Source organism: Oncorhynchus keta, chromosome 21 (assembly GCF_023373465.1).
Source record: "Oncorhynchus keta strain PuntledgeMale-10-30-2019 chromosome 21, Oket_V2, whole genome shotgun sequence".
NCBI lineage: Eukaryota > Metazoa > Chordata > Actinopteri > Salmoniformes > Salmonidae > Oncorhynchus > Oncorhynchus keta.
The window spans coordinates 43,512,312-43,630,718 of record NC_068441.1 but is presented as its reverse complement, the minus strand read 5'-3'; the positions used below and the strand labels follow the sequence as shown (position 1 = coordinate 43,630,718).

At 43.3% G+C, this 118,407-nt stretch overlaps 2 protein-coding genes across 11 annotated transcripts in view; both read left to right on the top strand.

Moving 5' to 3' along the window:
- LOC118399716 (ral GTPase-activating protein subunit beta-like) overlaps positions 1-21,284 on the top strand; it is a 59,392-nt gene extending 38,108 nt beyond the window's left edge. For 7 of the 10 annotated variants that reach the window (XM_052473976.1, XM_052473982.1, XM_052473980.1 and 4 more), the window contains 12 exons: positions 5,141-5,328; positions 5,643-5,746; positions 7,080-7,235; positions 8,713-8,922; positions 9,477-9,635; positions 10,111-10,282; positions 10,427-10,549; positions 11,213-11,349; positions 11,722-11,827; positions 13,106-13,184; positions 18,107-18,255; positions 18,432-21,284. In XM_052473976.1, coding sequence (XP_052329936.1) covers positions 5,141-5,328; positions 5,643-5,746; positions 7,080-7,235; positions 8,713-8,922; positions 9,477-9,635; positions 10,111-10,282; positions 10,427-10,549; positions 11,213-11,349; positions 11,722-11,827; positions 13,106-13,184; positions 18,107-18,255; positions 18,432-18,625 — 1,777 coding nt within the window. In that variant the 3' untranslated portion in view covers positions 18,626-21,284. The remainder of the gene's footprint in view (positions 1-5,140; positions 5,329-5,642; positions 5,747-7,079; positions 7,236-8,712; positions 8,923-9,476; positions 9,636-10,110; positions 10,283-10,426; positions 10,550-11,212; positions 11,350-11,721; positions 11,828-13,105; positions 13,185-18,106; positions 18,256-18,431) is intronic. The other 3 variants (XM_052473977.1, XM_052473984.1, XM_052473983.1) reach the window with 1 other exon arrangement.
- A 13,481-nt stretch (positions 21,285-34,765) lies between these two features.
- On the top strand, positions 34,766-117,423 carry LOC118399715 (potassium voltage-gated channel subfamily KQT member 2-like). The gene is made up of 15 exons (XM_052473974.1): positions 34,766-35,146; positions 65,494-65,584; positions 65,941-66,067; positions 67,466-67,641; positions 75,398-75,523; positions 77,213-77,323; positions 77,549-77,644; positions 78,419-78,513; positions 87,249-87,320; positions 89,885-89,914; positions 91,042-91,310; positions 100,767-100,875; positions 101,284-101,415; positions 114,092-114,215; positions 114,321-117,423. The coding sequence occupies exons 1-15, from the start codon at positions 34,842-34,844 to the stop codon at positions 115,068-115,070; spliced, it is 2,613 nt and encodes an 870-aa protein (XP_052329934.1). The 5' UTR covers positions 34,766-34,841; the 3' UTR covers positions 115,071-117,423.
- Positions 117,424-118,407: the final 984 nt, after the last annotated feature.

The following is a 118,407-nucleotide window of genomic DNA, read 5'->3' as shown; positions in this document are numbered from 1 at the left end:
AGTCTCCACACCTATTGGAACCTGGATATCGTGGTAATGCATTATCCACACCTATTGGAGCCTGGATGTCGTGGTAATTCAGTGATACATTGATCCACTCACTATAAAATATGGAAGATGCACCTTTAGTGAAAAGGTACAAAATGGCAATGGAAGGTTTGAGGCCCTTCCTCCTGAGAATCAATTATTTGGAAGATGTTCATTCTTTGCATTATGCACAGCAGAATAAGAAGTCTGCTTTGCATCTCTGAGTTCCATACATATTTACTAGTCCTTGATATTGACTGATCAGGGATTCATATGCAAAGGTGGAGGTTAACACTTTGGAGGGACTTTATGGTAATACCATAGTACACCAGCAGGTGGTGGTAAACCACAATTCAATCCACAGTAGAGGGGTTTAGGACAATTCCATTTCAACAGTTAAGAGAATTTATTGAAATTCAGTTTATGGTTTGAAGGTATTGACAATTGTTTTTCATTATGATTTGATTTGATTGCATTCATTGACTGCCCTGGTATATTCCCCATCGTGTGTGTGTGTGTGTGTGTGTGTGTGTGTGTGTGTGTGTGTGTGTGTGTGTGTGTGTGTGTGTGTGTGTGTGTGGTGCTCAGGACTGGGGTGGGCGGGCTGTATTATGCATGTATGCATCAGTCTGAGGTCCTGAGCGCTCTACACACACACACACACACACACACACTACATGACCAAAAGTATGTGGACGCCTACTTGTCAAATATCTCATTACAAAATCATGGGCATTAATATGGAATTGTTCCCCTCTTTGCCGCTATAACAGCTTCCACTCTTCTAAGGCTTTCCACTGAATGTTGGAACGTTGCTGAGGGGACTTGTTTCCATTCAGACTCGAGCATTAGTGAGGTCGGGTACTGATGTTGGGCGATTAGGCCTGGCTCGCAGTCGGCGTTCCAATTCTTCCCAAAGGTGTTCGATGGGATTGAGGTCAGGGCTCTGTGCATGCCAGTCAAGCTTTTCCACACTGATCGTAAAACAAACCATTTCTGTTTGGACCTTGCTTTGTGTATGGGTGCATTGTCATGCTGAAACAAGAAAGGGCCTTCCCCAACCTGTTGCCACAAAATTGGAGGTACAGAATTGTCTAGAATGTCATTGTATTCTGTAGCATTAAGATTTCCCTTCACTGGAAGTAAGGGGCCAAGCCCGAACCATGAAAAACAACCACAAACCATTATTCCTCCTCCACCAAGTGTTAGTTTGCACTATGCATTTATTTTTTGGTTCCACCACTCCAGTTGATGCTTGGCATTACATGATCTTAGGCTTGTGTGCAGCAGCTCAGCCATGGAAACCCATTTCATGAAGCTCCTGACGAACAGTTATTGTGCTGACGTTGCTTCCAGAAGCAGTTTGGAACTCTGTAGTGAGTGTTGCAACCACAGACAAACTATATTTACACTCTTCAGCACTCTGCGGTCCCGTTCTGAGAGCATGTGTTGGCCTACCACTTTGCAGCTAAGCCGTTATTGCTCCTCGACATTTCCACTTCACAATAACAGCACTTACAGTTGATTGGGGCAGCTGTAGCAGGGCAGAAATATGACAAACTGACTTGTTGGAAATGTGTCATCCCTATGACGGTGCCACATTTAAAAGTCACTGAACTCTTCAGTAAGGCCATTCTACTGCCAATGTTTGTCTATGGAGACAGCATGGCTGTGTGCTCCATTTGATATACCTTTCAGCAACGTGCTGAAATAGCTGAATCTACTAATTTGAAGGGGTGTATACAGTGCATTTGGAAAGTATTCAGACCCCTTGACTTTTTCCACATTTCTTTACCTGACAGCCTTATTCTAAAATTGAGGGGGGGGAACATTGATTTAAATCTACACACCCTACCCCGTAATGACGACAAAGCAACAACAGGTCTTTAGAAGTGTTTACTAATTTATAAGTACAAAACTGAAAGTATATTTACGTAACTATTCAGACCCTTTACTCAGTACTGTGTTGGAGCACCTTTGGCTGCGATTACAGCTTTGAGTCTTCTTGGGTATGATGCTAAAAGCTTGTCAACTATATTTGGGGAGTTTCTCCCATTCTTCTCTGCAGATCCTTTCAAGCTCTGTCAGGTTGGATGAGAGGCGTCGCTGCACAGCTATTTTCAGGTCTCTCCAGAGATGTTCGATCGAGTTTATGTCCGGGCTCTGGCTGGGTCACTCAAGGACATTCAGAGACTTGTCCCGAAGCCACTTCTGCACTGTCTTGGCTGTGTGCTTAGGGTTGTTATCTTGTTGGAAGGTGAACCTTTGTCCCAGCCTGAGGTCCTGAGCGCTCTGGAGCAAGTTATTATTTTTTTTATCAAGGATCTTTCTGTACTTTGCTCAGTTCATCTTTCCCTCGATCCTGACTAGTCTCCCAGTCCCTGCCACTGAAAAACATCCCCACAGCATGATGCTGCCACCACCATGCTTCACCGTAGGGATAGTGCCAGGTTTCCTCCAGACGTGGCACTTGGCATTCGGGCCAAAAAGTTAATTCTTGGTTTCATCAGACCAGAGAATCTTGTTTCTCAAAGTCTGAGTCCTTTAGGTGTCTTTTGGCGAACTCCATGCGGACAGTCATGGCCACTCTACCATAAATGCCTGATTGGTGGAGTGCTGCAGAGATGGTTGTCCTTCTGGAAGGTTCTCCCATCTCCACAGAGGAACTCTGGAGCTCTGTCAGTGACCATTGGGTTCTTGGTCATATCCCTGACAAATTACCTTCTCCCCCGATTGCTCAATTTTGAGTCTCATAGCAAAGGGTCTGAATAAGGTATTTCTTTTGTGTGTGTGTGTAGATTGATGAAAAAAAATGCTGATACGTTTTAGAATAAGGCTGTAATGCAACAAAATGTGTAAAAGTCAAGGGGTCTGAATACTTTCCAAATGCACTGTACCTTCACATTATACACCAGATTGTTTGATTATACACCTTACCCCTGAAAGATACAGAACCATATTGATCATTGTTTAAATATGCTACATGGGGGATAATTAAAATCATAAAACAATTCTAGTCACATCACATTTACATAGGCCTACCCACTGCCTCTGGGCCTACCTAGTATTAGTGACATCGACTACTACTATCACAATATATTAATCACAAATAGAGTGTAGACGTTTATAATCTAGTTCATATATTAAAAGGCTTTACAGGGTGTTGTTGCATTGTACATGCATTGTGTCTCTTCAGTTCCTCCTCCTGGCTGTCGCTCTGGAAACAGTTTTCATGAATTCAACACACCACTGTTTTCCTAATTTTAATTTTTACATTTTTTTTTTTTTTTTTTACCTTTATTTAACCAGGCAAGTCAGTTAAGAAGAAATTCTTATTTTCAATGACGGCCTAGGAACAGTGCTGCCTGTTCAGGGGCAGAACGACAGATTCGTACCTTGTCAGCTCGGGTGTTTGAACTCGCAACCTTCCGGTTACTAGTCCAATGCTCTAACCACTAGGCTACCCTGCCGCCTCTAATCTTAAATCACAGTTCTAAAGTAAGTAGCTGCCTCACTATACCTGTGTTCTCTCTATCCAGTTCCTCCACCTTGTTCTTGTGGAACTGTAGTTCATCTAGATTTGTTTGTTTGTTTGTTAGTTTTTTTCCTATTTGTTTTAGATTTGTTTTATTTATTTTTATTACCCTTTTTCTCCCTATTTTTTGGGGTATCCAATTTGGTAGTTACAATCTTGTCCCTTCGCTGCAACTCCCTTAGGGATTCGGGAGAGGCGAAGGTCAAGAGCCGTGGGTCCTCCGAAACTCAACTCAACTCAACCAAGCTGCACTGCTTCTTGACACAATGACCTCTTAACCCGGAAGCCAGCCGCACCAATGTGTCGGAGGAAACACCGTACAACTGGCGACTGTGTCAGTGTGCATTGCGCCCGGCCTGCCACAGAAGTCGCTCGTGCGCGATGGGACAAGGACATCCCTGCCGGCCAAACCCTCCCCTAACCCGGGCGACGCTGGGCCAATTGTGCACCGCCACATGGGTCTTCCGGTCGAGGCCGACTGCGACAGAGCCTCGACTCGAACCAGGATGTCTAGTCCCCTTCTTTATATACACACTGGTCTTGGTGAATCAATACATGGAACAGGTGTAATCAGTGGAACGTTTTGAGAACATCGCCAAGGACTGTGTGATGTAACAGAACAAAGGTTAAAGATACGAGGTGTTATAAGGACATGGGGAAATTGAAACCTTTTACTCCGTTTAAAGTCTCTCTTTAAAGGAGTCGGTCAACCTACCACTTGTTTTGGTAATCAGCTGAAGGATGGGACTGAAGAAAATAAGATGTTTTAGAAGCTATACCGTGTTCGTTTACAAATACATTGTTGGCAAACAATGGAGTAAAACAACCTTTATTTTGGGGGTTCTGCTGAGCGAAAGAGTTGAACTAAGCTCATGAGGCATTTAATTGTCGTATTGTCCCACGATCAACGACTATCAATCATTTAAGTCCAAAAATGTATATACCAATCAGGCCGTAGCTTTTAATTGTTTGAAACCATTTTACCTGAAGTCTTTATGTCTAATTACAAAATACGTTGACTAATCCACTTTATTCAGGGTTTACATGTTTATTCATATACTATTCAGTGTTTGAAATGTATTATAGTGGGGATTTCTGCCTCGTATATCCTTTCTATCTTTCCAATGCACTGTACCTCTGGAACACAGGATGTTGGCGGCACCTTAATTGGGGGAGGACAGGCTCGTGGTAATGACAGGAACGGAATTCGTGGAATGGTATCAAACTCATGGTTTCCAGGTGTTTTATGCCATTCCATTGGCTCCGTTCTGGCCATTTATTACGAACCGTCCTCCCAGTAGCTAGGAAGTCACTCCTCATCCTTCCTCTCTTTACTCTCCCTGTCAGTACTGCACCTCTGGAGTCACTAGTAGCCACAGAGTCTTAAACCCCGCCTATTTCTAGTTTCTCTTCTTAATGTGATTTCAAACCTAAGATTAACCACACTGATAACCTTACACCTAACCCTTAAATTAAGACCAAAAAGCTAATTTTTGCTTCCTACATTTGAATGATTTAGCTAATTTTTACTTTGTGGCTGTGGTAACTAGTGGAAACCCTCTTTGCTCTCCCTGACAGTATAATGCAAGTCCTGGGGGCGTTCCCGTCGCCTAGTGGCCCCGCCTCCCCCTGCAGCCTGCTGAACGAGGACACCCTGATCAAGTACTCCAGGCTGACCTCCACCAGTCACAAGAACTTCCGCTACTTTGTCCTGGACAACTCTGTCATCCTGGCCATGCTGGAGCAGCCGATGGGCAACGAACAGAGTCAGTTATCCTCAACATGCTCTCAGTTATCCTCAACATGCTCTCAGTTATCCTCAACATGCTCTCAGTTATCCTCAACATGCTCTCAGTTATCCTCAACATGCTCTCAGTTATCCTCCCACCTGTTATTAGTCCTCAACATGTTCACTGATACCAGATTGATAGCTAATAAGAATTAGTCTTGGGTCGTTTTCATTAGAGCATGCAACTTAGATATGTTTCAACTATTCGCAACAAAGTCGTTCTTCTGTATGGTCGAATGAGAAAGACCCTTTTGACCTGGTTGCCCTGTGTGTGTCTGTGTCTGTCAGCAGATCCCTGTCCGTCCGTGACCATGTTGATCAGGGGGATGTCCGGGAGACACGCCTGGACCATGCAGCTCTTCCATCAGCCCAGGGAGGCCCGCGCCAGCCACAAGGTAACACACAATAGATAACCCTTTAGATTCATTAGGCAGCTCTTCCATCAGCCCAGGGAGGCCCGCGCCAGCCACAAGGTAACACACAATAGATAACCCTTTAGATTCATTAGGCAGCTCTTCCATCAGCCCAGGGAGGCCCGCGCCAGCCACAAGGTAACACACAATCGATAACCCTTTAGATTCATTAGGCAGCTCTTCCATCAGCCCAGGGAGGCCCGCGCCAGCCACAGGGTAACACACAATAGATAACCCTTTAGATTCATTAGGCAGCTCTTCCATCAGCCCAGGGAGGCCCGCGCCAGCCACAAGGTAACACACAATAGATAACCCTTTAGATTCATTAGGCAGCTCTTCCATCAGCCCAGGGAGGCCCGCGCCAGCCACAGGGTAACACACAATAGATAACCCTTTAGATTCATTAGGCAGCTCTTCCATCAGCCCAGGGAGGCCCGCGTCAGCCACAAGGTAACACACGGTAGATCATTATGCAGCTCTTCCATCAGCCCAGGAGGCCCGCGCCAGCCACAGGGTAACACACAATAGATAACCCTTTAGATTCATTAGGCAGCTCTTCCATCAGCCCAGGGAGGCCCGCGTCAGCCACAAGGTAACACACGGTAGATCATTATGCAGCTCTTCCATCAGCCCAGGGAGGCCCGCGCCAGCCACAAGGTAACACACGGTAGATCATTATGCAGCTCTTCCATCAGCCCAGGGAGGCCCGCGTCAGCCACAAGGTAACACACGGTAGATCATTATGCAGCTCTTCCATCAGCCCAGGGAGGCCCGCGCCAGCCACAAGGTAACACACGGTAGATCATTATGCAGCTCTTCCATCAGCCCAGGGAGGCCCCCGCCAGCCACAAGGTAACACACGGTAGATCATTATGCAGCTCTTCCATCAGCCCAGGGAGGCCCGCGCCAGCCGCAAGGTATCACACGGTAGATAACCCTTTAGATTCGTTATGGTGATATGGTCACTACATTTCTATTAGTGTCCAGGTTTACATTAACATCTAATTTAACTAGCAACTCCATTGTTATAAAGCAGCTTTTTTCACATAGCTTTAATGAGACACTAGTAATGTCAAGTAGTGCAATATTCTCATTCAAAATGAACAATGATTCCTGATATTGGTCCCAGACCTGTTTGGTGAAAACATGTCTGCGTCAGGGCATTGATATTCATTGTAGAGCTTTTAACCATGCTAACTGATCAGATGTCAGCTCATGTTTGTTGTTGAATCTTCCCAGCTCCTTTCTCAGGGGTATGTGTCTCTCATAAGTCTCTCTCATCTCTCCTTTCTCTTCCCCTCTCTTCTCTCTGTAGCAGGTGTATGTCCCAGAGAGCCGGCCCACTCCCAAAAATGATGTGGGGATCCGGTTCAACGTCAAACACAGACCCTTCCCTGAAGAAGTGGACAAAATTCCATTTGTGAAAGCGGACCTAAGCATTCCAGACCTGCACGATATTGTAGATGAGGAGGTAGGTTAGCATCGGTGGTCCATCCCTGTTAGAATAATTGTCTCCATTGCCCTAATGAGGATTGTAATTGCAGAGTAGAGGTAGTGTTTTCATCAGCCAGGGTTTACAAAGCGCCTCAAAACGGGTATCTAGGATCTGGTCCCCTTGTTATTAATGAATAAATAAAACATGGATCCAAGGTCAGCTTAATGAATATGGCCCAGATGGGGCACTTTTGTACAACTAGCATATAAATGATAAACAAAATGTAGGCTAACTTTAAATGTAAAATGTAGTCTGACTTTAGACTGTTATTTTCAGTGAACTCCTCCACGTCAATGAATCGGTGTCTATCTGAAAATGCTTTGTGGAATGCAATGTTTCTCAACTGACAAGCCGAACTCTTCGTAACACGTACAACGCTGAAGGACAGTGATCTGGGCGGGAGTTGTCCTCACACAAACGGGACATGTTTCACTAATACATATAATTCATGCTGGGAAAGAGACGTTTTGATGTTAGTTGTTTATGTTTGGGGGCTAGGGATTCGGTGTGCACTGTATTGGTTTTGTGGGAGTATGAGGGTTTTGTGAAGATTTGTTCATGTTAGGTGTGTGGGTGTTTCAGGGGTGGTTTTGATGAGGGGATTGGGTGTGTGGTTTGATGTGATTGGGTATATGTAATTATGCAATGGGACTCGCTAGCACAACTCAAATGCCTTATCTGTCCTGGGAGTGATCTTGTATGGTATGGCCTTCAACCATGACTACTACTATTTGCTTTTTCTTTTTTTACCCCCTTTTCTCTCCAATTTCGTGGTATCCAATTGTTAGTAATTACTATCTTGTCTCATTGCTACAACTCCCGTACGGGCTAGGGAGAGACAACGGTCGAAAGCCATGCGTCCTCCCTCCGAAACACAACCCAACCAAGCCGCACTGCTTCTTAACACAGCGCGCATCCAACCCGGAAGCCAGCCGCACCAATGTGTCGGAGGAAACACCGTGCACCAGGCGACCTTGGTTAGCGTGCACTGCGCCCAGCCCGCCATAGGAGTCGCTAGTGCGCGATGAGACAAGGATATCCCTACCGGCCAAACCCTCCCTAACCCGGACGACGCTATGCCAATTTTGCGTCGCCACACGGACCTCCCGGTCGCGGCCGGCTGCGACAGAGCCTGGGCGCGTCCCCACAGTCTCTGGTGGCACAGCAAGTACTGCAATGCAGTGCCCTAGACCACTGCGCCACCCGGGAGGCCCTCTACTTATACTATTTTCTACTGCTACAATAACTTCCTGTTCAGAATGAACTACACCACAGGATCCCACTCCAGGCAGCTCATATGTCCTTTGACACAGATCTTGGATCAGTGCTTACCCTCTCTTAACCACCATTTTGAGAGGAGACACATAAACAAAACTGACCTTCTCAAATGTCAATAGGCAACATCATCCTGCCCCCTCTCTCTCTTTCTGCCCTCTCTCTCTTTGCTTCTCAGCTGGAGATGCAGCACAACAAGCTGTGTGGTGTGATGGCCAAGCAGACTGAGTATGAAACAACACTGGAGCACAGCAGCGAGGAGCGCTGGTGCAACAAGAGCTTCCCAGACCCGCTGACGGACTGCAAGCCCCCACCGCCCTCTCAAGAGTTCCAGACCGCCCGCCTTTTCCTGTCGCACTTTGGCTTCCTATCGCTGGAGGCTCTCAAGGTACTGTGGGTGAGGGGTAGGAAAGGAGAGGGGGAAGAGTGAAGGAGAACAAGGCGAGAGAGGGGAGGGAGGGGTGGAGGGGAACAAGGTAAGGGAGGCGGATGAGGAGGGGAGAAGAGGGAGGAGGGGGATGTGGAGGGGAGAAGAGGGAGGAGGGGGATGTGGAGGGGAGAAGAGAGGGGGGAGAGGAAAGGAAAGGAGAGGGAAGAGTGGAGGGGAACAAGTCAAGGAAGGGGAGAGGAAAGAATGGGTCGGTTTTGAAGGGATTGAAACAGAAAAGGTACGTGACATGCATGTAGTGGAACCTTTTGCTTTCACCTATCCAATCCTGTTAGATCAGTGACTACTTCAAGGATCCTTGAAAGTATTAGCAGGAAAGCATGCAATCAACCCTGCAAGATGTAATTAAGTTGAAACCCTGTATAGATCATTTGATGACATGGGTTATCAGATGGTAGCAAAATATAGTCAAACTAATAGCGCCGTTAAACTGGCCCTTAAATCTGCTGATTTAAACCAGCCAATCACATTTAACTTTGTTTCCTGCCCTCCAGGAGCCCGGCAACAGTCGCCTACCTCCCCACCTGATTGCACTGGACTCTGGGTTGCCTGGCTTCTTTGATGACATGAGCTACCTGGACCTGCTGCCCTGCCGGCCCTGTGACACAGTCTTCCTCTTCTACATGAAGGCTGGCCAGAAGAGCAGCCAGGAGGTGACTGGTCATCGTGGTTAAAGGGGAGGGCAGTCAACGGGGTTAAAGGGGAGGGCAGTCAACAGGGTTAAAGGGGAGGGCAGTCAACGGGGTTAAAGGGGAGGGCAGTCAACGGGGTTAAAGGGGAGGGCAGTCAACGGGGTTAAAGGGGAGGGCAATCAACGGGGTTAAAGGAGAGTTACTATCTGAATTTATCACTGATATTACCCAGAGTCTGACGCAAAATGCTCCCTAATACTATCCAGTTCATATCAGGTAATTTATTATCTGTTGGTTTTGCCAAGTGTGTAGAAATTTGAATATGTCAAGATTGGGGTCTGTCTGCTGTCGTTTTTGTAAAGTGATAAAAAAAATCTGTCTTGAGGAGAATACACTTTAAAAAAAGTTTTAAATAGTTTTGGACCCTGTAAAATAATTTTTGACTTGACCATATATTTCCATTTCTGTCTGTCTCTATCACTCTGTCCCATACCAGATCCTGAGGAATGTGGAGTCTAGCTCCAATGTGCAGCACCACTTCCTGGAGTTCCTGCTGTCGCTGGGCTGGCCCGTGGAGGTGGGGCAGCACCCGGGCTGGACAGGCAGTGTCTACACCAGCTGGTCCATCAACAAGAACAACAACAATAATGTAGACAGCAACCCACCAGGTGGGAGGTAGACCCCACCCAACCAGCCCTACCCCTTCTATACTTTTTTCACATTATCGTGCCAAATCATTAATATATATATATTTTTCTATTTTTTTAATTGTTTTTATACAGTAGTAAGGAAGTTGTTCTCTGTCCTCACAGATGACATGGTCACCCTGGGAGACACGGGTGGGGGCGTGTTCAACGGAGAGAAGCGGGTGCTGTACTATGCAGACGCCTTGACCGAAATTGCCTTCGTTGTTCCCTCGCTCACAGAGTCCACCGGTGGGCCTCATCCCTCTCCCATCTTCACTTCTCATTACTTTTCTCTCACTCCTCATCCCAGTTTCCAATCCTCCTGTTTTATTTTCTCTACAGTACATTCTTCATCTCTCCTTTTTAAGCCACTTTTTCTATTCTCTCCTCATCTTTATCTTTGTTTCTCATGGATCCCAAAGCCGCTGTTCTCCGTAAGGAAATCCCCACTGTGTGTCTTTTATGGATTTCCCCTCATTTGTTTTACAAATCTTCTTTCTTTTCTAGAGCGTTGTAATTATATTAGATAGTGTTGTGGAGCGTTGTAATTGTATTAGGTAGCCATGGAGCAGGGTGGTATTCTTTAGGCACTTAACAGAGAGAACATACTAATACACGGAGGGACTACCTGAACCTGTCTAATAAGAAACGCTATGGAACTGGCATTACATAGGGCAGGGTGTCTCATCTTGTCTCAAGGCGGGCCACATCGTGATTTCAAAATTCAGCAGAGTGCTGTACAGTTTACTTTTAGGACCGATTTGTTCGTCAAATGCAATTTGCAGGCCAGAAAAGGGGCAGTTATATGAAAAAGTAGGTTATTTTATCATTTCTACTAGTTATAGATGTTGAGGAGTGACCTGGAGTGGGTGCAGTTTGGGTTGTAGACTTGTCTTTGTTTTGTTTCTGTAGCGGAGTCATCAGAGAACAGTTTCCCTACGGGAGAGCCAGACTCTCAGATGGACCTGCTGCCCAGCCTGCTGAAACAGTCCAACCTCACACTGGACCTCTTCCCCAACCACTCTGACAACGTGGCCCCTGGGCAGAGGGTAAGACACACCGCAGACTATTATAGCACTTTAACATCGTTAGCGCTCTCTCCAGCACTATACCAGTGTCTAAATGTGAACAGTATACTAGTATTATTTTCCTCAGACCGACCGACCTGATCAGTGACCTAAACCCAAATCCTACCCCGGGGATTTTCAATTCATGTCTGGAGGGCTAAAACACTTCTGGTTTTCATTCTTGCCTTCAGGGACTCGAGACTTACATGGCTGTGGTTAGCGAATGGTGATCGCTATGCAAAGGTTTAAATACAACTGTGTTGAGGTCTTAAAGCTGCTTTAAGGAGGAATTTAGCCTGTAGTTTTCTTTGTTCAAGCTTGTTCACGTGATTTCCACTATTGTCTGTCCCTTAGAGTCCCACGGTGAAGTCTAAGAAGATGCCTCCTGGCAGGACTATCCCCCTAATGGGCCCTGAGACCAAAGTACTGGTTGTCTGGGTGGAGCGCTACGACGATATCGGTAGGCTACCTTCCTGCTGCTTCACGCCTCTTTTGGCTGCCATTTTGGTTCTTTATGAAATCCAGTGGAACTCAAGTCTTATCTAGTCATGAGATATTTGTACTATTGGTAGAAACAGTGTATCAGATCTGTAGAAACTACAGACATGTCCTTACAGATATTTTACAGACATTTTAACTACAGACATGTCCTTACAGACATTTTACAGACATTTTAACTACAGACATGTCCTTACAGATATTTTACAGACATTTTAACTACAGACATGTCCTTACAGACATTTTAACTACAGACATGTCCTTACAGATATTTTACAGACATTTTAACTACAGACATGTCCTTACAGACATGTTTAACATTTTACAGACATTTTAACTACAGACATGTTACAGATATTTTACAGACATTTTAACTACAGACATGTCCTTACAGACATTTTAACTACAGACATGTCCTTACAGATATTTTACAGACATTTTAACTACAGACATGTCCTTACAGACATTTTAACTACAGACATGTCCTTACAGATATTTTACAGACATTTTAACTACAGACATGTCCTTACAGACATTTTAACTACAGACATGTCCTTACAGATATTTTACAGACATTTTAACTACAGACATGTCCTTACAGACATTTTAACTACAGACATGTCCTTACAGATATTTTACAGACATTTTAACTACAGACATGTCCTTACAGACATTTTAACTACAGACATGTCCTTACAGATATTTTACAGACATTTTAACTACAGACATGTCCTTACAGACATTTTAACTACAGACATGTCCTTACAGATATTTTACAGACATTTTAACTACAGACATGTCCTTACAGACATTTTAACTACAGACATGTCCTTACAGACATTTTAACTGCAGACATGTCCTTACAGACATTTTAACTGCAGACATGTCCTTACAGACATTTTAACTACAGACATGTCCTTACAGACATTTTAACTACAGACATGTCCTTACAGACATTTTAACTACAGACATGTCCTTACAGATATTTTACAGACATTTTAACTACAGACATGTCCTTACAGACATTTTAACTACAGACATGTCCTTACAGACATTTTAACTACAGACATGTCCTTACAGACATTTTACTATCAGATACAACTCTTAATGAGTTGTTAAATGTTTATTTTTCTGGAGGAATGTCTTCATATTTCTGAAATGACTGATTTCCCTGCACCTTGATAAGTTGTGTGCAACGAGAAGTTTGAACTGCCATGTATGTCGAATTCCTGTGTTGTAGATAACTTTCCTCTGGCTGACCTGCTGGTAGAGACGAGCACTGGAGTGGAGACCACGGCCAACAGTAGCACATCCACAAGGTTACTGCACTGCCGACTCCCTATCCATCACCAGTCAACACTGACAGCCTGTCTCAAAGCACTCCCTATCCATCACTAGTCAACACTGACAGCCTGTCTCAAATCACTCCCTATCCATCACTAGTCAACACTGACAGCCTGTCTCAAAGCACTCCCTATCCATCACTAGTCAACACTGACAGCCTGTCTCAAATCACTCCCTATCCATCACTAGTCAACACTGACAGCCTGTCTCAAAGCACTCCCTATCCATCACTAGTCAACACTGACAGCCTGTCTCAAATCACTCCCTATCCATCACTAGTCAACACTGACAGCCTGTCTCAAATCACTCCCTATCCATCAATACTAATACATAATAAAACATGAAACTTTTTAAATGGAGATTCTCCTCTAAGCATGCATTTTAGTCAAGGCGTCTGGAAACTGGACCTAATGGTTCAATATAAATGGGTGATTAAACCCTCAAACGAGCAAGAGAAGGCGATAATGACAAGGAAAAACTCATAGAAAAGAGTTCAATAGACCTCCTAAAGGTGCTCTGTCCTCTTCTGTCTTGCCAGGTAGAAGCTCAGAGTATGCCACCACCAAGACCAGACAGTTGTCCTTTACTCCAGTGAAAATAGTCTGTGATAAAATACAAAATGGCTTGGTGTCTGCAGTTGATTAACTTGGTGCCTGTATCTTAATAATAATTTGCTTCCTTAAAGTTAATTTCATCATTTTCAAGTGTAACCATATGCCTGAGCAGTTTTAAAAAGGTACTGTATTGTAATTTTACACTGCTCAAAAAAATAACGGGAACAATTAAACAGCACAATGTAACTCCAAGTCAATCACACTTCTGTAAAATCAAACTGTCCACTTAGGAAGCAACACTGATTGACAATACATTTCACATGCTGTTGTGCAAATGGAATAGACAACAGGTGGAAATTATAGGCAATTAGCAAGACACCCCCAGGATTGGTTCGGCAGGTGGAGACCACAGACCACTTCTCAGTTCCTATGCTTCCTGGCTGATGTTTTGGTCACTTGAATGCTGGCGGTGCTTTCACTCTAGTGGTAGCATGAGACGGAGTCTACAACCCACACCGGTGGTAGTGCAGCTCATCCAGGATGGCACATCAATGCGAGCTGTGGCAAGGTTTGCTGTGTCTGTCAGCGTAGTGTCCAGAGCATGGAGGCGCTACCAGGAGACAGGCCAGTACATCAGGAGACGTGTAGGAGGGCAACAACCCAGCAGCAGGACCGCTACCTCTGCCTTTGTTGAAGGAGGAGCACTGCCAGAGCCCTGCAAAATGACCTCCAGCAGGCCACAAATGTGCATGTGTCTGCTCAAACGGTCAGAAACAGACTCCATGAGGGTGGTATGAGGGCCCGACATCCACAGGTGGGGGTTGTGCTTACAGCCCAACACCGTGCAGGACGTTTGGCATTTGCCAGAGAACACCAAGATTGGCAAATTTGCCACTGGCGCCCTGTGCTCTTCACAGATGAGATACTCAGACCCCTTGTGAGACCATATGCTGGTGCAGTTGGCTCTGGGTTCCTCTTAATGCAAGACCATGCTAGACCTCATGTGGCTGGAGTGTGTCAGCAGTTCCTGCAAGAGGAAGGCATTGATGCTATGGACTGGCCCGCCCGTTCCCCAGACCTGAATCCAATTGAGCACATCTGGGACATCATATCTCGCTCCATCCACCAACGCCACGTTGCACCACAGACTGTCCAGGAGTTGGCGGATGCTTTAGTCCAGGTCTGGGAGGAGATCCCTCAGGAGACCATCCGCCACCTCATCAGGAGCATGCCCTGGCGTTGTAGGGAGGTCATACAGGCATGTGGAGGTCACACACCCTACTGAGCCTCATTTTGACTTGTTTTAAGGACATTACATCAAATTTGGATCAGCCTGTAGTGTGGTTTTCCACTTTAATTTTGAGTGTGACTCCAAATCCAGACCTCCGTGGGTTGATAAATTTGATTTCCATTGATAATTTTTGTGTGATTTTGTTGTCAGCACATTCAACTATGTAAAGAAAAAAGTATTTAATAAGAATATTTAATTCATTCAGATCTAGGATGTATTATTTTAGTGTTCCCTTTATTTTTTTGAGCAGTGTGTGTATATATATATAAATGTCTCACGTGAGCCCGCAAGATCAGTGTGGCTCAAGGGTAGAGTACACTGAGTTTATTTATTTGGACGGTGAAGCTAAAACTTTACATTTGGCTCTACTCCAGCATTTTGGATTTGAGATCAAATGTTTTCTGTAATGCGACAGTACAGAATCTGACCTTCAGTTCAAGGGTATTTTCAAACATATCTGTTTTACTTTTTTAGAAACGAAGCACTATGTATTTAGTCCCCCCATGTGTCATAAGCACTATGTATTTAGTCCCCCCCATGTGTCATAAGTATTTGGACAAATCCACTTAGTGTATTAAAGTAGTCAAAGGTTTAGTATTTGGTCCCATATTCATAGCATGCAATGACTACATCAACCTTATGACCCTACATATTTGTTTGTTGCATTTTATTGCTCACATACACATATTTAGCAGATGTTATTGTGGGTGTAGTGAAGTGCTTGTGTTCCTAGCTCCAACAGTGCAGTAATATCTAACAATTCACAACAACACACACAAATCTAAAAGTAAAAGATTGGAATTAAGAAATATGTAAACTAAATTACTGTAGAATAGAATACATGAGATGGGTAAAGCAGTATGTAAACATTTATTAAAGTGGCCAGTTAGTCTATGTATATAGGGCAGAAGCCTCTCAGGTGCAGGGTTGAGTAACCGTATGGTAGCCGGCTTGTGATGGCCTTGATATAGAAGCCGGTGATCCCCAGTGATGCGTTGGGCAGACTGCACCGCCTACAACCGCAGGGCTCTCCAGAGGGTGGTACAGTCTGCCCAACGCATCACTGGGGATCACAGTTGCCGTACCAGGCGGTGATACAGCCTGACATGAGGTATGGTAAGGTAGAGGTGATGTGATCCTTGACTAGTCTCTCAAAGCACTTCAAGATGACAGAAGTGAGTGCTATGGGGCGATAGTCATTTAGTTCAGTTACCTTGTGCTTTCTTGGGTACAGGAACAATGGTGGACATCTTGAAGGAAGTGGGGACAGCAGACTGAGATAAGGAGAGATTTAATATATCCATAAACACTCGAGCCAGCTGGTCTGCGCATGCTCTGAGGACGCGGCTAAGGATGCTGTCTCGGCTGGGAGCAAGATGTTGGTGTCCGCGACGTGGCTGGTTTCCCTTTGTAATCCGTGATTGTCTGTAGACCCTGCCACACACGTCTTGTGTCTGAGCTGTTGAATTGTGACTCCACTTTGTCTCTATACTGACATTTTACCTGTTTGATCGCCTTACAGAGGGAATAACTACATTGTTTGTATTTGACCATATAACCAGTCACCTTGCCATGGTTAAATACGATGGTTTGCTCTTTGAGTTTTGTGCGAATGCTGCCATCTATCCACCGTTTGTGGTTTGGGTACGTTTTAAAAGTCACAGTGGGAACAACATCCCCTATACACTTCCTGATGAACTCAGTCACCGTGTCCATGTACACATCAATGTTATTCCTAGAGGCTACCTGGAACATATCCCAGTCCGCGGGATCAAAACAATCTTGAAGCATGGTTTCCGATTGGTCAGACCAGCGTTGAATAGACCTTAGCACGGGTACTTCTTGTTTGTTTCTGCCTATAGCAAGAGAGGAGCAAAATGGAATCGTGATCTGATTTGCCGACAGGAGGGCGTGGGAGGTCTTTGTGTGCATTTCGAAAGGGGGAGTAGCGGTGGTCAAGTATTTTACCAGAACGAGTACTACAGTCAATGTGTTGATAGAACTTCAGTTGTGTTTTCCTCAAATTAGCTTTGTTTAAAATCCCCAGCTACAATAAATGCGACCTCATGATATGTGATTTGAATAAAGTCCAGTGAAGTTCCTTCAGGGCTGTCGTGGTATCGGCTTGAACGGAATATACACGGCTGTGACTATAACCTAAGACATTTCTCTTGGGAGGTAATAGGGTCGGTATTTGTTTGAGGTATTCTAGGTCAGGTGAACAATAGCACTTTTGTTTCTGTATGTTATCACAATCAACTGGTTAATCATGAAACATACACCCCTGCCGTTCATCTTTCCGGAGAGTTCTGTATTCCTGTCTGTGCGATGTACTGAGAACCCAGCTGGCTCTATGGACAGGGACAGTATATCTCGAGAGAACCATGATTATGTGAAACAGAGGATGTTACAGTCCCTGATGTCTCTCTGGAAGGAGATACTCGCTTGTCTACTTTATTGTCCGGAGAGTGAATATACTCAGAAGTGGCGAGTGGTGTGCACTGAGTCGGATATATACTCAGAAGTGGCGAGTGGTGTGCACTGAGTCGGATATATACTCAGAAGTGGCGAGTGGTGTGCACTGAGTCGGATATATACTCAGAAGTGGCGAGTGGTGTGCACTGAGTCGGATATACCTCCGTTCAATTTACCTGGGGGGGTACGAACAAAGGATCCAATTCGGGAAAGTTGTATTCCTGGTCGTACGGCTCTGATATCCAAAAGTTATTTCCGGTATGATTATGCGTGATGTTCATTTAGCTGAGGAGACAAAGCAGTGTAGGTCAGTGGTCTGGACTAGGTCTTGCCAGGGCAGCATATAGAACAGAATACAGGAGCAAGGCAATGCACGGTTGAACTAGAGACAGTACAGGAACAAAGCCAGGCCAGCTGGATGGTGGCTGACCTCCATAAAGCAGACTGGTAAGAGGTGCTCATAGCTCCTCTGCAGCGAAGACAGCGTATCATATCTGCTCTGTTCTACTTCCACCTCCCTCCTCTTCCTATCTGCCTCTCTCTCTATGCATGTCCAACCCTCCCCTCCTCCTTTCAGGCCCACGTCATCAGGTCAGGATGTGCAGGTGATCTTCGTCCACCCTTTGAGGACTGGCCTGTTCCGGATCCGCCTGCACGGGGCCCTGGGCAAGTTCAGCATGGTCGTCCCCCTGGTGGACGGCATGGTGGTCAGCAGGAGGTCACTAGGTGAGAGAGAGAAAAGGTGTGTGTGTGTGTGTGTGTGTGTGTGTGTGTGTGTGTTAGCCATCACAGTGACAAGTGGCACTGTGTGTCTGTCTTCTTCACACCTGCCAAATGTGTGTGTGAGTCACTCGACCTAGCTCCAAAGTCCTGAGCCATTGGTCCTCTCTTTCTCCTCTAAGGGTTCCTGGTGAGACAGACGGTGATCAACGCGTGCCGGCGGAAGCGACTGGAGAGTGACTCGTACAACCCGCCGCACGTGCGTCGGAAACAGAAGATCGCTGAGGTGGTGAACCGCTACCGCAACAAGCAGCTGGAGCCCGAGTTCTACACCTCCCTCTTCCAGGAGGTAGAGGAGCGCAGCCTCAACCGGTGAACTTTCACCTTTCACCTCACTCCCCCACACAGAGAGAGACTGACACAAGGACTGCAAAGATTCTATATAACAAATGTTTTTTTGTTTGTTATGTATATTATGAGCAAGTTGCGATTCAACAATTTATTTTTATTTCTATGCTGACTCACCGCAGCCACGGCACCTGACCATCTTAGTTTTTCCCACCCTGCGCCACAACACTGCTTATTTGCCACTTACTGTATTTCTGTCTGGACTTCACAGGAGGTTGGTGGCACCTTAATTGGGGAGGACGGGCTCGTGGTAATGACTGGAGCGGAATAGCTGGAATGGTATCAAAAATATCAAACACATGGTTTCCAGGTGTTTGAAGCCATTCCATTTGCACCGTTTCAGCCTTTATTGTGAGCCGTCCTCCCCTCAGCAGCCTCCACTGCTAGACTCACGACAAATTGTCGGACTCTGATGGGTTGTGGTAGGCACTCACCTCACCTGGCTGCGAGGCTTCAGACTGTCATCAGAGGGAACATACTCAGTGACTTTAGACTTGTGACGTGGCAAAGAGATTGCCGTCGGCACTCAAAATGGCTTCCACTCTATGCCTGTTACCAGTTCCCACAGCCGTATCACTGTGGTTTTTGAAGTCCAGTTCTTCTGTTTGCTTTTCTATGAAACGCATTGGTCTTTGCATTTTACCATATCTAACGTTGTGTTTGTTGTTGTTGGTCTGGAGCGAAATAGACCGGTCAAAACATCAGAAAAATGTACTTTCATCTAAAAAAAAAAAGGACATTACATTTTTTTTATTTACAGAACTCAAATCTCACTTCAGTCAATGGTCATTTTTGACTTACCTAGTGACTTAGTTTTCTCTTCCCACATACACACTTGTGCCAGTTAGCGAGAGAGTGTGGAAATGTACTTTTACTTAAAATCTCAGGTAGATTGAGCCTTTTTATACTCATCGGCATCTGGGTTGTAATCATAAGCTACAAAACAGGCGAACTAAACGAACTGAATGAGATGGGAGGGTCAACCAGAACTTCCAATCAGTCCAATGAGAAACGTTTGTTTTGTTTTCCGTTGTACAGTGTTTTGCTAAAAATGTGCCCTAATGAATGCGACCGTGGTCCTTGTACTCAATGCACTCCCAACCAACTGACCTCGTTTTAGGCATTATTCACTTTTAAACCTGTGGCATTTCACATTCACTGCATCTGATGGTAGAATTCAGGATATATATATATATTGGTTTGGATAAAAAAAACATTCACTTGGTTTGTTTCTTTCCATATCAAATTAAAAATATTTGAAAAATACATTTTGATTGGTGATATTAAGGGTGAGTTTCACTTTAATAGTCACAGTTGAAAACATGATCTTCTTTGGTGATTTAAAAAATGATTTGTCATGAGTACTGTGTTTAACATCCCATTCCAGATGTGACATCACAGACTAGAGAACCTGATACATACCGCCATGTGTCCATAATCTTTTTGTTTTATGTCCAGCCTAAAACCAAATTCAGAGCATTAAATCACTAGTGTGTCGTGGCAGAGGTTGTACTTCTTCTTTTTTTTCGCCAATTAGTGTCTTTATTTGTACTTGATTTTATTCCAGACAACATAACAGGGCTGAAACACAGTTTTATGGAGCCATTTAAAAAATGATCTATTAAGGGTTGGATAAATAAAATACAATTTGATTTGATTTGGCTACTACTGGCGTCCTGTTCATACCCCCCGTGTATGTAACTGGGTCTGTCTAAAACACAGATTTTATATGTTATTATTTTTTTACAATATGGAAAATAATCCGGAACTATATTTCTTTTGCATGATATTTGCCGTGGTGATCCACCCGAGCCATTTATACTTTCAGGAAATAAGGTTTCCTCCACTTTCGTTCCATAGATTGCTAATTTTGTGTTTCATTTTGGAATGATTTCCATTTTCTTGACTGTTAAGGAAAATATGAATTGTACTAAACTATTGAAACCTTACTGTATCTGGGGAAGCTAAAGGCTCACTTGAGTTATTTATATTTCTCCAGAATAATATTACTGTCATTTCCGGTTACATTCTTATTAGCAATTAACAAGTCCTGTGTTTGAGGATCAAATATGCAGTAAAATGTTAGTCTGGTCCCAGATCTGTTTGTGCTGTATAGCCAACTCCTAGGGTTGTTAGCAACTTCAAGAGTTTGTGCTTTCCAGCACAACCTGATCTGTGACCAGGCCAGTAAAATGTCACTTCAGGCATGACTTTTGCTGTCCATTTACTAGTGTTAACTGTTTTGAATATGGAATGTCTAACCTATTGCTGATTTTCAAATGGCCTCAATGAATTTAAATTCTCAATTGAATTGATACTCTAGCCTGCCATTGTGCTCTGCAAATATTCTACAATCTCGATGGTGCCACGTGAATTGAATTAGATTTTTACCCCGTTCCTCAGAAACCACTCATTTATTCTGTAAATGTTGAAGGTATCAACTTGTATGAAGTTGGAAGATGTGTACATACTGAGGGTGTGAAAGTATATTTTGTTCATCTGTCCCTCCGTTAGGAAAGGCACAAAATCTGCTTGTTTGTATTGGTCTTATTATATGCGTGTCGAAAACAAACTCATTGGATATTGAATGTAACCCAATGTAACGAATAAAGATTGATTCACTTATTGCCATGTTTATGCTGTATGGTTCTCTTACACAATTAGGTGCAGTTAAAACTGTCCGTTTCTGACACTTATGTATGTAAGAAGTTTAAATAATCTGAACTTTCGATGCGCTGAAACACGGACAATGCATTCAAGATGAATGCATATGATTTCATATGACTCTGTGTGACCTCATTCTGAGAATGGACCGATCATCCTTAAACAAATGTTTTACCTTTCCAAGACTAATTATTGTGTTTGACCTGAACTGACACACCATGACTGGTAGTCGACACCCATAAAAATATAATTACAGTAGATTTATAGTAAAAACATTTAATGCTGCTGTAACTTTATTTTCTCATATCAGCAGGCCGATAAAAGTCCATGGGCCAGATGGAATAGATTCATCCATCTGTTTCCATAGGATACATCCCATTTCAAATATTGATTGGAATTGTAAACCAGTGTGCAAAGACTACCTCCATATCGGAGTAGGGTGGGGGTGCCCCAGCACACTGTTCCTGGGTCAGTTTTTAGCATTTTCCCTACTAATGGTAAAGTGGTGCTAGAAGCTGATCCTAGATCTGTACATAGTGGAAAAATTACCTTGGAGCCCCATCTCTGTGTGACTGGAGGACTGTGTGACATCTGCCAATGAAAAAAGAATTGAAGTACTTTTGATTTATATATGTATTCTAGGGTGACATGGTGTTTTCCATATAAAAAAATCAATGAAGACTATGGTTAACACCATAACTGCAATGTATCTGAACAACGGACCATTAGGTTGTCCTCCAAACAACGCACCCAAAGGATATGTTCTTCTTTTCCATGTTTTAAAGTGGTCCCTGTAGCCTTCACACAGGCCTATGCAGCTCAAGTGTTAATTCACACTCACAGCAGCTCATGGCACCTAAAATTGGTGTGACTAAGCTGGTAATTTTCACATAACTACTTTCCTTGTTTATCTACTGTATCTGAAAAGGCTCTAAAAAAAATGCCATATTTAGTACTGTACTAATGTTTGCAGTTCTTCAGAGACAGTTCTTGAAATCCAAATACAGGATCAATGTGGGTTAAGCACTATCAACCAGGGTCATTGTGTGTGTGTGTGGGGCAGGTGTGTGGCATTTGTACAAATGTGTACAGTGGGGCAAAAAAAATATTTAGTCAGCCACCAATTGTGCAAGTTCTCCCACTTAAAAAGATGAGAGGCCTGTAATTTTCATCATAGGTACACTTCAACTATACAAGACAATGAGGGGGAAAAATCCAGAAAATCACATTGTAAGACTTTTAATGAATTTATTTGCAAATTATGGTGGAAAATAAGTATTTGGTCAATAACAAAAGTTTCTCAATACTTTGTTATATACCCTTTGTTGGCAATGACAGAGGTCAAACATTTTCTGTAAGTCTTCAAGGTTTTCACACACTGTTGCTGGTATTTTGGCCCATTCCTCCATGCAGATCTCCTCTAGAGCAGTGATGCTTTGGGGCGTTTGCTGGGCAACACGGACTTTCAAATCCTTCCAAAGATTTTCTATGGGGTTGAGATCTGGAGACCGGCTAGGCCACTCCAGGACCTTGAAATGCTTCTTACGAAGCCACTCCTTCGTTGCCCGGGCGGTGGGTTTGGGATCATTGTCATGTTTCGTCTTCAATGCCCTTGCTGATGGAAGGAGGTTTTCACTCAAAATCTCACGATACAGGCCCCATTCATTCTTTCCTTTACACGGATCAGTCGTGCTGGTCCCTTTGCAGAAAAACAGCCCTAAAGCATGATGTTTCCACCCCCATGCTTCACAGTAGGTATGGTGTTCTTTGGATGCAACTCAGCATTCTTTGTCCTCCAAACATGGTGAGTTGAGTTTTTACCAAAAAGTTATATTTTGGTTTTATCTGACCATATGACATTCTCCCAATCTTCTTCTGGATCATCCAAATGCTCTCTAGCAAACTTCAGACGGGCCTGGACATGTACTGGCTTAAGCTGGGGGACACGTCTGGCACTGCAGGATTTGAGTCCCTGGCGGCGTAGTGTGTTACTGATGGTAGGCTTTATTACTTTGGTCCCAGCTCTCTGCAGGTCATTCACTAGGTCACCCCGTGTGGTTCTGGGATTTTTGCTCACCGTTCTTGTGATAATTTTGACCCCACGGGGTGAGATCTTGCGTGGAGCCCCAGATCGGGGCGGGGCGGCAGAGTAGCCTAGTGGTTAGAGCGTTGGACTAGTAACCGAAAGGTTGCAAGTCCGAATCCCCAAGCTGCCCCTGAACAGGCAGTTAACCCACTGTTCCTAGGCCGTCATTGAAAATAAGAATTTGTTCTTAACTGACTTGCCTAGTAAAATAAAGGTAAAATAAATTTAAAAATCAAGGGAGATTATCAGTGATCTTGTATGTCTTCCATTTCCTAATAATTTCTCCCACAGTTGATTTCTTCAAACCAAGCTGCTTACCTATTGCAGATTCAGTCTTCCCAGCCTGGTGCAGGTCTACAATTTTGTTTCTGGTGTCCTCTGACAGCTCTTTGGTCTTGGCCATAGTGGAGTTTGGAGTGTGACTGTTTGAGGTTGTGGGTTGTTGTCTTTTATACTGAGAAGTTCAAACAGGTGCCATAAATACAGGTAACGAGTGGAGGACAGAGGAGCCTCTTAAAGAAGAAGTTACAGGTCTGTGAGAGCCAGAAATCTTGCTTGTTTGTAGGTGACCAAATACTTATTTTCCACCATAATTTGCTAATTAATTAATAAAAAATCCTACAATGTTATTTTCTGGATTTTTTTTCTGTCACCTGCTTTTATTTTCAGCACATAAGATTCAACAACTGAGACATAAACTGAACAAGTTCCACAGACATGTGACTAACAGAAATTGAATAATGTGTCCCTGAACAAAGGGACACAAAAGTAACAGTCAGTATCTGGTGTGGCCACCAGCTGCATTAAGTACTGCAGTGCATCTCATGCTCATGGACTACACCAGATTTGCCAGTTCTTGCTGTGAGATGTTACCCCACTCTTCCACCAAGGTACCTGCAAGCTCTCTGACATTTCTGGGGGGAATGTTCCTCGTCCTCATCCTCTGATCCAGCAGGTCCCAGATGTGCTCAATGGGATTGAGATCCGGGCTCTTCGCTGGCCATGGCAGAACACTGACATTCCTGTATTGCAGGAAATCACGCACAGAACGAGCAGAATGGCTGGTGGCATTGTCATGCTAGAGGGTCATGTCAGGATAAGCCTGCAGGAGGGGTATCACATGAGGAAGGAGGATGTCTTCCCTGTAACACAGTATTGAGAATGCCTGCAATGACAACAAGCTCAGTCCGATGATGCTGTGACACACCCCCCCCGACCACGACGGACCCTCGACCTCCAAATCGATCCCGCTCCAGAGTACAGGCCTCGGTGTAACGCTCATTCCTTCGACGATAAACGCGAATCTGACCATCACCCCTGGTGAGACAAAACCGTGACTCGTCAGTGAAGAGCACTGATGGGTTTACAATGGTGGGTTTGTGCCTATAGGCGACGTTGTTACCGGTGATGTCTGGTGACAACCTGCCTTTACAACAGGCCTACAAGCCCTCAGTCCAGCCTCTCAGCCTATTGCGGACAGTCTGAGCACTGATGGAAGGATTGTGCGTTCCTGGTGTAACTCGGGCGTTGTTGTTGCCAACCTGTACCTGTCCCGCAGGTGTGATGTTCGGATGTTCCAATCCTGTGCAGGTGTTGTTACACGTGGTCTGTCACTGTGAGGACGATCAGTTGTCCATCCTGTCTCCCTGTAGCGTTGTCTTAGGTGTCTCACAGAACGGACATTGCAATTTATTGCCCAGGCTACATCTGCAGTCCTCATGCCTCCTTGCAGCATGCCTAAGGTACGTTCACGCAGATGAGCAGGGCAGGGCATCTTTCTTTTGGTGTTTTTCAGAGTCAGTAGAAAGGCCTCTTTAGTGTCCTAAGTTTTCATAACTATGACCTTAATTGTATACCGTCTATAAGCTGTTTGTGTCTTAATGACCGTTCCACAGGTGCATGTTCATTAATTGTTTGTGGTTCATTGAACTAGCATGGGAAACAGTGTTTAAAACCTTTACAATAAAGATCTGTGGTTATTTGGATTTTTACCAATTAGAGTGAGCTCCAAAATTACTGGCACCCCTGAGTGGCAATGCACAAATAATACTGAAATGAATATAAACAATGTAATTATAGAGAGAAACTCAAAATACCGACATGTGAGAAATACTGTACTTTATTAATGTTTCAATGAAACCCACCAAAATCATACAATTATTTAATACAAAATACATTTAACCAAAATCAAGGTTTCATAAATATTGGCACTCCTCATTTAGCACTTATTCTTGCCAGAGGTGGTTGCACTAAGGTTGACATGTTTGACAAGGTTAAGGAACACATTTGGAGGGATTTTGGACCATTCCTCTATGCAGATCCTTTCAAGATCCTTCACATTCTTGGGTTATTTGCTTATCACCTGCCCTCTTCAACTCAGCCCACAGGTTTTTGATTGGATTGAGGTCTGGTGACTGACATGGCCATGGCAGAATATTGATTTTGTTGTCACAGAACCATTTCTGTGTGGATCTTGAGTTACGTTTAGGGTCATTGTCTTGTTGGAAAGTCCACACATGGCCAAGTCCCAGCCTACTGGCAGAGGCAACCAGATTGTCAGCCAAAATTGCCTGATACTTGGTGGAATTCATTATGCCATCAATCTTAACCAAGAGCCTCTGGACCTCTGGAATTAAAACAGCCCCAAAACATCACTGACCCATCACCATATTTCACCGTGGGTATGAGGTGCCTCTCCTTGTATGCATCTCTGTTTCGACGCCAAACATGCCGATGCTGTATCTGACCAAAACGTTACATTTAGGTCTCATCTGACCAGAGCACCTTCCTCCAGTCATAATTTAAATTACGTTTGGCAAACTCCAAGCGCTTGTGTCTGTGTCTCGGGGTCATTAAGGGCTTTCTTCTGGCAACCCTTCCAAAGAGCCTGTGGTTGTGGAGGTGGTGTCTGATGGTGCTTTTTGAAACCTGGTGACCCCAAGATGCCAGCAAGGCCTGGAATTCTTTCACAGTGATTCTTGGGGATTTTGTTGCTTCTCTCACGATCCTCCTCCCCATCCTGGGGGGCAAAATGCATTTGCGTCCTCTACCCGTGTGGTTTTCAACTATTCCATATCTTTTGAATTGTTTAAAAATTACCCTGACAGTGCTCAGTCATATATTCAATCGCTTGTGGATCTTCTTGTAGCCATTACCAGATTTATGAAGGTCTACGACCATCTGTCCCTTTTGAACTGCCAGTTCTTTTGTTTTCTTTATGGTGTTGGATGACAAAGGGATATTGCATGCGTGTTACCTCATTTTTATACCCTAGTGAAAAAGGAAGTGATGTAATGGGTCAATATAGTTCCTTAAGACTTAGATAAACTTTAATAAGTGGAATTTAATTCCTGGTTTAATGTTGGTAGATGTTATTTACAATAATATTCAAGGGTGCCATTAATTGGGAAACTTTGATTTGGAGGACATTGACTTTTAATTAAATCAATAAATGATTTTGTTGGGTTCCATTGAAATATTAATAAAGTACAGTATTTTTCACGTTGTTATTTTGAGTTTATCTCTATAGTTATATTGTTTAAAGTATTGTTTGTGCATTGCCAGTCAGGGGTGCCAGTCATTTTGGAGTCCACTGTATCTTTGAAAGACAGGGTCCTGAAAAAGGGACGTTTCTTTTTTTTGCTGAGTTTAGATTGGGCAAGATAGTCAGGAACATGGGGAGCAACAGCAAGAGCTGTCCTCTCTCCACCTGGGTAGAGCCCCAGAAGGCCAACAACATTTCATTTGACTCTTTCCAGCCCCTCCACTCAGGCTGCAGGTACAGACAACCTAGAGCCCCTCCACTCAGGCTGCAGGTACAGACAACCTAGAGCCCCTCCCCTCAGGCTGCAGGTACAGACAACCTAGAGCCCCTCCCCTCAGGCTGCAGGTACAGACAACCTAGAGCCCCTCCCCTCAGGCTGCAGGTACAGACAACCTAGAGCCCCTCCACTCAGGCTGCAGGTACAGACAACCTAGAGCCCCTCCCCTCAGGCTGCAGGTACAGACAACCTAGAGCCCCTCCCCTCTGGCTGCTGGTACAGACAACCTAAAGCCCCTCCCCTCAGGCTGCAGGTACAGACAACCTAGAGCCCTTCCCCTCAGGCTGCAGGTACAGACAACCTAGAGCCCCTCCCCTCTGGCTGCTGGTACAGACAACCTAAAGCCCCTCCCCTCAGGCTGCAGGTACAGACAACCTAGAGCCCCTCCCCTCTGACTGCTGGTACAGACAACCTAAAGCCCCTCCCCTCTGACTGCTGGTACAGACAACCTAAAGCCCCTCCCCTCTGGCTGCTGGTACAGACAACCTAAAGACCCTTGCCAAATGTTGGACTTATGTCACTTTAGTACTTGCATTTTAACATTTTTATAAAAACATTTATTTAACCTTTATTTAATATCTACTAGGCATTTTGACATTTTTATTTTGAAATTGCACTTACCCAGCCTACTTGCTTGTAAATATCCTTTGCTATTTGTTGTCTTTAAATATGTGATTTAATTTGTATGTTTTATGACTGCTGCTAAATGAATTGCCTCTTTGATGACATTATAGTTTTCTGAATCTGTACACCCATCTTCCCAAAGGGATATGCAGGCCCAACTGCTAAGATATGGTCTGTCTCCTGGGGAGTAGGTTAACGTAATTTACGTTCCTCCTCCACCCTCCTACCCCCCATTGTATGCTCCTGCTGAATGTGCTCACCCCTCCATGACGCCTCATTTCTCCTGACCCAGTCGGCCTTGGTGGCTCGATGCAGCCCCACAATACCTGGCAACCGCAGCAGTGTTGGTGGGGGAGGGTTAATTATCTTGGCAAGGTCTGCAAAGGCCTGGATCAGTTCCATGCCACACCATCTTAACCCTCTGAAGCACTGCTGTAACCCCTTACGCTCAATTTCTCAACCCCCAAATCACACCTTTTCTTCTCAATATCAACGATTTACGGGGTGTTTTGGCATATTTTTTCATTGGGAAGGGGGCGAGAGGTGAGAAAATTATAATCAGTATTAACCTTTGTAATATCTTATAATGTTAGTATGATAAAACATCTTATGCAGCTCTTTCTTATTTGATGGGATTATAATGAGATGATAATAAAATGCGTTCGACCACAATATTATCTGCACACTGTACATTAAAGGGGCCTACTGTACGTCTTTTTGTGCCAGCATGGTTCATTAAGGCAGACCTTGTATGCTTATATGTATGCTTTTTCCCTTTACATCTCTGTTTAATTCCGTTAGAAAAACAGAAGTTCAATGGATTTCATGCCTGCCCAATAATCTCTCAGACCCTGTGAGGAAGATCCACTCTGATGTTTTAGTTATCTGAATGAATTACTGTAATAATATGCTCCCTGTTGTGTTCATTATAACAATTATTGTACCATTGCTAGAATATTACAATATCTAACAATGTTCTATTAAAAATTGCAGTGTGAGTCTTTGTTTTTGCTGTAAATAAGACTTTAATACTCAGCTCCTGTTCAAAACAAAGCCATTGAATGTTTATGTTCAACCATTTCTCCTGAATGTATTATAGCTTGACACATGACACACACAGATCACATGCATTCCATTCCAGTGTGAGAATGCCTTTGTTTCTTTACTGTGTAAACAGCCTGTCTATTTCACTCCTTTCTGAGCAGGTGCACCGAGGGAGGATGCATGGGGCCATGTATCGCGAGATCTTGATGATAGAGGAAATTATGGTTGAAATGACTAATTATGTATACATTCCAATCAGAACAGACTAGTCCAAATGCTATAATGTACTGTACATGTGAATTTTCTCTCTTGCTCCCTTTCCTAATTGTATATAATGTAGTCAGGAGTTTAGTAACAATGAAGGTCTGTTCCTTAGTTCATTCAGTTGTACAAATCTCCAGGTGGTGGGAATGGGCCATCTCCAGATTGTCTAGAATGTTGATTTATACTGACTGGCCTTGACTTCGTGCTGATAACGCGAAGGCTCAAGAGCTAGAGGGCCCCTCTACTTGTAAATAGAACGTTTGGAAAATGCTGACGTCATTTTCAGTTTATAACCTGTGGAAATGTGTGTATGCGGGCATTACTCACTTGAATTAAACGCTGTTTACCTGGCTTTTAAGACTGGTCTCGATCTACTTCATGCATAATTAATGAACTTACACCTCATTAATGAATTAGAAACGAGTGCGAATTTGGTTTTGGCTACAAAATACATAGGAATCTAGAATTCCTCTATCACTTGACCAACAACCTCCTGTAACGGTCGTCATATGAAGGTACAGTTCCCGCTCAGCCCAGTCAAAACTGTTCGCTGCTCTGGCCCCCCAATGGTGGAACAAACTCCCTCACGACGCCAGGACAGCGGAGTCAATCACCACCTTCCGGAGACACCTGAAACCCCACCTCGTCAAGGAATACCTAGGATAGGGTAAGTAAGGGTAAGTAATCCTTCATTCCCCCCAAAAAAAAAAAAAAAGATTTAGATGCAAGTGGCTGTTCCACTGGATGTCATAAGGTGTATGCACCAATTTGTAAGTCGCTCTGGATAAGAGCGTCTGCTAAATGACTTAAATGTAATGTAAATGTAAGGAGAGGACCAAAGCGCAGCGTGGTAAGTGTTCATCTTGATTTTTAATAAGAAACATGAACACTGAAACAAAAACAATAAACGACAATGTGAAATAACTTAACCCAAAACAGTACAGTGTGGACCAAACACTGACACGGAAAACAAACACCCACAACTCAAAAGTGAAACCAGTCTACCTAAGTATGATTCTCAATCAGGGACAACGATTGACAGCTGCCTCTGATTGAGAACCATATCAGGCCGAAGACGGCAATCCCAAATCATAGAAAAACGAACATAGACAACCCATCCAACTCACGCCCTGACCATACTAGAACTAAAGACAAAACAAAGTAAGAGCATTGAAGATGGGTCGTGGCTGGGTCTTCCAGCATGACAACGACCCGAAACACACAGCCAGGACAACTAAGGAGTGGCTCCGTAAGAAGCATCTCAAGGTCCTGGAGTGACCTATCCAGTCTCCAGACCTGAACCCAATAGAAAATCTTTGGAGGGAGCTGAAAGTCCATATTGCCCAGCGACAGCCCCGAAACCTAAAGGATCTGGAGGTCTGTATGGAGGAGTGGGCCAAAATCCCTGCTGCAGTGTGTGCAAACCTGGTCAAGAACTACAGGAAACGTATGATCTCTGTAATTGCAAACAAAGATTTCTGTAACAAACATTAAGTTGTGCTTTTCTGATGTATCAACTACTTGTCATGCAATAAAATGCTAATTAATTACATAAAAATCATACAATGTGATTTTCTGGAGAAAAAAATGTAGATTCCGTCTCTCACAGTTGAAGTGTAGCTATGATTAAAATGACAGACCTCTACATGCTTTGTAAGTAGGAAACACTGCCGATTTAGCAGGTTATCAAATACTTGTTCTCCCCACTGTACCGGTATTATACATGATTGAGCAATTTTTCCGAGACCTGTCCGAGCTCCAAGATCAAATCTAGTTTACTATCATTACCTGAAGACAGTTTCCATGGTTACCATCCCCAACCAGCTTTTGTATCCAATCTAAAAATGTTTTAAAATCTATAAAATCATCTTGACATTCATTCTCTGATGGCTGAGTAGGCCACATACCTGTGATCTGGTCAACTGGATAGTGAATCAGCACAACTGTTCTCTTACAAAAAAGACTACAGTTTACAGATGTAGGATCTTACTTGAACCAGTTATCTACAACTGGAAAATAAGCCTGCAGCAACAGGAAATTAGAATTGTTGAATTATGTAGATTATAATTAATGGATATTTTTGTAGGGGTTTATACATTTTTCGTGAGGAAAAATCAAGTCTGAAACTTCAAACGCCTTTTAAAACTGCAAATGGCTGGTAGGAGCGTTGGGCCAGTAACCAAAAGGTTTCTGGATTGAATTCCTGAGCTGACAATGTAAAAAATATGTTGTTCTGCCCCTAAACAAGGCAGTTAACCCACTGTTACCCATGCGTTGATGACGTGGATTTTGATTAAGGCAGCCCCCCACACCTCTCTGATTCAGACACATTTCAGTTGAATCCATTCAGTTGCACAACTGACTAGGTATCCTCCTTTCCTTTGAGTTTTAAAGTTCCTACATTGCAGGAAAGTTCTCCAGCAACAACAGGGTGATCAAATGAAGATCCTACTGTACATCTACGAGCAGACACCTCTTTTCATCTGGCTGTGTGTCTAGGCCTAATTCAGTTGTTTATTTCTTTGTGTTTTCTGGGCTCAGTGTGTGATTTACTTACACGTCTGAATGGTATTGTCAGTCGTATTAGAAAGGCGATCTGCGGAAAGCAGATAGTGAGTCTATAGAATCTATATTGACAAGATGGACACCACAGTGTGGGTGAAGTGTCTCGCTCTTGACATAAGATGGATACCGCTGCTTCACCTCGCCACTCTGGCCGCCAGGGACAAGAGGCACAGAGAGGAAGAGGCCTTATTGTTCTGCTGGATTGTCATGGAAATGCTGCCTTACCAGAGGAAAACCAAACTCAGCACCTTAAACTTTAAAGCCAGGGTGAGTTGACTCTCTTGCTTTCTTTCTTTCTCTTTTCTTTATTGTGTAGCCTATGATACTGTATGATAATAGAGGACTTTTTTGCCTATTGGAGATCTAAACCCCCCCACAACCAATAGTATTAGACTGTATAAGAAATTAAACAAATAAATTGCTTCTACTAGCTTAATGTAACGATATTCGTAGGTGGAAGAAGGTGAAGAGGACCAAGGTGCAGCGTGGTACGTGTTCATGGTAAATTTAATAAAGAAACCGAACACTAGAACAAAAAAACAAAGTGGAACAAACTAAACAGTTATGTCTGGTGCAGACACACAAAGACAGAAAACAACTACCCACACCCATAGTGGGAAAACAGGCTGCCTAAATATGGTTCTCAATCAGAGACAAGGATAACCAGCTGCCTCTGATTGGGAACCATACCAGGCCTAAACATAAACACAACACCTAGACATACAACATAGAATACCCACCCACATCACACCCTGACCAAACTAAAAATAGAAACATACAAAGCAATCTACGGTCAGGGCGTGACACTGACTCTTAGCCTCAATAACCACCAGTCTACAGTGTATTAGTGCTAACGGATTTGGAGTGAGTGTGAAGGAGATTAAAATTGTTCCTAGAGGTACACGGTTCTCAGCATCTCTAGTGCCTTGTGCTTAATTTCAAAGCAATCAACCCCCTTAGAGGAGGCAAAGGTTTGCATCCCAAATGGCACCCTATGGTTCCAGGTCAAACATTATTTGGATTCCAGTGCACTATTTAGGGAATAGGGTGCCATTTAGTCATCAGTCAAGCTCTAGCTCCTCTTCCACTTGTCCTTTATTGGACTTATCTACCATTACTCAACGCTTCTCTACCATTACTCATTTCTCTACCATTACTCAACATTACTTTACCATTACTCAACTTTTCTCTAACATTACTTAAAGTTTCTCTGCCATTACTCAACGTTTCTCTGCCATTACTTAACACTTCCCTACCATTACTCAACGTTTCTCTGCCATTACTCAACATTTCTCTACCATTACTCAACGTTTCTCTGCCATGACTTAACACTTCCCTACCATTACTTAACATTTCTCTACCATTACTCAACGTTTCTCTGCCATTACTTAACACTTCCCTACCATTACTTAACATTTCTCTACCATTACTCAACGTTTCTCTACCATTACTCAACGTTTCTTTGCCATTACTCAACGTTTCTCTACCATTACTCAACGTTTCTCTACCATTACTCAACGTTTCTCTACCATTACTCAACGTTTCTCTACCATTACTCAACGTTTCTCTACCATTACTCAACGTTTCTCTGCCATTACTCAACATTTCTCTGCCATTACTCAACGTTTCTCTGCCATTACTCAACGTTTCTCTACCATTACTCAACGTTTCTCTGCCATTACTCAACGTTTCTCTGCCATTACTCACCGTTTCTCTGCCATTACTCAACGTTTCTCTGCCATTACTCAACGTTTCTCTACCATTACTCAACGTTTCTCTACCATTACTCAACGTTTCTCTACCATTACTCAACGTTTCTCTACCATTACTCAACGTTTCTCTGCCATTACTCACCGTTTCTCTGCCATTACTCAACGTTTCTCTACCATTACTCAATCTTTCCCTACCATTACTCAACGTTTCTCTGCCATTACTCAACGTTTCTCTACCATTACTCAACATTTCTCTACCATTACTGTTACTGTTACTTCATATGAAACATTTGATTTTAATTCCAAAATACTGAGTATATAGACACATTAAGATTTTAGCTTCACTTTCCAAATACACACGGAGGTGCAATCCAGAATGCTGGTCCAGGATAATTATTTTCCTTTTTGATCACGATGAATAAGATTACATGAACATGGGACCTGATCTTAGATCAGCACTACTCTGAGACACTTTATGAATATGGGGCTAGGACTGTAATTTAAGCACTATGATATGAAAGTTGTATTTGTTTATATCATTAGTATGGAGATTCGGGCAAATTAAACAAAATAATTTATTGTGATGAGAGGTTTTAGCCTTGATTATAGACAGGGTGGTTTGATCTCTGAATGCTGATTGGCTGAAAGACATGCTAAATCAGAAGTATACATGGTTATGTAAAAAGAAAAACGTTTTACTGGTCTAATTACGTTAGTAACCAATTAGCAATTGGTAGCAATTAGGCACCTTGGGGGTTTGTGGTATATGGCCAATATACCATGGCTAAGGGCTGTGTCCCGCCTCCTGTCATGCAAAGAACAGTCCTTCACTGTGATATATTGCCCATACTGTATACAACACCTCCTGGCCCTTATTGCTTGAATATAGCCTGTTTCATTCAGTTATGGATTTTTTTAGATGGTGAAGGAAACATAAGGAAATGATATGTGCACATTGAAAAGCGACTAAATATGTATAAAATGGCCCCATCAAAATGATCTCTGCAATTGGCAAATGAGCATAGGTTATCCACAGTCAGTGTTCCTTTTTTGTTTGTAGCCCATGGCCACACTGCAAATCATACAATTGAGTGCCAGTGTTTACATTGTTTATATATTGTGTTGTTTTCCCTAGTTTATGCCCTAATAAAAATGTAGGATATTTTCCTTTTTTCTGTTGTCAGGTGGACGGAAAACGCTAAAGTAGGAAAATTGTGTTCATTGCAGATTATTCTCTGCATTTCAATTGGCTTCTCAGAAGCAGGGTATCCTCAGCCACGCGCACATGCAGGGGCGAGCGCTCTAAGGATCATATCCTACACGCCCAGCACTGCAATGCTGCTACCTGGTAAAGGGCGAAAAAAATCTCCAACTCCAAGCTCCCCATGACAGTATTTAGCCAGAATGGTCAAGAAATCCGGTACAGGCGGGGTTTACCCTGGTCCAGCTGTGGAGAAAAAGCTAAAAGTCGGCTTTGTAGGGCTAGATGCTGGGGCTAGTACGGATTTAAACAGAGATGGGGCGCTGCTCATAGCAGGTGCCGACGCCGAGGCAACAAAGCGAGGCAGCATCCTTAGCAAACAGAGATCCAGTCTCTCTGGCAAACCGAAGCCTCCAAAGAGAAATGCATTCTACAGAAGAGTGCAGAATTTTCTTTATAATGTTTTGGAGAGACCAAGAGGATGGGCATTTATTTACCACGCATACGTGTAAGTTTTTGTTTTAGGCTATTTGTTTAAATGGGTTAAAAGCAAGCCTCCAATACTCATGTCTCGGGAAGCGTGAAAGCGCCTGAATCATTGTGTATTGTTTTGTTCTATATAAATAGACAGAGAAGAAGACATGTCAATACGACTGATTCATTCAGAGGTGTAGCGGTATGGTGATGGGGCGTGCAATCAGTCAGCATTAATATATAGCTTTGGCGCGCACATAAATCATGTTGATATCGTCATCTTCTCTTCATTTACCATGTATGTAGCCTACGACATACACATACTTTATATGGGATGTGGTATATGCTATTTTTTTCATTTTTTCCACTACTTGGCATCGAGAAGTTACCTCAGACTTTATATATTGAAAATATTTCAATAGATCATTCCAAAGAACTGCTTCATATCAGGGCAAATAAATACCTCGGAAGTTTCATATTGAAATATGCCATTGCATATAATCTAGGGCTAGAATACACGAAATTATAGTGTGGTTTACGAATTTATTCAAATTGTGCAAAACTCCAGATATTTTAAGACATCTTGCCTGCCTGGAGTCTGACAGCGAATATTACATCAACACGAGTTGCTTCTTTCCAAGTGAAGGTTCGTTTATATTGTTGACATAGCATACTTTATCAATATAAAATACAATCAATAGGCTACCTAGGCGATCATGCTTTTAGGAACGTGGACTGTGCATTTTTACATCAAAACATAAGCCTATGATATATTGGTGTGAATTCCTTAATTTACACAGATATGTCTCATGAAGAATTTTCAACGCTTTACGGTCACGACAGGATTTCCCTTTTAACCATAGTTATTAGTTTACTCTCAGTCGATGTAATGTAATTCAGACTGAGCTAATTGAGCGTACTGCTGCAATCCTTTCAGTGCTTTTCTCAATTCAGCACCAAAAGCAGCTGGACAGCTCCGATAGCTGCTGCATTTATCTCGAAAACTACCGCATTTGTTCTGAGGCAAACATACAATGTAGCTCGTCTACATTAGACCTATGGTACCATACAAACCAAATGATTGCATCACGTTGTTCTTTTTATTTTTATGTCTGTTTTGAGTATGGATCTTTTTTGTACCAGAGGAGAATTCTGAACATTGAGCATAAAAGGATGAGAAAGCAGCGGATCCTCGCAGACCTAGATTGTATTCATGTTGGTTCGTCTAATATATAATTTATACACTCTGTCTCTCCTTCTCCCCATCACTTACAGTACGTCCTGTTTTCTCTATAAATATCGTTGTGGGCTCAGTCAGAAACATGAGATTCACATCCACAGGCCGTTTCAATCTCTTTTTCACATAGACGAACACGGTATGCTTTTATCAAGTAGGCCTACTTGTATCCAATAATAATGTTTCTCTCTCGCTTTCTTCTTCACATAGAGGAACACAGTATACTTTCAGTAAGAAACGTACAGTTTCTCTTTCTCCTCCTCATAAACAAACACAGTAATAGGCTCATCAACATATTATTTCCCAGAAATGGGTGACTATCTTTTGCCTAGCAAATGAATGGACGGTACTTCCAACACATCAGAATCATGCAGAGAATGCATAAAACATTGATTAGAGACAAATTAAAAGTGTTGTCACTGCTATGGGCGTTGTCACACTGGCAGAGTTGGCAAACAGGCATCCTGTGGGAAACAGGCTAGTGGGTTCAGATACATTGGTATTTTTGTCCAGTGGTGAGATTTTGAACCCGGGCTGACCTGCCTAGGCTTGAAATAGTCAATATGGAAGTTTTATTAAACAGACTCACTTAACCCAACAATGCAATCTTTACACCGGTGATTGGCCTAAAGATCTTGCCTTTTGTGTTTCCATGGCTGAGACCAAGGCTGATTTAGTGTCACTGGGAAGCCTCATTATAATGTAACGAAAGTCTGATTCATTTCAGATCATTTACCTCTTCCCTCACTGTCAGTAAGCTGCTCTGGATAGGAGCATCTGCTAAAATGACCAACATGTAAAAAATGATATATATTCTTTGGAACCTGAAGGTAACATTGAGAAGGCCTAATCGCAGCTTTAGCGGTGTGAAGACAGGATGTCAACATCATCCGTCTGGCAAAAAGGCTGTGGGCCAAGTGCCTGCCTAATGAGGCTGAAAAACAGTGACTCCCATTGGCTAAGGTACTATCAGAACCAGTCAACCACCCGGACCGGAGTACAAGGGAACAGTGGTGGAAAAAGTACCCAATTGTCATACTTGAGTAAAAGTAAAGATACCTTAATATAGAACCAGGAACAGATATAGCCCTTGGTTCACTCCAGATCTGACTGCCCTTGTCCAGCACAAAAACATCATGTGACGTTCTGCATTAGCATCAAATAGCCCCTGCGATATGCAACTTTTCAGGGAAGTTAAGAACCAATATACACAGGCAGTTAGGAAAGCAAAGGCTAGCTTTTTCAATTATCTGATCCACCTCTACCCAGACAACACCGTTTTGTATACTTCTGGCTCTTCTTTGGACACTGTTAACTAACCTCCAGACGAGCTTCAATGTCATAAAACTCTCCTTCCATGGCCTCCAACTGCTCTTAAATGCAAGTAAAACTAAATGCATACTCTTCAACCGATCGCTGCCCGCACCTTGCCGCCCGTCTAGTATCACTACTCTGGACGGTTCTGTATGAGTAAAGGATGCTTTGTTGCGAAATAATAAGCCAATTCTAGATTTAATTTTGGATTGGAGATGCTTAATGTGAGTCTGGAAGGAGAGTTTACAGTCTAACCAGACAACTACAAATACCTAGGTACCTAGGTACCTCCTTCCAGACTCACATTAAGCATCTCCAATCCAAAATTAAATCTAGAATCAGCTTCCTATTTCGCAACAAAGCATCCTTTACTCATGCTGCCGAACATACCCTCATAAAACTGACTATCTTACCGATCCTTGACTTCGGTGATGTCATTTACAAAATAGCCTCCAACACTATACTCAGCTAATTGGATTCAGTCTATCAAGGTGCCATCCGTTTTGTCACTGAAGCTGGAGACCCATATCTCCCTCACTAACTTTAAGCATCAGCTGTCAGAGCAGCTTACAGATCATTGCACCTGTAATAATAATAATAATAAATAATAATATATGCCATTTAGCAGACGCTTTTTTATCCAAAGCGACTTACAGTCATGCGTGCATACATTCTACGTATGGGTGGTCCCGGGAATCGAACCCACTACCCTGGCGTTACAAGCACCATGCTCTACCAACTGAGCTACAGAAGGACATAGCCCATCTGTAAATAGCCCACCAAACTACCTCATCACCATGTTATTTTTTGTTGTTGCTCCTTTGCACCCCAGTATCTCTACTTGCACATTCATCTTCTGCACATCTATTACTCCAGTGTTTAATTGCTTTATTGTAATTATTTCGCCACTATTGGCCTATTTATTGTCTTACCTCCCTAATCTTACTTCATTTGCACACAATGTATATAGACTTTTCTTGTTGTACGTTTGTTTATTTCATGTGTTGTTGTTTATGTCGCATTGCTTTGCTTTATCTTGGCCAGGTCGCAGTTGTAAATGAGAACTTGTTTTCAACTGGCCTACCTGGTTAAATAAAGGTGAAATAAAAAAATATCTAGAAAATGACTCAAGTAAAAGTGAAAGTCACCCAGTAAAATAGTACTTGAGTAAAAGTCTAAAAGTATTTGGTTTGACATATACTTAAGTATCAAAATGAAAAGTATAAATCATTTCAAATTATTTATATTAAGTAAACCAGACGGCACAATTTTCTAGTTTTTATGTATTGTTGGATAGCTAGTGGCACACTCCAACACTCGGACATAATTTACAAACAAAGCATGTATGCTTAGTGAGTCTGCCAGAACAGAGGCAGTAGGGAGGACCAAGAATGTTCTCTTGATAAGTGTGTGAATTTGACCATTTTCCTGTCCTGCTAAGCATTCAAAATGTTACAAGTACTTTTTGGTGTCAGGGAACATTTATGTAGAAAAAGGTAAAGGACACATACCCCCAAAAACGACTTAGGTAGTACTTTAAAGTGTTTTATTAAGTACTTTACACCACTGCAAGGGAGATGCATTATGTTACAAGTGGTAGTGTGGTAATCTAGTTCCCAGACACTTCCGCCCAGTGCTTTGTCTAATAGCCTGTGGATGAGGGTTGTAGTGTAGCAACACTTTACTGAAAGGCAACCGGTATAATGTATTTCAGACTTTCTAATTAAGCGCTAAGTCACAAGGGGGTGTGGTACATGGCCAATATACCATGGCTAAGGGCTGTTCTTAGGCACGAAGCAACGCTGTGTGGTATATTGGCCATATTCCACAAACCCCTGAGGTGCCTTATTGCTATTATAAACTGGTTATCAACGTAATTAGAGCAGTGAAAATAAATGTTTTGTTATACCCATGGTATATGGTCTGATATACTACGGAAAGAGTGTCCAGCAAATCTCTGATAGAAATAAAAATGTATAGTTCTGGTAAAATAGGTCTCAGAGGACAGTGTGGTAAGTTGAGAGACATGTTTTACATTCAGCATCACTCCATCAAGGGAATTATATATTGAACAAAAATTGAAATGCAACATGCAACAATTTCAATGATTTTGCTAAATTACAGTTCATATAAGTAAATCAGTCAATTTAAATACATATATTAGGCTCTAATCTATGGATTTTACATGACTGGACAGGGGCACTGCCATAGGTGGGCCTGAGAGAGCATAGGCCCACCCACTGGAGTAGAGACATTGTTAGAGATCTGAATTCTGTTCGCTCCATCCCTCTTCAATCTGGAGTATGGCCAGGCCCAGCCAATCAGAATGAATTTTTCCTCACAAAAGAGATTTATTGCAGACAGAAATACTCCTCAGTTTCATCAGCTGTCCAAATGGCTAGTCTCAGATGATCCGGCAGGTGAAGAAGCCGGATGTGGAGGTCCTGGGCTGGCGTGGTTACACGTGGTCTGCGGTTGTGAGGCCGGTTGGACATACTGCCAAATTCTCTAAAATGGCTTATGGTCCATTCTCTGGCAACAGCTCTGGTGGACATTCCTGCAATCAGCATGCCATTTGCACGCTATCTCAAAACTTGAGACATCTGTGGCATTGTGTTGTGTGACAAACCTGCACATTTTAAAGTGGCCTTTTATTGTCCACCAGCACAAGGTGCACCTGTGTAATGATCATGCTGTTTTATCAGCTTCTTGATATGCCACACCTGTCAGATGGATGGATAATCTTGGCAAATGGGAAATGTTCACTAAGAGGGATGTAAACACATTTCTGCACAACATTTTAGATAAATACGCTTTCTGTGCGTATGGAACATTTCTGGAATCTTTTATTTCAGCTCATGACCAACACTTTCCATGTTGAGTTTTATATTTTTGTCCAGTATAGTATTCTTCCTTTAACAAAGATATATATATATATATATTTCAGGGTGTTGTGTATTCCTGGAAATAATCAGAATTCATGTAAACGTTAGTTTTGAAACATAGCTTGTCCAAAAGAAAGTGTTCTCTTGGCACAACTGACTCTATTAAAACCATGACTATCTTTATTTCCTTAATGCAATTCAACATGATAAAAATCACTTTTTTGTTTGAATCATTTTAATAATATTTTAACACGTGTAACACCTTTAAAAACATAGGACCTTTAAAAACATTTAACATAGGACAGGCCCTGTTGTTACCTCATATTCCAGTGATAATGCCTTGCATTACGCCCGGGATGAAAACATTTACATTTTCTCAACTTATAAGCACCATGAAATCAATCATTTGCTAACATTGGATAACATTCATATACTGTCCATCTCTGAAACTTACTTAGATAATTCCTTTGATGATACAGCAGTAGCAATATAGGGATATATGATCTCCGGAAGAGACAGGAATGCCTATGGGGGAGGTGTTGTTACTGTATATGTTCAGAGCTATTATCCTGTATATTATAGAGGATCTCATGTCAAATGTTGTTCAAGTGTTGTGGTTTAAAGTTAATCTAAAGCCTATTCTTTTGGGGTGCTGCTATAGTCTACCAATGGCTAACAGTCAGTATTTGGATAATTTGTGTGCAATGCTCGATAATGTATGTGATGTGAACAGAGAGGTCTATTTTCTGGGTGACTTTAACATTGGCTGGTTAGCAACTAGCTGTCCTCTCAAGAGGATGCTTCTAACTGTGACTAATGCTTGTAATATGACAGAGATTATCACTCAGCCAACTAGAGTGCATACCAATAGTGTTGGATCTGTGACATCCACTTGTATTGATCATACCTTAATACTTCCGGCGCCGACAGAGATGGCCGCCTCGCTTCGCGTTCCTAGGAAACTATGCAGTTTTTAGTTTTTTTACGTGTTATTTCTTACATTAGTACCCCAGGTCATCTTAGGTTTCATTACATACAGTCGAGAAGAACTACTGAATATAAGATCAGCGTCAACTCACCATCAGTACGACCAAGAATATGTTTTCCGCGACGCGGATCCTGTGTTCTGCCTTACAAACAGGTCAACGGAATTGATTCCATGCAGCGACCCCCCAAAAAAACGACTTCGTAAAAGAGGGAAACGTAGCGGTCTTCTGGTCAGACTCCGGACACGGGCACATTGCGCACCACTCCCTAGCATTCTTCTTGCCAATGTCAAGTCTCTTGACAACAAGGTTGATGAAATCCGAGCAAGGGTAGCATTCCAGAGGGACATCAGAGACTGTAACGTTCTCTGCTTCACGGAAACATGGCTCACTGGGAAGACGCTATCCGAAGCGGTGCAGCCAACGGGTTTCTCCACGCATCGCGCCGACAGAAACAAACATCTTTCTGGTAAGAAGAGTGGTGGGGGCGTATGCCTCATGACTAACGAGACATGGTGTGATGAAAGAAACATACAAGAACTCAAATCCTTCTGTTCACCTGATTTAGAATTCCTCACAATCAAATGTAGACCGCATTATCTACCAAGAGAATTCTCTTCGATTATAATCACAGCCGTATATATCCCCCCCCAAGCAGACACATCGATGGCTCTGAACTAACTTTATTTAACTCTTTGCAAACTGGAAACCATTTATCCGGAGGCTGCATTCATTGTAGCTGGGGATTTTAACAAAGCTAATCTGAAAACAAGACTCCCTAAATTTTATCAGCATATCGATTGCGCAACCAGGGGTGGTAAAACCTTGGATCATTGTTACTCTAACTTCCGCGACGCATATAAGGCCCTGCCCTGCCCCCCTTTCGGAAAAGCTGACCACGACTCCATTTTGTTGATCCCTGCCTACAGACAGAAACTTAAACAAGAGGCTCCCACGCTGAGGTCTGTCCAACGCTGGTCCGACCAAGCTGACTCCACACTCCAAGACTGCTTCCATCACGTGGACTGGGACATGTTTCGTATTGCGTCAGATAAAAATATTGACGAATACGCTGATTCGGTGTGCGAGTTCATTAGAACGTGCGTTGAAGATGTCGTTCCCATAGCAACGATAAAAACATTCCCTAACCAGAAACCGTGGATTGATGGCAGCATTCGCGTGAAACTGAAAGCGCGAACCACTGCTTTTAATCAGGGCAAGGTGTCTGGCAACATGACCGAATACAAAGAGTGCAGCTATTCCCTCCGCAAGGCTATTAAACAAGCTAAGCGTCAGTACAGAGACAAAGTAGAATCTCAATTCAACGGCTCAGACACAAGAGGCATGTGGCAGGGTCTACAGTCAATCACGGACTACAAGAAGAAACCCAGCCCAGTCACGGACCAGGATGTCTTGCTCCCAGGCAGACTAAATAACTTTTTTGCCCGCTTTGAGGACAATACAGTGCCACTGACACGGCCTGCAACGAAAACATGCGGTCTCTCCTTCACTGCAGCCGAGGTGAGCAAGACATTTAAACGTGTTAACCCTCGCGAAGGCTGCAGGCCCAGACGGCATCCCCAGCCGCGCCCTCAGAGCATGCGCAGACCAGCTGGCCGGTGTGTTTACGGACATATTCAATCAATCCAGTCATTCAACTGAGACTGCTGTTCTCTGTATCACGGAGGCGCTCCGCACTGCTAAAGCTAACTCTCTCTCCTCTGCTCTCATCCTTCTAGACCTATCGGCTGCCTTCGATACTGTGAACCATCAGATCCTCCTCTCCACCCTCTCCGAGTTGGGCATCTCCGGCGCGGCCCACGCTTGGATTGCGTCCTACCTGACAGGTCGCTCCTACCAGGTGGCGTGGCGAGAATCTGTCTCCTCACCACGCGCTCTCACCACTGGTGTCCCCCAGGGCTCTGTTCTAGGCCCTCTCCTATTCTCGCTATACACCAAGTCACTTGGCTCTGTCATAACCTCACATGGTCTCTCCTATCATTGCTATGCAGACGACACACAATTAATCTTCTCCTTTCCTCCTTCTGATGACCAGGTGGTGAATCGCATCTCTGCATGTCTGGCAGACATATCAGTGTGGATGACGGATCACCACCTCAAGCTGAACCTCGGCAAGACGGAGCTGCTCTTCCTCCCGGGAAGGACTGCCCGTTCCATGATCTCGCCATCACAGTTGACAACTCCATTGTGTCCTCCTCCCAGAGCGCTAAGAACCTTGGCGTGATCCTGGACAACACCCTGTCGTTCTCAACTAACATCAAGGCGGTGGCCCGTTCCTGTAGGTTCATGCTCTACAACATCCGCAGAGTACGACCCTGCCTCACACAGGAAGCGGCGCAGGTCCTAATCCAGGCACTTGTCATCTCCCGTCTGGATTACTGCAACTCGCTGTTGGCTGGGCTCCCTGCCTGTGCCATTAAACCCCTACAACTCATCCAGAACGCCGCAGCCCGTCTGGTGTTCAACTTTCCCAAGTTCTCTCACGTCACCCCGCTCCTCCGCTCTCTCCACTGGCTTCCAGTTGAAGCTCGCATCCGCTACAAGACCATGGTGCTTGCCTACGGAGCTGTGAGGGGAACGGCACCTCAGTACCTCCAGGCTCTGATCAGGCCCTACACCCAAACAAGGGCACTGCGTTCATCCACCTCTGGCCTGCTCGCCTCCCTACCACTGAGGAAGTACAGTTCCCGCTCAGCCCAGTCAAAACTGTTCGCTGCTCTGGCCCCCAATGGTGGAACAAACTCCCTCACGACGCCAGGACAGCGGAGTCAATCACCACCTTCCGGAGACACCTGAAACCCCACCTCTTTAAGGAATACCTAGGATAGGATAAAGTAATCCTTCTCACCCCCCCCCCTTAAAAGATTTAGATGCACTATTGTAAAGTGGCTGTTCCACTGGATGTCATAAGGTGAATGCACCAATTTGTAAGTCGCTCTGGATAAGAGCGTCTGCTAAATGACTTAAATGTAAATGTAAATGTAATCCCTATACCAGTCTGCTGTTCCCACATGCTTCAAGAGGGCCACCATTGTTCCTGTTCCCAAGAAAGCGAAGGTAACTGAGCTAAACGACTACCGCCCCGTAGCACTCACTTCCGTCATCATGAAGTGCTTTGAGAGACTAGTCAAGGACCATATCACCTCCACCCTACCTGACACCCTAGACCCACTCCAATTTGCTTACCGCCCAAATAGGTCCACAGACGATGCAATCTCAACCACACTGCACACTGCCCTAACCCACCTGGACAAGAGGAATACCTATGTGAGAATGCTGTTCATCGACTACAGCTCGGCATTCAACACCATCGTACCCTCCAAGCTCGTCATCAAGCTCGAGACCCTGGGTCTCGACCCCGCCCTGTGCAACTGGGTACTGGACTTCCTGACGGGCCGCCCCCAGGTGGTGAGGGTAGGCAACAACATTTCCTCCCCGCTGATCCTCAACACGGGGCCCCACAAGGGTGCATTCTGAGCCCTCTCCTGTACTCCCTGTTCACCCACGACTGCGTGGCCACGCACGCCTCCAACTCAATCATCAAGTTTGCGGACGACACAACAGTGGTAGGCTTGATTACCAACAACGACGAGACAGCCTACAGGGAGGAGGTGAGGGCCCTCGGAGTGTGGTGTCAGGAAAATAACCTCACACTCAACGTCAACAAAACTAAGGAGATGATTGTGGACTTCAGGAAACAGCAGAGGGAACACCCCCTATCCACATCGATGGAACAGTAGTGGAGAGGGTAGAAAGTTTTAAGTTTCTCGGCATACACATCACAGACAAACTGAATTGGTCCACTCACACTGACAGCGTCGTGAAGAAGGCGCAGCAGCGCCTCTTCAACCTCAGGAGGCTGAAGAAATTCGGCTTGTCACCAAGAGCACTCACAAACTTCTACAGATGCACAATCGAGAGCATCCTGGCGGGCTGTATCGCCGCCTGGTATGGCAACTGCTCCGCCCTCAACCGTAAGTCTCTCCAGAGGGTAGTGAGGTCTGCACAACGCATCACCGGGGGCAAACTACCTACCCTCCAGGACACCTACACCACCCGATGTTACAGGAAGGCCATAAAGATCATCAAGGACATCAACCACCCGAGCCACTGCCTGTTCACCCCGCTATCATCCAGAAGGCGAGGTCAGTACAGGTGCATCAAAGCTGGGACCGAGAGACTGAAAAACAGCTTCTATCTCAAGGCCATCAGACTGTTAAACAGCCACCACTAACATTGAGTGGCTGCTGCCAACACACTGTCATTGACACTGACCCAACTCCAGCCACTTTAATAATGGGAATTGATGGGAAATTATGTAAATATATCACTAGCCACTTTAAACAATGCTACCTTATATAATGTTACTTACCCTACATTATTCATCTCATATGCATACGTATATACTGTACTCTATATCATTGACTGCATCCTTATGTAATACATGTATCATTAGCCACTTTAACTATGCCACTTTGTTTACTTTGTCTACATACTCATCTCATATGTATATACTGTACTCGATACCATCTACTGTATGCTGCCCTGTACCATCACTCATTCATATATCCTTATGTACATATTCTTTATCCCCTTACACTGTGCATAAGACAGTAGTTTTGGAATTGTTAGTTAGATTACTTGTTGGTTATCACTGCATTGTCGGAACTAGAAGCACAAGCATTTCGCTACACTCGCATTAACATCTGCTAACCATGTGTATGTGACAAATAAGATTTGATTTGATTTTATCTCCACTAATGCTGCAGAGCTTTGCTCCAAAGGAATATCAGCTGCAATTGGCTGTAGTGACCATGACATTGTGGCAATAACAAGGAAAGCCAAAGTTACAAATGTTGGGCTTAAAGTAAGAGATCATACAAAAAGTTTTCTCAGGATTAGTTTGTTGAAGATGTAAAACATGTATGTTGGTCTGATGTTTTTGAGGAAAGTTCATCCAGATGCAGCATTTGCAGTATTTGTAAAATTATTATTTCAAAGTTTTGACAAGTATGATCCTGTTGATGATGAATTGAAAAATTGTATGGTTCTAAGAAATTATGCAAAAAAAATGGCGAACAGACCAGGTAGCTCAGACTGATTGGTTGACAATGTAAATTGAGAAATATTATGACTAATCTTAACAAAAATAACAAGAAATTATATTACCAAACAAAGATAAATGACATACAGTCATGTGAAAAGTACATCCCCTGGAATGTACATCCCCACATTCATTGACTAAGGTAACCCAATTTAACAAATTACATAACAAATGTTTTACTTTGAAAATGTTATGCAATTAAAATAAACCAAAATGCATTTTCCTTTTGTGAAAATTTAGTACAACCCTACATTTAACATGACATAAAATGACTCAAATTTTTAAAAAAAGGTGCAAATGATTAGAAAATCATTAGAGATAAACTTCCATAAATATTAGAAACCTGGTCTGGTTTGGTTTTAACTATATAGGTGTGTGGTACACATCATGCCAAGATCAAAATACAAAACTGAGGCCCTCAGAAGAACGATTATTGATTCCCGTGAGTCTGGCAGGGGTTACAAATCCATTTCCAAGCAATTTGAAGTACATCATTCCACTGTCCAACAGATCATCGACAAATGGAGAAAATTACAGACCACTGGTAATCTACCTAGGACAGGTCGTCCCACCAAATTCAGCCCAAGAGCTGACCGAAAGATGATCATAGAAGTCTCTAAGAAGCACAGGGTGACATCAAGTGATCTTACCGGCCTCTCTTGCCACAATCAATATTGAAGTGCATGAGTCAACTGTCAGAAAGAGATTGCACAAACGTTCCTACATGAGAGGTCAGGAAGGAAGAAGCCTCTGCTCTAAAAAAAATAATATCAAGACACCTGAGTAAATACCAAAACTACTGGAACAATGTGCTCTGGACAGATAAGTTAAAGGTGGAGTTGTTTGGCCGCAATGCCAGACAACTTTGGCGAAAACTGAACACTGCCTTTGAACAGAAGAACCTCATACCAACCGTAAAGCATGGAGGCAGTGGAATTATAGTTTGAGGCTGCTTTGCTGCCTCAGGGCCTGGCCAACTTGCCATCATTGAGTCAACTATGACTTCTATTGTACCAGAGAATTATTGAGAATGTGAGGTCATCTGTCAAAAAGCTGAAGCTGAACCGAACATGGATCTTGCAACAGGACAATGATCCAAAACACTAAAGCAAAGCTACGACAGAATGGCTCAAAAATAAGAAATTAAGGGTTATGGAATGGCCCAGATCTCAACCCTATCGAAATGCTGTGGGGGGACTTGAAGCGGGCCGTGCACGCAACAAAGCCCTCGAACATGACACAGTTGAAGCAGTACTGTAAAATTCCTTCCTGTCGATGTAAGAGACTGATAGGCAGTTACAAGTTATTTCAGCCAATCGGGGAAACACAGATATTGAAGCTATTGAAGCTACTGCACTATGGAATCGCATTTCTGTTGATTTTAGATGAATAAATGATTGCAAAGTATTATCTTTCAGTGTAATTTGTTAAATTATATTACCTTTATCTGTCAATTGTGTTGAAATGAAGATTACATATCCATCTGTCCAAATATGTTAAAAAAAGAGAACTTTCCAGGGGGTGTACTTACTTTTTCACATGGCTGTAAAACGCAATGGAAAACGTAGCTTAAGTGATATCATGGGCAGAAAACCCAATTCATCTCCATCGTTATTTGAAGTTGATGGATAATCTATAACAAAACATTTTGATATTGCCAGTCATTTCAATAGTAAACTAGTATACTAGTAAAGTGGACAAATTTAGAAGTGAAATGACATTGAACAATGAATCATTATATTTTTGTATAAAAGATCTAATAATGAAAGAGAAGGATTTATATTTTATAAGTGTGGGAGAGGTGGATAAGAGGTGGAAAAGAGGTGGAAAAACTATTGTCATCCATCAATAATGATAAGCCACCAGGCATAGACAACTTTAATGGGAAACTATTGAGAATGGTAGCAGACTGTATTGCCACCCCTATTTGCTAGATCTTTAACCAAAGCCTAAAGGAGTGTGTGTCCATGTCGTGGAAGGAAGCTAATGTAATTCCACTGCCTAAAAATTGTAAAGAACCCTTTGCTGGCTGTAACATTCGCCCAATCAGTTTGCTGCCTGTTCTTAGTAATCTGATGGAAAGGAAGTTAATTAAAATGAAATAGTGAAACTGTTAAAAAATAGTATATGGCATATTAAATATATTACGCTATTGTTCATATAGAAATATAATGGTATATTGTACATCATATTAGCATCAACATTCATTATTGTTTCATTCAATTTCACATAATTTCATATTTAATTTCATCTTTGTTACATGTAATCTTTTGGTCCGACCTTAATATATAATGAGGATCATCAACGGGGGGAACATATTAGGTGTACGCTAATAAGCTGTAAAATAAGTTTTCAATTTATACAACTTGTTCATAAAGGAAAAATGTGTTCATAAGAAGGGCCTGAGATCAAAGTCAATATTCAGACCGCTAGGGTACCGCTAGGGTATCCGCTAGGATATCCAGTAAGCCTCCCTTTGTAGTAGTAGGATCTCAATGTTACCTCCTCTCCTTGGTAGAACAACATGCTCAATGCCTTTGTATTTGAGGGAGGAGATGGGATGGTTAGCTTCAACAAAGTGAGCTGCTACTGGATAGTCAATGTTCTTACACCTGATTAAGCTGCGGTGTTCAGCTATGCATTGTTTTAACGGTTGTTTTCGTTTGTCCTACGTAGGCTTTTCCACATGAACAGGTGATGAGATAGATTACTCCCCTGGTCTTGCATGAGATGATACCTCTAACAGGGATCTTTCGACCTGTATGTGGGTGTCTGAAGAAATATGTTTTTATATTGCTATTGCACTGTGCGCATGAGACACATTCGTAGGTCTGACTGGGCTCATGGGGAATGTCAGACCTCACCAAACTATCTCCAATATTGTGACCACGCTTATAGACCACCAGAGGTGTGCGTTTTTTTTCATAAATTGTTATTTAAAAAAAACTTGCTATTGTTTGTTTGGAGAGTTATTTATCCAATAGAACCCAGAGAGTGTTCTTCAATGGAAGCTTCTCTAACATCGGATATGTACAGTGTGGTGTCCCTCAGGGCAGTTACCTTGGGCCATAACCCTTCTTAATTTTTTACAAATTATTTGCCACTGGTCTTACTAGAACGACTGTGTATGCGGATCATTCCAAACTACATGTCAGCACCCAAATAAGGAGTTACAGTCAGTATCAGAATGGGTGATTAATAATGAACTGGACTTAAATACATCTAAAACTAAAAGCATTGTATTTGGTTCAAAACATTCTCTAAGACCTAGACCTCCACTGAAGTTATATGTAAAGGGTGTGACCAATGAGCAAGTTGAGGAAGCAAAACTCCTAGGTATAACATTTCATGGTCAATTATCATGGCAAGTTGTTGTGAAGATGGGGAGGGGTATGTCTGTTTATAAAAATATATTTTTTTAAAGTTTGTGTTTCTGTGCTAGTTGTTCAGGCTCTGGTCTGGTCCCATCTGGTCCCATCTTGATTACTGCCTGGTAATATGGTCAAGTACAGCAAAGAAAGACCGAGCAAAGCTACAGCTGGCTCAACACAGAGCATCATGCCTTGCCCTTAACTGCACATACAGAAGTAACATCAACAACATGCATGCCAGTCCTTCCTGTTTGAGAGTTGACGACAGATGAACTGCTTCTCTCCTAGTTTTTATTCAAAATATTACTTTGAGGAAAATTCAAGATTGTCTGCAAAATCAAGTAACATTCAGCTCAGACACCCATACATACCCCACAAGACATGCCACTAGGGGTCTCTTCACAGTCCCCAAGTCCAAAAAAACACATTCACAGCAATGCACAGTTTTATACAGAGCCATGATCGCATGAAACTCTCTTCCGTCTCCAATTACTCAAACAGCAAAATTACCTTTAAAAATTGATTAAAAAAACAACTAATGGACGGCAGGGACTGTGAGGACACACACACACACTATATAAGCCCACACAGCTACGAGGAAGCTAGGTTTGCTAGGTTTAAGACCTAATATTGAAGCTTATAGAGACCCCAACTTATGTATAAAACAATCTTAAAATGATCTACTTAAGTTTAGATACAAGCATCATGAAACCTCTAACACAAAAAAATAATTAGACTTGTTGAAAATCTGTTTTTTTTCCACCTAACTTGCTTACCACTTTTTCCATGTGGTTTTAAAAATTATGATCTCTTCCTAAATATTTGATCAAATTATTAATTTTGTGTATGGTTTCCTAGAAACAAGGGTGGCTAAGCTTACCTCTTTGGCTCAACACCCCACTTTCCCTACTTTTGAACGGAAAGATCTATAGACAGTTGTCTGCATTGTAAAGATCCAACCACAGACACAAAGTCATTCTCCCTTTGTTTCTATGGGAGATGCTGTGGTACTGATAAGCATCACCAGACTTGCCTGTGATAATGGTTCTCACAGGCAAAGTCCAATTGTACACATGACTGTGCTTGTGTTGCGCACCCCTCAAATTATACAAATGTAACAGCTCCAGCACACCGGACAAGAAACAACAATCCAGATGTAACCATGTGTGCCACTCAATGTATTATCTGATTGCTATTCGTTCTAGTGGCACTGATGTTCCCCAGTCAAAATCCCACGTTCATTCCACAGGTCACGTTTCTAAAAAAATGATCAAGGCACACCAGTGTGCAGTGGAAAACCACTGCATTAGACGTGACCAATTAACCACTTGTATGGAGAAAGGTGTGCTCAAGTGTTTGACGAGTGTGTCAAAACAGACGACATTACAGAGTTGACAGTTATTACGTAGGTGACAAGTACTTGACAGGCACAATTTTTATGTGTGTGTGCGTACATTTGAGTATTTGTACCAGTGTCTGCTTGGGTTTGCATAATTGAGGCTGTGCCTACGTTGCAATGTGCTAACACACAGTGCATGGAGACAAACACACCCAATGTTGCAACTTGCTGCAGCAGCTGATAGGTGTCAGCCTGCCTCCTGTACATTACATCAAAGGTTAGTTCAAAGGTTAGAGACGCCTCTGTCAAAACCAGAAAACCTCCAGAAATGTCACCCTGCACGGCACACACACACACCTCAGAGTCCACCCAACACCTGTCACACTCCATGGCCAAGCACATCTGAGGTGTTTGTGGATACGTGCCCAAGAGATACTGCCGCATGCTCGGAATATCCAAACAGCCGGCTTCTCTTACCTTCAGAATGAGCCACATCTTTAAGCCATCTTTCAAATCCCCACTCCACCGTTTCCAGCTGAAGGGAGGTGTGAAAGCTCAGGGACTGTTGAATAATTAGCATTTGTTTATTTGCCATTGTCTTAGTCATATGCGCGTAAAGGCCCTGGTCAAAAGTGGTGCACTATACAGGGTGAGTAGTGCACTATATAGGGAATAGGGTGAGTAGTGCACTATATAGGGAATAGGGTGAGTAGTGCACTATATAGGTAGTAGGGTGAGTAGTGCACTATATAGGGAGTAGGGTGAATAGTGCACTATATAGGGAATAGGGTGAGTAGTGCACTATATAGGGAATAGGGTGAGTAGTGCACTATATAGGGAATAGGGTGAGTAGTGCACTATATAGGGAATAGGGTGAGTAGTGCACTATATAAGGAATATGTTGAGTAGGGCACTACATAGGGAATAATGTGAGTAGTGTACTACATAGGGAATAGGGTGAGTAGTGATCTGCATAAGGAATAGGGTGAGTAGTGATCTGCATAAGGAATAGGGTGAGTAGTTTACTACATAGGGAATAGGGAGAGTAGTGCACTACATAGGGAATAGGGTGAGTAGTTTACTACATAGGGAATATGGTGAGTAGTGTACTACAAATGGAATATGGTGAGTAGTGCACTACATAGGGAATATGGTGAATAGTGCACTAGATAGTTGAGTAGGGTGCCATTTGGAACCTTGGCCATACTGTTTTCCCTTTACAGTCAGGTGCCTGGAAATCTATATTTGTCGTTGATTTGAACATAATATGGTCTGAGGGGTCAAGTCATCTGTTGAAGCCCTGTACAGTATATTGACCACAGCCTTATGAGCTGTAATCGATGCCTCTGTCCTCAGAGGTGGTTGTGTCAAGGAGAGAGCAAACACATATACTGTACACACACACACACACACACACACACACACACACACACACACACACACACACACACACACACACACACACACACACACACACACACACACACACACACACACACACACACACACACACACCTGAAATATGCAGCACCTCATCAAGGTCATAGCTTAGGGACTGCCAGACAGCATCAACCCATGTTACAACTTACATACCTGTATAGCACAGGTGGCTGGTGGCACCTTAATTGGGAAGGACGAGCTGGCTCACAGTAATGGTTGGAACAGAGTGAATGGATTGGTATCAAACACATGGTTTCCATGTGTTTGATATCTTTCCATTCACACCATTCCAGCCATTATGACCTGTCCTCCCCTCACCAGCCGCCCGTGCCTCCCGTGCCAAACCCATCTTGATACTACTTCACTTTCTAAAACAATCCTATCGTACAAGTAGCTTTCGATTCTAAGTAGAGTGGTTTTTAACTGTCATTCCTCATGAATCCTTCCCATGTTCGTCATTGACCATCAGAATGCATGGTTCACAATCATATTCTCAATTTGCTCCTTCAGGCTTATGCTACTCCAACCTTGCATGCCGAAAACTGACCGATCGATCGTTCCAGCGAGCAACTCTCTCTGAGTTCAAAGCGGGCCTCCATTTTTAACTGGGCTGTGTTCGACATGTACAAAAACACTTCGGACAGAAAAGTTGGTGGTGGCACCAATTAGCTCGGTCTCCTCAAATCCAATCGGACGTTTCAGTGAAGTCACTGGGCCCAGATGAGAGCGCTGACCTTCAGCCTCGTATTCCCTGCTGGAGAGCGCTTTTCCGTGAACTCATTTGCATGGCGGAGATGTACAGGGTATGCTGAGGGGAATGTAGCTTAATGTTATCACTGTGTTTCAGCAGAACCAAAAGACCTGGACTGCAGTTGAGATTACATTAAAAGTACATAGTAGCTGCCTCCCAAGTGGCGTGGTGGTCCAAGGCTGTGCCACTAGAGATTCTGGATTCGAGTCCAGGCTCTGTTGCAGCCGGCCGTGACCGGGATACCCATGGGACAGCGTACAATTGGCCCAGCGTCGTGCGGTTTAGGGGAGGGTTTGGCCGGCAGGGATGTCTTGTCCCATCGCGCACTAGCGACTCCTGCGGCGGGCCGGACGTAGTGCACACTGACACAGTCGCCAGTTGTACGGTGTTTCCTCCGACACATTGGTGCGGCTGGCTTCCGGGTTAAGTGGGCATTGTGTCAAGAAGCAGTGCAGCTCAGCTGTGTTGAGTTTCGGAGGACACACTGCTCTCGACCTTCGCCTCTCCTGAATCCGTACGGGAGTTGCAGTGATGAGACGAGACTGTAACTACCAATTGGATACCTCGAAGTTGGGGAGAAAATGGGGTACATTTTTTGTTGTTATGAATCAAAATAAAAGTACATAGTAGCTGCATTAGCTGATTGCTGCTTATCTCTAGACAGTGTCACTGGGAGAAATTAAAAACAAACATTCCTATACACAGACAGACAAACACATACACACCCAAGTGAGAAATGACTGCAGGGCTATCTGTTATTTTATTTGTGCTTTGAGTTTTTTTGATCCACTGCCCCCGTGCTGCTTGCTGGAGCACTGTGGGGGCTTGTGTGGAGTGCAGTCGTTTTCTCTTCTTATTCCCTCTCTTTATCTCTTGAATTTTCACCTTCTCTGTCTTTCTACGTCTCCTTTTTCTCTCTCTCCCTCTCTTGCCTCTCCCCCTCTTATCCTCCACGGCGCTGGTAGAGAGGCTGTGCTGCAGGTCTGAGACAGGCTAGACTTGTCCTCTGGCTCTCTGTACTACCTGTGCTGCTGTTGCTGCTGCTGAGTGGACTGTATTTCTTCCAGCCTGTCTGGCAGCATCTGTCTGAGCCCTAGGCAAGATGGTGTGACGGCTTACTGTAGCCCACCCCACTGACACTGTGAGGGAAGAAGAGCAGCCTTCTATTGCAAAAATGACCCCAGGAATGGGTTTATCAATGACCAGAGCCTGGTGATATCTGAGAGAGAGCACGATGGAGAGAGGAGAGCGACCATTCTCTAGGACCCAGACTAATACCTTAAGAGGGAGATAAGCGATACAAAAGGAAAAGGAATCCTTCAACCCTGCTGCTCATCCTCTACAGAGGAGCAGGCCCAGACAGAGGAGCAGGCCCAGACAGAGGAGCAGGCCCAGACAGAGGAGCAGGCCCAGACAGGGAAGCAGGCCCAGACAGAGGAGCAGGCCCAGACAGAGGAGTAGGCCCAGACAGAGGAGCAGGCCCAGACAGAGGAGTAGGCCCAGACAGAGGAGCAGGCCCAGACAGGGAAGCAGGCCCAGACAGAGGAGCAGGCCCAGACAGAGGAGCAGGCCCAGACAGAGGAGCAGGCCCAGACAGAGGAGTAGGCCCAGACAGAGGAGCAGGCCCAGACAGAGGAGCAGGCCCAGACAGAGGAGCAGGCCCAGACAGAGGAGTAGGCCCAGACAGAGGAGCAGGCCCAGACAGAGGAGCAGGCCCAGACAGAGGAGTAGGCCCAGACAGAGGAGCAGGCCCAGACAGAGGAGTAGGCCCAGACAGAGGAGCAGGCCCAGACAGAGGAGCAGGCCCAGACAGAGGAGCAGGCCCAGACAGAGGAGCAGGCCCAGACAGAGGAGTAGGCCCAGACAGAGGAGTAGGCCCAGACAGAGGAGCAGGCCCAGACAGAGGAGCAGGCCCAGACAGAGGAGTAGGCCCAGACAGAGGAGCAGGCCCAGACAGAGGAGCAGGCCCAGACAGAGGAGCAGGCCCAGACAGAGGAGCAGGCCCAGACAGAGGAGTAGGCCCAGACAGAGGAGCAGGCCCAGACAGAGGAGTAGGCCCAGACAGAGGAGCAGGCCCAGACAGAGGAGCAGGCCCAGACAGAGGAGTAGGCCCAGACTGAGGAGTAGGCCCAGACAGAGGAGCAGGCCCAGACAGAGGAGTAGGCCCAGACAGAGGAGTAGGCCCAGACATGAAACGGAGCATGGTTTGGTTTACATCCTGTATGTCTCCAGCTCAGCCTATGGAGCTTTAGACTATATTCCTGTTCTGTACCCTGTCCTGAAGTGTGCACTCATACACTCTCCCTCATAGATTTACTAAATATTGGACTGGTGTGAGGAATATGGTTGAAACTCCCTGCAGCCATGCTTGCATTATCTGTTATTAGAACATGATCTGTTTATAATTAGGCAGGTTCTATTGACCCAAGTTTATTAGCCAAACGCAGTGTCATGACTAAAAAACATCAATTTTGAGTAAGTTTAAATGTTGGTATCCAGAAATATAATACCACATAATAATACATATTACAATACATTGTACAAATTCATACAGGCTTATAAAAGGTTAAAAGGATTATAGTCTAGGTTTTAAGTAGTAGGACAAACTTTTTTCTCTCTCTCTTTTCTCATCCCTGATACAGCACTGTTCATCCAATGATTCATCAGTTTATATCTTCAAATGGCTGTAAGCGCAGTGACGTGGGATGTTTCATCTACGTACTAGACAACTGTTTCCACATAGACGAAGGGGTCTAATGAGTCTGCAGCGACTCTGTGCTAGAGCATTGGTTGTGCTATCTGTCTACATCCACAAATGGCACCCTATTCCCTACATAGTTCACTACGTTTGACCGAGGCCCACAGTGTGAACAATGTACTTTAAAGGGAAATAGCGTGCCATTTGTGACTCAGCCGCTGTCCTGGTGACGAGGTGCTACCCATTTCCCTTGTTGGAAATTTTATGCATCACACATTGATGTGCCAGGGGAAGCATTGTCAGCCATAATAGACAGCAGATGTCTCCCTCAGTTGTCCTTGAAACGATACAACATTTTACGTGTACACTACCGGTCAAAAGTTTTAGAGCACCTACTCATCCAAGGGTTTTTCATTATTTTGACTATTTTCTACACTGTAGAATAACAGTGAAGACATCAAAACTATGAAACAACACTTTTGGAATCATGTGATAACCCAAAAAGTTGGCATAGCCAAAGCCAAAAGCCACCCTCTGCCTTGATAACAACTTTGTACACTCTTGGCATTCTCTCAACCAGCTTCATGAGGTAGTCACCTGGAATGCATTTCAATTAACTGGTGTGCCTTCTTAAAAGTTAATTTGTGGAATTTCTTTAATTCTTTGAGCCAATCAGTTGTGTTGTGACAAGGTATGGGTGGTATACAGAAGATAGCCCTATTTGGTAAAAGACCAAGTCCATATTATGGAAAGAACATCTCAAATAAGCAAAGAGAAACAACAGTCCATCATTGCTTTAAGACATGAAGGTCAGTCAATATGGAACATTTCAAGGACTTTGAATGTTTTTTTAAGTGCAGTCGCAAAAACCATCAAGTGCTATGATAAAATAGGCTCTCATAAGGACTGCCACAGGAATGGAATACCCAAATCAAATCAAATCAAATTGTATTTGTCACATACACATGGTTAGCAGATGTTAATGCGAGTGTAGCGAAATGCTTGTGCTTCTAGTTCCGACAATGCAGTGATAACCAACAAGTAATCTAACTAACAATTCCAAAACTACTGTCTTATACACAGTGTAAGGGGATAAAGAATATGTACATAAGGATATATGAATGAGTGATGGTACAGAGCAGCATACAGTAGATGGTATCGAGTACAGTATATACATATGAGATGAGTATGTAGACAAAGTAAACAAAGTGGCATAGTTAAAGTGGCTAGTGATACATGTATTACATAAGGATGCAGTCGATGATGTAGAGTACAGTATATACGTATGCATATGAGATGAATAATGTAGGGTAAGTAACATTATATAAGGTAGCATTGTTTAAAGCAGGGGTGTCAAAGTCAAATGGACGGAGGGCCAAATAAAAAATTTAGCTACAAGCCGAGGGCCGGACTGTTCGAATGTTCATTGAACAATTTTTAAATGACGCATATAGTCTAGTGAACCTAATTGAACCTACTGAAAACCTAACAAATATATTCCAATATGATCAGATAAATAAAGCAATATTTTCTTATGGCTCTGTCAGTAATCTTTAATTTTCAACAGACACAAAAGACAAATTTCCTTTATATAAAAATCCCCATAACATGAACATTAAATGAAAGAAACCGGTATTCAAGGCACCATCAGTAGCCTATATTTTCTATTTTAGCAAAAGTGGGCTAAATTTACTTCAAAGAAAAAAACAATAATAGCAATTTTCTATCATCCACTCAACTGAAATATTTTTAAAATATAATTGGATTGAAATACAATAAAATAAAGTGCAAAATCTATTAATCAAAAACAACACTTTGTTTAAGGAGAAGTAACATGCAGTGAAAACAAATATTAAACTTTAACTTTTAAACTTGAACTGAGTAAAAACTCTAAATATGTGATTGCACAGTAATGTTCACTTGTTTGAGGTTGAGGGTGATACTTGGTGGTGTCCCATCTTTTCCACAAGTTCATCAATGTTCGGGGTAAGGCTCTGAGCTGAGGAAATCCTCAGAATTGAGTGGAGGTGTTCAGCAGTAAGTCGACTTCTGTGTGATGTTTTGTTCAAGTTCATCAAAGAAAACAGTTGTTCACACAGGTATGTGCTGCCAAACATAGACAACGTTTGAGCAGCCTGGATGCGCAGCTGGGGCATTGTGTCGGGAGGAAACGGGCGAACTCCGCAGCACCCACTGCCGCATATTTTGCCCTCAGTGCATCATTGCATTGGAGGTCAATCAACTCCATTTGGAGGTTTGGTGGTGAGCTTTCCACGTCAACAGCAAATGGGTTACCGAGCAGTTCCAACCTGCTTTTTTGTGCTTCAAAGTCAGCAAATCGGCGTCGAAAGTCAGCGGCAAGCATACCTATTTTATCAGCCAACTGTGCGCTCGGGAACGCACTGGTAGAGAGCTTCTCTTTCATGGTCTGGCAGCTGGGAAAGTGGCTCAAATTTTCTTTCCGCATCTGCGTCTCCCACAGAGTCAGTTTGGTTTTAAATGCCTTCACTGTACTGTACATATCAGAGATGACACGATCCCGACCCTGCAGCTGCAAGTTCATTGCATTCAGATGACTCGTAATGTCACACAGAAAAGCCATTTCACACAGAAACATTTCGTCTCGGAGTTGTGTTGTGTCTTTCCCTTTGCTGTCCAAGAACAGACAAATCTCCTCACGAAGCTCGAAACATCTTTGAAGCACCTTTCCCTGGCTTAGCCATCGCACCTCTGTGTGATAAGGCAAATCACCATGCTCCGTTTCTAACTCCGTCAGAAATGCCTTGAACTGGCGGTGATTCAAACCTTTGGCTCTGATAAAGTTAACTGTGCGCGTGATGATGCTCATTACATGCTCCATTTTCAAGGCTTTACCGCACAACGCTTCCTGGTGTATGATACAATGATAAGCTGTCAGCTCACCTGTCGCGTTTTCCTCTTGCATCTTTTCCCGTATCTTCGCCACCAGTCCGCTCCTGTGTCCACACATCGCAGGTGCTCCGTCGGTTGTCAAACCCACGAGTTTTTCCCAAGGCAGCTCCATCTCATTTACACATCTTGACACCTCTTCATACAAATCATGCCCCGTAGTTGTGCCATGCATAGGACGTAAAGCCAAAAACTCCTCTGTCACGCTTAGGCTGGAGTCCACTCCGCGGATGAAAATTGACAACTGGGCAATGTCAGAAATGTCGGTGCTCTCATCCACAGCCAAGGAATATGCAATGAAATCTTTTCCCTTTTTCACAAGCTGCTCTTTTAGATTGATGGACAACTGGTCTACTCTCTCGGCAATGGTGTTTCTGCTCAGACTCACATTTAAAAAGAGTTGCCTTTTTTCTGGGCAAACTTCGTCACAAACTTTAATCATGCAGTTTTTGATGAAATCCCCTCCGTAAATGGCCGGGCTGATTTAGCGATCTCTTCTGCCAAAATAAAACTGGCCTTGACAGCAGCCTGGCCTTGTGATTTGGCTTTTTGAACAGAGCCTGTCGAGATTTGAGGCCTCGTTTTAATTCCTCTGCCTTTGTAGCCTTTGTTCCATGTCCATATTCTTGTTTTTGTCCGCGTGTTTCGTTTCATAATGTCGTCTCAGATTATACTCTTTCAGTACCGCCACACTTTCTCCACACAGAAGACACACAGGTTTTCCAGCTACCTCCGTGAACAAATACTCCGACTCCCACCTTGTTTGAAACCCCGGTTCTCAGTGTCCACCTTCCGTTTTGCCATTTTTGATGGGTATCTGAAAGTTAATTTTACTGTGATGCTGACAACTGCTGTGCCAATAAATATTGAAATGAAGCAGCCTACTGCTCGGTGCGTCACCGTTGCATTGTGGGAAATGTAGTATTGGTGCGTGTAAAAGATCTGCGGGCTGCCGGCTTGCTGCGGTCTGCGGGCCGGTTCTAATAATAAATCAAGATCATCCCAGGGGCCGTAAAAAACCTTCTCGCGGGCCGGATGTGGCCCGCGGGCCTTGACTCTGACATATGTGGTTTAAAGCATTGTTTAGTGATATATTTACATCATTTCCCATCAATTCCCATTATTAAAGTGGCTGGAGTTGAGTCAGTGTCAGTGTGTTGGCAGCAGCCAGCTCAATGTTAGTGGTGGCTGTTTAACAGTCTGATGGCCTTGAGATAGAAGCTGTTTTTCAGTCTCTCGGTCCCAGCTTTGATGCACCTGTACTGACCTCGCCTTCTGGATGATAGCGGGGTGAACAGGCAGTGGCTCGGGTGGTTGATGTCCTTGATGATCTTTATGGCCTTCCTGTAACATCGGGTGGTGTAGGTGTCCTGGAGGGCAGGTAGTTTGCCCCCGGTGATGCGTTGTGCAGACCTCACTACCCTCTGGAGAGCCTTACGGTTGAGGGCGGAGCAGTTGCCATACCAGGCGGTGATACAGCCCGCCAGGATGCTCTCGATTGTGCATCTGTAGAAGTTTGTGAGTGCTTTTGGTGACAAGCCAAATTTCTTCAGCCTCCTGAGGTTGAAGAGGCGCTGCTGCGCCTTCTTCACGACGTTGTCAGTGTGAGTGGACCAATTCAGTTTGTCTGTGATGTGTATGCCGAGGAACTTAAAACTTGCTACCCTCTCCACTACTGTTCCATCGATGTGGATAGGGGGGTGTTCCCTCTGCTGTTTCCTGAAGTCCACAATCATCTCCTTAGTTTTGTTGACGTTGAGTGTGAGGTTATTTTCCTGACACCACACTCCGAGGGCCCTCACCTCCTCCCTGTAGGCCGTCTCGTTGTTGTTGGTAATCAAGCCTACCACTGTCGTGTCGTCCGCAAACTTGATGATTGAGTTGGAGGCGTGCGTGGCCACGCAGTCGTGGGTGAACAGGGAGTACAGGAGAGGGCTCAGAACGCACCCTTGTGGGGCCCCCCCGTGTTGAGGATCAGCGGGGAGGAGATGTTGTTGCCTACCCTCACCACCTGGGGGCAGCAGAGTTACCTCTGCTGCAGAGGATAAGTTCATTCAAGTTACCAGCCTCAGAAATTGCAGGTCAAAAAAGAGTTCAAGTAACAGACAAATCTCAACATCAACTGTTCAGAGGTGACTGTGTGAATCAGGTCTTCATGGTCGAATTGCTGCAAAGAAACCACTACTAAAGAACACCAACAATAAGAAGAGACTTGCTTGGGCCAAGAAACACAAGCAATAGACATTCGACCGATGGAAATGTGTCCTTTGGTCTGGAGTCCAAATTGGAGATTTTTGATTCTAACCGAGGTGTCTTTGTGAGATGCGGTGTGGGTGAACAGATCTCTGCATGTGTGGTTCCCACCGTGAAGCATGGAGGAGGAGTGATCGTATTGGGGTGCTTTGCTGGTGACACTGTCTGTGATTTATTTAGAATTCAAGGTACACTTAACCAGCATGGCTACCACAGCATTCCACAGTGATACCCCATCCCTTCTGGTTTGGGCTTAGTGGGACTATCATTTGTTTTTCAACAGGACAATGACCCAACACACCTCCAGGCTGTGTAAGGGCTATTTTACCAAGAAGGAGAGTGATGGAGTGCTGCATCAGATGACCTGGCTTCCGCAATCCCTGACATCAACCCAATTGAGATGGTTTGGGATGAGTTTTACTGCAGAGTGAAGGAAAAGCTGGCAACAAGTGCTCAGCATATGTGTGAACTCCTTCAAGACGGTTGGAAAAGCATTCCAGGTGAAGCTGGTTGAGAGAATGCCAAGAGTGTGCAAAGCTGTCATCAAGGCAAAGGGTGGCTATTTGAAGAATCTCAAATATTAAATGTATTTTGATTTGTTTAACACTTTTTGGTTACTACATGGTTCCACATGTGTTATTTCATAGTTGTTATGTCTTTACTATTGTTCTACAATGTAGAAAATAGTTTTAAAAAACTTGAATGAGTAGGTGTTCTAAAACTTTTGACCGGTAATGGAGTCATTTTGCGGATGCTCTCTTCCATGGCCACTTACAATCAGTTCATTGACCGAAACTGGTAAGAGGATATAACAACCGCATATCACTATCATTCCGACTGCAGTGCGAATGCAGTCAAGGAAAATGTGTTGGTGGCCTCGGTTTTGGATCCATTTTGGTTTAATAAGCATGTGGTATATTCAAAGTGAGAAACATTTATGTTTAGACTATCACTTTAAATAAGTCTCTAGACTGTCAGTCAAAATCAAGTCGTGAGACATTGTTAGAAGAGAAACAGCAAAGTGCTGTTTAATATTGAGATGAGTCCACATCCCACACCATCTGTTCACAGTTTCACGCCATTAATTGGATAGTCAATTTAAAATGCTTAAATTAGTTGCTGCATATCTTTGCCATTAATTTGGGATTTACTTGGATCTACACAACAGATGGTCTGAGCACGGAGGCGTCTTGACATTTTTCAAATTTTGTGGGTTTGAAAACATCTGACAAACTTTGATTTTGTGAAGTATCACTTTAAGTATAATTTTTTATTTTACTGAACCTTTGTTTAACCACAAAGTCTCATTGAGTTCAGAAAACCGCAGAGGAAGCACCCCCCTATCCACATCCACGGGACAACAGTGGACTTCCTCAGCGTACACATCACTGACAAACTGCAATGGTCCACCCACACCGACAGTGTGGTGAAGAAGGCGCAACAGCACAACAACCTCAGGAGGTTGAATAAATGTGGCTTGACACCTAAAACACTCACAAACTTTTCCAGATGCACAATTGAGAGCATCCTGTCGGGCTGTATCACTGCCTAGTATGACAACTGTACCGCCCGCAACCGCAGGGTTCTCCAGAGGGTGGTGCGGTCTGCCCAACACATCACTTGGGGAAAACTGCCTGCCTTACAGGACACCTACAGCACCAGATGTCACAGGAAGGCCAAAAAGATCCTGAAGGATAACAACCACCCGATCCACTGCCTGTTCACTCCACTATCATCCAGAAGGCGAGGTCAGTAAAGGGGCATCAAAGCTGGGACCGAGAGAAGCTGTTTTTCAGTCTCAAGGCCATCAGACTGTTAAATAGCCATCACTAGCACCTTAGAGACTGCTGCTCGATATACCTATACTTGAAATCACTGGCCACTTTAATAATGTTTACATATTTTGCATTACTCATCATCTCATTACTCATCTCAATGTACAGTATATACCGTATTCTATTCTATTCTACTGTATTTTAGTCTATGCCGCTCTGACATCAAATATTTATATATTCTTAATTCCATTCTTTTAATTTGTGTGTATTGTGTGTATTGTTGTGAAATTGTTAGATATTACTGCACTGTTGGAGCTAGAAACGCAAGCATTTTGCTACACTCTCAATAACATCTGCTAAACATGTGTATGTGACCAATAAAATGTGATTTGATTTGAAGTCACTATACCTCTTTCCTTAGGGAGACATGTCTCTGTCTACTATAACATCTCTGTCTACTTTAACATCTCTGTCTACTGTAACATCTTTGTCTACTGTAACATCTCTGTCTACTATAACATATCTGCCTACTATAACATCGCTGTCTACTATAACATCTGTCTACTGTAACATCTCTGTCTACTATAACATATGTCTACTGTAGCATCTCTGTCTACTATAACATATGTCTACTGTAACATCTCTGTCTACTATAACATATGTCTACTGTAACATCTCTGTCTACTATAACATCTGTCTACTGTAACATCTCTGTCTACTATAACATCTGTCTACTATAACATCTCTGTCTACTATAACATCTGTCTACTATAACATCAGTCTACTGTAACATATCTGTCTACTGTAACATCTCTGTCTACTATAACATCTGTCTACTATAACATCTCTGTCTACTATAACATCTGTCTACTATAACATCTGTCTACTGTAACATCTCTGTCTACTATAACATCGCTGTCTACTATAACATCTGTCTACTGTAACATCTCTGTCTACTATAACATCTGTCTACTGTAGCATCTCTGTCTACTATAACATATGTCTACTGTAACATCTCTGTCTACTATAACATCTGTCTACTATAACATCTGTCTACCGTAGCATCTCTGTCTACTATAACATCTGTCTACTGTAACATCTCTGTCTACTATAACATCTGTCTACTGTAACATCTCTGTCTACTATAACATCTGTCTACTATAACATCTCTGTCTACTATAACATCTGTCTACTATAACATCTCTGTCTACTATAACATCTGTCTACTGTAGCATCTCTGTCTACTATAACATCTGTCTACTGTAACATCTCTGTCTACTATAACATCTGTCTACTATAACATCTCTGTCTACTATAACATCTGTCTACTATAACATCTGTCTACTATAACATCTCTGTCTACTATAACATCTGTCTACTGTAGCATCTCTGTCTACTATAACATCTGTCTACTGTAACATCTCTGTCTACTATAACATATGTCTACTGTAACATCTCTGTCTACTATAACATCTGTCTACTATAACATCTCTGTCTACTATAACATCTGTCTACTATAACATCTCTGTCTACTATAACATCTGTCTACTGTAGCATCTCTGTCTACTATAACATCTGTCTACTGTAACATCTCTGTCTACTATAACATCTGTCTACTATAACATCTCTGTCTACTATAACATCTGTCTACTATAACATCAGTCTACTGTAACATATCTGTCTACTGTAACATCTCTGTCTACTATAACATATATGTCTACTGTAACATATCTGCCTACTGTAACATCTCTGTCTGCTATAATATCTCTGTTTACTGTAACATCAACGTCAAGCCTAATACGCACCATTTCAACCTGTGTAACCAAGCATTTCGCTACACTCGCATTAACATCTGCTAACCATGTGTACAGTATGTGACCAATAAAATTTGATTTGACCAAAGAGTGAAAAATCAGACAGATCTGTTAATAAGTTTATTTTTCCCCTTCTACCCAGCTCTGATACAGTATATTGGACTGAAACCCTCTTGGGTTCCTAAGCAGCTACAGTCATACTAATTTCCTGCATGGCCTGCAAAATCTCATATGTCTTTTTATGGCTTGGGAGGGATACTGTCAGTGGACCTCAGCAATTCCAGATTAATCAATTGAATTTGTGAAGGAGGCACTGAGACCTCAGCAGACCTCTGTGTGTGAAATTGGAATTACTTACAGATCGATTGTCTTGCCTGCTGTGTATGGGGGTACTTATTGTGATTATCGGTGGAGAAGGAAACTGTTTGTAATTGAACATGTTATCTCTTATCTTGTTATCCACAGTTTTGTGCTGGTCTTCTCCTGTCTGGTCCTCTCTGTGTTTTCCACCATTAAGGAGTATGAGAAGAGTTCTGAAGATGCCTTGTATATACTGGTAGGCACTTTGGTTCACACTTACATGACGCGTATCAGTAGCATGCCATTTGCACATATGTAGATAATGGTTTTGTGCTGGAGATAATGAATATGAGGTTGAAAAGTGGTGGAATAACACTTTAAGTCTGGAGAAACATGGCATGTGCTGGCTGTTCATAATATAACCAATTCATACTGTAAGAAAGTAGTTGCCAAATGTCTCTCTCAGTTCTGACTATATACACATACTATATGAATCATTTTCTTCTAATTTCCTTAGTTTTGGGGTAACCATATTATCTTTGCAAAACTATTATGATAATATCAGAATTATGTGCGTTATTAATGTAACAGGAAGCCTTTCTCCCTTAACAGGAAATAGTCACCATCGTGGTGTTCGGCGTGGAGTACATAGTGAGGATATGGGCTGCCGGATGCTGCTGCAGATACAGAGGATGGAGGGGCCGTCTGAAATTCGCCCGCAAACCCTTCTGCGTGATCGGTGAGTTCGACCGCAACTGCCCCTGTGGTCTTTTCTGTGTCACTGTGTGCCTGGTCTCTGTCATCAGTGAGATAAAACTGTCTGGCAGCAGTCACCTAAGTGGCCTGCATTTGGTCATTCGTTCCATGGACTGTTTTATCTTCTGCTCAATTTAGGCCAAATATACCCATACTTCTTCCTTCCCCTTCCCCTACAAACAGATTTGTAGTGATTGTCTAGGCACAAAATGGCCACCATGTATTATCGATGTGGCTGCTGGCTGTAGTTGGTGGTGCTTCATCAAATCCTTCCCAACAGTACCTATGGCTAGCACCCCTCTAACAACTTTTATCCATCAGCAACCTACAGTACTTTAACTCAGACTGCTGAGGGGAGGACGGCTCATAATAATGTCTGGAACGGAGCATGGAATGAAATCAAGCACATGGAAACCATGTGTTTGATACCATTCCACTGATTCCACTCCAGCCATTACCACAAGCTCATTCTCCTCAATTAAGGTGCCACCAACCTCCTGTGACTTGAACCCAATAAATCAGAGATCATCAACTAGATTCAGCCGCTGGCCGATTGTTTTTTTTTTTTTTTTTTCTTGAGCGGATTATCAGGGAAGGTATATTACTGGAAAGTTTACCAGTAAACTATCAGAATTGTTGTATCTTTCAAGGATTTTATTGTAATCTATCACAAGACAACAAAAAAAATATGTCTTACCTTTATTTATTGAGGTTTTTCTCATTGACATAAAATCTATTTTTCAAGTGAGACCTGGTCCAACAGCAGCAGATAAAACAACTTACATGAGGGTTTCATCATGAAATATCCTTATTTATTTGTCAATATGTATTTGTTGTCAATGTTTTGGCGTCAAACTGGTGGCAGTTGTGAAAAAAGTCAACAGTTGGAATAGTTGCAGTGTCTTTTTTATTTATCCTTTATTTAACTGAATTGAAAATAATACCATTGTTGATTAAATGCTTTTTCATTAATTAGACCATATGTTCTGTCTTCTAGAAACTCATGGACACAGATATGCATGTTTTATACTTTATATAAATAAATAAAACATTGTTACTCAAGTATAAGTTATCAAAGTTACGATAGATTGACATATATTTTCTGGTAATTACCAAAATTACTACCAAATTCCCCAGTTGGGGAACCCCACAATAAACTGTAGAGAAGTGATGTTTTCAGAGAAAAATGTGGGTCAGGTTGTGTTTTATATACTCTTAAGGTTGATTATTTTTTTAATGTCCTGTGATATATATATTTTTTAAACATATCACATACAAATACACATCCAGTACATGCACAAAAATAAAATAAATGTGTGGAATTAAATATATACTTTTTGAATGATTTCGAAAATTTTGGATAAATGTCCATCTTTCCCAGACGTCATGGTGTTGATTGCGTCCATCTCTGTGCTGGCGGCGGGAACCCAGGGGAACGTCTTTGCTACGTCGGCCATCCGGAGTTTGAGGTTCCTGCAGATCCTGCGCATGATCCGGATGGACCGCCGTGGAGGCACCTGGAAACTCCTGGGATCTGTCGTCTACGCTCACAGCAAGGTAATCAAAGACCAGGGCTGGATGGAGTGTGTGTGATTGATTGATCTGATGCTTGTACCTCACCACCCCAATCTGGCTCCTTGCCTGCATTGCAGCATGTTTCTATAAATCCAATATCTAGATTTGAGCTTCCACAGACAAGTCAAGTCAACTGATACCACATGTCAAACGTATCGATCTAAGTTCATTGATCACACAACCAGCTGTATGACATTAACACTGTCCCCACCTTCTAACCAGATTGATTGACAGGTGACTTCAACAACCATCTGCCGAACAACAACTTCTGGGGACATTACATTACAGCTCTCAGATTGATCTAATACACCCACAGTACAGAAAACAACTCATCATCAAGCTCTCCAAAGGGCATGCTGTGACCGATCTGCGTACCCACTTTAACTAACTAGATGTACCCTTCAATTTATCAAAGGCTCCCGAAGCTTGGACTTCATCCCAAATAGCACCCTATGCTCTTTGTAGTGCACTACTTTTGACCAGGGCTCATGGAGCTCTGGTCAAAAGTAGTGCACTATATAGGAAATAGGGTTCCATTTGGAACACACATTTGGTCTGATAAATTGAGCACTCTCAATGGGGAATAAGAGTGTCTCCCAGTGGTTCCCAGAGTGGCTCCTTAAGTGTCTCCCAGTGATGCATAGCAACACAGTCCCCATAGAGAGCCGGGGAGAGGAAGAGCAGAGGGCGGTGGAGTGTCTAATGAGATCTCCTGGTAGAGAAGTATGTCAGGGCAAAATGGATCAGGTCCTGAGTCTGACAGTGCAGAGGCCAAAGCTGCCATGGACTATGGACTCTTATTGGATTTGGCTCATACACACCGTTACCTGTCTTCTGTCTGCCTGTGAGATGGAACAGCTAGATAGATGTGCAGCCTTGTCGTGTTGCAATATATTAACACTGATAAAGGAAGGGTTTTTCTCCTGGATGTTGATATTTAACAGAGACTTTCTGATTGAACAGAATTCTTTGAGGCAAGAGGTTCTAACTCCACTTGACTGACTTTGCTGAAAGCGACTTTATTTAGGGACATTTGACTTGCAGTCAGTGCATTCATCATCAGATATCTAGGTGGGACAACCACCATCTTTTTGTCCTATATTTATATTGTCTTGTTTTAATCTTTTTTTTTTTATCCCAGGCCCCCGTCCCCGCAGGAGGCCTTTTGCCTTTTGGTAGGCCGTCATTGTAAATAAGAATTTGTTCTTAAATGACTTGCCTAGTTAAATAAAAAAAATAAAAAATAAAATCTTAGTAATAGTAAGTTGCTCTGGATAAGAGTGTCTGCTAAATGACTAAAATGTCAAATGTAAATGTAAAAATGTGCTGGTGCTCTGTTTACACTAAATGCATACAGTGCCTCCGGAAGTATTCAGAGCCCTTGACTTTTTCCAAATGTAGTTATGTTACGGCCTTCTTCTAAAATGGATTAAATATGTAAAAATCTACACACAATACCCGATAATGACAAGGTGAAAACAGATTTGTATACATTTTAGCAAATGTAGAAAAAAATTAAACAGAAATACCTTATTTACAAGTATTCAGACCCTTTGGTATGAGACTTGAAATTGAGGTCAGGTGCATCCTGTTTCTATTGAAAAATGCAGAACTAAGAACAGATACAGCCCTTGGTTCACTCCAGACCTGACTGCCCTCGACCAGCACAAAAACATCCTGTGGCGGACTGCAATAGCATCGAACAGTCCCCGAGATATGCAACTGTTCAGGGAAGTCAGGAACCAATACACGCAGTCAGTCAGGAAAGCTAAGGCCAGCTTCTTCAGGCAGAAGTTTGCATCCTGTAGCTCCAACTCCAAAAAGTTCTGGGAAACTGTGAAGTCCATGGAGAACAAGAGCACCTCCTCCCAGCTGCCCACTGCACTGAGGCTAGGGAACACGGTCACCACCGACAAATCCATGATTATCGAAAACAACAAGCATTATCCATGATAATCGAAAACAACAAGCATTTCTCAACGGCTGGCCATGCCTTCCGCCTGGCTACTCCTACCTCGGCCAACAGCTCCGCCCCCCCGCAGCTCCTCGCCCAAGCCTCTCCAGGTTCTCCTTTACCCAAATCCAGATAGCAGATGTTCTGAAAGAGCTGCAAAACCTGGACCCGTATAAATCAGCTGGGCTTGACAATCTGGACCCTCTATTTCTGAAACTATCCGCCGCCATTGTCGCAACCCCTATTACCAGCCTGTTCAACCTCTCTTTCATATCGTCTGAGATCCCCAAGGATTGGAAAGCTGCCGCAGTCATCCCCCTCTTCAAAGGGGGAGACACCCTGGACCCAAACTGTTACAGACCTATATCCATCCTGCCCTGCCTATCTAAGGTCTTCGAAAGCCAAGTCAACAAACAGGTCACTGACCATCTCGAATCCCACTGTACCTTCTCCGCTATGCAATCTGGTTTCTGAGCCGGTCACAGGTGCACCTCAGCCACACTCAAGGTACTAAACGACATCATAACCGCCATCGATAAAAGACAGTACTGTGCAGCCGTCTTCATCGACCTTGCCAAGGCTTTCGACTCTGTCAATCACCATATTCTTATCGGCAGACTCAGTAGCCTCGGTTTTTCGGATGACTGCCTTGCCTGGTTCACCAAGTACTTTGCAGACAGAGCTCAGTGCGTCAAATCGGAGGGCATGCTGTCCGGTCCTCTGGCAGTCTCTATGGGGGTGCCACAGGGTTCAATTCTCGGGCCGACTCTTTTCTCTGTATATATCAATGATGTTGCTCTTGCTGCGGGCGATTCCCTGATCCACCTCTACGCAGACGACACCATTATATATACTTTCGGCCCGTCATTGGACACTGTGCTATCTAACCTCCAAACGAGCTTCAATGCCATACAACACTCCTTTCTATTCCGCAACAAAGCCTCCTTCACTCACGCTGCCAAGCTTACCCTAGTAAAACTGACTATCCTACCGATCCTCGACTTCGGCGATGTCATCTACAAAATTGCTTCCAACACTCTACTCAGCAAATTGGATGCAGTTTATCACAGTGCCATCCGTTTTGTCAGAAAAGCACCTTATACTACCCACCACTGCGACTTGTATGCTCTAGTCGGCTGGCCCTCGCTACATATTCGTCGCCAGACCCACTGGCTCCAGGTCATCTACAAGGCCATGCTAGGTAAAGCTCCGCCTTATCTCATTTCACTGGTCACGAAGGCAACACCCATCCGTAGCACGCGCTCCAGCAGGTATATCTCACTTATCATCCCTAAAGCCAACACCTCATTCGGCCGCTTTTCGTTCCAGTACTCTGCTGCCTGTGACTGGAACGAATTGCAAAAATCGCTGAAGTTGGAGACTTTTATCTCCCTCACCAGCTTCAAACATCAGCTATCTGAGCAGCTAACCGATTGCTGCAGCTGTACATAATCTATTGGTAAATAGCCCATCCATTTTCACCTACCTCATCCCCACAGTTTTTATTTATTTACTTTTCTGCTCTTTTGCACACCAATATCTCGACCTGTACATGATCATCTGATCATTTATCACTCCAGTGTTAATCTGCAATATTGTAATTATTCGCCTACCTCCTCATGCCTTTTGCACACATTGTATATAGACTCCCCTTTTTTTCTACTGTGTTATTGACTTGTTAATTGTTTACTCCATGTGTAACTCTGTGTTGTCTGTTCACACTGCTATGCTTTATCTTGGCCAGGTCGCAGTTGCAAATGAGAACTTGTTCTCAACTAGCCTAACTGGTTAAATAAAGGTGAAATAAAAATTTTAAAAAATGTAAAAAATTATCATCGTTGATGTTTCTACATCTTGAATTGAGTCCACCTGTGGTAAATTCAATTGATTGGACATGATTTTGAAAGACACACACCTGTCTACATAGAGTCCCACAGTTAACAGTGCATGTCAGAACAAAAACCAAGCCATGAGGTCGAAGGAATTATCCGAAGAGCTCCGAGACAGGATTGTGGTGAGACACAGATCTGGGGGAGGGTACCAAAAAATGTCTGCAGCATTGAAGGTCCCCAAGAACACAGTGGCCTCCATCATTCTTGAATGGAAGAAGTTTGGAAACACCAAGACCTCCTAGAACTGGCTGCCCGGCCAAACTGAGAAATCGGGGGAGAAGGGCCTTGGTCAGGGATGTGACCAACAACCCAATGGTCACTCTGACAGAGCTCTAGAGTTCCTCTGTGAGATGGTAGAACCTTCCAGAAGGACAACTATCTCTGCAGCACTCCACCATTCAGACCTTTATGGTAGAGTGACCAGACGGAAGCCACTCCCCAGTAAAAGGCACATGACAGCCCGCTTGGAGTTTGCCAAAAGACTCTCAGACCATGAGAAACAAGATTCACTGTTATGATGAAACCAAGATTGAACCCTTTGGCCGGGATGCCAAGCATCATGTCTGGAAGAAAAATAGCACCATCCCTACAGTGAAGCATGGTGGTGGCAGCATCATGTTGTGTGGATGTTCTTCAGCGGCAGAGACTGGGAGACTAGTCATGATCGAGGCAAAGATGAACCCAGCAAAGAACTGAGAGATCCTTGATGAAAACCTGCACCAGAGCACACAGGATTGGGATGAAGGTTCACCTTCTAACAAGGCAACAACCCTAAGCACACAGCCAAGACAACGTGGCTTCGGGACAAGTCTCTGAATGTTCTTGAGTGGCCCAGCCAGAGCCCAGACTTCAACCCGATCTAACATCTCTGTTGAGACCTGAAAATAGCTGTGCAGCAACACTCACCATCCAACCTGACAGAGTTTGAGAGGATCTGCAGAGAAGAATGGGAGAAATCCCCCAAATACAGGTGTGGCAAGCTTGTAGTGTCATACCCAAGAAGACTCGAGGCTGTAATCGCTGCCAAAGGTGATTCAATTTTTTATAAATTAGCAAACATTTCTAAAAACCTGTTTTCACTTAGTCATTATGTGGTATTGTGTATAGATTGATGAAGAAAAAAAAACAATTTAATCATTTTTTAGAATAAGGCTGTACCCTAACAAAATGTGGAACAAGTCAAAGGGTCTGAATACTTTCAGAAGGCACTGTACGTTAGATAATATGAATTTGGCAGTATGTCCAATTGGCCTCACAACTGCAGACCACGTGTAACCACGCCAGCCCAGGACCTTCACATTCAGTTTCTTCACCACAGACCACGTGTAACCACGCCAGCCCAGGACCTTCACATTCAGTTTCTTCACCACAGACCACGTGAAACCACGCCAGCCCAGGACCTTCACATTCAGTTTCTTCACCACAGACCACGTCTAACCACGCCAGCCCAGGACCTTCACATTCAGTTTCTTCACCACAGACCACGTGTAACCACGCCAGCCCAGGACCTTCACATTCAGTTTCTTCACCACAGACCACGTGTAACCACGCCAGCCCAGGACCTTCACATTCAGCTTCTTCACCACAGACCACGTGTAACCACGCCAGCCCAGGACCTTCACATTCAGTTTCTTCACCACAGACCACGTGTAACCACGCCAGCCCAGGACCTTCACATTCAGTTTCTTCACCACAGACCACGTGTAACCACGCCAGCCCAGGACCTTCACATTCAGCTTCTTCACCACAGACCACGTGTAACCACGCCAGCCCAGGATCTTCACATTCAGTTTCTTCACCACAGACCACGTGTAACCACGCCAGCCCAGGACCTTCACATTCAGCTTCTTCACCACAGACCACGTGTAACCACGCCAGCCCAGGACCTTCACATTCAGTTTCTTCACCACAGACCACGTCTAACCACGCCAGCCCAGGACCTTCACATTCAGTTTCTTCACCACAGACCACGTCTAACCACGCCAGCCCAGGACCTTCACATTCAGTTTCTTCACCACAGACCACGTCTAACCACGCCAGCCCAGGACCTTCACATTTAGTTTCTTCACCACAGACCACGTCTAACCATGCCAGCCCAGGACCTTCACATTCAGTTTCTTCACCACAGACCACGTCTAACCACGCCAGCCCAGGACCTTCACATTCAGTTTCTTCACCACAGACCACGTCTAACCACGCCAGCCCAGGACCTTCACATTCAGTTTCTTCACCACAGACCACGTCTAACCACGCCAGCCCAGGACCTTCACATTCAGTTTCTTCACCACAGACCACGTCTAACCACGCCAGCCCAGGACCTTCACATTCAGTTTCTTCACCACAGACCACGTGTAACCACGCCAGCCCAGGACCTTCACATTCAGTTTCTTCACCACAGACCACGTCTAACCACGCCAGCCCAGGACCTTCACATTCAGTTTCTTCACCACAGACCACGTCTAACCACGCCAGCCCAGGACCTTCACATTCAGTTTCTTCACCACAGACCACGTGTAACCACGCCAGCCCAGGACCTTCACATTCAGTTTCTTCACCACAGACCACGTGTAACCACGCCAGCCCAGGACCTTCACATTCAGCTTCTTCACCACAGACCACGTGTAACCACGCCAGCCCAGGACCTTCACATTCAGTTTCTTCACCACAGACCACGTGTAACCACGCCAGCCCAGGACCTTCACATTCAGCTTCTTCACCACAGACCACGTGTAACCACGCCAGCCCAGGACCTTCACATTCAGTTTCTTCACCACAGACCACGTCTAACCACGCCAGCCCAGGATCTTCACATTCAGCTTGTTCACCTGTCGGATCCTCTGAGACCAGCCACCCGGAATATTTCTGTTTGTAATATAGCCCTTTTGTGGAGAAGAAGTGGCTCCCCAATAGGTGGGACTATGCCCTCCCAGGCCCACCCATGGCTGTGTCGCTGCCCAGTCATGTGAAATCAATAGATTAGGGCTTCATATATTTATTTAAATTGACTGATTTCCTAAAATTAACTGTAACTCTGTAAAATCATTGACATGTTGCTTTTATATTTTTGTTCAGTAATAGTTGAGTTACCTAAAGTTACTTTGAAAAAGTAGTTCACTACATCTAAACTACTTGGTGAAGAATTATCATATCTAAATCAGAAATGTCATAGACTACAAATTACAAGAACAGATCTGGAGTCAGATGTTAAAAGAATGTGTCATTTAACCTATTAAACACAAAAAATATGTTTCAAGTGAGAATTGGGCAGGTCTGATGCTGAAAAAGAAAGGCAATTATTGCCTAACCATGTTTTATTTTTGCAAAAAAAAGTAGCTTGTAGTTGCAGTAGTACACCACTTCATGGTAAAGTAATTAACTACTGAAAACACTACCAAGATTTGAATTTAGTTCCACCAAGCTACTGCAAAATGTATTTATATTACTAGTTGAATTACATGTAGATCACTACTCCCTAACACTGGTAACCATACTCACCTCTAGTTTCATACTTTTTGCATCTGCCCATTAGAGAGCCCAATTTTGGGGTGGCAGGTAGCCTAGTGGTTAGAGCATTGAGCCAGTAACAGAAAGGTTGCTGGATTGAATCCTCAAGCTGACAAGGTCAAAATCTGTTCCTCGGTAGGCTGTCATTGTAAAATAAGAATTTGTTCTTAACTGACTTGCCTAGTAAAATAAAGGTAAAAAATAAATAAATGCAATACTTTTTTATTCGTACTCTGGTCATAAAATAAATATGCAAATAGCGAGCATCTATTCATCTAATAAAGCAAGTTTCCTCTCAAAGGTAATATTGCTTCAATACTCTGATCTTGAAATGAATATGCAGTAGCTGTATTGTTTTCATTTCTTTCTGATCTTTTACTTTTTGCAGGAGCTGATCACGGCGTGGTACATCGGCTTCCTCTGCCTCATCCTGGCGTCCTTCCTGGTCTACCTGGCAGAAAAAGAGGACAACGACCAGTTTGAGACCTACGCAGACGCACTGTGGTGGGGCCTGGTAAGTCACTCTCAGTCTGGTTCCACATGTCCTTCCAAACCCTTCCCAGTGGTTGCTAATAGGACAATGTCTGTCTCCATGAAACACTCAGCGGGTTGCTGATAGGAAAATGTATGTCCCCACAAAACACTCAGCGGTTGCTGATAGGAGAATGTATGTCCCCATGAAACACTCAGCGGTTGCTGATAGGAGAATGTATGTCCCCATGAAACACTCAGCGGGTTGCTGATAGGAGAATGTATGTCCCCACAAAACACTCAGCGGTTGCTGATAGGAGAATGTATGTCCCCATGAAACACTCAGCGGTTGCTGATAGGAGAATGTATGTCCCCATGAAACACTCAGCGGTTGCTGATAGGAGAATGTATGTCCCCATGAAACACTCAGCGGGTTGCTGATAGGAGAATGTATGTCCCCATGAAACACTCAGCGGTTGCTGATAGGAGAATGTATGTCCCCATGAAACACTCAGCGGGTTGCTGATAGGAGAATGTCTGTCCCCATGAAACACTCAGCGGTTGCTGATAGGAGAATGTATGTCCCCATGAAACACTCAGCGGTTGCTGATAGGAGAATGTATGTCCCCATGAAACACTCAGCGGTTGCTGATAGGAGAATGTATGTCCCCATGAAACACTCAGCGGGTTGCTGATAGGAGAATGTATGTCCCCATGAAACACTCAGCGGGTTGCTGATAGGAGAATGTATGTCCCCATGAAACACTCAGCGGGTTGCTGATAGGAGAATGTCTGTCCCCATGAAACACTCAGCGGGTTGCTGATAGGAGAATGTATGTCTCCATGAAACACTCAGCGGGTTGCTGATAGGAGAATGTATGTCCCCATGAAACACTCAGCGGTTGCTGATAGGAGAATGTATGTCCCCATGAAACACTCAGCGGGTTGCTGATAGGAGAATGTATGTCCCCATGAAACACTCAGCGGTTGCTGATAGGAGAATGTATGTCCCCATGAAACACTCAGCGGTTGCTGATAGGAGAATATATGTCCCCATGAAACACTCAGCGGTTGCTGATAGGAGAATGTATGTCCCCATGAAACACTCAGCGGTTGCTGATAGGAGAATGTATGTCCCCATGAAACACTCAGCGGTTGCTTATAGGAGAATGTATGTCCCCATGAAACACTCAGCGGTTGCTGATAGGAGAATGTATGTCCCCATGAAACACTCAGCGGTTGCTGATAGGAGAATGTATGTCCCCATGAAACACAGTTTGTCAGGTCCCAACAAAACACCCAGCACTTGTTTAAACATAATTTTTGGACATCCCCATGAAATAGCCAGCAACATTTCAGTCACCACTCTTAATAGGATATTTTCTATAGGTCCTTATAAAACACCCAGCATTTCTTAATAGGATATTTTCTATAGGTCCTTATAAAACACCCAGCATTTCTGAATATTATATTTTCTATAGGTCCTTATACAACACCCAGTATTTGTGTTAACTGAGAATCTAAAGAAAGATGAGATGAATGTAATTCAACCTTGGGACTTAGCATGACAAGTGGTATCTTCTTATGTCACCCTTCATGAGAGACCATCTGAATAACAGCCTCGGAGAATGATTGTCTTGTTACATGTAACAGCTTCGTGTGAGATGGAAAAAGCACCCTGAATATTGATAACAAAGGTGTAATTCAATATGTCTGCCAATTGCCTTCTCAGATCACCCTGACTACCATTGGGTACGGAGACAAGTTTCCCATAACGTGGAACGGACGTCTTCTCGCCGCAACCTTCACCCTGATTGGAGTATCTTTCTTTGCACTTCCAGCAGTAAGATGTTTTTATCCAAAGAAATGACTGAAGTAACTTATTAATGTGCACTTAATGCAAGGAAATAGAGGGCTACTGAAGAAACTCAGAAAATTAGTGCCACGAAGCATTTGCAATTTGATAGTCAAACGTTACTCTGAAGTAAGAGTTCATTATGTAACTGTGAATTGATCATGTTTTCCAGAGGCTTGTTGTTGTGACTAACAGCTTGTCTGTATCTCTAAGGGTATCTTGGGCTCCGGCTTCGCCTTGAAGGTCCAGGAGCAACATCGACAAAAACACTTTGAGAAGAGGCGGAATCCTGCGGCAGGACTTATTCAGGTAAATAAACCAGGAGCTTACCCAGTCTAAAAAACAACATTTAGAGCGTTTTCACTCAAATCCAGGTGATATGGTATCCTGGCGATATGGTATCCTGGTGATATGGAATCCTAGTGATCTGGTGTCCTGGTGGGGTTCCATTGACCATTTCTGGGAATTTCACAAAATAGTCTTTGCTTCCACAAGAATGTAAATGAACAGTTTCAGGGTACTCTTTCCAAGACAAACATTCTACATGACGCCACCATTCTAGCGTGTTTATATGAGGTAAAACTTTCCATGTCACAATACCTGGTACTCTAGTTCTGGATCCTGAACCCACTTCTCAGTCAACTACTAGAATTAATTTAGGTTTCCCTGGTCCCAAAATACTCCAGTCGCCCAATCAGACAATGATGTGAAAGCACCAAACACTCCAGTCGCCCAATCAGACAATGATGTGAAAACGCCAAACACTCCAGTCGCCCAATCAGACAATGATGTGAAAGCACCCACACACAGGCCAGAGAAAGACAGCTTAGACAGTACACACACAGTGATAGATATCGGAGTGTGAGTTGCCTCTGCCAAGACATGAGTAATAGGGCTCACTTAGTAATTCCCTGCTTGCTGTTCATACCTACATATAGTGTACACGCAAAGATTTGTATGAAAACATAAAGGAAATGCTGTATTCATGCAAAACCATGCACTTCTCTCTCTATTTCTTTCTCTCGCCATTTATTATTCATCCTGCTCTCTCCTTTAGTTAATCTATCTCTCTCTTCTATTTAGGCCGGGTGGCGCTTCTACGCCACTAATCTCACCCGGCCAGACCTGGAGTCGACGTGGGATTATTACGAACGCACCGTATCCTCACCGATGTACAGGTATTGATTATATAGTAAATTAGCGGCTAGATTTAAATTGTCCCCGTCTGCTAATCTCCGGTGTCAGCTGAGATGGATCCAGCCATCACTGCCTCCATCGATCCACCACTCTGACATTCCTTTCCCCTCAATCTGAAGGTTAATGAGGTGTCTAAGATGTCTAATCAGGATCTATGTAGAGGCTACGGGCCTGATGGATTGTTATTGGTCCAAGCCAATAGATGTTCAGTTATAGTAATAACAATCTGAAGGTTCATGACGATGTCTAATCAGGATCTATGTAGAGGCTATGGGCCTGATGGATTGTTATTGGTCCAAGCCAATAGATGTTTAGTTATAGTAATAACAATCTGAAGGTTAATGACGATGTCTAATCAGGATCTATGTAGAGGCTATGGGCCTGATGGATTGTTATTGGTCCAAGCCAATAGATGTTTAGTTATAGTAATAACAATCTGAAGGTTCATGACGATGTCTAATCAGGATCTATGTAGAGGCTACGGGCCTGATGGATTGTTATTGGTCCAAGCCAATAGATGTTCAGTTATAGTAATAACAATCTGAAGGTTAATGACGATGTCTAATCAGGATCTATGTAGAGGCTACGGGCCTGATGGATTGTTATTGGTCCAAGCCAATAGATGTTTAGTTATAGTAATAACAATCTGAAGGTTCATGACGATGTCTAATCAGGATCTATGTAGAGGCTACGGGCCTGATGGATTGTTATTGGTCCAAGCCAATCGATGTTTAGTAATAGCAATCTGAAGGTTAATGACGATGTCTAATCAGGATCTAACTGCCAAAATAAAGGAAACGCCAACATGAATAGTGTTAATACACTGTTGGGCCACGAACAGCTACAATGCACCTTGGTACAAATTCTACAGGTGTACATTTCTTACTAAATTCTCTGCATACATGGAGATTCTAGGATTTGCGTGTGCCACAAATTATTGGCATTTGTCAAACTGTCGCACACAACACCTACGCATTTTTTCATTGATAAATCAGATACATACTATAATTTTGGCTACAAACCTACCTGCTACAAACCCACCTGCTACAAACCCACCTGGAAAACATCTTCCATTCACATTTGATGGAAACAAAAACGCTATCATTTGCTGTATGATTTGGAGATGTTGGAAAATTTGATCACAATTCTATAAAGGTTTAAGAGAATGTTACAGTGCCTTTTTCAAATAAAAAATGTGTGCCGCCTAGCGAGTGACAAACACTAGCCGCGCATTCAGAAAGATTGATTGTCCTTTCAAACAATTTAAAAGTAAATGCTATAGCCCACACTTCTATGCAAAAGAGAAATTGTTGATCAATATTTAATTTAACAATAGATGATTATGTTTCTATCTCATGCCTTGGTATAGGCTCTGAGATGAAATAAGATAGGCCATGATGTCTCGCTTCAATCGCACAGCAAATAGCCTATCCAGACTGTCACAGACTATCAAGGCTACCAGTCTATTTACTTTCAAGCATAGTTGGCTATTTGAATGAGCGATGGATAAATGGTAGCATGCTTGGCTATTGAATGAGTGATGGATAAATGGTAGCATGCTTGGTTATTGAATGAGAGATGGATAAATGGTAGCATGCATGGCTATTGAATGAGCGATGGATAAAATGTAGCCTAATATTTTTTGATAAATGAGGCCCCAGGTGACTGTGACACACACACACTTTAATTCCCCTATGCTCCTTTGAGACCCCTCTACTACCCACCACTGCGACCTGTATGCTCTCGTTGGCTAGCCCTCGCTTCATATTCGTCGCCAAACCCACTGGCTCCAGGTCATCTATAAGTCTATAAGTCTTTGCTAGGTAAAGCCAGCCTTATCTCAGCTCACTGGTCACCATACCAGCACCCAACCGTAGCACGCGCTGCAGCAGGTATATTCCACTGGTCACCATACCAGCACCCACCCGTAGCACGCGCTGCAGCAGGTATATTCCACTGGTCACCATACCAGCACCCACCCGTAGCACGCGCTGCAGCAGGTATATTCCACTGGTCACCATACCAGCACCCACCCGTAGCACGCGCTGCAGCAGGTATATTCCACTGGTCACCATACCAGCACCCACCCGTAGCACGCGCTGCAGCAGGTATATTCCACTGGTCACCATACCAGCACCCACCCGTAGCACGCGCTGCAGCAGGTATATTCCACTGGTCACCATACCAGCACCCACCCGTAGCACGCGCTGCAGCAGGTATATTCCACTGGTCACCATACCAACACCCACCCGTAGCACGCGCTGCAGCAGGTATATTCCACTGGTCACCATACCAGCACCCACCCGTAGCACGCGCTGCAGCAGGTATATTCCACTGGTCACCATACCAACACCCACCCGTAGCACGCCCTGCAGCAGGTATATTCCACTGGTCACCATACCAGCACCCACCCGTAGCACGCGCTGCAGCAGGTATATTCCACTGGTCACCATACCAGCACCCACCCGTAGCACGCGCTGCAGCAGGTATATTCCACTGGTCACCATACCAACACCCACCCGTAGCACGCGCTGCAGCAGGTATATTCCACTGGTCACCATACCAGCACCCACCCGTAGCACGCGCTGCAGCAGGTATATTCCACTGGTCACCATACCAACACCCACCCGTAGCACGCGCTGCAGCAGGTATATTCCACTGGTCACCATACCAGCACCCACCCGTAGCACGCGCTGCAGCAGGTATATTCCACTGGTCACCATACCAGCACCCACCCGTAGCACGCGCTGCAGCAGGTATATTCCACTGGTCACCATACCAACACCCACCCGTAGCACGCGCTGCAGCAGGTATATTTCACTGGTCATCCCCAAAGCCAAGTGCTCTTTTGGCTGCCTTTCCTTCCAGTTCTCTGCTGCCAGTGACTGGAACAAACTTCAATCATCTCTGAAACTGGATTCTTATATCTCCCTCACTAACTTTAAGCATCACCTGTCAGAGCAGCTTATCGATCATTGCACCTGTACACAGCCCATCTGTAAATAGCCCACCCATCTACCTCATCCCCATATTGTTATTTATTTTTGCTCCTTTGCACCCCAGTATCTCTACTTGCACATTCATCTTCTGTACATCAATCACTCCAGTGTTTAATTGCTCAATTATAATTATTTCACCACTATGGCCTATGTATTGCCTTACCTTCCTTATCTTACTCCATTTGCACACACTGTATATATATTCTTTGTGTTATTGACTGTACGTTTGTTTATCCCATGTGTAACTCTGTGTTGTTTGTGTCACACTGCTTTGCTTTATCTTGGCCAGGTCGCAGTTGTACATGAGAACTTGTTCTCAACTAGCCTACCTGGTTAAATAAAGGTGAAATATATATATATTTTTTAAGTCACTGAGATCTCTTCTTCTAGCCATGGTAACCAAAATAATATTTTTTAATTGCTTAATTAACTCAGGAACCAACACCTGTGTTCTAGCACCTGGTTTCAATATACTTTCTATCCTTCATTTACTCAAGTGTGTCCTTTACTTTGGCAGTTACCTGATAGAGGCTAAGGGCCAGATGGATTCTTAGTCTAAGCCAATAGACATTTACTTCATTATAATAATATATATTTTTTATCCTAAGTGGCTAACAACAGCGAGTGCTGTTCGTGTCGTGGCGCTGTGCTTTAACAACGGAAGCACAGAGGACATGACATTTTACCATGTGGATTCGTTTAGAAATGATGGTATAGTTATTATAGAAATGTATGAAGGAAATCTGTGAAGGTTTAATGTAGTCTAGTCTTTGTGTTTGCTTAGGGAGGAAAAACTGTGCACAAGCTCACTTCACCCCACGAGATCATGTGTTGACAGACAGAGTTGGATTGTATAATGACGATGTCATTAGCAAACATGAAATGAATCAAATCGTATTAGTCACATGTGCCTAATACAACAGGTGAATTACTTACTTTGAAATGTTTACTTACAAGCCCCTAACCAACAGTGCAGTTTCAAAAAATACAGATAAGAACAAGAGCTAAATGTAACAAGTAATTAAAGAGGAGCAGTAAAACATTTATACAGGGGGGTGCCAGCACCGGTTAATGGAGGTAGTATGTACATGTAGGTAGAGTTAATGAAAGTGACTATGCATAGATGACAACAGAGACTGGCAGTGGTGTGTAGACAGGAGGGCAATATGAATAGTCTAGGTAGCCATTTGACTAGATGTTCAGGAGTCTTTTGGCTTGAGGGTAGAAGCTGTTTTAGAAGCCTCTTGGACCTAGACTTGGTGCTTTGCTAACACTTGTCGTACGGTAGCAGAGAGAACAGTCTATGACTAGGGTGGCTGGAGTCTTTGACAATTTTCAGGGCCTTCCTTTGACACCGCCTGTTATAGAGGTCCTGGATGGCAGGAAGCTTGGCTTCAGTGATGTAATGGGCCTTTCACATTACCCTCTGTAGTTCCTTGCAGTCGGAGGCCGAGCAGTTGCCATACCAGGCAGTGATGGTGCAGCTGTAGAACCTTTTGAGGATCTGAGGACCCATGCCAAATCTTTTCAGTCTCCTGAGGGGTAATAGGTTTTGTCGTGCCCGCTTCACAACTGACATGGTATGCTTGGACCATGTTAGTTTGTTGATGATGTGGACACCAAGGAACTTGAAGCTCTCAACCTGCTCCAATGCAGCCGCGTCGATTAGAATGGGGGCATGCTCGGTCCTCTTTTTCCTGTAGTCCACAATCATCTCCTTTGTCTTGATCACATTGTGAGATAGGTTGTTATTCTGGCAGCACATGGCCAGGTCTCTGACCTCCTCCCTATAGGCTGTCTCGTTGTTGTCGGTGATCAGGCCTACCACTGTTGTGTCATCGGCAAATTTAATGATGGTGTTGGAGTCATGCCTGACCATGCAGTCATGAGTGAACAGGGAGTACAGGAGGGGGTCGAGCACGCACCGTTGAGGGGCCCCTGTATTGAGGATCAGTGTGACGGATGTGTTGTTACCTACCCTTACCACCTGGGGGCGACCCGTCATGAAGTCCAGGATCCAGTTGGAGGGAGGTGTTCAGTCCCAGGGTCCCTAGCTCATTGATTAGCTTTGAGGGCACCATGGTGCTGAACGCTGAGGTGTAGTCAATGAACAGCATTCTCACATAGGTGCTCCTTCTGTCCAGGTGGGAAAGGGTAGTGTGGAGTGCAATAGAGACTGCATCATCTGTGGATATGTTGGGGCGGTATGCAAATTGGAGTGGGTCTGGAGTTTCTGGGATGATGTTGTTTATGTGAGCCATGACCAGCCTTTCAAAGCACCTCATGGTTACAGATATGGCTTTTTATGTACGCCCTTATACGGTGTGGTTTTCCAAAGTCCTGCTTGGCTGTAGTACTAGGGTACTCACTAGGAACCAAACAGATTCATACAGTCTCTCCCTGTTTCGGTTTATCTGAACTATCTGAAATTGCAAAAATACGACCCAGAAAACGTCAACACCAACCATCTGAGACTAATTATAAATCTGTTTTATCCTCAATAATCAAAAATATTACTACATTTTACTGTTGCATACTTGCTTTTCGTTCTAGTCTTTATGCAAATTGTGAAAATGTATAATTTATGAGATGCAAATTTTACCTACTTTATTTGGTTGGACATTTGGACGGACATCTTTGGAATATGTGAAACCACAGCTCCAATCCCATGTCGGGGTATAACTGGTATCAGTTCCCTCTTGGACTCCAACATATTGCTCAGTATAAGCTGGGTGCTATAGCAGGTTTTACCATCATTATTTCTGTGCTGTCGTCAGGGTCTGGCAATGCAAGCTGTTTGATGTCCACCTAAAACGTTTGATTGATGCCTGGCCTTTCCTGCTTTGATGTCTGAGAGGAAACTTTATGGAGCGCACCACACCATGCCAGTGAAATTATATTCCATTTCTTCTCACCCCGATAACACCCACACACACACACACATCGGGTGACAAGTTTCAAGTTAAATTTGGATGAGATATGGTTCACAATTTCTGTTGGTTTGTAACAATTTGGTGACATTGACATGCTGCCTAAGCATACTGTTTGTGTTGAGTTATTATTTATGTGAATTTACTATGCCAGACGGATATACTACAAAGCAGGATCAATGAGTTAGCTTACTTGTCAAAAATATTCTCACATAACATACAACAACATTTTTTAAAATAAGCTTGAAATGTGCATGGTCTAATTGAGTCAACATTCAAAAACAATTTAGTTTAGCTTTTGAACCTGAAAATCTGTAGCTATTTTTTGTTGTTTATCCATGTTAGCTGGCTAACTCATTGATCCTGATTTGTAGTATACCTCTTAGATGTCTAGATGTCTGACTTGAGATTGAGTATTGATTGATAGAGGAAGGGATAAATGCAAATGGAGCGGGCCAGGGGTGGGCCATATCTGGTTGTCGCATGGTGGGCTCAGGGCCAAGAGACTGTTTTTAAAAAAAATGTAAACTTCATCTGCAGAAAAGGTTTCCATTGGATACGGCAAGTCTTGGATTAATCCAAGTGTGCTGTGTGATGTCTCATATGGAACAACAGGCTACTTTGAAAGTTGAGGGGTCAAATTGGATGCAAATGCCGTAGGTCAACAGTGAATTATAATTGAACAGAACATTACAGAAAACAAGCATCTATTATAAAACGTTGGAAGATTACTGAATTGGATAGTTATTGTTATTGCAGTTTTTTATATTGTCACATAATATCTTATCTGCATTCGAACTATGAAATGAAAATACCATCTTAGTTCTGGTTACAAGGCAATTGAAAACATCCCCCCAGAATTCAAGCTTTTGATAAGGAGAGGGAGACACACAAAATAAAGAAGGAAATATATAGCCTACTACCCATAGATGGCACTAATTGCATCCTGAATCAAATACAGTGCCTTGCGAAAGTATTCGGCCCCCTTGAACTTTGCGACCTTTTGCCACATTTCAGGCTTCAAACATAAAGATATAAAACTGTCTTTTTTTGTGAAGAATCAACAACAAGTGGGACACAATCATGAAGTGGAACGACATTTATTGGATATTTCAAACTTTTTTAACAAATCAAAAACTGAAACATTGGGTTGCAAAATTATTCAGCCCCTTTACTTTCAGTGCAGCAAACTCTCTCCAGAAGTTCATTGAGGATCTCTGAATGATCCAATGTTGACCTAAATGACTAATGATGATAAATACAATCCACCTGTGTGTAATCAAGTCTCCGTATAAATGCACCTGCACTGTGATAGTCTCAGAGGTCCGTTAAAAGCGCAGAGAGCATCATGAAGAACAAGGAACACACCAGGCAGGTCCGAGATACTGTTGTGAAGAAGTTTAAAGCCGGATTTGGATACAAAAAGATTTCCCAAGCTTTAAACATCCCAAGGAGCACTGTGCAAGCGATAATATTGAAATGGAAGGAGTATCAGACCACTGCAAATCTACCAAGACCTGGCCGTCCCTCTAAACTTTTAGCTCATACAAGGAGAAGACTGATCAGAGATGCAGCCAAGAGGCCCATGATCACTCTGGATGAACTGCAGAGATCTACAGCTGAGGTGGGAGACTCTGTCCATAGGACAACAATCAGTCGTATATTGCACAAATCTGGCCTTTATGGAAGAGTGGCAAGAAGAAAGCCATTTCTTAAAGATATCCATAAAAGGTGTCGTTTAAAGTTTGCCACAAGCCACCTGGGAGACACACCAAACATGTGGAAGAAGGTGCTCTGGTCAGATGAAACCAAAATTGAACTTTTTGGCAACAATGCAAAATGTTATGTTTGGCGTAAAAGCAACACAGCTCATCACCCTGAACACACCATCCCCACTGTCAAACATGGTGGTGGCAGCATCATGGTTTGGGCCTGCTTTTCTTCAGCAGGGACAAGGAAGATGGTTAAAATTGATGGGAAGATGGATGGAGCCAAATACAGGACCATTCTGGAAGAAAACCTGATGGAGTCTGCAAAGACCTGAGACTGGGACGGAGATTTGTCTTCCAACAAGACAATGATCCAAAACATAAAGCAAAATCTACAATGGAATGGTTCAAAAATAAACATATCCAGGTGTTAGAATGGCCAAGTCAAAGTCCAGACCTGAATCCAATCGAGAATCTGTGGAAAGAACTGAAAACTGCTGTTCACAAATGCTCTCCATCCAACCTCACTGAGCTCGAGCTGTTTTGCAAGGAGGAATGGGAAAAAATGTCAGTCTCTCGATGTGCAAAACTGATAGAGACATACCCCAAGCGACTTACAGCTGTAATCGCAGCAAAAGGTGGCGCTACAAAGTATTAACTTAAGGGGGCTGAATAATTTTGCACCCCCAATTTTTCAGTTTTTGATTTGTTAAAAAAGTTTTAAATATCCAATAAATGTCGTTCCACTTCATGATTGTGTCCCACTTGTTGTTGATTCTTCACAAAAAAATACAATTTTATATCTTTATGTTTGAAGCCTGAAATGTGGCAAAAGGTCGCAAAGTTCAAGGGGGCCGAATACTTTCGCAAGGCACTGTATACTGAGTGTATAAAACATTAGGAACACCTTCCTAATATTGAATTGCACCCCTATTTTGCCCTCAGATTATCTAGCCTAAATTCATCAGGGCATGGGACTCCACATGGATGCTGGCCCATGTTGACTGCAATCTATGAAGTGAAGCTATGGTACTTTTTTGTTGCTTCCCTGTAACACGACAAGTCTTGTTTTTCTAAGTAGACTGATCCCGCCGCTGAATCAACTGGATCTCCTGAGAAACCTGAAGAGCAAGTCGGGACTATCATTCAGGTCAGAAACAATATGAATTCCACACCTCCTAAGATGCATTATGTCTTCATAACAATAGGAATTCATCACCTCCTAAGATGCAATATGTCTTCATAACAATAGGAATTCATCACCTCCTAAGATGTGATATGTCTTCATAACAATAGGAATTCATCACCTCCTAAGATGCAATATGTCTTCATAACAATAGGAATTCATCACCTCCTAAGATGCAATATGTCTTCATAACAATAGGAATTCATCACCTCCTAAGATGTGATATGTCTTCATAACAATAGGAATTCATCACCTCCTAAGATGCAATATGTCTTCATAACAATAGGAATTCATCACCTCCTAAGATGTGATATGTCTTCATAACAATAGGAATTCATCACCTCCTAAGATGCAATATGTCTTCATAACAATAGGAATTCATCACCTCCTAAGATGTGATATGTCTTCATAACAATAGGAATTCATCACCTCCTAAGATGTGATATGTCTTCATAACAATAGGAATTCATCACCTCCTAAGATGTGATATGTCTTCATAACAATAGGAATTCATCACCTCCTAAGATGTGATATGTCTTCATAACAATAGGAATTCATCACCTCCTAAGATGCAATATGTCTTCATAACAATAGGAATTCATCACCTCCTAAGATGTGATATGTCTTCATAACAATAGGAATTCATCACCTCCTAAGATGTGATATGTCTTCATAACAATAGGAATTCATCACCTCCTAAGATGTGATATGTCTTCATAACAATAGGAATTCATCACCTCCTAAGATGTGATATGTCTTCATAACAATAGGAATTCATCACCTCCTAAGATGTGATATGTCTTCATAACAATAGGAATTCATCACCTCCTAAGATGTGATATGTCTTCATAACAATAGGAATTCATCACCTCCTAAGATGTGATATGTCTTCATAACAATAGGAATTCATCACCTCCTAAGATGTGATATGTCTTCATAACAATAGGAATTCATCACCTCCTAAGATGTGATATGTCTTCATAACAATAGGAATTCATCACCTCCTAAGATGTGATATGTCTTCATAACAATATGAATTCATCACCTCCTAAGATGTGATATGTCTTCATAACAATAGGAATTCATCACCTCCTAAGATGTGATATGTCTTCATAACAATAGGAATTCATCACCTCCTAAGATGCAATATGTCTTCATAACAATAGGAATTCATCACCTCCTAAGATGCAATATGTCTTCATAACAATAGGAATTCATCACCTCCTAAGATGCAATATGTCTTCATAACAATAGGAATTCATCACCTCCTAAGATGTGATATGTCTTCATAACAATAGGAATTCATCACCTCCTAAGATGTGATATGTCTTCATAACAATAGGAATTCATCACCTCCTAAGATGTGATATGTCTTCATAACAATAGGAATTCATCACCTCCTAAGATGTGATATGTCTTCATAACAATAGGAATTCATCACCTCCTAAGATGTGATATGTCTTCATAACAATAGGAATTCATCACCTCCTAAGATGTGATATGTCTTCATAACAATAGGAATTCATCACCTCCTAAGATGTGATATGTCTTCATAACAATAGGAATTCATCACCTCCTAAGATGTGATATGTCTTCATAACAATAGGAATTCATCACCTCCTAAGATGTGATATGTCTTCATAACAATAGGAATTCATCACCTCCTAAGATGTGATATGTCTTCATAACAATAGGAATTCATCACCTCCTAAGATGTGATATGTCTTCATAACAATAGGAATTCATCACCTCCTAAGATGCAATATGTCTTCATAACAATAGGAATTCATCACCTCCTAAGATGTGATATGTCTTCATAACAATAGGAATTCATCACCTCCTAAGATGTGATATGTCTTCATAACAATAGGAATTCATCACCTCCTAAGATGCAATATGTCTTCATAACAATAGGAATTCATCACCTCCTAAGATGTGATATGTCTTCATAACAATAGGAATTCATCACCTCCTAAGATGTGATATGTCTTCATAACAATAGGAATTCATCACCTCCTAAGATGTGATATGTCTTCATAACAATATGAATTCATCACCTCCTAAGATGCAATATGTCTTCATAACAATATGAATTCATCACCTCCTAAGATGCAATATGTCTTCATAACAATATGAAACATTAGGGAAAATATAGCATCAATGCTATCAGAGTTTTGCCTGAGATTGACAGACTATTGACGTGTGTGTGTCTGTGTGTTTGTGTGTCTGTGTGTGTGTGTGTGTGTGTGTGTGGTGTGTGTGTGTGTGTCTCTCTGTGTGTGTGTGTGTGTTTGTGTGTGTGTGTGTGTGTGTGTGTGTGTGTGTGTGTGTGTGTGTGTGTGTGTGTGTGTGTGTGTGTGTGTGTGTGTGTGTGTGTGTGTGTGTGTGTGTGTGTCTCTCTGTGTGTGTGTGTGTGTGTGTGTGTGTGTGTGTGTGTGTGTGTGTGTGTGTGTGTGTGTGTGTGTGTGTGTGTGTGTGTGTGTGTGTGTGTGTGTGTGTGTGAGACTTTGTGTTTCCTGACCAAACAGAAAGGAATCCCAACCGGAGCCCTCCCCAAGGTCAGTTTAAAAACATTATTTCACAACGATGTAAAATAAATCTGCAACCCAAATTTCCAGTTGGTTCCAAAGTGGACACTAAACCGGAAGACTGTTCAAAACAGTCACCAACGTTGATAGTACCAGCCCATGTCTTATTACCACCAAGGTGACCAACTGCTTTCTATACATGGAATGCATCCCAAATAGCACCCTATTCCCTATTTTAGTGCACTACTTAAAAGTGTACTACATAGGGAATAGGGTGCCATTTGGGATGCAACCAAGGTCACAGACAACAACACAGAGGCCAACCTACTTACACTCATATTTACCCGTCTAATTACTAACTAATGATCCATGAGGGCGTGACATCAATGAGAACATTATTTATGTGCCCTGACCCTGTCCTCTGATGGACTCCTGGCCATGTTCATAGGTAGTGCACGTTCTCATAGGTAGTGCATGTGACCATGCTCATAGGTATTGCACGTTCTCGTAGGTAGTGCATGTGACCATGCTCATAGGTATTGCACGTTCTCGTAGGTAGTGCATGTGACCATGCTCATAGGTAGTCCATGTGACCATACTCATAGGTAGTGCACGTTCTCATAGGTAGTGCATGTGACCATGTTCATAGGTAGTGCACGTTCTCGTAGGTAGTGCATGTGACCATGCTCATAGGTAGTGCACGTGACCATGCTCATAGGTAGTGCACGTGCTCATAGGTAGTGCATGTGACCGTGTTCATAAGTCGTGCACGTGCTTACTCAGGTGATTCAGTCATATGGCCACAGATATGTTAAGCTCATGAATGAGAAAAAGACAGGATTGTGTGTTTGTGTTAGTGTTTTAGACAAGCTCAATAAAATGAGGAGTGTTAGTGAAAAATGTTGTTATTATTTACTGCCTAGTGATGATACTCCACTGACAATATTCACTTGGATGCAATACCAAAACATCGTAAACAAGTAGTTAACCACTTACAATTGTGACATCAATAGTATCTGCTTACCATAACTGCATATAGGTAAATTAGATAAATGAGGATTTGCATGATTACACAGAAAAACACACTCGTACTGCTCAAGTTGTAATCATAGGACATAACTCCTTTCAACATCTCTTGTCCCTCTGACCCCTTCCAGTCAGAAGGTCAGCCTGAAGGAGCGTGTGTTCTCCAGTCCCCGGAGTTCAGGGACCAAAGGGAAAGGTTCCCCCCAGGGCCCCAGTGGACAAGGCAGCCAGGGCCAGGGGGGCCAAGGTCAGGGCCAAGCCATCCGCCGGTCCCCTAGTGGGGACAACAGCAACGAAGACAGCCCTAGCAAAGTGCCCAAGAGCTGGAGCTTCGGAGAGCGCAGCCGGGCGCGTCAGGCCTTCCGCATTAAGGGAGCTGCCTCGCGCCAAAATTCAGAAGGTAGGAGTATCTTACTGTCTTTACACAATGTGTTTCTGAGGTACTTGATATGTTGAGTTCAGAATTGCTTTTGAATGATGTGTTGTTCTTCATTGCTTTAGTGTTGCATTGTCATCCGAGCCGGCCATCTTGGAAATGGGTTTGTTGTGATGTGAGTGTTCAGATGGTACGAATATTACTGCTGTATTATGTACTGTATCTATTGTGCCTCTTTTTTCCAGGTGTGATACTTTGCTCTCTATTGTCTGTAGAATCTATGTTTCCTTGCTGTTTGGTTAATTTGAAACCAACTTCGGAGAGTACAATTAGAGAAAGGCACAGTGTGGTGATTATTGTCTGCTGATGTAGTTGATATATATAAAGTTACAGCAGTTGTGATAATGCTACTTGATGCAAACATAAGGGTTTCGTTAGCTCCATGACTCTATGGCAAGTTATAACAAACATCTGAACTGATAATGACAGCGCTATAACCACTTTCCTCGATATAGCTCTATAAAACAGTCGAACTCATGAGTTCATAACATGTCTTATAACGATCCTGTTTGCAGTATAAGTGTACAAAACATTAGAAACACCGTACTAATATTGAGTTGCGCCCTCAGAACAGCCTCAATTTGTCGGGGCATGGACTCTACAAGGTGTCGAAAGCATCCACAGGGATGCTGGCCCATGTTGACTCCAATGCTTCTCACAGTTGTGTTAAGTTGGATAGATGAAAGACCCAGCAACGTTGCAGTTCTTGACACAGTCAAACCGGTGCACCTGGCACCTACAACCCATACCGCGTTCAAAGGCACTTCAATATTTTGTCTTACCCATTCACCTTCTAAATGGCACACATACACAATCCATGTCTCAATTATCTAAAGGCTTAAAAATCCGTCTTTAACCTGTCTCCTCCCCTTCATCTACACTGATCGAAGCGGATTTAACATGTGACATGAATCATAGACTGACCAGATGAATCCAGGTGAAAACTATGTCATGGAAAGAGCAGGTGTTCTTAATGTTTTGTACACTCAATATATAGTATTTGTATAGTGACCACCTCTAAATAGTATTTAGATGTTAAAGTGATACTCCTAATTAATCATAGATATTTACCATGAACTTAACAGCATGACAGCATATGTTTGAGCTACATGAGGTATTTATGTTAAACATATCCTGTCTGTGTAGTGTGTCTGTACTGATGCAGTTGTTGCTCTTGATGGTGTTTTCTCTGTACCTTGACAGAAAATATGCATTTGATGCGTGATTGGCAATACGCAATACTCATCGATTCCCTTTCGTTTCTCTGTTTGACGCTGTGCTAAAGTGCTGATTGAGATGCAGGATGAAGAATTCAGACAGAAGAGCTCCCCAGGTCAGGCAAATGGAGAGGGTTGTTACACCACCCATGATCAACACACCGATAAGCAAATATAGAGGGACTCATTGCCTAATGTACACAAGAGCCCATGTTGCAATCATATTTAGTTTTTGGTTTGGTATGTTTTTTGGGCTGGTTCCCCAGACACAGAAGCCTAGTCCTGGACAAAAAAGCATGCTCAATGGAAAGGTTCCCCCCAGGGCCCCCAGTGGACAAGGCAGCCAGGGCCAGGGAGGCCAAGTTCAGGGCCAACCCATCCGAAAGTGTTTTTAAATCCAGAACAAGGCTTAATCTGTGTCTGAGAAACCAGCCCTTCATCTTTGTCCGAAAAATATTTAGAATAGTTCCATTTTGTAAATAGCTGTAAAGAGGTAAACATGCTGTATAGTGTAAGATAACATGGATTTCTTTTTCCTGGCAATGGCATCACCTTCATGTTTCCTGTTTGATTCAACTTTTGTTTTCATCATTAAACATCTTAAAAACATATATTTTGAATACTAATGAGATGCCTGCTCGGGTTTCTTGTCCAAATCATCCCAAGGTGTCAAATTGATTGTGTAGCTTAATGAAGTAACTTTAAGATGATTTGGACATGAAATCGGCCACACATCAGTTCTAGTGATCAACCAGATCTAAATCTGTCAAAATTAGACAATATTTAATATACATTTTATATACATTTTGGTTAAAACTATTTACTAAAGTAATTATATGGAGTAAAATTAGTCTGCATATTAGTCTCTCATTGGTTACAGTCTCATGCCATTAGATGATAAATGTGGCCAAATTATTGGTCTCAATTGCAGCAATCAATTAATAGCATGCTTAAGAGAGCATATTAAACCCAGTAAAAAGCTATAACAATCTATGTCAGTTTATGATGATGACTGTTACCGACATCTGTTGAGATGCCTGTTATGTCATGCAAATTATTAGCCTGGGAAAACAGAGCTCTGGATTGGATTCCCAAGCTTCAGTTTGCCGTTCCTATGGCAGCCCTATGCCGTTCCTATGGCGTTCCTATGGCAGCCCTATGCCGTTCCTATGGCAGCCCTATGCCGTTCCTATGGCGTTCCTATGGCAGCCCTATGCCGTTCCTATGCCGTTCCTATGGCAGCCCTATGCCGTTCCTATGGCAGCCCTATGCCGTTCTATGGCGTTCCTATGGCAGCCCTATGCCGTTCCTATGCCGTTCCTATGGCAGCCCTATGCCGTTCCTATGGCAGCCCTATGCCGTTCCTATGGCGTTCCTATGGCAGCCCTATGCCGTTCCTATGCCGTTCCTATGGCAGCCCTATGCCGTTCCTATGGCGTTCCTATGGCAGCCCTATGCCGTTCCTATGGCAGCCCTATGCCGTTCCTATGGCGTTCCTATGGCAGCCGTATGCCGTTCCTATGCCGTTCCTATGGCAGCCCTATGCCGTTCCTATGGCGTTCCTATGGCTAGCCGTTCCTATGCCGTTCCTATGCCGTTCCTATGGCATCCCTATGCCGTTCCTATGCCGTTCCTATGGCAGCCCTATGCCGTTCCTATGGCGTTCCTATGGCAGCCCTATGCCGTTCCTATGCCGTTCCTATGGCAGCCCTATGCCGTTCCTATGCCGTTCCTATGCCGTTCCTATGCCGTTCCTATGGCGGCTATGGCGTTCCTAGCCCTATGCCGTTCCTATGCCGTTCCTATGCCGTTCCTATGGCAGCCCTATGCCGTTCCTATGACAGACCAGTTCCTATGCCGTTCCTATGCCGTTCCTATGCCGTTCCTATGACAGCCCTATGCCGTTCCTATGACAGCCCTATGCCGTTCCTATGACAGCCCTATGCCGTTCCTATGGCAGCCCTATGCCGTTCCTATGCCGTTCCTATGGCAGCCCTATGCCGTTCTATGCCGTTCCTATGCCGTTCCTATGCCGTTCCTATGGCAGCCCTATGCCGTTCCTATGGCAGCCCTATGCCGTTCTATGACAGCCCTATGCCGTTCCTATGGCAGCCCTATGCCGTTCCTATGGCAGCCCTATGCCGTTCCTATGGCAGCCCTATGCCGTTCCTATGGCAGCCCTATGCCGTTCCTATGGCGTTCCTATGCCGTTCCTATGCCGTTCCTATGCCGTTCCTATGCCATTCCTATGACAGCCCTATGCCGTTCCTATGACAGCCCTATGCCGTTCCTATGACAGCCCTATGGCGTTCCTATGCCGTTCCTATGCCGTTCCTATGCCGTTCCTATGACAGCCCTATGCCGTTCCTATGACAGCCCTATGCCGTTCCTATGCCGTTCCTATGCCGTTCCTATGGCAGCCCTATGCCGTTCCTATGGCAGCCCTATGCCGTTCCTATGACAGCCCTATGCCGTTCCTATGGCAGCCCTATGCCGTTCCTATGGCAGCCCTATGCCGTTCCTATGGCAGCCCTATGCCGTTCCTATGGCAGCCCTATGCCGTTCCTATGGCAGCCCTATGCCGTTCCTATGGCAGCCCTATGCCGTTCCTATGGCAGCCCTATGCCGTTCCTATGGCAGCCCTATGCCGTTCCTATGGCAGCCCTATGCCGTTCTATGGCAGCCCTAATGGCAGCCCTATGCCGTTCCTATGGCAGCCCTATGCCGTTCCTATGGCAGCCCTATGCCGTTCCTATGGCAGCCCTATGCCGTTCCTATGGCAGCCCTATGCCGTTCCTATGGCAGCCTTATGCCGTTCCTATGGCAGCCCTATGCCGTTCCTATGGCAGCCCTATGCCGTTCCTATGGCAGCCCTATGCCGTTCCTATGGCAGCCCTATGCCGTTCCTATGGCAGCCTTATGAAGGCACTATGATGCTGCATTTACTGATTTCCACTGCCCAGTTTCATTTTGCATCCCTTTTTTAAAACCAGAGATCCTACATTCTTACATGTTAAATAGTACAGTTTTGAGATAAAGTTTTTTTTTTTTTATCATATCTACCAATAATTTATCCCCCAAAAATATTTTTCATATGAGGGGTTGTAACACTACGCACATACAATGTTCAAGTATGTGACATTAGAATGATCCATCCTTTGGGGGAAGACATTCATCTACTTATTTGGCACCGTTCTACTATTGTACAATATCTCACATCTTGTCACATGTGAGCAATGGAATGAGCTCAAAATCAGACAGATATATACCAATTCATATAGTACTGAAAAAGATAGCAGATTTTTAGATTGGCTGCTGTAGCTTCATTCTGCTACTGTATCAGTTGGGCCATGCTCATGTGTAGTCATAGCTTAACCTGATTTTCAGAGAGTGACATTTTGATTTGAGTTTGCTAGCTAGCTCATTGTACATACAATGCAGATTTGCACAGCACTATCACTGTTTGCTGCATGACAGTGTAGAGTTTTTTTTCTGTCAAATTACCATTTTATCATAACATGCCCTTTTACAATTTTGCAGTACAATAAGTGAATGCAACTAGTATGACAATCTTGGTCACACTTTCTATGAATACCCTATTCATAATGCATTTTTAAACCCTTTTTGAAGTATAGGCACAATAGATGTGCTTATAATGCATTATGAAGAGGTTATTTGTAGGAATTGGTACCAAAGTCATTGCATTATTTTAATTGAGATATTTAGTATTCATAAAAGCATGTTTTCTATGAATCCTCTTTTTAAATGATTGGTTGTTGGATAATGTTGAATGTTCATTGGATGCCAAATAATCATTTTTCAGAGATCAGAGATAAACCCCCTCAAGAAATGTATATCCCCATATTATGGAGATAAGCAGTGCTCCTCTCTTTTCTAATTATTGAATTGTTGGTTTCCCAAAATGGATCATTTAATCAGGCTGATCTCATTGTCCTGAAATAGTTTTTTTTCTTGATGTTAAAGCATAAATAATGTAAATGTTGAACAGTTAAAACATATGTAAAGTTATTTGAATGCACTAAACCACAATGGTTAGTTTACTTGATGACAAGAATTTGCCTCCATATTTATCAGTTCCTATTTAGATACTGGATTTGAGTGGAAATTGTATTTTCTTCTCCTGAAGGTACAATACAGCAACAATGTACAATAATTAATTTACTATGAGTAAAAACTTCTTATTATCCACATGCTTGGAGGTATTTTACCAACCATATTTCTAGCACGCATTTGCAATTTCAATTTATTCCAAATGGTCTTCCCAGCCCGTTTGTAATAAATGGAGCAAATAATACAGTCTAATCTCCTAATCTCCCAGTCCTAGTGTGGAATCAAGCTTCTTGTTGCTACAGTCCTTCTTCAGTCAATTCCATGAATTACTGTACCTAACTACATTTAAGGGATTCACATCATTTTGACTTTATCATGCCTCCTCTTCACAATGCAGATCTGGAAATAACCCCACAGTCCTGCATTGTACCTTCAGAGAGGTTGTGTAATACATGACAAGATACCCACTGACACAACTGAATACCACCACTGCCCTCTGGTTCTATTACATCATCATATTCTATTTCATTTCCTAATAAGCCTGTTTTTGTTCATTAACCCCCCCCACCACACACACACACACACACACACACACACACACACACACACACTATTTAACCAGCTTTAATGAATTGTCTTTTCCTCCTCCTCTCCACCTCCTTTGCAGCAATTGAGGGGTTAATCAGTAAGAAACCCCCCCTGTCTGCTAGGGGATGTCCACCAGATCAAAACCAATAGAACCTACTGTTTATATGATATAAGCAATAAATGCATGCCCAGCTCTTAGACCCATTCCATGAGCACAGTAGTGGGCGGGTCCCGTCATTTCCATAATAGACCACTCCAACTCGAAGCAACAGCCCAAAGCCATGCACTCAACTCAAAATGGCTGCCGCTGCTCATTCTAACCTGCATGAAGGAAACCATCCAATCTCACAGAGTCAGTCAGCCTTTGGCGCCTACTAAGGGCCCTTAAACACAGCACTACAGAACAGTGACACTTGTTCTCCTCCCTCCCCTTAAAATGGAAGCCATGTTGGGGAAGATGTGTTGCATTTTCATGGATCTGTTGTTTGGTTGGCATTAAGAGCACAATGTTTTTGGCTGTTGGATGAAACTGGGATAGGTCAATGCTGTGACCAAAAAATATTCACACCTTCTTAAGGCAAGTTCAAGCTCACTTTTTTTGTTGTCAATACAGATATCTGCTTTCTATTTATTGAGTTCTGAGTTCACACAGACATATAGTATTTGATTATACTAGATACAGTGCCTTTGGAAAGTTTTCAGACCCGTTGACTTTTTCCACATTTTGTTACGTTACAGCCTTCATCTAAAATTGATTACATTTATTTTTGTCATCATCAAATTACACACACTACCACATAATGACAAAGCGAAAACAGGTTTTTAGACAATTTTGCTAATTTATTAAAATAAAAAACTGAAATATTACATTTACATAAGTATTCAGACCCTTCACTCAGTACTTGTTGAAGCACCTTTAGCAGCGATTACAGAATTGAGTTTTCTTGGGTATGACACTACAAGCTTGACACACCTGTATTTGGGGAGTTTCTCCCATTCTTCTCTGCAGATCCTATCAAGCTCTATCAGGTTGGATGGGGAGCGTTGCTGCACAGCTATTTTCAGGTCTCTCTAGAGATGTTCGGTCAGGTTCAAGTCCGGGCTCTGGCTGGGCCACTCAAAGACATTCAGAGACTTTTCCCAAAGCCACTCCTGTGTTGACTTGGCTGTGTGCTTAGGGTTGTCCTGTTGCAAGGTGAACCTTCACCACAGTCTGAGGTCCTGAGTGCTCTGGAGCAGGTTTTCATCAAGGATCTCTCTGTACTTTGCCCAGTTCATCTCTCCCTCGATCCCGACTAGTCTCCCAGTCCCTGCCGCTGATACACACCCCCACAGTATGATGCTGCCACCACAATGCTTCACCGTAGGGATGGTGCCAGGTTTCCTCCAGACGTGACGCTTGGCATTCAGGCCAAAGATTTCAATCTTGGTTTCATCAGACCAGAGAATCTTGTTACTCATAGTCAGAGTCTTTAGATGCCTTTTGGCAAACCTCAAGCGGGCTGTCATGTGCCTTTTACTGAGGAGTGGCTTTCGTCTAGCCACTACCATAAAGGCCTGATTAGTGGAGTGCTGCAGAGATGGTTGTAGTTCTGGAAGGTTCTCCCATCTCCACAGAGGAACTCTAGAGCTTTGTCAGAGTGACCATCAGGTTCTTGGTCACCTCCCTGACCAAGGTCCTTCTCCCATGATTGCTCAGTTTGACCGAGAGACCAGCTCTAGGATGAGTCTTGGTGGTTCCAAACTTCTTCCATTTAAGAATGATGGAGGCCACTGTGTTCTTGGGGACCTTCAATGCTTCAGACATTTTTTGGTATCCTTCCCCAGATCTGTGCCTCGACACAGTCCTGTCTCGGAGAACTATGGACAATTCCTTCGACCTCGTGGCTTTGTTTTTTGCTCAGACATGGCACTGTCAACTGTGGGACCTTATATAGACAGGTGTGTGCTGTTCCAAATAATGTCCAACCAATTGCATTTACCACAAGTGGACTCCAATCAAGTTGTAGAAACATCTCAAGGATGATCAATGGAAACAGGATGCACCTGAGCTCAATTTTGAGTCTCATAGTAAAGGGTCTGGATGCTTATGTGAAAAAGGTATTTCTGTTTTGAAATGTTTATACATTTGCTAAAATTTGTAAAAACCAGTTTTCGCTTTGTCGTTATGGGGTATTGAAATGTGGATTGCTAAGGAATTAGAATAAAAGCTGTAACTTAACAAAATGTGAAAAAAGTCAAGGGGTCTAAATACTTCCCGAAGAATAACAAAGCCACTGACACACCATAAAACCATTATGGTCTTAAAAAGTTAGAAGTCTACTGTGTACTCTCTCAAATACAGCACCAACAATGAATTAAAGAGGAAGCGATTTTCTCAAGTGCAGTCTGAACCTTGGTAAATTGCCAACTTGAGTCTGGCCTTTCAGAGCCCCAAAATAGAAAACTAATCCATTACAATAATTGAAAGTGAAATGTGTGACTGCACAAGCAAAGATCCACACTCCTCTGCCTCCGACTTCCAAGTCAAAAGACCAGTAAGTGTAGTGACTCAGCCGCACATAAAAAAGTTTGATACAGAAAGGAGTATCAGAAATATTCTATGCTAATTATAATGAATAATATACAGTACGGACAGTTTACAATGTTATACTGGCACACTGTTTTCACTTAGTTTAGTTGAATATATAGCAAGATCATTTGATCAGAGAGTTAGCTGTCCTGCTATAGCTTGTATATAACTGCTTATTGAGCATCCATGTTTTGCACTGTAGATACATAGTCCCCCCCCTTCTGTCATATTGCATTCTGCAGATTGAAACACCTTAAACAACTTTCTCTGTATAGACCAGATGTAGGATCTTCATTTGAGGCAGATTGCAACGGCAGGAACATAATCCTGCAGCAACAGGAAATGGAATTATAAGTCATGGACATTTTTTGTAGGGGTTGATACATTTTTCGTTAGCCATTTTAAAATGGAAATTACAAACTTTCAAAGCCTTTTTAAACCTCAAATATACTATAAGTGTGCATTTCCTGCTGTGCAGGAACATTCTCAGCAACAAAAGTGATCAAATTAAGATCCTACATCTGTACACCTAGAACTTGACTGTCTCAAACTGCTGATTGACTAGGCTGTGGTCCAGCCTAGTCAAGCCTAGCGTCTAGCGTAGCTTCAGACAAGAGCACACTGGCTTCGGCACGGCACGCCACACATTTATATTTTTGGGCCACAGTAGTAAGATGAACCCCTTAACCTCTAACTGGTACCACTATGCCCTCCCCTTTCCTTTAACTTATCCTGCATTGGCCAATGAGATGAACCGACACTGCCATTAACCTGCCCTCGATTCGACCCGGCTCCCAATCCCACACTGTAACCCTGGGCTGTGCAAGTTAATGGCCGTGCCTTGCCTTCGCTTGGTTCCATGCAGACTGACATCCTAAAAGATGGAATGAGAGTGCAGATGACAGCTCAGCGTTTCCATCCCACAGGAACACACTAACACCGGAGCTGTCATGTGCTTGTTGTGTTTCGTAGAAGCCAGCCTCCCTGGTGAGGACATAGCGGACGACAATAAGAGCTGCCACTGTGAGTTTGTCCCTCAGGACTTAACTCCCGGACTCAAGGTCTCCATCAGGGCCATTTGGTAAGCCAAGACAAGTGTTGTCTTTCAGAGTGGGTCTGGCTCAGTTCTAGTGTTGCAAAATATCTGTAACTTTTCCAAAATTCCCAGGTCCATATTTCCAGCTTATTCTGGGAATCTTTCAACTGGGATTTCTGGGAATCTTTCAACTGGGATTTCTGGGAGTTTGGGAAAGTTAAAGATATTACTGTAATTTTACAATCCTAGTCAGGTCACAAACTCAATCTCTCATTTGATCTGTATTATTGTTTAGACCAACGCTAGAATATGCTGTTAAACAGACATGTATAAAGTTCATTAAGATGTCTCATGCCCCACATAATTCCCCTCAACCCTAGTAGAACGATCATACATCTATGAAATGTCCCCTTGAGGTTGTGGCCATATCTGAAACATCTCTTCCTTCATCAGCATTATGAGGTTCATGGTCTCCAAGAGGAAGTTCAAAGAGAGCCTGAGGCCGTACGACGTGATGGACGTCATAGAGCAGTATTCAGCCGGCCACTTGGACATGCTGGCCCGCATCAAAAACCTCCAGTCCAGGCAAGATACCCTCCCTCTCTCCTTCTCTCTCACTCTTAGTCTCTCTCTAAGAAACAGGTCTTTTGCCAAAATGTTAGATCCCTTGGTACAGCACTCGAATAGAGCGGGAGGTTACAATTACATTGCATGCCTCGTTGTGTCCTCCTGTGTTTGATGTCCATAATGTCTGTTTTCTGTAGTGATGTCTGATCTCATTTGGGATGTCTGTTCTATGTAGTGATGTCTGATCTCTGTGGTGATGTCTGATCTCGTTTGGGATGTCTGTTCTCTGTAGTGATGTCTGTTCTCTGTAGTGATGTCTGTTCTATGTAGTGATGTCTGTTCTCTGTAGTGACGTCTGTTCTCTGCAGTGATGTCTGTTCTCTGTAGTGATGTCTGTTCTCTGCAGTGATGTCTGTTCTCTGTCGTGATGTCTGATCTCTGTAGTGATGTCTGTTCTCTGGTGATGTCTGATCTCTGTAGTGATGTCTGTTCTCTGTAGTGACGTCTGTTCTCTGTAGTGATGTCTGTTCTCTGTAGTGATGTCTGTTCTCTGTAGTGATGTCTGTTCTCTGTAGTGATGTCTGTTCTCTGTAGTGATGTCTGATCTCTGTAGTGATGTCTGTTCTCTGTAGTGATGTCTGTTCTCTGTAGTGATGTCTGTTCTCTGTAGTGATGTCTGTTCTCTGTAGTGATGTCTGTTCTCTGTAGTGATGTCTGTTCTCTGTGATGTCTGTTCTCTATTGATGTCTGTTCTCTGTAGTGATGTCTGTTCTCTGATGTCTGTTCTCTGTAGTGATGTCTGTTCTCTGTAGTGATGTCTGTTCTCTGTAGTGATGTCTGTTCTCTGTAGTGATGTCTGTTCTCTATTGATGTCTGTTCTCTGTCGTGATGTCTGTTCTCTATTGATGTCTGTTCTCTGTCGTGATGTCTGTTCTCTGTAGGGATGTCTGTTCTCTGTAGTGATGTCTGTTCTCTGTAGTGACGTCTGTTCTCTGTAGTGACGTCTGTTCTCTGTAGTGATGTCTGTTCTGTGGTGATGTCTGTTCTCTGTAGTGACGTCTGTTCTCTGTAGTGACGTCTGTTCTCTGTAGTGATGTCTGTTCTGTGGTGATGTCTGTTCTCTGTAGTGACGTCTGTTCTCTGACGTCTGTTCTCTGTAGTGATGTCTGTTCTCTGTAGTGATGTCTGTTCTCTGTAGTGATGTCTGTTCTCTGTAGTGATGTCTGTTCTCTGTAGTGATGTCTGTTCTCTGTAGTGATGTCTGTTCTCTGTAGTGATGTCTGTTCTCTCTATTGATGTCTGTTCTCTGTAGTGACGTCTGTTCTCTGTAGTGATGTCTGTTCTCTGTAGTGATGTCTGTTCTCTGTAGTGATGTCTGTTCTCTGTAGTGATGTCTGTTCTCTGTAGTGATGTCTGTTCTCTGTAGTGATGTCTGTTCTCTGTAGTGACGTCTGTTCTCTGTAGTGATGTCTGTTCTCTGTAGTGATGTCTGTTCTCTGTAGTGATGTCTGTTCTCTGTAGTGATGTCTGTTCTGTAGTGATGTCTGTTCTCTGTAGTGATGTCTGTTCTCTGTAGTGACGTCTGTTCTCTGTAGTGATGTCTGTTCTCTGTAGTGATGTCTGTTCTCTGTATTGATGTCTGTTCTCTGTAGTGATGTCTGTTCTTTGTAGTGATGTCTGTTCTCTGTAGTGATGTCTGTTCTCTGTAGTGATGTTCTCTGTAGTGACGTCTGTTCTGTAGTGATGTCTGTTCTCTGTTCTGTTCTGTAGTGATGTCTGTTCTCTGTAGTGATGTCTGTTCTCTGTAGTGATGTCTGTTCTCTATTGATGTCTGTTCTCTATTGATGTCTGTTCTCTGTAGTGATGTCTGTTCTCTGTAGTGATGTCTGTTCTCTGTAGTGATGTCTGTTCTCTGTAGTGACGTCTGTTCTCTGTAGTGACGTCTGTTCTCTGTAGTGATGTCTGTTCTCTCTATTGATGTCTGTTCTCTGTAGTGATGTCTGTTCTCTCTATTGATGTCTGTTCTCTGTAGTGACGTCTGTTCTCTGTAGTGATGTCTGTTCTCTGCAGTGATGTCTGTTCTCTCTATTGATGTCTGTTCTCTGTAGTGATGTCTGTTCTCTCTATTGATGTCTGTTCTCTGTAGTGATGTCTGTTCTCTGTAGTGACGTCTGTTCTCTCTATTGATGTCTGTTCTCTGTAGTGATGTCTGTTCTCTGTAGTGATGTCTGTTCTCTCTAGTGACGTCTGTTCTCTGTAGTGATGTCTGTTCTCTCTATTGATGTCTGTTCTCTGTAGTGATGTCTGTTCTCTCTATTGATGTCTGTTCTCTGTAGTGACGTCTGTTCTCTGTAGTGACGTCTGTTCTCTCTATTGATGTCTGTTCTCTGTAGTGATGTCTGTTCTCTGTAGTGATGTCTGTTCTCTCTATTGATGTCTGATCTCTGTAGTGATGTCTGTTCTCTGTAGTGACGTCTGTTCTCTGTAGTGATGTCTGTTCTCTCTATTGATGTCTGTTCTCTGCAGTGATGTCTGTTCTCTCTATTGATGTCTGTTCTCTGTAGTGACGTCTGTTCTCTGTAGTGACGTCTGTTCTCTGTAGTGATGTCTGTTCTCTGTAGTGATGTCTGTTCTCTGTAGTGACGTCTGTTCTCTGTAGTGATGTCTGTTCTCTGTAGTGACGTCTGTTCTCTATTGATGTCTGTTCTCTGTAGTGATGTCTGTTCTCTGTAGTGATGTCTGTTCTCTGTAGTGATGTCTGTTCTCTGTAGTGACGTCTGTTCTCTGTAGTGATGTCTGTTCTCTATTGATGTCTGATTTCTGTAGTGATGTCTGATCTCTGTGGTGATGTCTGATCTCTGTAGTGACGTCTGTTCTCTGTAGTGATGTCTGTTCTCTGTAGTGACGTCTGTTCTCTGTAGTGACGTCTGTTCTCTGTAGTGATGTCTGTTCTCTGTAGTGATGTCTGATCTCTGTAGTGACGTCTGTTCTCTGTAGTGACGTCTGTTCTCTGTAGTGATGTCTGTTCTCTGTAGTGATGTCTGTTCTCTGTAGTGACGTCTGTTCTCTGTAGTGACGTCTGTTCTCTGTAGTGATGTCTGTTCTCTGTAGTGATGTCTGTTCTCTGTAGTGATGTCTGTTCTCTGTAGTGACGTCTGTTCTGTGGTGATGTCTGCTCTCTATTGATGTCTGTTCTCTATTGATGTCTGTTCTCTGTAGTGACGTCTGTTCTCTGTAGTGATGTCTGTTCTCTGTAGTGATGTCTGTTCTCTGTAGTGATGTCTGTTCTCTGTCGTGACGTCTGTTCTGTGGTGATGTCTGCTCTCTATTGATGTCTGTTCTCTATTGATGTCTGTTCTCTGTAGTGACGTCTGTTCTCTGTAGTGACGTCTGTTCTCTCTATTGATGTCTGTTCTCTGTAGTGATGTCTGTTCTCTGTAGTGACGTCTGTTCTCTGTAGTGACGTCTGTTCTCTGTAGTGATGTCTGTTCTCTGTAGTGATGTCTGTTCTCTCTATTGATGTCTGTTCTCTGTAGTGATGTCTGTTCTCTGTAGTGATGTCTGTTCTCTGTAGTGACGTCTGTTCTCTGTAGTGACGTCTGTTCTCTCTATTGATGTCTGTTCTCTGTAGTGATGTCTGTTCTATGTAGTGACGTCTGTTCTCTGTAGTGTCTGTTCTCTGTAGTGATGTCTGTTCTCTGTAGTGATGTCTGTTCTCTGTAGTGATGTCTGTTCTCTGTAGTGACGTCTGTTCTCTGTAGTGACGTCTGTTCTCTCTATTGATGTCTGTTCTCTGTAGTGATGTCTGTTCTCTGTAGTGACGTCTGTTCTCTGTAGTGACGTCTGTTCTCTGTAGTGATGTCTGTTCTCTGTAGTGATGTCTGTTCTCTGTAGTGATGTCTGTTCTCTGTAGTGATGTCTGTTCTCTGTAGTGATGTCTGTTCTCTGTAGTGATGTCTGTTCTCTGTAGTGACGTCTGTTCTCTGTAGTGATGTCTGTTCTCTGTAGTGATGTCTGTTCTCTGTAGTGATGTCTGTTCTCTATTGATGTCTGTTCTCTGTAGTGATGTCTGTTCTCTGTAGTGACGTCTGTTCTCTGTAGTGATGTCTGTTCTCTGTAGTGATGTCTGTTCTCTGTATTGATGTCTGTTCTCTGTAGTGATGTCTGTTCTCTGTAGTGATGTCTGTTCTCTGTAGTGATGTCTGTTCTCTGTAGTGATGTCTGTTCTCTGTAGTGACGTCTGTTCTGTAGTGATGTCTGTTCTCTGTAGTGACGTCTGTTCTGTAGTGATGTCTGTTCTCTGTAGTGATGTCTGTTCTCTGTAGTGATGTCTGTTCTCTATTGATGTCTGTTCTCTATTGATGTCTGTTCTCTGTAGTGATGTCTGTTCTCTGTAGTGACGTCTGTTCTCTGTAGTGACGTCTGTTCTCTGTAGTGACGTCTGTTCTCTCTATTGATGTCTGTTCTCTGCAGTGATGTCTGTTCTCTCTATTGATGTCTGTTCTCTGTAGTGATGTCTGTTCTCTCTATTGATGTCTGTTCTCTGTAGTGGCGTCTGTTCTCTGTAGTGATGTCTGTTCTCTGCAGTGATGTCTGTTCTCTCTATTGATGTCTGTTCTCTGTAGTGATGTCTGTTCTCTCTATTGATGTCTGTTCTCTGTAGTGATGTCTGTTCTCTGTAGTGATGTCTGTTCTCTCTATTGATGTCTGTTCTCTGTAGTGATGTCTGTTCTCTGTAGTGATGTCTGTTCTCTCTATTGATGTCTGTTCTCTGTAGTGATGTCTGTTCTCTCTATTGATGTCTGTTCTCTGTAGTGATGTCTGTTCTCTCTATTGATGTCTGTTCTCTGTAGTGACGTCTGTTCTCTGTAGTGACGTCTGTTCTCTGTATTGATGTCTGTTCTCTGTAGTGATGTCTGTTCTCTGTAGTGACGTCTGTTCTCTCTATTGATGTCTGTTCTCTGTAGTGATGTCTGTTCTCTGTAGTGACGTCTGTTCTCTGTAGTGATGTCTGTTCTCTCTATTGATGTCTGTTCTCTGCAGTGATGTCTGTTCTCTCTATTGATGTCTGTTCTCTGTAGTGACGTCTGTTCTCTGTAGTGACGTCTGTTCTCTGTCGTGACGTCTGTTCTCTGTAGTGATGTCTGTTCTCTGTAGTGACGTCTGTTCTCTCTATTGATGTCTGTTCTCTGTAGTGACGTCTGTTCTCTCTATTGATGTCTGTTCTCTGTAGTGATGTCTGTTCTCTGTAGTGATGTCTGTTCTCTGTAGTGATGTCTGTTCTCTGTAGTGACGTCTGTTCTCTGTAGTGATGTCTGTTCTCTCTATTGATGTCTGTTCTCTGTAGTGATGTCTGTTCTCTGTAGTGATGTCTGTTCTCTGTAGTGATGTCTGTTCTCTGTAGTGACGTCTGTTCTCTGTAGTGACGTCTGTTCTCTGTAGTGACGTCTGTTCTCTGTAGTGATGTCTGTTCTCTGTAGTGATGTCTGTTCTCTGTAGTGATGTCTGTTCTCTGTAGTGATGTCTGTTCTCTGTAGTGATGTCTGTTCTCTGTAGTGATGTCTGTTCTCTGTAGTGACGTCTGTTCTCTGTAGTGACGTCTGTTCTCTGTAGTGATGTCTGTTCTCTGTAGTGATGTCTGTTCTCTCTATTGATGTCTGTTCTCTGTAGTGACGTCTGTTCTGTTCTCTCTATTGATGTCTGTTCTCTATTGATGTCTGTTCTCTGTAGTGACGTCTGTTCTCTGTAGTGACGTCTGTTCTCTGTAGTGATGTCTGTTCTCTGTAGTGATGTCTGTTCTCTGTAGTGACGTCTGTTCTGTGGTGATGTCTGCTCTCTATTGATGTCTGTTCTCTATTGATGTCTGTTCTCTGTAGTGACGTCTGTTCTCTGTAGTGACGTCTGTTCTCTCTATTGATGTCTGTTCTCTGTAGTGATGTCTGTTCTCTGTAGTGACGTCTGTTCTCTGTAGTGACGTCTGTTCTCTGTAGTGATGTCTGTTCTCTGTAGTGACGTCTGTTCTCTCTATTGATGTCTGTTCTCTGTAGTGACGTCTGTTCTCTGTAGTGATGTCTGTTCTCTGTAGTGATGTCTGTTCTCTGTAGTGACGTCTGTTCTCTCTATTGATGTCTGTTCTCTGTAGTGATGTCTGTTCTCTGTAGTGACGTCTGTTCTCTGTAGTGACGTCTGTTCTCTGTAGTGATGTCTGTTCTCTGTAGTGATGTCTGTTCTCTGTAGTGATGTCTGTTCTCTGTAGTGACGTCTGTTCTCTGTAGTGATGTCTGTTCTCTCTATTGATGTCTGTTCTCTGTAGTGATGTCTGTTCTCTGTAGTGACGTCTGTTCTCTGTAGTGACGTCTGTTCTCTGTAGTGATGTCTGTTCTCTGTAGTGATGTCTGTTCTCTCTATTGATGTCTGTTCTCTGTAGTGATGTCTGTTCTCTGTAGTGACGTCTGTTCTCTGTAGTGACGTCTGTTCTCTGTAGTGATGTCTGTTCTCTGTAGTGACGTCTGTTCTCTGTAGTGACGTCTGTTCTCTGTAGTGACGTCTGTTCTCTGTAGTGACGTCTGTTCTCTGTAGTGATGTCTGTTCTCTGTAGTGATGTCTGTTCTCTGTAGTGATGTCTGTTCTCTGTAGTGACGTCTGTTCTCTGTAGTGACGTCTGTTCTCTGTAGTGACGTCTGTTCTCTGTAGTGACGTCTGTTCTCTGTAGTGATGTCTGTTCTCTGTAGTGATGTCTGTTCTCTGTAGTGACGTCTGTTCTCTGTAGTGACGTCTGTTCTCTGTAGTGATGTCTGTTCTCTGTAGTGACGTCTGTTCTCTCTATTGATGTCTGTTCTCTGTAGTGATGTCTGTTCTCTGTAGTGATGTCTGTTCTCTCTATTGATGTCTGTTCTCTGTAGTGATGTCTGTTCTCTGTAGTGACGTCTGTTCTCTGTAGTGACGTCTGTTCTCTGTAGTGACGTCTGTTCTCTGTAGTGATGTCTGTTCTCTGTAGTGATGTCTGTTCTCTGTAGTGACGTCTGTTCTCTCTATTGATGTCTGTTCTCTGTAGTGATGTCTGTTCTCTGTAGTGATGTCTGTTCTCTGTAGTGACGTCTGTTCTCTGTAGTGACGTCTGTTCTCTCTATTGATGTCTGTTCTCTGTAGTGATGTCTGTTCTCTGTAGTGATGTCTGTTCTCTGTAGTGATGTCTGTTCTCTGTAGTGATGTCTGTTCTCTGTAGTGATGTCTGTTCTCTGTAGTGATGTCTGTTCTCTCTATTGATGTCTGTTCTCTGTAGTGACGTCTGTTCTCTGTAGTGACGTCTGTTCTCTCTATTGATGTCTGTTCTCTGTAGTGACGTCTGTTCTCTCTATTGATGTCTGTTCTCTGTAGTGACGTCTGTTCTCTGTAGTGATGTCTGTTCTCTGTAGTGATGTCTGTTCTCTGTAGTGATGTCTGTTCTCTGTAGTGACGTCTGTTCTCTGTAGTGACGTCTGTTCTCTGTAGTGATGTCTGTTCTCTATAGTGATGTCTGTTCTCTGTAGTGATGTCTGTTCTCTGTAGTGACGTCTGTTCTCTGTAGTGACGTCTGTTCTCTGTAGTGACGTCTGTTCTCTGGTGATGTCTGCTCTCTATTGATGTCTGTTCTCTGTAGTGACGTCTGTTCTGTGGTGATGTCTGCTCTCTATTGATGTCTGTTCTCTGTAGTGATGTCTGTTCTCTGTAGTGACGTCTGTTCTGTGGTGATGTCTCTCTCTATTGATGTCTGTTCTCTGTAGTGATGTCTGTTCTCTGTAGTGACGTCTGTTCTCTGTAGTGACGTCTGTTCTCTGTAGTGACGTCTGTTCTGTGGTGATGTCTGCTCTCTATTGATGTCTGCTCTCTATTGATGTCTGTTCTCTGTAGTGACGTCTGTTCTCTGTAGTGACGTCTGTTCTGTGGTGATGTCTGCTCTCTATTGATGTCTGTTCTCTATTGATGTCTGTTCTCTGTAGTGACGTCTGTTCTCTGTAGTGACGTCTGTTCTCTCTATTGATGTCTGTTCTCTGTAGTGATGTCTGTTCTCTGTAGTGACGTCTGTTCTCTCTATTGATGTCTGTTCTCTGTAGTGACGTCTGTTCTCTGTAGTGACGTCTGTTCTCTCTATTGATGTCTGTTCTCTGTGGTGATGTCTGTTCTCTGTAGTGACGTCTGTTCTGTAGTGATGTCTGTTCTCTGTAGTGATGTCTGTTCTCTGTAGTGATGTCTGTTCTCTGTAGTGACGTCTGTTCTCTGTAGTGATGTCTGTTCTCTGTAGTGATGTCTGTTCTCTGTAGTGACGTCTGTTCTCTGTGGTGATGTCTGTTCTCTGTGGTGATGTCTGTTCTCTGTGGTGATGTCTGTTCTCTATTGATGTCTGTTCTCTGGTGATGTCTGCTCTCTATTGATGTCTGTTCTCTGTAGTGATGTCTGTTCTCTGTAGTGACGTCTGTTCTCTGTAGTGACGTCTGTTCTGTGGTGATGTCTGCTCTCTATTGATGTCTGTTCTCTATTGATGTCTGTTCTCTATTGATGTCTGTTCTCTGTAGTGATGTCTGTTCTCTGTGGTGATGTCTGTTCTCTGTGGTGATGTCTGTTCTCTGTGGTGATGTCTGCTCTCTATTGATGTCTGCTCTCTATTGATGTCTGTTCTCTATTGATGTCTGTTCTCTGTAGTGACGTCTGTTCTCTGTAGTGATGTCTGTTCTCTGTAGTGATGTCTGTTCTCTGTAGTGATGTCTGTTCTCTGTAGTGATGTCTGTTCTCTGTAGTGACGTCTGTTCTCTGTAGTGATGTCTGTTCTCTGTAGTGATGTCTGTTCTCTGTAGTGATGTCTGTTCTCTGTAGTGACGTCTGTTCTCTGTAGTGATGTCTGTTCTCTGTAGTGATGTCTGTTCTCTGTAGTGATGTCTGTTCTCTGTAGTGATGTCTGTTCTCTGTAGTGATGTCTGTTCTCTGTAGTGATGTCTGTTCTCTGTAGTGATGTCTGTTCTCTGTAGTGACGTCTGTTCTCTGTAGTGATGTCTGTTCTCTGTAGTGATGTCTGTTCTCTGTAGTGATGTCTGTTCTCTGTAGTGATGTCTGTTCTCTGTGGTGATGTGTTCACACACCATTCACCAGGAATCAGAGGATGATTGACAGTTCATGATATTCCAGAGTCCCAGCAACATCACGGTATAGGCTGCTGTACCCCAGTAATGACAAGAGAAGATAGCGAATTCAGTGAATCAGTGACAATCAGTGACTTATTGTGAAACGTTGATGTAGTCTGCTTCTTTATAACTCACCAGCAGTGTGAGTCTGTATGAATGTTAAGACAACTCTTATCAAGCCAATCAACATTTGGCCTGACCTGCAAAGGGGCATATTCTGAAATCATTGTATGATGTTAAGAGGTTCATCATAAAGGGTCCAACTTCTAGAGACACAACTCTGGTATCCATGACGAAGGGAATTTTCTGTGAGGTTGTTCTTACCAAGTGCAACCAGCCATTGCAAATATAGAGTCATGGTGAGGTTTGTTCCCCCCAAAGGTCAGAGTTCATTGAATCTGAATTCCGAATCTACATGCATCACACAACATTTACATTGTTTACATTGTAGTCATTTAGCAGAAGCTCTTATCCAGAGTGACTTACAGATAGCTAGGTGAGACAACCACATATCTCAGTCATAGTACATACATTCCTCCTGAATAATGTAGCAAAGGCAGTGCTAGTAGTTAGGGTTCCACATGTATGTAAATATATTCCTACTTATAACAGAAAAATGTTCATATCAAAATCTCAATATTTTTAAAAATTATGACTTCACTGTCATATCATACAGCTGTTGTCTGTGATTATTTTACCAAATGAAAAAACATCCTTTTGGAAAATTTGTTTTAGAAAATACATATTTGTCCTTGTCTTTCGTCCCCTGGTTCTGTTGTTTTTGGCTTCGTTCATTTCATGTGCGCTTGTCGGACTGGTCTGTGTTGCGCCTTCATCCTGCATTGTGCTGGTGTCTTCTCTATTCACTTTGCCAGGATAGATATGATTGTTGGTCCCCATGGACCCTCAACTCCACGCCATAAGAAGTATTCATCTGATGGACCCAAAGAGTCACCCAAATACTCTCCTAGGTTAGCCCAGACTGCCTCTCTCTCGTCATGAGATTCTCCTGAGTTTATCCATTTTGTTGACACGCAGCGGAAACCTTTTTTTGTCTCGGCCTACTGTATGTGACAGCATGTGACGAGCTGTGTCTATAAAGAGGAGTGACTTTATCAAAGTGGCAAATATCTTACTGCAAGCAGCAATTAATGAGTTATTCTCAGTAAATAACTACTGAAACTCATTGACTCATATTGTCTCTTTGAGTGCTAATCGGCTGAATAGATAGTATATACATTGTACAGTATAACACATGCAATTTTGTTTCTTCTCATTTTTCTTGCCCGATACTGCAATGATTTTACTAGAGAATTAATAAAAGTAGAATAAAAGTTGAAGAAGACTAACTTGGTTTATCCAATAGTTAAGAATATGGTAAATGTTCCCGTGGGACACAGGAGGAGCTCATATACTGTAGGTAAGTATTCAAGTCAAGTAGCCGAACAAAAAAAGTGTTGAGCTGAATCGCCTGCAATACATTAACAATGAAGAGCTTATAGATAAAAATAATAAGATACAGCTACTCCTTATGACCTATGAGGCGACAATGAACAGTATAGTTTGTTCTCTGGTTTCGGATGCATGTTGGCATGAGGCGACTATGAACAGTATAGTTTGTTCTCTGGTTTCGGATGCATGTTGGCATGAGGCGACTATGAACAGTATAGTTTGTTCTCTGGTTTCGGATGCATGTTGGCATGAGGCGACTATGAACAGTATAGTTTGTTCTCTGGTTTCGGATGCATGTTGGCATGAGGCGTATTGAAGCATGCCACACGATGCACAAAATCAAATAAAATAAAAACAAAGTCCATTTCAGAAGTTTGCATAGTTTTCTAATCTTGGCCGCCTGGGATGGTTGGGAAATTGGTGAGCATGTTTTACCTGACTGTGAAGCAGTTCTATGAATAATATTTTTATACTGAGGATTTTTCTCTCTTATTCAGACGTTTAAAATGGTAGTTCATTGCTAACCCTCTTTCAGATGGATCTTAATTTGAGCCTTTGCTACAGCAGGAAAATAATTCTACAGCAACAGGAAATGTGAAATATTATGTGGATTATAGTTAGACATTTTTGTAGGGGTTGATACATTTATCCTAAGGGAAAATCAAGCCTGACATTTCAAGTAGAAATTAAAAACTTCAGAAGCCTTTTTAAACCTCAAAACAATACAAGTTTTAAATATCCTGCATTGCAGAAAATTTATCCTGCAACAGGGTGATCAAATGAAGATCCTACATCTGTATAAGTAGGCCTCAGTCAGAGTTAAAGCTAGTGTAGATGTTGTGGATGGTTTTTACAAGGTTCATGGTGCTTTAGCTGATCCAATATGTCCAAGCAATTTTTTCAGTGAAACTTTACTTTTAGTCTACACATTTGATTAACACTTTACTCAAAGCTTTCATAATGCCAACAGAACCTTTCATAATGCCTACAGAACCTTTCATAATGATTACAGAACTTTTAATAATGCCAACAGAACCTTTCATAATGCCTACAGAACCTTTCATAATGATTACAGAACTTTTAATAATGCCAACAGAACCTTTCATAATGCCAACAGAACCTTTCATAATGATTACAGAACTTTTAATAATGCCAACAGAACCTTTCATAATGCCAACAGAACCTTTCATAATGCCAACAAAAACCTTTCATAATGCCTACAGAACCTTTCATAATGCCTACAGAACCTTTCATAAAGCCAACAGTGCCTTTCATAATGCCAACAGAACCTTTCATAATGCATGCAGAACCTCTCATAATGCCTACAGCACCTCTCATAATGCCTGCAGAACCTCTCATAATGCCTACAGCACCTCTCATAATGCCTACAGAACCTTTCAGTATACCTACAGAACCTTAGCAGTCATAGAACCCGTGTCATGACAACTTGCCTTACACTTTGGCAACTGGCTTAACAATGTTATGAAGCAGACCATGTATGGCAACCTACCATCTCTAGAAACTTCCAAGGGTTTTTAAGACCTTCGTTATAACGTCTCAACTTGAAGTAACGTGTTTCTGTATTGTCTTGCTGGGGTTCAAGAGCCCATGAATGGCACTGATGAGTAGTTGAAATAAAGAAAACTAACCCTGCATCCTCCAAGGCCCTACCTAGGTCCTCCTCCTCCTCCTCCTCCTGCTCCACCTATCTGTTGTCTGAACACACTGTAATACATGTTATGCCATGCCATCCCATGCATGAGCCTGTCTGACTCCCACTGTGCTCAGCGCTAGGAAGGCGAGAGCTGTACCCGAGTGTGTGGCACTCTCCTCTCAACACCTGCAGTCCTCTACCTCTTGCAGTAGGATCAGATATTGTCAGGTTATACACTTCCACTTGTTATACCGTGGACCTGAGTTGAAGGTCAGCGATTATTTTAGAGTAGAATATAGTACTGTAAGTGTTTTTGTTTTGTTGTGGTATACATTTTTAAGGTGATATAAGGTGTCAATTTCAAGTAGGTTTTCTTCAACTCTATTGGCTTGATACTAGACAGACGTCACCTGTTTGTGTTTTGAATCGGTAGAGTTGACCAGATTGTTGGTCGAGGTACTCCAATCACAGATAAAGACCGTCCCAAAGGAACCACTGACAGTGGGGTTGAAGAGGACACAAGCATGATGGGGCGCCTCGGGAAAATGGAGAAACAGGTAAGGTATACTGTTATCTGGTGATGGCAGTATTCATTGTATACCTTTGTTTCACTTGGGCTTTCCAACTGTCCATCACACCATGGTGTCTTCCCTTCTGAGCAGGTCATGTCAATGGAAAGGAAGCTGGACTTCTTGGTGAACATCTACATCCAGCGCATGGGCATCTCCCAGTCGGAGACGGACGCCTACTTTGGGTCCAAGGAGCCCGAACCAGCACCGCCCTACCACAGCCCTGTGGACCACATGGAGAAGAGTGGCTCCATCACCAAGATCATCCGATCCAACAGCTCTATCGGACAGAAGAACTTTGACCCACCGCCATCCTGCTCCGGCCCGGGGGTCCACTGCCCACCCTCCACCTCCTGGCAGCAGCACAACGTCAGCGAGTTCCACCAGCCTAGCCAAGGCAACTTACCCTCTCCTGTAGGTGATCACTCCTTGGTCCGTATCCCTCCTCCGCCGGCCCACGAGCGCTCCTCTGGAGGCCACAACGGGAGCAATCGGGGATCCCACCGCAATAGCGGTGGTGGAGGAGGAGGTGGTGGAGGAGGTGGAGGCGGTGGCGAGGGGGATAGAGAGGGCAAGCCAGACAGCGACACGTCCATCTCTATCCCCTCAGTGGACCACGAGGAGCTGGAGCGCTCCTTCAGTGGTTTCAGCATCTCCCAGTCCAAGGAGAACCTGGACTTCCTGAACAACAGCTATTTCAGTGGCGTAGCCCGCTGTGCCAAGGTAAGGCCCTACATCGCAGAAGGTGAGTCCGACACTGACTCCGACCTCTGCGCCCCCTCACCCAACTCGGCCACCGGGGAAGGCGCTTACGGGGACCGAGGGTGGTCAGGATCCAAGTAGGCCAAAATTGGAACCTCATATAAATGGGGCCATGGTGACTCTGCCTTGGAGTTCAGAGCTGAGAGGCCGATATGCTGGGTGTGAGGACGCTGCTACCACCAATGGTACATGTGAGAACAGAGTCACCCAGCTCCTCTGCAACGTAGAGTGAGAAAAAAGGTTCATCAGACCACACTCCAGCAGTTTGTACTGAGAAAGCGCCTGTAGTTTTTCATACTCGGAAGGTTTGCAGCAACTTGACTTACAGCACACACGTCTGTTCTCATGTATTCACACACTCATCAAGGTTAAGTTTGCCAGTGATTTAAAAAAATATCTGACCCTGGAATGGAATGCAGATTAATTGCCAACCTTCTATATTATGATTGAGATGGTTAAAGAGCTATCACACAGAAGAAACAGGTCCTGTGTGGCTCAGCTGGTAGAGAGCAGCACTTGCAGTGCCAGGGTTGTGGGTTCAATTCCCACAGGGCATCAATACGAACGAAAGTGGAAATGTACCCACTCACTATTGTAAGTTGCTCTAGATAAGAGTGTCTCCTAAATTACAAAAAAAATCATTATTATATAAAATATACTTGAATTTGATCTAAATGATGACATTCATGTTATTTTGCTGTATCTCTTTGTTTTGATATGTGGCACAAGAGATCCCCAATGAATCTAAAATGTATTGTATTTCTATCCCAAATGACTTATTATTTACAGTGGACAACAGAGGACATGTTTTGCATTATGGTTGATCAACTAAACGCATATATTTCAAAGGAATGTAATATTATCAACAATATGGCTCGTGTCCATAAGCCCTATGGGATAAAGGGATGTGATAACCAGTTCTATGTGCACTATTCTGTTGTGGTTGTTGTACAAAAACACGGATGGTATTTACATCACACTACTTACTAAAGATATTGTACATATTCTATTCAATACCCACAATATTGCATTTGTGATATCCACAAAGATGCTTTTTATGGGTAGAGGTACATTTAGTTTAGTCTTTATATGATCTGTAAAGATGTATTTTATTGATTTGTACATATCAAATCATTTAGATGTGTTTATTTATTTCCTGTAAGAATTATAGAAGCAACTTAGGCACAAATGCCTTGATCTTTTAATTTGGATTCATTTTTGCTAAAAAAGTTTTTCTAAGAATCAATTATTCAAATGCACTAACACTTAACAGCTAGATTAATGACATAACACTCAACTGGAAACATTAACATACTTCACTAATGTAAAATTACAACAGCTACAGTTAGATGGAAGGTTTGATATTTTGTTGGTATAAAATATAATTTCAAGATGATAAAAATTGTAACGAAATATTCAGGCAGGCCTAACTCACTTCCCACTGAGGAACACAGGACAGACATCACACTGCTTCACACAGGACAGACATCACACTGCTTCACACAGGACAGACATCACACTCCTGGACACAGGACAGACATCACACTGCTGGACTCAGGACAGACATCACACTGCTGGACACAGGACAGACATCACACTGCTTCACACAGGACAGACATCACACTGCTGGACACAGGACAGACATCACACTGCTGGACACAGGACAGACATCACACTGCTGGACACAGGACAGACATCACACTGCTTCACACAGGACAGACATCACACTGCTGGACACAGGACAGACATCACACTGCTGGACACAGGACAGACATCACACTGCTTCACACAGGACAGACATCACACTGCTGGACACAGGACAGACATCACATTACTGGACACAGAACAAGCTTCCCACTGCTGAATAGAGGACATGCTGATGAACACAGGAGAGGCTTCATTCACACTGCTGAACACAAGACAGGCTTCCCACTGCTGAACACAAGACAGGCTTCCTTCCCAATGCTGAACACAAGACAGGCTTCCCACTGCTGAACACAAGACAGGCTTCCTTCCCACTGCTGAACACAAGACAGGCTTCCTTCCCAATGCTGAACACAAGACAGGCTTCCCACTGCTGAACACAAGACAGGCTTCCTTCCCAATGCTGAACACAAGACAGGCTTCCTTCCCAATGCTGAACACAAGACAGGCTTCCTTCCCACTGCTGAACACAAGACAGGCTTCCTTCCCAATGCTGAACACAAGACAGGCTTCCTTCCCACTGCTGAACACAAGACAGGCTTCCTTCCCACTGCTGAACACAAGACAGGCTTCCTTCCCACTGCTGAACACAAGACAGGCTTCCTTCCCAATGCTACACAAGACAGGCTTCCTTCCCAATGCTACACAGGACAGGCTTCCTTCCCACTGCTGAACACAAGACAGGCTTCCTTCCCAATGCTGAACACAAGACAGGCTTCCTTCCCAACACTAGACAGGCTTCCTTCCCAATGCTACACAAGACAGGCTTCCTTCCCACTGCTGAACACAAGACAGGCTTCCTTCCCAATGCTGAACACAAGACAGGCTTCCCACTGCTGAACACAAGACAGGCTTCCCACTGCTGAACACAAGACAGGCTTCCTTCCCAATGCTGAACACAAGACAGGCTTCCCACTGCTGAACACAAGACAGGCTTCCTTCCCAATGCTGAACACAAGACAGGCTTCCTTCCCAATGCTGAACACAAGACAGGCTTCCTTCCCACTGCTGAACACAAGACAGGCTTCCCACTGCTGAACACAAGACAGGCTTCCTTCCCACTGCTGAACACAAGACAGGCTTCCTTCCCACTGCTGAACACAAGACAGGCTTCCTTCCCACTGCTGAACACAAGACAGGCTTCCTTCCCACTGCTGAACACAAGACAGGCTTCCTTCCCACTGCTGAACACAAGACAGGCTTCCCACTGCTGAACACAAGACAGGCTTCCCACTGCTGAACACAAGACAGGCTTCCCACTGCTGAACACAAGACATGCTTCCTTCCCAATGCTACACAGGACAGGCTTCCTTCCCAATGCTACACAGGACATGCTTCCTTCACTGCTGAACACAAGACAGGCTTCTCACTGCTGAACACAAGACATGCTTCCTTCCCAATGCTACACAAGACATGCTTCCTTCCCAATGCTACACAGGACAGGCTTCTCACTGCTGAACACAAGACAGGCTTCCTTCCCAATGCTACACAAGACAGGCTTCCTTCCCAATGCTACACAAGACAGGCTTCCTTCCCAATGCTACACAGGACAGGCTTCCTTCCCACTGCTGAACACAAGACATGCTTCCTTCCCAATGCTACACAGGACAGGCTTCCTTCCCAATGCTACACAGGACATGCTTCCTTCCCAATGCTACACAGGACAGGCTTCTCACTGCTGAACACAAGACAGGCTTCCTTCCCAATGCTACAC

Excerpts from the sequence above, each read along its gene's own strand:
- LOC118399715 (XM_052473974.1), top strand. The coding sequence starts at position 34,842 with ATGGTCAAGAAATCCGGTACAGGCGGGGTTTACCCTGGTCCAGCTGTG. Across the intron at positions 35,147-65,493 it reads TTTATTTACCACGCATACGT|TTTTGTGCTGGTCTTCTCCT; the intron begins GTAAGTTTTTGT and ends TGTTATCCACAG. Across the intron at positions 101,416-114,091 it reads ATCAAAAACCTCCAGTCCAG|AGTTGACCAGATTGTTGGTC; the intron begins GCAAGATACCCT and ends TTGAATCGGTAG.